Raw genomic sequence first — 140,767 nt, forward strand, 5'->3', positions numbered from 1 at the left:
ACCAATGTACCATCAAACTGTCACTTCATGTCGTCCACTCGTCTGTAAGAACGAATAAAGAAAAGGAGATTCAAAACTGCTGATGTCTTTAGACTCTCTACGACTGGTGACCCATAAGGGCACCTAAACATAAAATGGGTCTCCAACAGTAGTGTATCGGCCTCCAACAGAATACCTATACAGGAGACCTATTTTGGGTGTTAAGAGAGGCACAACATAAATATGAGTATCCTCGCTCATGGAGACCCATTGACATAAAGGGTTCTCTTTTGAGTCTTGTTGTCGGAGAAGACAAAAAAATAGGTATTGAAATTGTCGGTGTTTCGTACGAGCACCGGCAAGTAAATTTATAGTGATGCGCGTTAGGCTCGGATGGTGCGCTAAAGGACACAAGATTTATACTGGTTCGGGCCAAATGTCCCTACGTCTAGTTTGTTGCTGCTCGTGTTATTAGCACCGTGAACGGTCTGTAGTAAGGGGTACAAACAATCGAGAGAGGGACTGGTCCCAAGTTTCTGATGGAAGGGTTGAAAGGAGGTCAAGAGCTTCGTAGCAATCTTGACTGTGTGTATGTGTGTCTTCTTGTCCGGTTCAAAAGTCCGTCCCCTTGATGGAGGAAGCACATCCCCTTTTATAGATGAAGGGGCTGGCTTTACAAGGATGAGGGCTCTACCTAATTCTTGTGGCTCACGTCTACCCAATCCTCCTTCTTCATTCTGATGAGTGCGAAGGAAGATAAGTGCCTATAATACTGTCGATGTCTCTATAGAATCTCAGGTTGATCACAGAACGTTGCCCTACGCATGGTATGGGCTGTAGTATAGTGGTTTTGACTTATTAGCCTCTCCTAGCCTTGCTCCGCACGCCTTTTGGTTCTTGTGAGTCTTCGTCGGAGGGACGAGGGGTCGGGATCCGGCGTAATGCCATGGTCAAGGCCTTCTGACTTGGCGAACCTGAGAGGTCGGGAAGCGGGCGCCGCTCCCTTGGGTCCATAGCGTGGTGACGAAAAATCCGTCGTTCGTGGAGATAGCAAATCCTTTTCTGGAGCGTAGCGGTTGTCATATATCTTTGTCGGGTTTCGTGTCCCAGGGCTGAAGGCGGCGCCTACAACTCTACAGGGTGAGGAGTACGCACCTGTACAACCTTTCAGGCTCTGCGGTGCCTGGAAGGGTCTAAAGCACCTGTCCTGTCATCCCCTAGCAGTACTTTTCCTGCCAGGGCGCAGGGTATGGTCCTTGGAGCCATGGTTGACCCGAACGTCTTGTCTTGCCCTGTAGTTATCATCTTAAGAGAATGGGGAGAAGTTGTCAGGTAAGATGAATCCAATCTTTAGATATGGAGCAGGGTGAGACTCGTTCCTTGCCGTCGGGCGAAATGGAGACCAATTCCTATCTCTCGGGCGAGACCGACCTTGCCCCTCCGGGGTCGGGCGAGGCGGAATCTATCCCTCAGCCCTCGGGTGAGACCGAGCCTACCCTAAAGGCGTCGAGCGAGACAGAGTTTATCCCTCAGCCCTCGGGCGAGACCGAGCCTGTCCCAAAGGCGTCGGGCGAGACAGAGATTAACCCTGAGCCCTCGGGCGAGGCAGAGTTATCTCATAAAGGCGTCGGGCGAGGCGAAACCAAACTCCTATCACTCGAATAAGGGATGAAACGGCGCCCTTATGCGTCCAGAAGTTTTTTACGTTCGGTGGTTATTGGTTCCACCTTCTGGGGTACCCCGGTATTAGGTCCCCGACAGTAGCCCCCGAGCCTCTAGGTGATTCGAGTAGAACCGCCTGGAGGGTGTTTTTTGACTTTGTCGAAGTTACTTTGCCAGAGGGTGTGCGCGAGCGCACCCGATGGGTGTAGCCCCCGAGCCCCCGGGTGATTCGAGTAGAGTCGCCCGGGGGGTTGTATCGGTCCCTTCACGGGTAAGGCTGAAGGACTTAGTTTTTCGTCAACTGGATGTTTTTCTGAGTGGGTCGTGGCATCCCGTTCGCTGGGAACTGATTCAGGGCTGACCTAACTGGTGCTTCTGCCCTTGATTTCGGATCGTTCGCGGATCCTTCCTTAGTTGGGCCGGCCACCGAGCTTCTGGGCCCTAGGTGGGCCAAAGAGAAAAGAAAGGGCCTTCATGGCTTGCGTTTCCCAGGTAGGTAGAGAGTTTGGATTCGCCTGGGGAAGGAGAACCGTCCACCGAGATTTTTGGGGTGAGAGGATAGGGACTGCGGGCGCGTGTCCCGTGACGTGACGCGGTGGCACGCGTGGCAGGCCTAGAGATCGAGGCAGACGGTTGCCCTTCTCGCGTCCGTCGCCCCCTATAAAACCACGGGGTTCACCCCCAAGGTTCTGTATTTCGCTCCCCTGCCTTTGTGTTCTGAAACATCCACCGCCAATCGCCCCAGCCTCATGTGCCCGTATTGCCACCACCGACCAGCTTGCGTTCATGTTGCGGCCGCCGTCAAGCTCGCGCCTACCCTCCTCCCCTATTGCTTTAATGGAGTTGTGGGGCAGATCTAACATCACCTCACAGTGTCTAGAGGGCCTCGTCCGCCGTGGCCTTCTCCACCCACTGTCCGCCGTCCAGGAGTGGCTGCTACCTAGCGACGAGGGTGAGCCGGTGCCGCCCAAAGGGTATGTTGTCTCTTTCGCCATCTTTCATGAGCGGGGATTCGCGGTACCCACGCATAGATTTCTTCGGGGGTTGCTGGATTATTACGAGGTGGAGCTGCAGCATCTAACTCCCAATGGGATTCAACACATGGCAGCGTTTGTTGCCCTATGCGAGGGTTTCCTAGGGATCGATCCCCATTTTGATCTATGGCGATATTTCTTTAACATTAGTTTGTCGAAGAGGAAGATTGGGGGGAAAGATGTGAACGCGCCGATGGGATGTGCCAGCATTCATCTGCGCCATACCCGATCGAGGGGTTACCCATACATGCGTCTGGCGACATCCAACAAGGGATGGCACTCACAGTGGTTTTACGTTAGGGATGATGTGAGTGCCACCCTACTGAGGTACACTGGACGCCTTATTGTAGATGCCCCGGAGTCGTGGAGCTGGGGCGTCCAGTCCAAAGACAAGAAACACCTCTCCGACCTTCTCTCCGCCCTCCAAGCCCTAAAGGATCAGGGTGTAAAGGGGACAGGGATTATCGGCGCCTATCATGCGAGGAGGGTGGCGCCACTGATGGCGCGCGTGCTTCCCCTGCATCGGATGATGCCCGAGATATCGTTCGAGGGGACGGTGCTCGTTGATGAGGCGCTCCCTTACTCGGAAGTGGCGCAGCGCATTAAGGAGGCGACGGAGATGATGAAGGATTCCACAGGCAGGGTCCTCGACATTGTGTATCCGGTGCCCGAACATCCCCAAATGCGGCCGGAGCCTGGGTTCTTTGAATTCGTAAGCCTTCTTCTCTCGTGCTCTTTTCTTTTTTTGGAATCTCTATTTTTTGATACTCCCCTTCGTGGCGTTGGAAATAGCTGAGGGGGTAGTCTTCAAGGATAGTTCGGTTCTACTGCCCAAGGACAAGGCCGTGGCGGCGGCGAATCGACTCGTGGCCGAGCAGGACAAGAAAGCAAGAGAGCAGATGAAGAAAGCGAAGCGACTGAAGCAGGAGGCACGGTATCAGGGAGAGGATGTGAGCAGTGAGGATGAAGACAATGATGATGATGATGACGACGAGGTAGCCGTCGGCATGGATTGGGACGTCCTAGAGGATGAGGACACGCTGACAAGTGGCCACCCAGCCGTGCAGGGACCCTTCCCTTTCCACGCGGAGGGAAGCGAATCGATGAGGTCGGTGGAGGCCGGCGAGTCTGCCGCTTCGTGCGGCGTGCCAGCCAAGGACCGGTGGGTGGAGGAAAGCAGGCCTGCCGCTGCCGACCCCGAAGCGATAGGGGAGGGGAGTGGCTCTGGTGCCATGCCCCGTGAGATGATGGAGGGGAGCGGCTCTGGTGCCGCGCCCCATGAGACGATGGAGGGGAGCAGGTCTGGTGCCGCGCCCCACGAGGTAAGCCTCCCTGCCCTGGAGCAGGGGGTAGGCTCGAAATGGTCCCGCCCAGATGAGTCAGGGCAGGGATCTAGGGATTCATCCCCAAAACACTTCCACCGGCCGAGGACGTCAACGTGAGCTGCTGATTCCCCTGTTTTCATCCTCTTTCCATTTCTATTTTGATCTAATGATTAATACCTTTATGCAGGTTCTTGCGGACGGGTCACCCCCTGGGGCTGGCGCCCAAGAAGAGTCTCGCCATTCAAGCAGGACAGATGGCGTCGCCTAGAGTCACCCCCATTTTGGGTAGGAGTGGTGCCGACGTCGGGGCCACGTTGGCCGACCCGATGGCGTCCGTGGAGGCTCCCACGCCCGTGGAGGTTACTGAGTGAGCGGCCTCCTCCATGGTGAACGTGGAAAAGCCGGCCGAGGGCCACATACCACCGGTGGAGGTGATCGTGACCGCGCCAAGCCAGGATCAGCCGGGCGCGGTCGTGGTGGCGCTCGAGGGCGTAGTGCAATCTGCGCCACCAGGGGCCTAGGTGGATCCGCCCATGGTGCTCGAAGCGGCCCAGACGGAGGAGGGTCCAGCCGGAGGGTCCTCGAGTGCGGCGGTGGTGCCGCACAGGGTTAGGAGGGAGCCGTCCCTAGCCCCTTTGTCGGGAGGAAGCCGCTCCCCCACGCGGGGGGAGCCGCCGCTTCAGTGGATGGCCGCCCAGGACCCGACGTCAGCTCTATTCTCGCTCGATGATCATTCTGAGAGCATGGAGCGGGAGGGTCTTGACATCGGAATTTCGACCATGCTGGAGGCCCTGGACCAGGCCAGAGGAGCCCTACGTGAAATTGTCGTTCCTACTACCCAGGTATTCGCTTGATTTTCTTCTTTCTCTGCATGTTTTTGTGTTTTCGCATTTCTGATTCCAGTCTTCTTCCTCTTCAGGTTCTTGTTGCTCGTAGCTGGAATAAATCCCAATTCCTCCACGAGCAGAAGGCAAAGTGGGATCGCCTCTCCGAGGAGGTCCGGCTGCGAGCAGACATGGCCGCACAGCTTGCTACTGCCCAGGAGCGGGAGGCCTAGGCGTGTTAAGACACAGAGGAGGCCCACGGGATGTTTGAGGATTTGTCGGCGAGGTCCAAGCTGGATGGGGAGGAGATCGCCAGGCTCCAAAAGGAGTGAGACGAGCTGCTGCAGAGGAATGCCGCGACTAATGAGAAGGCCGGCGAAGTCCTGAAGGAGCTAGAGATGGAGCGGGACCTCCGGCGGAAGGCCAAGAATAGGGCCACGGCCCTCCAGCAGAAGGTGGATGAGGACGTCGAGGTGGTCCGCTCTCTCCGGGCAGAGCTCGGTGATGCGGTGAGCCGAAGGTTGAGCGCTGAAAATGTCTCCGTCAAGCTGGAAAAAGAGGCTGCCCATGCATGAAGGGCCCTTTAGGTTGAGAGCAATGAGCATGATCTTCTACAAGCTACGATCGGGGTGGTCCTTAATGCCCTGAATGTGATGGAGCCGGTGGAGACTAGCCCGCTCGCGGCTCGTGCCGCAGGTATCACGGCTCGGGTGGGCCAGCTTGAGGAGAGTGCCTTTCACGCCGGGATCACCCAGGCCTTCACCATCGCCCATGCTCATTACGAGAAGGAAATCAACCTGAAGGTGATGAGCGAAGGCTTCCCGTCCACCTATGAGGATGAAGAGCTAGAGGAAATGGAGGAGATGGTTGCTCCCCTTGTGAAAAACCTGGCGGATAGTCTGAAAGAGATGGTTCTCCCTTCGTGGGAGTAGTTAGTCAAGTAATTTTGAGAACAACTTATATGTAATATGTGGACAAGCATCGGTATTTTTTTTGAGTCTAGACGCGGCTTCGTGATTTTGCGTCCTAATTTTGTTTTGTTTGGTTTTTTGCGATCTTACCCATCTGTTCCCTCGAATCATGCCGCTGGTCTTGATGCGAGGAGATTGTTTCGAAAGAAAGAAAGGAGGTAGTCGTACCTTCACCAGCCCCCGAGTAAGGTCTGGCCCCCTGCATTTGCTAGGGTCGGGGGTTACTGGAGATCGGAACTATGGTTTTGGTGACAGGGTCGACGAAGTCCTTGGATGACATTGCAATATTCCCCGCCCTGTCTTCCAACAGAAATCCCCAACTGGGGATTCTATGGGCCCGGCAAGGTGGGACCTTCGAACCTGTGTCCCTGTATTGATTGGCTCGAGCCCTCGGGCCTTGTTAGGGTCTAATAGGGGTCGGCCGTAATTTGCGTGTTACCCCGTCCTCGATTTTCACAATCGGAGGGGCTGAGTAAACAACACATGCCTCGACGGCTCGAGTATCACGCTCAACGAGCTCACTAACGGGTACGTTCGTGTGGAATCCGAGTCCATCATTTGCTGATGGGGTCGGTAGAGCCCTCTGGTGGCACTCCACAACTTCTTAACCCACCTCCCGGTAGATGCCCGAGCCGTTCGATAGGCTCAGGCGACCCGATGGCCTCTCCTCGATGGAGATTCTGTGGGTTTGGCTCGGGGTTAGAATCGAACGAGAAAAGGTCGAGACGTCCCTATCCGCTTCTGAGCAGAGTCGGGCAGGGCCGCTGGGGCTTGTCTCAGTTATTTTTCCCTGGCTCTGTTTGGCATGAGGCGGCCTCGAGCCCTTCGCAGACCGACCTTCGAACCTCGGCCTGTGGTCGCCTATATCGAATGAGGCGACGGCCGTTTCGTGATGCAACACGAAGCGTTGGGATGTTTTGCATATGTAAAATATAATCGAAATGAAGGCGGGGTCGGTAACGTTACCTTGGTGTTATGAGTGATGAAAAGCTCCTACCAGATGTGTCTGTGCGAGGTTCGGACCCTGATGTTTGCGATGAGGTTGGAGTAACCTGCATAAGAATCGCTATTCTTTGTTTTTCGTATCTCGGTGGCGATCCGAGCCGTTTAATTAACTTGGGCAGCCTGACAGCTTCTCCTTTGGGAGAGACTCTGTAGGCGGACCCCTCTGAACCCTTCTTGAGAAGGCAGACGTCGAAGCCGGAGAAGCGAGGGGCGTTGAGCATGGTTTTCCTGGTGAACAGAAACACCGTAGCTACCGAGGCATAGGGTCTGCTAGTTTGTCTAGTTTCACTCAAAGTTTTATGCCCGTATTTCGCGTCCTTAGTTTCAAGCGTATGGAGGGGGTCGGGTGAGGAGGATGTCTAGATTGGTGGACATCCTCGGCAGCCCCCGAGTGATGCTCGTGTTCCCGCCGTTTGGCGGGGTCGGAAGCTCGAGAATGAATTTTAACGCGTAAAGTAAGAAGGCTGAGATGCTTATCTTTCTTTGGATGTTCATTCGCCGTCTCTTCTGGGCCGAATGGCTGGCCCAGGAGATCCCAAAAGGTCCTGTCTTCGGATCGTCCCGTGGTCCTGCATGGGGAGGTGAAGGGTTGTCTGCCTATGTGGGTGCCTTAATTGCCACATCCGGAGTGGGTCAGTGGCGGGCCATACCCAGGCAGTGTTCAGTTTGACCAAGGGGGGACGCCTCGTCGACCGGGGCATGTCCCGTCAGTTTCGGCGCGTCCCCTCAGGTAACAATTAGCATTGATTTCGTATTTAAAGAGGGGAAGGGAGAGGGTTTTTCGTCCGACCTTTCGCCTTTCCTTAGCTACAGCGCCTCCTCTTTAAATAGGGAGGGGAGGGGAGTTCTCGTCCCACCTCCTCTTCTGCCTCTGAGCCGCTATTTCTCCTTCTCCTTCTCCTTCCTTTCCGCCGAATGCGTCCGTGCATCGTGGTGATTCTTGAGTGAGGAAGAGTAATGCCAGAGAGAGAGAAAACTCATAGATTTGCTTGTGAATCTGGAGCGTGATGTCGAGCCGGAGGTTATCCAGCGTAGATGAGATGGTGCGTGCCGCCCTTGCTGAGGAGTCGCTGCTGCCGAAGGAGAAGAGGCACCGGTGGGCGTCGTGTGTCGTCGACTGCGCCGTCGTCCGCTGTGCTCCTCCTTTGGCGGGAGGCGTTTCCTGCCCATACGCCGTTGTCAGGGTTATGGCTGGGGATGCTGGCGTAGTCCCCAGACGCCCTGGCGGAGGCGTCGCTGTCGGGGTTGCGGTTGATGACGATGGCGTAGTCCCCGGATGCCCCGGCGGAGGCGTCGTTGTTGGGGTTGCGGCTGACGACGATGGCGTAGTCCCTGGATGCCCCGGCGGAGACGTCGCAGATGGCGGCGCCTTCGAGGATCCTGCGAAGCGGCGGGATATCGGGATGTCGCCGATGGAGAGCGTGGCGCGGCGACCGCAGTAAACGAGCTGGCCCGTGTACACGCCCCGGGCGTCGCCGATGGAGAGCGTGGCGCGGCGACCGTAGTAAACGAGCTGGCCCATGTACATGCCCCGGGCGTCGCCGATGGAGAGCATGGCGCGGCGATCGTAGTAGTACTTGTAGTAGAGTTAAGCAGAGACTGTAATTGAATAATGTTGTGGGAAAGCCCCCGAGTAAACAGTCCTTTGAATTTACAAGTATATTGTTCCTTTTTGTAATGAAATCGCTTTGTAAGTGACGAATTTGTGCAAAAAATGAACAAATTTACATCTTTTGCTTATGGCAAGCAATTTTTTATCTTTCATCTTTTGTAGAAAAGATTTTAGTGCTTTCCGACCCCTCTCATGGTCTAAGTCATAAGAAACTAGGAACGTGGGTGAACTAATTCTGATTGAACTGGTGAGCAAAGAGGTTGTACCCACTGGGGCGTGGGTGTCCCGCAGTCCTACCAGTCGTATTTAGAATTGGTTCCCAAAATCTTAGCCCTTAGGACTCGTTTATGAGAGGAATGGAAAACTTAGAGAATGTTTATAAATATAACACAGGAGGTTTTTACAAGCGCAATACTTGTATTTACATATGTCACATGTTATGATCACATGCCAGCCCCCGAGTGAGGTCTGACCCCTCGCGACTTGCAGGGGTCGGAAGTCACTAAGGATCGGGGTTTTGTTATGACAAAATCTGATAAGGAAGAGTGTAAGCTTATTTTAAGGATAGAAACGACGTAGCTGCTCAATGTTCCAGGCGTTGGTGAAGACCTCGCCGTTGATGGTTTTCAACCGGTAGGCGCCTAGACGAAGTACTTCCGTGACGACGTAGGGCCCTTCCCAGGGTGGGGAGAGTTTGTGGCGGTCCTTGTTGCTCTGCACAAGATGGAGGATGAGGTCTCCGACGTTGAAGGCTCGACCCCGCACCCGTCGGCTGTGGTACCATCGCAACGCCTGCTGGTACTTAGCTGAACAGAGGAGGGCGATGTCGCGAGCTTCATCTAGCTGGTCCATGGCGTCTTGGTGAGATGCTTCAGCCCCCTGTTCATCGTATGCTCTGATCCTTGGTGCTCCGTAGTCGAGGTCCGTTGGGAGAACGGCCTCGGAACCGTAGACCATGAAGAAAGGTGTGTAGCCGGTGGCCCGGCTAGGAGTTGTCCTTAGGCTCCAGAGCACGGCCGGGAGCTCAGCGAGCTAGCGTGCGCCGAATTTGTTCAATCGGTTGAAAATTCTGGGTTTGAGACCTTGAAGGAGCATGCCGTTTGCGCGCTCGACCTGCCCGTTCGTCCGGGGGTGTGCGATGGCTGCCCAATCGATCCGGATGTGTTGTTCCTCACAGAATCGAACGAATTTCCTACTGGTGAACTGCGTGCCGTTGTCTGTGATGATGGAGTTTGGTACTCCAAAGCGATGGACGATGTCGAGGAAGAATAGCATGGCTTGCTCGGATTTGATCGTAGATATTGGTCGAGCTTCAATCCATTTTGTAAACTTGTCTATGGTGACAAGCAGGTGGGTAAAGCCCCCGGGCGCCTTTTTGAGTGGGCCAACCAGGTCGAGCCCCTAGACCGCGAAGGGCCATGTGATGGGGATCATCTGGAGAGCCTGGGCTGAGAGGTGTGTTTGCCGAGCATAGTACTGGCACCCTTCGCAGGTGCGTACAATTTGCTCGGCATCGGCTACTGTGGTGGGCCAGTAGAAACCTTGTCGGAATGCATTCCCAACCAAGGTTCTTGGTGCGGCATGATGACCGCATACTCCATCGTGGATGTCGCCCAGCAGGAGTTTTCCCTGTTCGCCAGGGATACAGAGTTGCAGAATTCCGATGTGACTTCGTTTGTAGAGTTCGCCCTCTACGAGAATGAAGGACTTGGCACGTCGTGCGAGCCATCGGGCTTCCGTCTTGTCTGCCGGTAGTATGTCGTGGAGGAGGTAGTCGAGGTAAAGCGTTCTCCAGTCATTAGGAGGGTCAAACTCCACTGCTGGGTCTTCTTCAAGCTCCATGACCTCGGGGTCGGGCGGAGCAGTTGGCGGATCGGCCCCTGGGGTCGGACTAGAAGGGCCATCGTCGGCTTGTTCCAACCCCGCGTAGCTTACCGAGGGTCTATGTTGATCACTGGCAAAGACGCCTGTTGGGACTGGCTCTTGGCTGGATGCTGCTTTTGTGAGCGTGTCGGCTGCTTCGTTGAGGCGCCTGGGATGTGATTGAGTTCGAGGCCATCGAATTTGTCCTCCAGCCGTCGGACTTCTTGACAGTATGCCTCCATATTGGCGTTGTGGCAGCATGACTCTTTCATGACCTGGTTGACGACCAGCTGAGAGTCACCCCTGACGTCGAGGCGTCGGATGCTCAGCTCGATGGCGATTCATACGCCGTTGATGAGCGCTTTGTATTCTGTAGTATTGTTTGATGAGGGGAAATGGAGCCGAACCATGTACCTCATGTGGACCCCGAGGGGAGATACAAAAACTAGTCCTGCTCTGGTGCCCTTCTTCATCAGTGATCCGTCGAAGTATATTGTCCAGTACTCTTGATCGACGACCGCTGGTGGCATCTGGACCTCGGTCCACTCCGCGATGAAGTCAGCTAGTATCTGAGATTTGATCGCTGTTCGGGGGGCATAAGAAATGCCCTGATCCATCAGCTCGAGTGCCCATTTTGCTGTTCTTCCCATAGCGTCATGGCTACGGAAGACCTCGCCGAGGGGGAACGATGTTACTACTGTCACGGGGTGTGACTCGAAGTAGTGGCGTAGCTTCCTTTTGGTGATGAGGATGGTGTAGAGGAGTTTCTGGATTTGGGAGTAGCGAGCTTTGGAGTCGGATAACACCTCGCTGATGAAATATACAGGGTGCTGCACCTTGAAGGCGTGCCCCTCTTCCTCTTGTTCTACCACTAAGGCAGAGCTGACCACTTGGGTGGTGGCTGATATATACAATAGGAGAGATTCTCTATTGCATGGAGGAACTAGGATCGGTGGTTTAATCAAAAATCGTTTAACCATGTCAAGTGCTTCCTGAGCCTCGGCTGTCCACTCGAAGCAGTTAGATTTCTTTAGGAGTCGATAAAGGGGGAGTCCTCGTTCGCCGAGGCGTGAAATGAATCGGCTGAGAGCGGCAAGGCACCCTGTGATCCGCTGAACCCCCTTTATGTTTTGAATCGGGCCCATCCTTGTGATGGCTGATATTTTCTCTGGGTTGGCTTTGATGCCACGCTCGGAGATGATAAAGCCGAGCAGCATGCCCCTCGGGACCCCGAAAACACATTTTTCGGGATTGAGTTTGATGCCGTTTGCTCGGAGTTTCACAAAGGTTTGCTCAAGGTCGGTGACAAGGTGGTCAGCTTGTTTGGATTTGACTATGATGTCGTCGACATAGGCCTCAACGGTTCACCCGATGAGGTCTCCAAAGCAACTGAGCATACAACACTGGTACGCTGCCCGAGCATTCTTCAGACTGAAAGGCATTGAAATGTAACAAAATGATCCGAAGGAGGTGATAAAAGATGTCGCGAGCTGGTCGGACTCTTTCATCGCGATTTGGTGGTAACCGGAGTACGCGTCAAGGAAGCAGAGGGTTTCGCACCCTGAGGTGGAATCGACTATTTGGTCTATTCGTGGCAAAGGAAACGGATCCTTTGGACATGCTTTGTTGAGACCGGTATAATTGACACACATTCTCCATTTCCCGCTCTTTTTTTGCACAAGAATGGGATTTGCTAACCACTATGGGTGGTATACTTCCTTAATGAATCCTGCGGCCAGCAGTTTGGCTATCTCCTCGCCGATGGCCCTGCGTTTCTCTTCGTCGAAGCGGCACAGACGTTGCTTTACTGGCTTGGAACCTGGGAGGATCTGGAGAGTATGCTCGGCGACCTCCCTCGGGATGCCCAGCATATCCGAGGGTTTCCATGCAAAGATGTCTTTGTTGTCGCGGAGGAAGTTGATGAGCGCGCTTTCCTATTCGGAGGAGAGCGCGGTCCCGATACAGACCTTTTTACCCTTGGAGCTGCTGAGGTCCAAAAGGACCTCCCTGGAGCCTTCTGCCGATTCGAACGACCCGGTCGATTTCTTCGCGTCGGGTGCCTCTTCAACGACCTCTTCCCTGAGGGTGGTGAGTTCTTTGGAGGCGATGACTGCGGATGCGTGTCCGCAGCATTCGACCTCGCACTCGTAAGCGCGCTGGAAAGAGGTGCCTATGGTGATGACCCCGCGGTGGCCCGGCATCTTCAGCTTAAGGTATGTATAATTGGGTACAGCCATGAACTTCGCGTAGCATGGTCGTCCCAGAATGGCATGGAAAGTCCCTAGGAACCCCACTACGTCGAAGGTGAGGGTCTCAGTCCGGTAATTGGACCGATCCCCAAAAGTGACGGGCAGGTCGATTTGCCCCAGTGGCATGGCTTGCCTACCAGGCACGACACCATGGAAGGGTGCTCGGATGGGACGGAGGTTCGTTCGGTCGACGCCCATCTCGTCAAGCGTCTTGGCGTACATGATGTTGAGACCGCTGCCTCCATCCATCAGTACTTTGGTAAGCCGCTTTGGACCGACGATCGGATCGACGACAAGCGGGTACCTCCCCGGGTGTGGGACGACATCTGGATGGTCGGTCCGGTCGAAGGTGATGGCGGATTCCGACCACCGGAGGAAGGCTGGCGTGGCCGGTCCGGCGGTATAGACCTCACGACGCGCGACCTTCTAGCGGCGCCTGGAGTCGTAGGCCGTTGATCCTCCGAAGATCATGAGGGCGCCGGTCGGTGTTGGGAAGGTGTCATCCTTCTCCTCTGCGTCGTCTGTGGCGGGAACAGGTTCCTTCCCCTGCTCCCCTTTGTTAAGTCCCCCAGCCAAGTATTTGCGCATGAGGCCGCACTCCTTGTATAGATGCTTGGCCGGGAAGGCGTGGTTCGGGCATGGCCCCTCGAGCATTTTCTCGAAGTGGTTCAGAGTGCCTTCCGTGGGCTTCCGGCCACCTTTGCGGTCGGCAGCGGCCACGAGCGAGTTGTCACGCCGTTGCTTCTTATTTTTCTTTTTGGCGGGACGGTTGGAGGCGCCTTCACCGGGGTCCTCGTCCCGCCTCGTCTTTCCATTGGAGTGATCAAAGATGGCTCCGATCGCCTCCTCTCTAGAGGCATGACTGGTGGCGATGTCCAGGAGTTCCTTGGTAGTTTGCGGGCCCCTACGTCCTAGCTTGTGGACCAGGGATTCATAGGTTGTTCCGGACAGAAAGGCTCCTATCACGTCGGCGTTGGCGACGTTTGGGAGTTCGTTGCACTGTCGAGAGAAGCGCTGAATGTACCCATGAAGGGTTTCATCGGCCTTCTGGCGGCAGTTCTTGAGGTCCCATGGGTTTCCAGGGCGTTTGTACGTGCCCTGGAAGTTGCCCACGAAGATCTCCGTTAGATCCGCCCAACTCTAAATAGTATTGGACGGTAGGTGCTCTAGCCATGCTCGCGCTGAATCGGCCAAGAATAGCGGGAGATTGCGAATAATGAAATTGTCATCACTCACCCCACCGGCCTGACATGCAAGCTGATAGTCTTCGAGCCAAAGCCCGGGATTTGTTTTGCCAGAATATTTAGGGATGTTGGTAGGCGGTCGATACCTTAGGGGGAACGCGGCGTTGAGGATGTGCCATCCGAAGGCCTAAGGACCTGGCAGGCCGAGGCTCGGGCTTTGGTCTTCATTGCTGTCGTAGCGTCTGCCACGTCAGGGATGGTAGCCGCGGCGTGCTGCTTCTCTGTCATCGCCATGGGCGCGTTTCCGAGCGTCGATGATGTTGCGTACGTCGCGGCCATGGCCGAGGCGTTGATGTACTGGGACGACGGAGGGCTGCCTACCGGCTGGCGGGGTTTGGTGAACGGACGCGTCCCTGGTGGGACGTACTGAGGGTGAGCGCTGGCTAGTGTCGGGTTCGCGTCGTCGAGACAACGAACTTTCCGCCTGCTGCGCCGCCGCACGCTTAAGCAACGTGCGAATCTCCCTGTGGGCCCGGCGATCTTCGGCCGTCGCGGCCTCTGGAAGGCCATGCAGCAAGGCGGTTGCTGCGGCGATGTTCTGGCTAGCTCGAGCAAAGTGAGGAAGGGTCCCATCGTCGGTGAGGATCCTTTGGTGTACGGTGCGGGCCGTGGCGCGCACGCGCCCCCTATCTTTACGGCGTTCAATCTCGCGATTGATGTCCGCATACTCTCGGACGAGCCCTTGCCCGGCCTCATCGATCTCTTGCTGACGGGCCCTCAGCTGCTCCATCCTTAGGCGAGATGGGGCCGTCATCTCTTCCCCGGATCTACCGTCAGGGTTGTTCGTAGGGGTAACCTCTTCCCTGGAGACACTTTCGACGTGACCTTCGGGGGTCTATGTCATGAAGCATTCCTAGGAAGGGTGGTGGCTCCCCCTACTAGAATCCGAGCTAGAGAACGATCCTGGCTCCTCGTTGAGGAGCCCGTAGAGGGTCTCCATATCATGCTCAATCGCCCCCACGAACTCGATGTCCGTGGATGACTGAACCATACGTAGCGCCCGAAAGCGGCCAGCGGTCGCCGCAGCGTTGCGGAGACCGAACGGAAACACCGTCGGGGCGCTCCGTACGGACCCTTCTAGACACAGGGTGGCATTGTGAGAGGCCTCCCTTGGTGACTGGACTCCCAGGGAGTTGCTCGGCGGGCCCTCAAGCCTAAGACGACTGAGGTTGATGGAAGGGAGAGATGGGGCGGCTGAGTGAGTCAGCGCCAGCTCTCCTCCTAGTGTGATGATGAAATCTAGGTCGCTGAAACGCACGTGTGCGCCCAGGGCCCAGGTGATTGCATGGGTGGCCATCCGAGGCCTGATTTGGAATGCGCAAGCACCCCTACTTGGCGCGCCAACTGTCGGTGTTTCGTATGAGCACCGGCAAGTAAATTTATAGTAATGCGCGTTAGGCTCGGATGGTGCGCTAAAGGACACAAGATTTATACTGGTTCGGGCCGAATGTCCCTACGTCCAGTTTGTTGCTGCTCGTGTTATTAGCACCGTGAACGGTCTGTAGTAAGGGGTACAAACAATCGAGAGAGGGACTGGTCCCAAGTCTCTGATGGAAGGGTTGAAAGGAGGTCAAGAGCTTCGTAGCAATCTTGACTGTGTGTATGTGTGTCTTCTTGTCCGGTTCAAAAGTCCGTCCCCTTGATGGAGGAAGCGCATCCCCTTTTATAGATGAAGGGGCTGGCTTTACAAGGATGAGGGCTCTACCTAATTCTTGTGGCTCACATCTACCCAATCCTCCTTCTTCATTCTGATGAGTGCGAAGGAAGATAAGTGCCTACAATACTGTCGATGTCTCTGTAGAATGTCAGGTTGATCACAGAACGTTGCCCTGCGCAGGGTATGGGCTGTAGTACAGTGGTTTTGACTTATTAGCCTCTCCTAGCCTTGCTCCGCACGCCTTCTGGTTCTTGTGAGTCTTTGTCGGAGGGACGAGGGGTCGGGATCCGGCGTAATGCCATGGTCAAGGCCTTCTGACTTGGCGGACCTGAGGGGTCAGGAAGCGGGCGCCGCTCCCTTGGGTCCATAGCGTGGTGACGAAAAATCCGTCATTCGTAGAGATAGCAAATCCTTTTCTGGAGCGTAGCGGTTGTCGTATATCTTCGTCGGGTTCCGTGTCCCAGGGCTGAAGGCGGCGCCTACAACTCTACAGGGCGAGGAGTATGCACCTGTACAACCTTTCGGGCTCTACGGCGCCCGGAAGGGTCTAAAGCACCTGTCCTGTCATCCCCTGACAGTACTTTTCCTGCCAGGGCGCAGGGTATGGTCCTTGGAGCCATGGTTGACCCGAACGTCTTGTCTTGCCCTGTACTTATCATCTTGAGGGAATGGGGAGAAGTTGTCAGGTAAGATGAATCCAATCTTTAGATATGGAGCAGGGTGAGACTCGTTCCTTGCCGTCGGGCGAAACGGAGACCAATTCCTATCTCTCGGGCGAGACCGACCTCGCCCCTCTGGGGTCAGGCGAGGCAGAATCTATCCCTCAGCCCTCGGTCGAGACCGAGCCCGCCCTAAAGGCGTCGGGCGAGACGGAGTTTATCCCTCGGCCCTCGGGCGAGACCGAGCCTGTCCCAAAGGCGTCGGGCGAGACGGAGATTAACCCTGAGCCCTCGGGCGAGGCAGAGTTATCTCATAAAGGCGTCGGGCGAGGCGGAACCAAACTCCTGTCACTCGAACAAGGGATGAAACGGCGCCCTTATGTGTCCAGAAGTTTTTCACGTTCGGTGGTTATTGGTTCCACCTTCTGGGGTACCCCGGTATTAGGTCCCCGACAGAAATCTTTGCATGTAGTGCTACCCAAATGTAAAATGGGTCTTATATTTTGGGTTCCCATTGTTGATTACGGTGTGGAGAGTTTAGTAAAATATTATTTCAGCCGGAGCGTTGCTCCCAAGCTCAACGTCGCCATCAGCTGTGAGATGCTGGTGTAGGGGTGTTAGGGTCTTTTCGCTTCAACGTTGGTCTCTATGAGAGCCTCTACAACGTCAACTAATTCGGGACAGAGGTAGTAAGGGGTACATCAGAAATATTTAGATGAGTCGTTATATATGCTTCTAATTTAGACATAACTTAGATATCTAAATCAAACACATGCACACTTGGAGCTAGAGGTCGCCCAAACGGCACCTACACAATAGATGTACAGGTCGTTTCCATAATTTTTGTCACACCTTAATTTTTAAATCCCTCAGTTCCAAAATGTAAAACGTTTTGACTTTTCTAGATTAATTGTTATGTATCTTGGTGTATATATAAGTGTATAGCAAAAACTATATACGAAGAAAAGCCAAAACGTAAGGGAGTACTTCAATAGTTTGTCAAGTACTTCCTCCGTATTCTTTTGTTAGGCGTGAAGGGGTTCAAGACGCCATCACGGTGAATTAATTATCCTTCGGATGCAGTGCTCTATTGGTTGTGGTATATATTCTCCTGGCCCTATTCTCGGCACGCTTGATTGGGTATGAGTAGTACATTCTATACGAGTTTCATGAGATTTTCATTCGTATTTAATAGCCTTGCACATAGCATTTTTTATAACATGACAATATTTTAATAAATAGAGAAGACATAAATTTTATGGATACGAAACTCTCTTAGCACGATTACTAACTCTCTATGAGTCATATAATTAAATGTCTATGAAACCATATAGTGAAAATTTACATTGAGAGTGGGTGTTTTACCCAACTTTTATTTCACTCTATATTACATGGCAGTCTTGAAAAAAACACAATAAAACTCTCTACTGAGACTGGTCTAATTGTAATGGTCTATTTTGGTACCAATGCAACATCCTATATTAGAGCAAAAATAAAAATAAAAATGATGATACACCTTACAAAAGAATATGTAGGGAGTACTAATTGCCTGGTAGAACATGTAAAACAATAATGCCCTAAACAACTACAATTCGGATCGGAGTACTAGCATGACCTCTAGATGATGAGCTTTACTATATTCGTGCATGCAGTGACCAAAATGTTTTGAGCCCAAAATCTGGAAATAAATGAGAGAACGAAATTGTTGTGCAATGAGCCAATGACCGTGTACTTCCAGGTCATTACTCGTTAGCTCTTTCCCACGACGACTTGTCGTCACAGACACAGTGATTAGTCGTGATCTTGGGTGTCAATGCGTGCTTAATCGTTGTGCATCAATTCCGTGGACCAATGCGACAGAAAAGGACTCGCGCGCGGCTTAATTGCAGAATGCAAACGGACAAATACTCCTATATACTCAACCTAAGTTTGATCTAAGTGAAGAATGAGCTTCCAACTTTGACCATGAATATTTATGATTTGCGTGGATTAAAATAATGGTACTTTCATGATATATTTAGCCTTCTTATTTAAAATAATTTATTTTGAATAAACATTCTTATTTAAAGTTTAAATAGTTTGACTTAATACTATGCTTCACTACTAGAAAGCGGAATTACACAATCGAACTTGCATCTACCACTTAACCTAACACACATAAAGAAATGATTTATCTCTTGCCATGCTATCTTTTCTGTCAGTATTTAGCTTACCCATAGAAAAATAATGGAGAAACCTCTTACCAACGCCAAAATCTTCCTCTGGGCGGAGCGTGAGCGCCAAACAAAAGCCCCAAACCCACCAGTGCCGCTGGCATGCTACAAAAAAAAAAATCAATCTCCCCTACACATATCCCACAAAGTGTGCCTTCCTCCTCCCGCACGAACGCCCTCGTGCATAGATGACCTTCCGCACAAACAACATCCCACATCCAAGGCGGTGACACTCAAGCCTGACCTCCGCTCCCACCCCACCTGAGGCGCTAGCCCTCACCGCTAATCTCTACTCTTCTCATTCGAGGTCGATGCCCTAATCCGCTAGTAGTATACAACCATATCGTCTATGCCCCCCCCCCCCCCCCCCCCCCTCTTCCCAACCCATCCTCGCCGTCCCTAGGATCCACAATCGAATGAACCCGTGATGAATGAGTCCTAGGCCAAGGAGCGCACGACAAAGGAATTGGAGTAGCCAGCAACGAAGAAGCCCTTAAGCATAGACTCTGAAGTAGCTTACCTGACAATGCTGACCAATACTGGCACTTCCACTCCAAATAGGAATGGCAATGGGTACCTGTTACCTGAAATCTGATGGGGTTTTACCCCATTAAGATATGGGTGTGGACTAATTTACGTACCCATAAGTTAATGGGCAAAATCCATACCAATTGGGTTCGTGGGTATAGTTATGGTTATGCTATACCCAAACCCATAAAACCATGGGTACGTGTATACCCAATATGCAACTACAATTTAATGTTATCTCCTAACCTAATGTACTCCAAAACATGGTCCAAGTTGCACACTTAGTGCCATATAAGAAAGGGTGGCATAGATATCATTTTTCTATTACATTTTGTTACATATTTGTTGTTCTATTATTTTCTCATATATTCAAAGTTAATACATGTGGTATATTTTTCCTTGGGCATGGGTAACCCGCGGATACCCGCTACCCACATAGACATGGTTATGGGCACAAAATTGCACCTGTACATAGGCATAAGTTTCGTCATGGGTGCAAATTTTTTTAATGGGTATAGATATGGATGGGAGATACCCACTGAGCACAAACCCATTGCCATCCCTAACTCCAAAGGGTAAACCTAGCTTGTTTCTTTTCTCCATGTGTTGTGGTTGCATACTCGAATAAATTCTTTATTATTCTCCTGTTGGATGGAGGACAACAGGAAATTTTACCTTTGCTTTGATGGTGACCGGCCAACAAAACAATAACATTATTTTCTGAAAGTGGGCTCATTGTTAGGGAATATATTTGTTGTTCAAGCATGACAGGGAAACTCATTTACTTGACGGTCAAAATGTGTGTTCATGTCGTCTTCATGGGCCAGAAATATATAATAGAATTCTGGACCTGACGGTCGAGAATTTCCGTAGGTTAAAAAGACACTTTCATAATATATATAGCTTTTTATAAGATAATTTATTGTCAGTAAATAATCTTAACTGAAGTTAAAATGGTCTATGTTAAGACTACTATGTTATCAGAGAGTACAGTATAGTATATCATGCCACAGTGTGCTACGTACTCCATAATTAGTGTTTAGTTCGCGAAATGAAAATTTTTGGATGTCACATCGGATGTTTCGGATACTAATAAAAAAACTGGAAACGGCGAGACGAATTTATTAAGCCTAATTAATCCATCATTAGCGTATGTTAGTTACTGTAGCACTTATGGCTAATCATGGACTAATTAGTCTTAAAACATTCGTCTCGCGATTTTCAACCAAACTATGCAATTAGTTTTTTTCGTCTATATTTAATACTTCATGCATGTACCGCAAGATTCAATGTGATAGGTTGGGGTGAAAATTTTTTAGAAATAAACCGGGGCTTAGTAGGAGTTGTGTGTGGAGGGGGGCAGACTATTAAATGAAGAAAAAGGAGTCTCATGCTAGGCATTTAAGCCTGTGTCGTCGACTGTCGACCCATACTCCATTAGCGATAAGTACATATACAATTGAGACTTTACTCATAAGTCATCAGCCTGTTCGTTTAATCGTATTTGGCTTATAAGTCATGGCTTATAAGCCATGGTTTATTAGTCAACGAATAATATTTTTCTTTCACACCAAACCAGCCAACGGTACTTTCAGCCTGGCTTATCAGTCAACAAACAGTATTTTTCTTTTACACCAAACCAGCCAACGGTACTTTCAGCCATGGCTTATAAGCTAAACCAACCCAAACGAACAGGACACATGTCTAAGCCTGCTCATGATACGTCCACCTCTCTATGCGTGTTGAGATGGATTATTAGGCCTTGTTTGGATGTAGTTGGATTCACATCAATCCATATGTGTTGAGATGGATTGAAACTTGAACTAAATTCTACTCCAACACATGTGGATTGAGGTGAATCCGACAACATCCAAACAAGACCTAATGTGAAATTTTTCATGTGTGTGTTGGGGTGGGTTGATATTGAATTTAGTTTAAATTCTACAACAATCTACCCCAACACACATGGACCGTGGTGCATATATGAGCATCCAAACAAGCCCTAAACATGCGCAACTTCATCATTTAAGTAGACATGACTGGGTGCCAAAAACCCTAAACTCTCTCGGCTAGCAACACTATAGCTGTCTCTCATTGAAGCAGCTGGCTGGATCGATCAATTTTGATCATGTTTATTTCATTATTTGTTCTTGTAAAGTAGTTTTTCTGGTGGGTTGAAATCGTTTTGGAAACCACAATACAAAAAACGACCTCAGTGGTAGCTTTGTTATAAATTATGCCAACTTTATAATAAAGGTCCAGGAGAAACCACGTTTTTACAGCTCTGGCTCCTCAAGTAAAAAACGACTAGTCTCCTCCAAACTCTTTCGTCCAAGCCATTTCAGCACCTATTTGATATGGCTTCGCTACGGGAACAGCAAGGGGGGCTAGAGCTGGCGACCAAATGCCCTTAGAATTGGCCGATGAATAAGATTTTGTTTTGTTTTCTGTGAATGGATTATTATTTTTCATTGAGCTTTATATGTATATAATAGTATAATAAGTTCCTGATTGATTGATGCACTAAAAGGGGATAATCAAAGTCGTGGTGTGGTCGGCCGGACACAAATTGGCATGTGTACCCGTGTAGCGGTCCTTCTGAGTTAGCGGCGGGGAACTAGGGATGGATTAAGGAAGACGGCGACGGGGGGTCAATGGTCCCCTGCTACTGCTAGTGCTAGCTGCAGGCCGTCAACAGGTCTCTGCTAATAAGCTCTTGTTTAGTTCCACCCTAACTTCCAAAAGGTTGCTCAGTACCTGTCACATCGAATGTTTACGGCTCGTGTATGGAGCATTAAATGTAGACGAAAAGAAAAACTAATTGCACAGTTTGGTGGGAAATTGCGAGACGAACGTTTTGAGTCTAATTGGTCCATGTTCGAACACTATTTACCAAATAAAAACAAACGTGCTACAGTAGCCCCAAAATCCAAATTCCTGGAACTAAACAAGGGCTAAAAACCATTGGTCCATTCCTGATCTGATAGTGATAGGGTCACTCCACACGCTTCACCAGGCCACCGGCATTTGATATCTTTCTCAATCTTCTCCTTATATTGCCTAGCTACTTGCTCATTATAGCTCTCTCTGCATATATGGACCACTCCACTTCACTCCACCAGCACCAGCAGCTTGATCCCTCACACACATGTAGGATACTATTGATATTTGATCGTAGCACAATATCAAGAGGGGCTAGCTAGGAACCATAACAAGCCCGGTAGTAGGGGTGGGCAAAATATCCGATACCCAATCCCCAAACCCGAAGTATCAAAACCTGAAATATTTGATTATAGTTTCGAATGGTAACCGTAAAACCCGAATTTAATTCGGGTAATGTTCCTGGGTACCTGGATTACCCAAAATATCTCAAATATTTGCTCTTATATTTTAAATATGAAGACATTAAGTAGTTCAGTGCGGTGTAAATCTACTATTTGGTATGGCTCAATATAGATTGTTGTGCATTAAAATGCGCTTGGAATGTTGATAAAATTGTTGGTTTGTCAATTTCTGGTATATTGAGTAAAACCTGAACACGAAATATCATGTGCCTAAAATTTCATGTAGTACTTTTTTTGGGCCAAAATCGGATAGCAATTTCTAATACCCGAATTACCCATGCCGAAATTTTCGGGTTAACTGTGGGGGGTCTGACCCCAGGTACCCACGGCGCAAGACATGGGCCACACCACCAAGGACGGTCCAGCCCACAAGATGAAGACTTACGGCGCACGGCACAGCTCGGCGTACGCCGCAAGACATCCTGACAATGTCATGAAGATAGAATATAATCTCTTAGATATGCCGGATATTAGATTCTATGTAAAGATTGTATCTTACCCGATTAGAGATCTAATCGGCATGTAACCTACCCCTGGGCTATATAAGGCGGGTAGAGGGCCCCCTCAAAAATCATCTCATCATATATGATAGCCAATACAAACCGACGGAACACAGGACTAGGGTATTACGTCAAGCTGACGGCCTGAACCTGTCCAATCTTGTGTCTCTGTCACCATTTTGCTCTTGTTCACGCGCACCTCTCCGTACAATCTACCATCGTGGACATACTCCTCGGTGGACTGCCAACGATATTTAGTCGACGGTTGGCGCGTCAGGTAGGGGTGTGCGTTTGATCCCATGGCGAGCCAGATGGTACGTCTTCTGAGCTCTCCGTTCGCCCCTAGGCCCGGCCAGACCTTCACGGTCGGATCAATCACCTAGGTCATCGACACCAATGGCAATGGGGAGATCGTCCAACCAGTGCAGGATAATCCTGCGCCAGCCACGTCTGATCCCGGAACCTATCCCGGGATCACCTTCCTCGCCGAGATCTCGCTGATCGGCGCCGCGTCGGCCGAGGAAGCTGATTGATCAAAACGACCTGATCGCATCTATGGATCGGATCAACAAGGGCTTAGCTGACTGCTTGTCTCTCGTGGAGTTGGTCTTAGATCGGTCTCCCTATGATGATGAGTTTCCACCGCTGCAACATCTCCAGGCAGTTAGCGCTAAGCGTTCTGCGCGATCGCGCCATCCAAGGTGATAGGATGCAGATCTGACCATCATGGTGACTCCAGAAAGGCGCAATTTACAGCGCCGACCTTTCTCTAGATCCGATCTGCGTAGGGCCAGTCGAGAAGCTCCAGCATAGGGTGCCATGCTAGCTCATCCCTATGGGCTAGCCAACACGGCCACTACCTATCAAGAGGCCCTGCAAGATCTTTACGCCGACCAGGTCAGCTACATCCATCCGCTCTCCGAGCCTAATCTGCCTGAGGCCGATCAGTTTGTGCCTGCCATCAACATGGTACATATCCGCTAGCTCGGCGAAGATTCTCTGCTCCCCATCTTGGAGGAAGATACCGGGGCGGAATCGGAGGGCTCCACCAAGACCGTCACTGAAATCATCATAGACACCATCGCCGACACCTCCATCATCCCCCGATGATTCCCTAGGGAGCTCTTCATGATCAGCTGCGATAGTGCTGCCCAGGACGGTGAAACCAACTCCCAGCGCATCGCTCGGGAAGGAAGGAATGCGCCGACCATGCCAGGCGCCGCACGAAAGAGGCGAATGCAGCCGCTGCGGCGGCCGCCAGCGGCGCTGCAGCCGACCAACATGGTGGTCGCCGCATTGCTCGCAATCTCACCAAAGAGTTCCATCAAGTCGATGTGAAAGTGCAATCAAGCCTTAATTATGGGTTTTGGTGATAATGACCACATAATTAGAGAACTAATAAGATTTATCGAGATGCCAAGCAGGGAATTTATATTTGAGGATGCTACACGAAACAGAGGAGCCCTCAATTACAAATGTAGATGGCTTCAAACTTAAAGGAGGTTTAAATTCTTTTATATATTGAATTTGAGTATAGGAAAAGCCGTACTATAAAGGGGGACACAATGCTTAAGCTAATATGTGCTACCAAGTGCTCAAACAACCACATGCATCCTCAGATTCACAGCCAAGACAGTCTACACTTCACTATTACCGTTGCTGTCTTGCGTGGTGTGGCACTGCCGCATTTGAAGAGAGGGACTGTCGTACTTGTGTCGTGGCACAAGGAAGTTAACGCACACGCTGACTTCTCCAGATGGCTCGAGACATATTAAAAAGTCTCGCCCGACCCCAAGGTCGTGGGATCTGGCTCGCCTGACCCCTTGGTCGCGGGCTCCGGCTCGCCTGACCCCAAGGTAGCAGGATCCGGCTCGCCCGACCCCTTGGTCGTGGGCTCTGGTTCGCCTGACCCTAAGGTCGTGGGCTCCGTCTCGCCCGACTCCTTGGTCGTGGGCTCTATCTCGCCCGATCCCTTGGGTGCAGTGACCGTTGGGGGCTAGGGGGTATATACACCTCTCCCTTTCCTCCCCAACGGCCATCTTCTCTCTTCTTCCTCACTTCAGCATGCCCAAAACAGAGCAGGAGCTCTCTCTCTCTCTCACTCCATTGTTGACCTCAAGCCCCCAAGTAAATCCATTGATTTCTCCATCAATCCTTGAGGGAAAAGGGTCCAAAACTCGATTAGAGAGCAGCTCCATTGATTCCCAAACTCTAAAGAGCACTTGGTTCATGTTTTAGTCAGCGGTTGTGTTTGTTACTCTTGGAGCTTGGCTCCTAGTCGGCTAGAGCGTCGTTCGTGGAGCTTGCCAACTTATGTGGCAGCCCTAGGAGGTTTGTAACCACCTCTTGTCGTGAGTAAAATTATCCCTCGTCTCAAGAGTTCACTCTCTTGACTTGAGAACGAGGTAGGGTTGCAAAGCCCTAAGCCTTAGTGGTATACCTCAACAACGTAGACTTAGGCAAGCATTGGTGGTGAGCTGAACCACGGGATAAATCCTTGTGTCAAATTGTGTTTGTGTTGCTACACTTGTGTTCTTGTTGTTGTTGTGGTGATTTCTCGAGTTTGGTCGTGGGCTCTGTCTCGCCCGATCCCACCACTTTAAGCTGTTGATCTGTGATCTACTACCCTGCAGTAAGCTAAGAAATTTACCCGATCTAAATTTTGTTGGATAGATTTTGAACTGTGAACTAATCACTCCTGTAGGTGCGGCTGTGCCGCGGGTGAATTTGACTTCGGTTTGAGTTAAATTTTTGACAGGCCTATTCACCCCTCTCTAGGTGTACTAGAGATCCTACATGATGGAATAGATGTCCAACCGACACCAAGCGCCAACCTCGCTGTGGCAATGAATGAGCTGATGAACGATAGCTAATACAAACCGACGGAACACAGGACTACGGTATTACATCAAGCTAACGGCCTGAACCTGTCTAATCTTGTGTCTCTGTCACCATCTTGCTCTTGTTCACGCGCACCTCTCCGTACAATCTTCCATCGTGGGCATATCCTTCGGTGGACTGCCGACGATATTTAGTCGACATTAACCGAATGTCCACCCCTACCCGGCAGTCACCTCCCCCTCTAGGGTTGTCTCTAGCCCTCACCACATCGACGACATGGTGGCTTGTCCCATCTGCTACAGACTGACACCCGCATGCACAGCTGACTATATGGCAGTGTCGCCTACAAAAATCTTGACCTCGCCATGGAACTGGATCAAGATTCCTTCATGCTTTGGTGTCCATTGAGAACCTTTTTTTTGAAATGCATCACGTGATTACCATATTTGAAATTTCTTGATGAAACCTTTTAGAGTATGTCATAAAGATATATGTTTTTGTTCCCTAGCCAAATTTTAGAATTTATAAAGAGTATTTGGATAGTGTTAAATTTCATGAAACCAAAAAGTGACCAAGAAACTAAAGTGTAATAAAGTATATAAACATTTATTTATTTTCTTGTTTTGAGGGGAATTTATTTATTTTTCTTCCAAATTGTCATGTGGTATTGAAGCAGGCCCGTCCTTGGGCTTGTGCGCGCACAGGGCCTCCAATTTTTTTGGCCTGGTCTATATTTTTTGGCCCAAATCCTATGCATGCATAGCCCAAAATGGTGTTTGCATCTGTTGGACTTCCTGGTACCGTCTGACTCCACGTCCTCATCGTGCGTCTTCGTTCTTATGGGGCGCTAGTGGGCTGGCATGGGCCCCTTGATGGGCTGAGAGCTGAGGCCTAAATAGGGAGGGAATTGGGTTCCTTCTGGGAGAAAATGGGCTGAGCCAAGGATGCATGCGCCCTGAAATAGATACCGAATGGAATTTCGGCCCAGGTGGATGAATTTTCGGCCCAGAGTGGAAATCCAATGAAGGACAGTTGGGTTTGCTTGATTCAAATTGGAACGGAGTTTGGATGTGATTTAGCGGAACAATTTAAAGAGCACATACAAATGCGGCATGCATGTTTGATGTTTCCCTTTATAAATATAAAATTATTTATGCTACAACTATATAATACCTCTGTTCACTAGTGATCAGTGTATTTTAATTAAGGAAAAGTCAAACAAAATATATGTTTAACCTCATTTTTTCTTATAATACATTGTCAATTTGTTAAAACAAATCTACGTTCCAAATTATAAGTCGTTTTGATTTTTTTTACATCCATTTTGATATATATCTAGATATAATGTAGATCTAGATATATAATAATTTTTTATGTCACCATACCCGGAATCGGGAGAAACTTATCCTAATGGGCATAAGAATTCCATGAGACACTACGGGGTCGTTTGGATGGTCGGAACCGATCCGTTTCTCAGGAGAATTTCGAGAATCGGTGATGTCGCAGTTATGATACCTCGAGTATCTTAGGACACCGATTAGTTAGTCGCTCAAGCAACCCACGCTAGCCCAACTAGCCGAAGCCCAACAATTGTGGCTCGCCTAAACTACAAAGGCCTCGGGCCAAGCACCAAGTTGTGAGGTCCATCACGACCTCTTGCTTATCCTACTGCACGCTATGCAGCATCGCACGACCTCTCCTCCGTCTCGACCCCCGGAAGGGATGAAGAGGGGTCGAGCCCCATCGGGTACGCCAGCTCTGACAGGGGCAGGCATGCCCCGCTCGCTCTGACAGGACTGAGGAGATAGCAGGAAAGACGACATCCCCGCACCACGTTGTGCGAACCAGACAACACTGTTAGGTGGTGACGACCGGTATGGTAACCCACCGTCCAAATATGGCCAGACAAGACGGACGTACGGCCCCACCCTCTGTGGGATGGGGCGCACGACAATGACCTTTACTTCCAAGACCGACCAAGTCAACGAGGGCCTTGACCCCGCAGCTCGGGATCGAGGCCACCAGCAACACGACCAGCAAGGCGACCGACGACCCAGGGGCGGCTACCTACTCCCTCACTATTGCCATGACGCCACTGGGAGAACAGGAGACGATGATGAAGGCCACGACAAGCTCATGTCGCCCAGGACAGTTGGCGAACCACCACCATGTCAATAGTGCCGTCACGACTGGCACTCTAGCATCACGCCATGCCATGTCGCAACGTGGGCACAAGACCATAACGACAACCATACTTGGATGTGCGCTGACGCCAAGACAAGAAGGCTTTCCTTGCAAGCCAAGTTTACTAGTGTAAGTGCATCTAGCCCTTTAGTGGGTTTTGGTGAATTGAATGACAACATCATTAAAGGTCTAACAAGTTTGCTAAGTATTGAACAAAAAATTGAGTTTATTGCATAAACTTATGTATTGTGCAATGAGAAGTGTATATAGGTTCAACAAGAAGGCAAACTTAATGATATTCCATATAATGTTCAAATCAAGGCCAAAATTGTGTATTGTTGTGTTGGAAGATCACGGAAACAATACAGTTCAAAGAGAAAGACAACAATACAAATGGAGTTGATGAAATGTCTTCTATGTTGAGGAATATCATAGTATTATGAGAAAGCAAGCATATTTAGCAAATGTTAAAAGAGACATGAGTTGATGATTTTGGATTGGTCTTGCTTTGCATGAACAAGAAGAGTTTGATAGTGGATTAGCTTTGATCAAGGATTGAAGAATGAGTCAAGAATGCATAAGTGAAGAAATACCAAGCAAAGATTTAAAAGACAAAGGACACAACTCATATTGGATATAAGTCGGTCTCTATGTTGGTTTGCTTCTATGGATAAAGATTTGGAAAATCACTTTGCATTGCTTTGATCAAGCTAGAAGTATGAAGATAGATATTAAAGTGAGTTAGGAGTGTTAAGCCAAGATGAAGAGGGTATAAGGAATCGTGAATTGGCTTGACCATATTGATGTTGATTCATATATGTCTTTATATGAATCAAACTAAAGCTTGATTGATCTCAACATTTATATCTAGAAGATATTCAAGCAAGGATCATAATATTGAAGAAATAGTTTTTCAATGGATGCTTAATATGATGTGACTTGAGTATGGCTTCATAAGGTGAAGATAGCAAGAAAAGGGCTTCGAGGGACTAAGCGAAGGTGAAGGGCAAGCGATGGCTTGAGGACCGAGGTACCATGGCTAAGGTGAAGAAGAGAGTACTTGCATTGAGTCAAGGAACTAATCAAGCTATGAGGAGTTGAAAGGTCCTAATGGCTAGAGGGGGTGAATAGCCTATTAAAAATTTCTACAACAACACTTAGCAAATCGGTTAGACAATTATGAGACAAAGCAAGTGTTGCGCTAGCCTACTAAAATTGCAAGCCACCTACCACAATTCTAGTTTATATAGTTTCTATCCACACAATAGCTATGTCACTACACTAAGTTAGTGTGCTCTCAAATGCTAACTAAAGAGCCACACTAACCAAACTAACAAGCTCTCATAACTAGCTACACTAAAGAGCTTGACAACTAGTTTGCGGTAATGTAAAGAGAGTGAGCAAGATGGTTATACCGTCGTGTCGAGGAATGAACCAATCAATCACAAGGATGAATACCAATGAAGACCAATCACCTCGAAATCAAATGATGACGCAATGATTTTTACCGAGGTTCACTTGCTTGCCGGCAAGCTAGTCCTCGTTGTGGTGATTCACTCACTTGAAGGTTCACGCGCTAATTGGCATCACACGTCAAACCCTCAATAGGGTGCCACACAACCAACACAAGATGAGAATCACATAAGCCATGAGCAATCCACTAGAGTACCTTTTGGCTCTCTGCCGGGGAAAGGTCAAGAACCCCTCAAATCACCATGATCGGAGCCGGAGACAATCACCAACCTCCGCTCGACGCTCCTCACTGCTCCAAGCCATCTAAGTGGCGGCAACTACCAAGAGTAGCAAGCGAATCCCGCAGCGAAACACGAACACCAAGTGCCTCTAGATGCAAACACTCAAGCAATGCACTTTGGATTCTCTCCCAATCTCACAAAGATGATGAATCAATGATGGAGATAAGTGGGAGGACTTTGGCTAAGCTCACAAGGTTGCTATGTCAATGAAAATGGCCAAGAGAGTGAGCTTGAGCCGGCCATGGGGCTTAAATAGAAGCCCCCATGAAATAGAGCCGTTGTACCCCTTCACTGGGCACAACACGTGGTGACCGGACGCTCCGGTCAGATCGATCGGATGCAGGACCCCAGTGTTCGGTCGTGCGATGCACGCCACGTGTTCCCTCTCTTCAAATACTGAGCGCCCGATCCCAATAGTCAAGTGATGATCGGACGCGCTGCTGCGAAGTGACCGGACGCTGGACCTCAACGTCCGATCGTTTCCAGTAAGCATCCAGAGACAAAAAATCACAACAGGACGCGTCCGGTCATGCTCGATTGGACTCACCCAGCGTCCGGTCACTCGGCGTCTCCTCTGTGTGCTGCCACATCAGTAGGACCGGACGCATCCCGTCAATGTCCGGTCACTAATTGACCCAGCGTCCGGTCGAAGACCGACGCTAGCGTCTTCGCACTACCACTGACTGGACGCGCCGGTCCTACCGAGACTAGCGTCCAATCACTTATAGTGACCTTCGTCTTTTCTATATAGGGTGCCGGTGGCACTATCGGACTGTCCGCACTCTACGGGCGGACACTCCGTCGGTGAAGTTCCTAACCCATGCTCAAATATGCCAACCACCAAGTGTATCACCTTGTGCACATGTGTTAGCATATTTTCACAAACATTTTCAAGGGTGTTAGCACTCTACTAGATCCTAAATGCATATGCAATGAGTTAGAGCATCTAGTGGCACTTTGATAACCGCATTTCAATACGAGTTTCACCCCTCTTAATAGTATGGCTATCGATCCTAAATGTCATCACACTCACTAAGTATCTTGATCACTAAAACAAAATGGCTCCTACCATTTATACCTTTGCCTTGAGCCTTTTGTTTTTCTCTTTCTTCTTTTCAAGTCCAAGCACTTGATCATCACCATGGCATCGCCATCATCATGTCATGATCTTCATTTGCTTCACCACTTGGAATGTGCTACCTATCTCATGATCACTTGATAAACTAGGTTAGCACTTAGGGTTTCATCAATTCACCAAAACAAAACTAGAGCTTTCAATCTCCTCCTTTTTGGTAATTGATGACAACTCTTTCACAAAGATATAAATTGAAATTCATTTGAATCCATGTTGCTTGCCCAAGCATATTTACCATGTGTAAAAGGATATGGACAAGTTTCATGAATCCCATATGGTAGCAATTGCTCCCACTACATATGTGCTAAGAGTTTGGATTGTAGCTTGCACATATGCTTAGATAGGAAATATAGGAGACAATATCTACCAAATGATGCTAAGGTATAAAAGATGGACCTTTGAAGCGTGATACCAATTAGAGTGCACCAATATACCATCCTTAGCACCATGGTTAGCTCGATACCACTTGGAAATGAAATCACTAGATAACCTATGCATGCTAGTTTTCATTTCATCATTCAAACCTATAACTAGCATACACCACACAAGCTTGGATATTGAAATTTAAAACTTATGCCATGCAAGCAAACATATTAAATGCACATTCAAATGCACCATACAAGTTCATGAGCTTGCTCCCCCTACTTGTGTGCTCAAGATTTTAATTGATCCCTTTCCTTTATCATATCTCTCCCCCTATGTCAAGTTCTCTCTCTTTGTTGTCTTTTCACCATCTTAGTACACTAATATCTTTTGTTTTGTTTTTCTCCCCATGTACTAATATCTTTGTTTTCTCCCCTTTTGTCATAAATGACCACAAAGGTTCAAAATATAGATAGGTTGAGATTATCAATGTCAATCAATGGGGTGAGGATCATATTCCAAATTTAGTTCAAACTAGAATATTTACCAAAGATATTTAACTCGGTTTGATCCAAGGACAAGCTTCTTCACACCTCCAAATAAGGGTTATCTTGTACCATGTTGAGTTAAATACTTAGAGCTCATTTTCTAGATTAAACACTAGGTTTACAAGCCCACAAAAAGTCATATGTTACCACTAAATCAAACTAAGCATAGAAGCAATAGTGGTATCATACAATCATCAAATTCATTTGATTTTTATGAATGAGCTTATTTAATGTGAAAGATGTCTAGATGCACTAAACATGTCCTTAGCAAGGATGTATGCCATGCCAATCAACTTTTACCTTAGATTGCTCGAAGGAGAGGCATGTCATATAAGTGGGGGATGCATCAACACATATTTGAGAAATCCAATATATTCAACTCATTCCTTAGCTTGCAAAACATTTTCTCATCCAATGGCTTGGTGAATATATTGGTAAGTTGATCTTTGGTGCCTACACTCTCAATGCAAATGTCCCCTTTTTATTGGTGATCTCTTATGAAATGGTGGCGGACATTAATGTGCTTTGTTCTTGCATGTTGAATCGGATTGTTGGTCAACTTGATTGCACTCTCATTGTCACATAGCAATGGCACTTTCTTGAACTTGATTCCAAAGTCATTCAAGGTGGCCTTCATCCAACGTATTTGTGCACAATAACTACCGGCGGATATGTATTCGGCTTCGGCGGTTGATAATGCAATACTATTTTGCTTCTTTGATGACCATGAAATAAGTGATCTTCCCAACAATTGACATGTGCCCGAGGTGCTCTTCCTTTCAACCTTGCATCCCACATAATCCGAGTCGGAGTAACCAACTAGCTCAAACTTTGCTCCTTTGGGATACCACAAACTAATATTTTGTGTATGCTTCAAGTACCTCAATATTCTCTTTGTAGCCTTCAAATGACTCTCTTGGTGAGGCTTGAAATCTTGCACACATGCATACACTAAACATGACATCCGGCCTTGATGCGGTCACATAAAGTAGGCTTCCAATCATAGACCGATATAATTTTTGATCCACCATATTTCCACTTGCATCACTATCCAAGTTACCATTTGTTCCTATTGGTGTACTAATAGCTTTGGTATCACTCATGCCAAACTTCTTGATCATGTCCTTGATATACTTGCCTTGACTCACAAATGTACCATTCTTCAATTGCTTGATTTAAAGACCAAGGAAGTAACTTAACTCTCCAATCATGGATATCTTAAACTCATTAGCCATCATCTTTCCAAACTCATCACACAAGTCTTGATTGGTTGATCCAAATATGATGTCATCAACATAGATTTGCAACACAAATAAATCTTTTCCAATCTTCTTGATGAAAAGAGTAGTGTCAACCTTGCCCATCATGAACTCTTTAGAGAGTAGAAAGTCCCTCAATCTCTCATACCATGCCCTAGGTGCTTGCTTCAAGCCATACAATGCCTTCTTCAACTTGTACACATGGCTGGGCTTTTTGTCATCTTCAAAACTGAGAGGTTGATCAACATATACTTCTTCATTGATGTAACCATTGAAAAATGCACTCTTAACATTCATTTGATAGAGTTTGATGTTGTGGGCACAAACATAGGCTAGCAAGATTCTAATTACTTCCAATCTAGCAACCGGGGCATATGTTTCTCCAAAGTTAAGACCTTCAATTTGTGTATAGCCTTGTGCTACCAATCTTGCTTTGTTCCTTACTACTATCCCATCTTGATCTTGCTTATTTCTAAAGACCCATTTGGTTCCAATCACAATGTGTCCCTTTGGTCTTTCTACCAATTCTCATACTTGATTTCTTGTGAAGTTATTCAATTCTTTATGCATAGCATTCACCCAATCAACATCCTTCAATTCTTCATCTATCTTCTTTGGTTCAATGGATGACACAAATGAGAAATACTCACAAAATGAAGCCAATCTTGATCTTGTTTGTACACCTCTTGAAATATCACCAATGATAGTATCCAATGGATGATCCCTTGCAATATTTGTTGGTTGAAGCATTGGAACTTGATTACTTGCACTTGCTTGATCATTGGGTTGAGATGATGTACTAGCCACTTGATTTTGTTCATTGTCATGAGAACCACTTGTACTAGCTTGATTTGTATCATGTAGCATATTTGAGTTAGAGAGCACTTGTACTTGATCATCTTCATCATCATTCACTTACCTAGGCCTCAATTCACCAATATCTATGTCCTTCATGGCATTTGAAAGTTGAATGCCTCTAACATCTTCCAAGTTCTTATTCTCTTCTTGTGAACCATTGGTTTCATCAAATTCAACATCATGAACTTCCTCAAGAGTGCCACTATCCAAATTCCAAACTCTATATGCTTTGCTTGTAGTGGAATAACCAAGTAGGAATCCTTCATTACATTTTTTGTCAAACTTGCCCAGTCTAGTGCCTTTCTTTAAGATATAGCATTTGCAACCAAAGACCCAAAAATATGCAATGTTGGGCTTTCTACCATTCAAGAGCTCATATGGTGTCTTCTCTTTCAATGGATGACAATAGAGGCGGTTGCTACAATAGCAAGCCATGTTGATAGCTTCGGTCCAAAAAGATTGACTCGCATTGTACTCACTAAGCATAGACCTCGCCATATCAATGAGTGTTCTATTCTTCCTCTCAACAAGGCCATTTGATTGTAGAGTGTACTTGGCCAAGAATTGATGTTTAATTCCAAATTCATCACACAACTCATCAATTCTAGTGTTCTTGAACTCACTACCATTGTCACTTCTAACTCTCTTGATAGTTGTTTCAAACTCATTGTAAATGCCTTTGACAAATGATTTAAATGTTGCAAACACATCACTTTTGTCCACTAGAAAGAATACCCAAATATATCTAGTATAATCATCTACTATCACAAAGCCATATTTGTTACCACTAATGCTAGTGTATTGTATTGGCCCAAACAAGTCCATGTGCAATAACTCAAATGCTTTACTAGTGCTCATCATGTTTTTTTTAGGATGGGTGTTTCCAACTTGTTTGCTGGCTTGACAAGAGCTACAAAGCTTATCCTTCTCAAACACATCTTTCAAGCTTCTAACCAAGTCATGCTTAACCAATCTATTCAATTATTTTATTCCAACATGACCAAGCCTTCTATGCCATAACCAACCCATGCTAGACTTAGTGAACAAGCATATAGATAATCTAGCTTCACTAGCATTGAAATCAACCAAGTATAGATTCTCATATCTAAAGCCTTTGAAGATCAAGTTAGAGCCATCTACACTTATGATCTCTACATCATCTACCCCAAATATGCATTTGAATCCAAGATCACACAATTGAGCGACGGATAGCAAATTGAAGTTCAAGCTCTCTACTAGCAACACATTGGATATGCTTATGTCATTAGATATTGCAATCTTATCAAGCCCTTTGACCTTGTCTTTACCATTGTCAACAAATGTGATACTATCATAACCATCATTACCATTGGTATTGATTGAGTTGAACATTCTTGCATCACCGGTCATGTGTTGAGTGCATCCACTATCAAGAACACAATGCCTTCCTTCGGCTTTGTAATTAACCTACAAAAAAAGATCAATTCTTTTTAGGTACCCAAACTTGCTTGGGTCCTTGAAGGTTAGTCACTAAGCTCTTTGGTACCCAAATGACTTTCTTCTTTGAGCCCATCCATGGTTTACCAATGAACTTAGCCTTTATACCATTTGCACCTTTTGTAAGTACATAGAAAGAATCAAGCTTAATGGAGGATACATTAGCTTGTGACTTCTTGTTCATGCACTTTTGCTCTACATGACCAACTTACTTGCAACTAGTGCAAAATCGACCATTGTTCTTCACAAAACTAGTCTTGTGAGGAGCAAAGGCCGCCTTGCCTTTCTTGGGGGTATAGCCCAAACCCTCTTTGTAGAGATAAGCTCTTTAGCTACCCAAGCACATAAGCAAGCGGTCCTCACCACCATAGGCTTTGCCCAAGGTGTGAGTGAGCTTTATTAACCTCCTTCTTGAGGTTTTCATTCTCAACCATTAGTGAGGCATCACAAGTGAAACCATCACTACTAGATGAGGTGGAAGTAGAAGTACTACAAAAAGGGTTAGTGGGAGCAACAATGATAGGCATAGATAATGATTCATCAATTATATCACAAGTTAAGCCTACATTACAAGTCTCAACATGCTTCTTTTTATTTTGCTCATCAAGCAAAGAGGAATGAGCCTTTTCAAGCTTATTGTGAGCCTTGCCAAGCTTCTCATGGGCTTCCTCTAGCCTCTCATGAGTTGCTTTGAGCTCATCAAGGGCTTGCTTAAGGGCTTTTACTTCCTTATTAAAGCTCTTGCATTTCTTTCTCTTGATGTTAAAGTGTTCTTTAGCATCTTCTAGCATGTAAAATAATTCATCTTTAGTAGGTTCATCATCATCACTATCACTATTATTTTCATTATCATGTTCCTCATCACTTCCATCATCATAAGTTTGTACCTTAGTGGCCTTAGCCATGAAGCATGATGGAGTGTTGAAGAGAGAAGGCTTCTCATTGATCGCAATGCTTGCAAGTGCATTCTTCTTGGTGGTCTTGTCATCATCACTATCATCATCATCACTTGAGGAAGCATCACTATCCCAAGTGACCACATATGAACCACCCTTCTTTTCCTTGAAGGTCATCTTGTCCTTCTTCTCTTTCTTTTTCTTCTTCTTGTTCTTCTTGTTGTCATCATCATTGTCGCTATTGTATAGACATTGAGCAACAAGATGATCTTTGCTTTCACATTTGAAGCACCTTCTTGAATCTTCCTTGTTCTTGGATAAAGATTTCTTTCTTCTAGCACGATACCCTTTCTTCATCATGAACTTGCCAAATTTCTTGACAAAGAGAGCCATCTTCTCATCATCATCATCATCCCATGAACCATCATCTTTGCTTGATGTATCTTGCTTTGCCTTGCCCTTGGATGATGTGGCCTTGAATGCCACGCTCTTCTTCTTCTCATCCTTCTTCTCATCTTTCTTCTCCTTCTTTTCTTCCTTCTCATCATCATCTCTATATGTATCATCGGTCATTATATCTCCCAACACTTGGTTTGGTGTCATGGTGTCCAAACCACTCCTCACTAGAATAGTGACCAATGTGCCAAATCTTGAAGGCAAACATCTCAAGAACTTGTGGGAGAAGTCCTTATCCTTCACCTCTTCTCCAAGTGCTTTGAGATCATTGACAAGCACTTGAAGCCTATGGAACATCTCCGGCACACTCTCATCCTCTTTCATCTTGAAACTTACAAACTTCTCTTTGAGAATGTATGCCTTTGCATCCTTCACGGCTTGTGTGCCCTCAAATGATTCTTCCAATTTTTTCCATGCCTCATGAGCTCTCTCAATGTTCTTGATTTGCTCAAAAGTTCTCTCATCCAAAGCATCATGGATGGCACGAGCAATGTCATTATTTTGGAGTAGTATTTCTTCGGCGATGGTGGGAGCCTCTTCATCTTCAATCTCAATCTTTGTCTCTACCACCTTTCAAACCTTTCTATTGATTGACTTGATATAAGTTGTCATCTTAGCTTTCCGATAGGGATAATTTGAGCCATCAAATTGGGGTGGCTTCTAGGTGTTGTTGATCTGAGCCATTTTTACACCGAAGGTTGTTAAGCCTCAAATCACGGTGACCTCGGCTCTGATACCACTTGAAAGGTCCTAATGGCTAGAGGGGGGTGAATAGCCTATTAAAAATTTCTACAACAACACTTAGCAAACCGGTTAGACAATTATGAGATGAAGCAAGTGTTGCGCTAGCCTACTAAAATTGAAAGCCACCTACCACAATTCTAGTTTATATAGTTTCTATCCACACAATAGCTATGTCACTACACTAAGTTAATGTGCTCTCAAATGCTAACTAAAGAGCCACACTAACCAAACTAACAAGCTCTCACAACTAGCTACACTAAAGAGCTTGACAACTAGTTTACAGTAATGTAAAGAGAGTGGGCAAGATGGTTATACCACCGTGTCGAGGAATGAACCAATCAATCACAAGGATAAATACCAATGAAGACTAATCACCTTGAAATCAAATGATGACACAATGATTTTTTACCAAGGTTCACTTGCTTGCCGGTAAGCTAGTCCTCGTTGTGGGGATTCACTCACTTGAAGGTTCACGCGCTAATTGGCATCACACGCCAAACCCTCAATAGGGTGCCGCACAACCAACAAAAGATGAGGATCACATAAGCCACGAGTAATTCACTAGAGTACCTTTTGACTCTCCGCCGGAGAAAGGTCAAGAACCCCTCACAATCACCATGATCGAAGCCGGTCACTTACAGTGACCTCCGTCTTTTCTGTATAGGGTGCTGGTGGCACCGTCGGACTGTTCGCACTCTATAGGCAGACACTCCACCAGTAAAGTTCCTAACCCCTGCTCAAATGTGCCAACCACCAAGTGTATCACCTTGTGCACATATGTTAGCATATGTTCACAAACATTTTCAAGGGTGTTAGCACTCCACTAGATCCTAAATGCATATACAATGAGTTAGAGCATCTAGTGGCACTTTGATAACTGTATTTCGATACAAGTTTTACCCCTCTTAATAGTACAGCTATCGATCCTAAATGTGATCATACTCACTAAGTGTCTCGATCACCAAAACAAAATAGCTCCTACTATTTATACCTTTGCCTTGAGCCTTTTGTTTTTCTCTTTCTTCTTTTCAAGTCCAAGCACTTGATCATCACCATGGCATTGCCATCATCATGTCATGATCTTCATTTGCTTCACCACTTAGAATGTGCTACCTATCTCATGATTACTTGATAAACTAGGTTAGCACTTAGGGTTTAATCAATTCACCTAAACAAAACTAGAGCTTTCAGGAGTCATATTGTGTTGATGATCAAATCTTTAGTGAAAGTGACTTGAAGCCATTGAGGTGAACTCATATGTATGGAAATGGTTCAAGTCACATTCTCAAGGTGTGTTTGCTCGAATAGATGAGATAAAGATGATTGCAACCCCTTATGAAGTGATATTGAGAAGAAATGGCATATGAAGACATTGAAGACTCAAGTGCTTAAAATTTTTATATTCTCTTGATCTTGAGTATAGGTATGTCGTACCATCAAGGGGGATGCAATATGAATCATAGACAAGTCTCAAGTGCTCAAACTAACCAAACCCAAGTGCTAACATGAGATAAACACATTAGCACAACACTTGCACTTGATCTTGGGGCTTGTACTCTGCTGGGTTGGATAGCCCTCGAAACAAGCTTCCCGAAAAGTCCAAGATCACTAAAAACAGAGTTTGGAATAAAAAGTTATGGTGTTTTCTGTGAGGTGACACGTGATGTTTCTGAAAGCTGTGGCAGTGCCGTGAATTTTTGCAGCAGTGCCGCGAGTTGCCGCAGCAGTGCCGCACCTGTACAGGTCATAACGGCTAGTTTTTGAACTGCAATGGCTAGCTTGTGTGGGGGTGGCTATAAATACCCATCCCACGCCTCCTGGTGTTGCTGCTGATGCTCCAACCATTTCAAACCCTTCCCAAGCCATTTGTGAGCTCTCTCTAACTCCTCTATTTTTTAGAGTGAGTGATTAGTGATTGATTAAGTGTTAGAGAGCAATTAAGAACAAGCTAATCCTTGAGCACTTGTCGGGCTTCGTCAATCTTCGTTGCGCATTTGTTACTCTTGGAGGTGAAGCCTCCTAGACGGCTAAACGTCGCCCGATGAGCTCCTGTGCTTGTGGTGAGCCGCGGGACAGTTTGTTAATCACCCTATTGATCTAGTGGAAACCCCTCATCTCAAGAGTTCACTCTCTTGACTTGAGAACGAGGATAAGGGTTGCAAAGTCTAAGCCTTAGTGGCTTTATCAACAACATGAACATAGGCAAGCTTTGGTGGCGAGCTAAACCATGGGATAAATCTTGTGTCTTATCTCCTTTATGTTTTGAATTGCATTATCTGTGTTCCACTCGATCTACTTGGTTGTGCATGTTTATGAGTGCAGGTACTTAGTGGACTTGTCACTGGACATCGCCATGCACATCTTCAAGTTTGGGTTCTAGGCGTAGCTGCTGTTGAAGCTCTCTGCGTAGGCGCGGCAGTGCCGCATTCTCAGCGAGGCAGTGCTGCAGTGCGGTAGTGCCGCGCACTCTACTAATCCGCTGCAAGTTTTATTTGTTGTTACTATTCACCCCCCTTTAGGCGACATCAAGGTCCTTTCAACTAGTTTACCCTCCCTTGGGCTCACGACCACTCGGTCGGGAGAACCCATTTCTATCTATAACCTGACCCTCGAACTCTATATAAGGGAGGCCAGGGCTCTCATCCAAGGGGACGGACTCTCGAGACTTCATTCGGGCTTCGTCCACCTAGCTTCTCCTACCCATAGTTATTAGGATCGGACCGAAGATCAAACCGGCGAGGTTGTCGGTTCACTGGTTCATGGTCCAACCGTTTAGAACCAGTTGAACCGCCGGTTCAATTATTTTGGACCGGTTAAATCGAACCGGACACAAATACATTGAACCGGTATATATAATATAATTAATAATTGATAGATGGTAAAACACAATTTACTTTTACAAGCATAAGGTTTATACATATGCAGATACAAATACAGAATGACATGTTCTTAAATTCAAAACATCAAGTGCGTGAACAATCTCATTGTGATAATCCAAAAAGAATGACTAGAATAGTGATTGAAATATTCACCATTGCAAAACAATCTCGAATGCTAAAATGGTGTGCAACATTGCGAAGAGCTTGTTGTGGTAATCAAAATAGATATATTATTTATCTAATTTTGAACTCATTTAAAAAAAATATGAAATTTTGAAATTTAAAAGATAATATGTTGACGCCAGCACTACCCAGCACCACCAAACTCTGAGGAGCAGCCACGCGGGCCAGTCAATGGCAGGTGCATGCAGCCATGCACTCCGCCAGCGTCAAATTCCAAAAACTTAAGGAGCAGCCTGGCAGGCCCATCAATGCCACGTGCATGCACTCCACCGGCCAGCATCACGCTGCAAAGGAAGACTGCAGGTGCAGTAGCACGCGCCATTACGGATTGGGGCGGTTTGAATGGAACCGGCCGGTTCACCAGTTCAAAAAAAAAAAAAAACAGCCGGTTTAACCTGTTTTTACCGGTTCGATTGTACAGACGGTCTTTTAAGTGAACTAAACCGGTTTAGGCTCTGGTTCGGTCTTTTAGCGGTCCAACCATCGGCCCGGTCCTAATAACTATGCTCCTACCTCTTTCCCTCATCTTACACCCCCATTGTAAGAACTTCAGAGCATTCGACCGAAGAACACGCACTCGATCATCTTTGAGACTAGACGTAGGGTTTTGACCTGAACCAGTATAATCCCTTGTGTCTTTGGATGCTACCATCGTTTTTCTAAAGCAATACGACACAAGTATAAATTCACTCGTTGGTTGACAAAACACCGACATGTGCCAAACATAACTTTTATCTAGTGATCCACCGTCAGAACGTTTCGCGGTTTCTTCACTAGATTCTGAGAAAGTTGTAGGCTGGTTTCTCCCGATTCGATTTCTGGTCCCTCTTTCTGCAATAGTGATAGTACTTTTTTTTGTAGTTAGTTATTTTTTTAGTGCAACAAGTTAAAATGTTGTATTTAAGTTGGTCTTCGCCTATAAAAAATCTTGATATTTTTTAAAGAATATTTTAATTTATATAACTTTTTATTAAACAATTTTTAGAAATCTAAATCAAGTCTGCCAACCAAACGATATGATAATGTGATTCCGATTCATCACTAGAAATGTTTCTTAAAAGAATCTAGATTTGAACGTTTATGTGAGATATGAATCTCTACCGAACACGCCTTACAACAAGCCTCCTCACATGTCAAATACGCACACTAAACTATGTCGTGTAAGATTCGGGTTTCCATCCATATTTGTTCGTTTCCATATTCGCACGTATTCCATTTGCATCTCCGTTTCCAGCTATCCTTGTCCCGTTCTCATTTTTGACATATCTAGTATATGTCGTTTTCATTCCCATTTTCAACTATCCGGGTCCCGTTCTTTATTTTTGTTGATTAAACACATTAATAGAAATAATTAATAAGTCTTTTTTGCTAGTTTTGTGTCAGCTTTCATCCCTAGTTGGCAAAACAGGTTGCCGAACTGCATAAGGGACGACAACACCATGTAACCTCACTGCCATGTGGCTTTTGTGAAATACTCCATCCACAGAGATCTTGGAGAATCGGAGCATCTCCAGTTTGACCGAACGCGAGTCAAATTGAGTTATACTCAATTCCATTAAACATTAGAACCAAGCAAAATCGCCAAACAAGAGTTTACTTATAAAGTCAGGGGTTTGGCTCATAAACACAGAACGCTTGCTCCAAGAGTGGCCAAACAATCTGCCACCAAGTTATATTTTTTTCTATTATTATAGGTTAAGATTATACCGGAAGTAAATTCAGATGGCATAAAGTCTCTAATCTATCAGTTAAGCATCCAATTGAACTCCCATCCATCTACACAAATTTCGGTACTGACGCTAGGACCGCTACATCTGTTTCCAGAACAATATTGATCCTGCCTACCTGTACAAGTAGATCGAGGCCCTTTTCAGTGGCAGGCGTTATATTTATTCCTGAGACCACGTGTCGGGCACACACAGTCAACGCGGGCCCACGTTTCCGATCTACGTATACTCCGTACTACTACTACCTGGTAAGGCGGCTAGGCGCTTCTCTTTCGTGCCTTCCAGTTGCCCTGCCCCGCACGATACGACACGTGGGCACATGAGTGAGGGGGAGGGCCCACCCCATGGTGACCACACGAGCTCCACCGTTTCCAAGCATCTTCCTGCGGGATTCGAAGCGGAGCGGAGCCCCACACCACACCCCCTCACGCCTCCTCACGTCGTCGCCACCGCAGATCCGGCCAACGGCCCCTGGCCCGACCGATCGATCCCCCTCCCCCTCGGCGCGGCGCAGGTGAGGCGATGATCCTCCCCTCCGGTCCTTCCCCTCCCCTCCCCTCCCCTCCCCACCCCCCTCCTGCTTCCCCACCTCTGCGCTGATCTGGTCCAATCCGCCTGCAGAGCCGAGTCGGACAGCACAACAGAGACCACGAGGCGTCGTCGCGGAGCAGCCGGAGCCATTTTCGCTGCTCCCCACCACCTCCCGGTAAGGGATCCCGCGGCCTTTTTGCTCCTCCTGTTCCGCGGCGTCTTCTGCTTTGGTAGTTTCTTCCCCAACCCCCTACGTGGGAGTGAGTGAGGTGTGAGAGAGCCCCGTCCGTTTCCGCCGTCCCCAGCGAGCGGCCTCACAGCACCTGCAGCACTAACCCAGCGTCTTCACTCTCTTCCGGGACCGGGGCCGGCAGGGTCCTCTGCTGCTGCCTCCAACCCCCTCGAGTAGTTTCTTAATTAATACGTAATATATTTTTTTTCTTGTTTCCTCAAAAAAAAAAAAAAAAAAATTCTTCCTCTTGCGGCGTTGGCATGCTGCTCTGCTGCCGCGCATCACACACAGTGCACCAGCAAGTGCCACGCCTCCGCGGCCTCACATGCCCCTCGTTTACCTATCAACCGCGCTATGCTCTGCCACTGGAGTCCCCATCCACCGCGTCCAGTTAAATTGCATGTTCCCTGGGAGAAATCCATGCCGGAGGCCACGTCTGTTCGTTTCATTTAAATGCCTCTTGTTTTACTTTGGTGGCGTTTGGATACTTGGATATGGAGGGTGGGTTGGGAAATGAGGGGGAGGATAGATTTTATCCCATGTTTGGATAATAGGAAAGGGAAATGAGGTCAGATAGGGATAGGGAAATACAGCTGCCATATCCCAGTGATCTAAACCCGATGGGAGGGGTGGGTTTCAAATGGGAAATGATGCTATTGCGCTATCAGACATCTTCAATTCGATGGGTGGGAGGATGAAGAGCAGCCATACTTGGTGGAGGCGCTCCTCATCTTGTCGAACGGTAGCTACTGGTGTCGCCGCTCGGGCCGCCGAAGCCACAGCAGCTCGCATGTGCCGTGGCGCTGCTGTAGCACCCGCTCGCCTCAGATGCGCTGCGTCACTGGAGCAGCAGCGGCTCGCCTCGGATGCGCCACGCTGCCGAAGCAGCAGACGCTCGTCTCGGCCCCGCCGCAGCCGCGCCGAGCCACTGCCGCAAACCCACTGGCCGCCCGAGCCGCTGCCTCCCACGCACTCGAGCTGCTTCCTCTCGCGCTCCGCTCACTTCGGTCTCCTGCGGCCGCCAGGCAGAAAGTAGAACTGCAGAAGCTAACGCCTGGGAGGAGCAAGTCGGAGGTCAGAAGATTGTAGATGGGCCAAGAGGGAGAAGATGTATAGTTATTTTATATTCTAATTTTAGTGGCCCCCACAATGTATCCCTAACCCAAACCATGAATAATCCAAACATTAAAAGGGCATACCCAGTGCCGGAGGCTCCCACATGAGTGGGGTCTGGGGAAGGGAAAAACCGAGGCAAGCCTTCCCCCTGCAAAATCTACGGAGAGGCTGCTTTGAACCCGTGACCTGGTAACTCAGTGAGACAGCTCTCACCACTGCACTAGGCCTGCCCTTCATGAACAATCCAAACATTGGTTAAGGATATAAACCTTGTATCCCTAACCCATACCATGTCTTTCTTATCCCACTATATTTCTCTATCCCTATCCCAACCCCTATCCAAATGCCACCTTACTACTACTATACTATATCCGTCTATCCTCACGAACCCCGTTGCCTATCATCATCATCATCTCCTGGTCAACTTCGTTGCTTCTTCTATCTACTTATAATAAAGTAAAGCAAGCACGGATTTTTCTAACGCCGTCCTGCCATGTGCATCAGCGGCTGGCTGATTCTACACACCAGCCCACCTTCCTTGCACCTGGTCTCAGTCAAAGGTTCTTGCTTTGGCTAGCGGCCTAGCGCCAAGTCTTAAGCCATCGCTGCTCATATTCTGAGCAGATTGAACCCACCCATATTAAACATTTCTTAATTTTTGTGCACTAGTGGTTACAAGAACACCCTTTTACCAATCTGTTATTCTGCCTAGTGGCGTGGTACTGGTACCCCCCACGGTAGTAGTTCCCCATCATGGATCATCACCCATGTTGCACTCGCTCAATGTTTATCTACAGATTCAAGTGCATCAGAGTTGTTACTTTTATAACATGCCAACACGCATAACCCTGTGGTTACTTTTTAGTATGCAGTAAATTTTGTCAAAAAGTTACTGTCAATGCTCCAGATATAATTCAGAGTTCAGACATGTCAATTTTAAAAAGAATTGCTACAAATGACGTACCGCTGTTGAAACTTGAAATGATTTCCGAGTCTGTTAAAAATTAGGTCTATTGATGCGACAAGTGCCTCTAGTCTCACTGCTATCCTCGCCATCAAAACCGTGGTACTTGTGTTGTTGTGACTCCCTGTCCATCATGATGCGCTGGGCAGCTTCATCGCTTCACCTAAAGTAAAGCAAGCTGCAGTTTTCTAGCTCATTTTGCTCTGTCCTGTTCGTCATGCGCAACACACCTTTATATTACTGAGCTTTGGTAGGTTCTTGCTTCGACATAGAGCTAACTTTGAATCTGTCTGCTCAGATGCTGAGCTCATTGATGACACCCTAATTTTGTTAAATTTTTGTAGTAGTTAGAATAATGCCCTTTTTCCTTTCCATTATGCTGCCCAGTGGTGTGGTACCCACGGTAATATTCCCCCATCGTGGATCATCACCCATGTTGCACTCACTCAATGTTGTTATGCACAAATTCAAGTCCATCAGAGTTGTTACTTTTATAAGTTATAACATGCCAACACACATAACCCTGTGATTACTTTTATGCAGTCAAATTTGTCAAGTTACTGTCTGATGCTCCAGATATAGTGGAAAACCATGGGAGAAGTTAGTGATGATAATTCCAACATGTCCTTTCTAAAAAGAATCGCTACAAGTGACGTACCACTGCTGAAAGAGTATGGTGTCAATGGAGTTGTCATCGCCCTGCTTCTGGCTGTAGTTACTCCTGTCTTGCTTTCCATGATGTTTGGTAAGAAGACAAAGCAAAGGGCGGTGCGAGCTGATGTGGGTGGAGAGGAGGGATTTGCCATGCGGAACAGTAGGTTTTCATCCTTAGTTGAAGTCCCTTGGGAGGGCGCCACCACAATGGCAGCTCTGTTTGAGATGGCCAGCAAAAAGTACTCTCGACGGAGGTGTCTTGGCATGAGGAAGCTAATTAAGAGGGAATTTGTGGAATCTTCTGATGGTAGGAAGTTTGAGAAACTGCACCTTGGTGAATATGAATGGGATACCTATGCTGAGGCATTTAACCGCGCATGTAATTTTGCTTCTGGGCTTATCAAGATGGGCCACAACCTAGATAGTCGTGCTGCTATATTCTCTGATACAAGAGCTGAGTGGATCATTGCTGCTCAGGTAATGATATCATGCATGCCATTGTATCAGGACATTTGTTTGAACTTGTGAAGCTCTCTGACTGTAGTATCATCTTTTTTTCTTTTCAGGGATGCTTCCGACAAAACTTAACTGTTGTAACAATATATGCATCTCTTGGTGAGGATGCATTGGTGCATTCATTAAACGAGGTACTGTGGATTTGGTGCACACAGCGTTTTTTTTTGTGTGGCATTTTTCCTTTGTCTCTATACAGTTGAGAACTATGCAATTACGTTTGTCTATACTCTTCATTTAACTTGATACCTGTAGAAAAAACCTGTATGCCAGCTGTTTATAAGTTCTTGATGGCGGTATATGAAAGTGCTGAACCAGTATACATTATTTGGTGCCCAAGTGTTAGTATTGAAGGAATTCGATGAGCGGCAATTCATTTGTTCACACATCTTAAATACTCTTCTGTCGAATTTCAGACACAGGTTTCAACTCTGATATGTGATTCGAATCAACTTAAGAAGATACCTGCAATCAGCTCTAAATTGCAGAGTCTTAAGCATATTATCTATATTGAGGATGAACCTGTTGAGGCTGAGACACTGAATCAAGTGAAGCATCTGACAACATTGTCTTTCACTGAAGTAGAGGAACTAGGCAAGACATCTCATGTTGATGCAAGGTTACCTTCAAGCTCTGATACTGCAGTTATCATGTATACAAGCGGAAGTACTGGCCTTCCCAAGGTATACTGTTGATCAAAGCTTTTGCAATTTCTTATGCATTCATAATCTTGTAATTTGCATGAACATAAATAAAAAAAAAGATGAAAGGCGACTGGTGCTCAATAAAAAAATCAAAACCCACAGTTGGTCCCAATATTTGCTTGGATATATATGAGTTTCCTTGCTTGATACAGAATCTACAGTGTCAGGACCAATTGGGCCATTAAGAGTGATGTGGGACAAATGAGCCACATCTTAATGTTCATTGCAGCATTTTTTTTGTCTAATGCATAGATAATAACTGACACTGCAAAATTTATAGTGGATAAAGCTTTCACTTGACATTGCTTCTAAAATATGCATAGATATCAAACTCTGGTGCAAGTGCACTAAAATGCGTAAGATCTAAAAGAGTAGTTTTCTGGAGTATATCATGCCACGTTGACTAGTTAGTTATGTTGTAGCATGTTAGGGGTTTAGTTTCTTCCTATGATTTTTATTGCTGAAATCATTGATTTACCAGGTGTTTTTCTCTCCTGTAATTTATTTATTCATTTTGATGTAGGGTGTAATGATCACACATGGCAACATTGTGGCCACAACTGCAGCAGTCATGACAATAGTCCCAAACCTTGGCATGAATGATGTTTATCTGGCTTACCTTCCATTGGCTCATGTCTTTGAACTAGCAGCAGAGGTGATATATATTATAATTCATATACATGCAGTTTTACAAGAGTTGCGCTATCTTTAATGATATGATGTTGTTGTCAATCCAGACTGTCATGTTAGCTTCTGGTACTGCTATTGGATATGGTTCAGCATTGACTATGACTGATACATCAAACAAGATTAAGAAGGGGACAAAAGGAGATGTTTCTGTACTGAATCCTACTCTTATGATTTCAGTTCCTGCAATTTTGGATCGTATCAGAGATGCTGTGTTTAAGAAAGTGAGTTTATTTTCTGAATTTTGTATTTCCACCAAATGTCATTGATTGGCATTGTTACCGTTACAATATTCTATGTATATGGTAATTATAACCTAGTGTAGAGTGCTTTGTGTTGTATAGTCATCCCCTTGTGCTCAGCTCTTTGTGATACAACTATGCTGAATTGGTAAAAGCGTCACATAACTTGAGCAAGCTTTAGATTTTGAGTACCTCCCTCTTGTGGCATATCTTGTGACACCTTTAATTTTGTGGCTAGAACATGAGGTCACTGTTAAGAGAGTTCCTTTGTTTCATGTGGTAGGGTTTCCAGGCCAGTTATACAAGGTCACATACCATACAGACCATCATGCTTCTTTGAATTAGATTTGCACAATGATTTTCAATAACACATAATTAACTGCCTTCGATGGCATTAATCACATGGGATCATGATTCATGAGTAAGCAATCAACTATTTTTCATTGTAAAAACTAACGTTTCTATTTCTCTTTCCAGGTTGGTGAGAAGGGTGGCCTGACAAAAAAGCTGTTTGATTTTGCATATAAGCGAAATCTTGCAGCAATTGAGGGGAGTTGGTTTGGATCTTGGGCACCGGAGAGGATGATATGGGATAACATTATTTATAAACCAATACGGGCAATGCTTGGAGGACGTGTAAGATTTGTTCTTTGTGGTGGTGCACCTCTATCAAGTGACACACAAAGATTTATGAATATATGTCTAGGGTAATGTCTTCTGCCCAGCTTATCTCAAATTACAATGTATTGTCTCAGCTGATCGAATGAATGGTATAATGTGATTTTTAGTTATGGAAGAGTATATCGTTGATATTCTATATGCCGCTAGGCTCAGAATCTTTAACTAGTTGCTATACAGGAAACTCTTAAGCATAGTTACTGAGTGATCTTGGTTCGTAGCAGCTGTAAATTTATTCCTATGCATTTGACTAAGGATTGTTAGACTGAATTTACAATCATAGTTTTCTTATAAAAGCCCTTGACCAGTGTTCTCATTGAATGTACACAAATTACCAATTTCATGTGACATGCTCATATTGGGTCCAGGTCCATGTTATCTGATTCTTCTGTCATTATCAGTTGGCTTAGTTCATTCTTAAATATCTGAGTTATTATTCTGAATATCCTTGCCAATTGAAAGCTGATAAACTGAATAATATTAATCAGTGAATTTATATCCAATTGCATATGTAACCCATGACTTTCCTGATAAGATAAGGTGTTTCCTATGTTTCTTGTCCTTATATGCTACTTAATTGTTGCTGCAGTGTCCCAGTGGGTCAAGGCTATGGATTGACTGAAACTTGTGCTGGAGCAGCTTTCACTGAATGGGATGACACAAGTGTGGGTCGTGTTGGTCCACCGCTTCCTTGCTGCTATGTCAAGGTTTGTGTTTACAAATTTGATGTTTGCTGGATAGTAGTTAACAAATATACTTGATATTCATGTGGCGGATGTTAGCTGATGAAACCTGCATTAAAAACAATGAGTGATTGATTGGCGTATCTGGGAGTGTCATGCTTGGCACCTCTTTTCTGGATGCACTTGGTCAACCGCATAGCTTAGAATTTTACTTTTTTCAATGGCATGCTTAAACTTTCCTGTTAAATACTTGCCCCCCAACCATTCATCTGATGTTGATTCCCTAATGTGTACACAGATCACGTCCATTTTCCTGAAAGACTTTCTGTTGTCTTACCAGCATGCCCAGGCCTTAGTTATCTGTAATTCCTTTTTTTTGTCGAACCAATGTAGCTTGTTTCGTGGGAAGAAGGTGGTTATAGGATTTCTGATTCTCCGATGCCGAGAGGAGAGGTCGTGGTTGTTGGACACAGCATAACAAAAGGTTATTTCAACAATGAAGCAAAGACGAATGAAGTATACAAGGTAAGACTCTACTAGAAGTCCAGAACATTATAGCCTTAAGTATTCACTTTTTTTCCATTTCACGTGACCTACAGGTTGATGAGAGGGGCATACGCTGGTTCTACACTGGTGATATTGGTCAGTTCCATCCTGATGGGTGCCTTGAGATTATTGACAGGAAAAAAGATATAGTAAAGCTTCAGCACGGAGAATATGTGTCTCTTGGCAAGGTTTGTTTTTTTTTTTTTAAAAAAAAAGTCCTACTGTGAATATTTTGTTGAAGAGTGATTTACTGTCTCTCTTTGCAGGTTGAATCGGCTCTGGCAACAAGCAATTATGTGGAGAACATCATGGTCTATGCTGATCCATTTCATAATTATTGTGTTGCCCTGGTTGTTCCAGCACACCAGGCCTTGGAGAAGTGGGCTCAAAATTCTGGGATAAACTATAAAGGCTTTGAAGAGCTTTGCCAAAATGATCAAGCAATTAAGGAGGTTCAGCAATCACTATCAAAGGTTAGACAACTCAACTGACGCGTCTTACATACACGACTAAAAATTATACTAGCATAGTTGCTGCGTCAAAGGAAGAGTACCTCATTGGTTTACATAGGCACAATTTTGCATTTCAGATATTGCGGTGTGTTTTGGTTTGTCTTTCCTAGTACAAGCTACAATCTTGAAATCTTTTTACCATGGTGGGAGCATACTGTAACCACATGTTAGTCATGCTAGGTTTTTGTTTATGTTGCAACGGTGGATTAGAGTCCATTTTTATTTAGTTTTAGAAAGGTGTCATGTAAGGTGACATGATCCTACTGTGCAGGCCGCGAAAGTAGGAAGGCTCGAGAAATTCGAGGTTCCAGCAAAGATCGTGCTGTTGCCTGAACCGTGGACGCCGGAGTCCGGGCTGGTGACGGCGGCGCTTAAACTGAAGAGGGAGCAGATAAAGACCAAATTCAAAGACGATTTGGACAAGCTCTATCACTGAAGAAGCGACAGACGGTTTGCACCTACGCGTCCAGCAGCTTGCGTTGCCAAGAGGCAAGAGCTGCCTGGATGAAACTTATTGACCTGCACGAGTGGTGTGCGTGCGTGTATCCTTGCCGATACACAGGAGCTTGTTCTGTGAGGAAAAATAAGCCCAGTGTTGGAACACGATCTTGATTTGTATAGCTTCACGTCGTGGGAATTTAGTTTTGTTCTAGCCATCAACATAGAGGATGCTCAATTTCACGTCCGTTTACGGCTGGTGTTCTTTTTCCCTTATGAGTCATGACGCTAAGTATATTGTAAATGATGTTTATTTCTGGACCTTTGTTGCTTGGTAATCTGTCTTCTGTATACAAAATAAATAGGCCCTGGACACATAATCAAAGTTTAACAGATGTAATGCTATGATTAGAGCGTCCGGACGCGGGGAGTCCCTCCGAACGTATCGCTAGGTGGTCTCACCTATCGTATTCACCACACGTGAAAACTTTGATACTTCCCCCTCAAGTGGCTATTCACACTAAACTTTGATACTTCCCCCTCAAGTGGCTATTCACACTTATCTTCTCCTCTTCCATCTTGTCTCTCTCCTTCATGTCTATGTAAAATCACATCACCTCCCTAGCCTGTTCCCCAACCCCAGCGCTGATGGGATGTCTCGCCGCTGCGGGGTGCTGCCGTCGCCCCTAGCCGATGGCGCCTCAGGTCGTTCTTGGCCGAGCCAAGGGGACCCATGAGCACGACCGGTGTTGGTGGTTCTCGCGCGCCGTCGCTCGCCGTCGGCTTCCACCCCGACGGCCGGAATTGACAAGCCCAACCTCTCCCTCCGCTACGTTACAAATATAAGTTTCAAATGTTTCAGATGTTTAAATGGTATGTTTCAAATTTTCATATGGATGTTGCAAAAGTAGATCGGGATGCTGCACATGTTGCAAATGTTTTAGAGGTATGTTGCAAGCGTTTGTTGAAAATGTTTCATCTGTTTTCAATCTTATGTTGTAGTAAGTGTTTTCATGTTGCAAGTTGCAAGTGTTTAATGTTGCATATGTTTCACACATATGTTGCAAATGTATGTTCTAAATGTTTCATCTGTTTTAGACGTATGTTGTACTAGGTAGCGTGCCCGTGCGTTGCTACGGGACAACTAAACTTTTGTACTAAAAACACACGGATCGCATGATAAGATAACAATACTATGAAATTAAATACCGACGTTAAAGTGATATTTAATATAAAAAAAACAAAGTTCATGAAATTAACACAGTCACGTAGAGCGTGACGTCACATGCTCACAAACTCTACTGTATAGACCTTTCCGTGATGCGACTAAGATAATGTTTTATATCGACAGGAAGAAATCTCCTATATATGTTTCTTTCGTGCGCTAATAAATCTACAAATAAGTTCTATCGCATCTCCATACTATCTTTGCGGATTTCTGAATGCTTCCTCATCTACCTCGCTTTTGTAGAGTTGTTCGCTACAGGGAAAGAAGGAATCACACATGATAGAATAGGAGATAATCGCCACAACCAATACGTAATGTGATTATTTTTTGTTTTTGGAAAGAAAAATAAGAGGGAGGGGCAGCGCAGCGAGGCGCGAGACCAGAAGGAAAACTACAAGCAATAGTAACGTGCCCGTGCTAACGCTACGGCAACATTTGGGTGTGCAAATTAGAACCACCAAAAGATATTATAAGCCGGTACTCCCTCAATTACATTCCAATGTTTTCCTTTATGGTTAATTACGTTGCAACTCCACTGATTACAATACAACTACCCTGTATAATTGGAATTTGCCCACGTTGTAGCATTTCTAATATAATTAACATGGGGAGTCAATTTCCAATGTTTTCCTTTGGAATTAATTTCTTGGAAGAAACCAAAGAAAACTTTTAGGAGACAATTTCCACATCATATCGTTTCTAATATAATAGTATAGTGCCCGTGTTAACGCCACAGCTTTATTTCAGGGATACACGAGTATAGTTCAACTTTGACACATAAAAAGGTTTATTCGTAAAGGAAGAATTATAGTGAAAATTTTGAGAAATAATAATACACATTCGAGAGAATCTCTACTATATTGAGAAATAGAGTAGATCTACGTGCACAATCCACATAAATCAAAGAAAGATTGTTACCTGCTTGATTGATTCAGTAAGTTTAATGCAGGATACAAGCATGTGACATAACCAAATGTTGGATCAAGAAAACGAAGAAAAATTATACAAGGTGCATCATTATATATCTATAGCAGAAGAGATTACGTTTTTATATATCGACACATCTCTACATAATGCCCATCTTATTTTAGACAATGACTAAATGGGTGCACACAATACCATTAACATAATCAACAAAACGAATCAAGGTAAACTGAAAAAAAAACAAAAAGAAACAGAATCGTGACTTAAAGATTATCAGCACGTCACTCACGGTCACCAAGACTGGGAACGCCTAATGCTTTCATCTCCCACTGCACCTTTTCTTGTCTCCATGCGAAACTAAAACAATCAATATTTTTTCCAACCCTACCTGCATGCCAAAAAAAAAAGAATTATGTCAAGTACGAAGCCAAATTATGTGCCTTGAGCAAAGATGGTGAGTAGAACTCTGACAAAGAAAACACTTTGTAGCTTGGTGTTGAGGATCTGTCGACCACTGCAGTTTATCAAGCACGGTATTTGTTAAACTGAACATCAGCTCAACCATTCAAGTGAACATGACAAGTTCTTAGATTTTGCCCAAAATACCCCTATAGAATTTGATCTGAAATTAATCAAGTTAGCAAGTCCGAAGCAACTGAAAGAAAGAATCACAAATCCGCGGCAACCTTTCAATTAGAAAATTGCATGCCTTGAAATATGAAGAAAAATGACTATCTTTTGCACTGCTTGGATTTATGCAATTTATGAAGCAAAAATTGAGACGCTAGACTCATTAGAAGGGATTGCAACCGGAGGCATCATAATCAGATTGATTTGTCACCTTATCGCGAGGGATGGGGGTATTACCGGATTTAATTAGCTTCCGGAGGGGTGGCCTTCTTGGCGCCAACACTCTTGTCGCTGATGGTTTTGTCCTTGTCATGAATTATAAGAATGGGTGAATAATAAGGTGGGTAATACACTAATACTAAAGGGTCTGGTAAGGAAGAAACGAACCTTGTTCCAATGCGTATGAGTATGAGGGGGATCAGTTTTTTGACCGGCAGACTGCTCCTTGGTCCTGGTCTTCTTAGGTGTGTGTCCAGCGTCAGCAGCATCACTGTCACTCTATAAAGTTAGCTACTTATTGCAAAAGGAAGCAAAAAAAATGCATTATCCTGTGAGCCATGCCAAGATATGTAAGTAAAAGTAATAGAAAACTAATAAATCCCCATAGCTAACACAAGGTGTTTGCCACACATAAGATAAGATTACACGGGCAGTGGAGGATTAAGGCAATGATGACGCCACTGGAATCCAAAATAAGCATTTTAGAAGGCAGCCATGTCGACCTGTATAACTAAATAAGGCTACTAAAAAACTAAAAAATAAATCTCCCTAGATAAGACAAGGTGTATGGCACACATAAGACGAGAGATTATACAGGGAATAGAGGACTAAGATAATGATGGCAGAAACTGAAATCTAAACAAAACATTCCATAAGGCATGAAGTCACTTGTTACCACGCGTGGAAGATTCTGAAGCGTGGAATGCTCACAAGAAGTTTATCCTCTCATGATCCAGACCTATTAACAACAGCAAACATAAGAAATCTGCTGGTAGAACACGCCAGCAGAGACCATATCGCACATCCTAAGGACGGGAAGAAAGACAGAGAAGGCAAAAGCAAAGCAACTCACCACAGCACCTCTTGGAATGTGACCGGCCTGCACAGATACTTTGCTGGGAACAGCCAACACCCCTTCGGCAACCATATTTTAGAATCCCAACGAAGTTGTGTTTCTTATGATGGTAAAAAATTATATGTCCCGAAGAAAACGAGGTCGAGCAAGAAATAAGCAGAATGGAGGAGGCTGGAAGCGCGCCGTAGCTCCCATCGCGTTGGACCACAGGAAGGACACGACGACGCTGGCAGCCACGACACGGCACCGCGGCGGCGGCGCGGCGCCCTGTCGCCGATGCCGCGATGCCAAGGACGGAATCGAGAAAGAGTCGCAGCCTGGCGCCGCCGGGCGTCCGCGCGTGGTGGCCAGCACCCGTCGGCCCTAAGCCCGTCGTGGCCTCCTGCCTCCATGAAACTGGCGCACGGCGGCGCGGCTAGATGCGGCCGGCAGCGTGGAACCGGCCGCGAGCGTTCGCCTCCTATTCGCCCGTTCGCGCGACTCCCGCCCGCTCGCGTGCCGGCGACGATGGCCGCGCCCCCAGCACCCTCCCGCCTGCGCCCAGCTCGGCCCAGACCACGAGGCCGTCCGCGCCCCGCCCGCGAAACCCTAGCGGACACCCTGCTCCGGACCACCCGCCGCCGCCGCCGGGTGGAAAAACCAAGGTTGCGGGAGAGAAGGGCAGAGCGAGGGGAGAGGTAGCGTGATTGGGGGGTATCGCACTGAGCGGAACGAAGACGACCCAAACATAATCGCACGAAAAAATAGGTTTACTTTTATTTTTTTAATTACAGAAGATTTAAGAGTTTCAGCCCGTGTTTAGTTAAAAAAACTTCCCAAACAATGCTACAGTATCCATCACATCGAATCTTGTGGTACATGCATGGAGCATTAAATGTAGACGAAAAAAAAACTAATTACACGGTTTGGTGGGAAATCGCGAGACGAACGTTTTGAGTCTAATTAGTCCATAATTGAACACTAATTACCAAATAAAAACGAAATTGTTACAGTAGCTAAATTCTAACTTTTCCCCAAATTAAACACGCGTTCATATTGCAAATGCTGATATTGTTCAGAGAGTGAGGAGGCGCAGTGAGTGATAGGCGCACGGACAGGGCGGGGTGCGCGTGCGGGGCGACGAACGGGGGCGGGCTGCTCGAAAGCCCCGTTGCTTCTTACGCGCGCGGCAGCCGTCCGATGCTAGCGTCCTGGAACGGACGTCCGGGCGCTAAGTCCATGTATATATGCAGACAATTTGTACATCTGCCCTATTTTCCCCAATCTCGATCAGATCTGATGTTGTGCAAGATAGGATAGGATCTTGACGTACACAAGTGGAACCAAACAAATTTGTCCCGTCACAGACTCACAGGGCGGAAATAAGGAAAGAAGTCCAGAAGATGAGTCCTGGCCCAGATAAGAGTATCCAGCTCGACCAAGCCAACGTAAGAGCTCATTTGGGCCAATACGTACATGGGCCTGAAAGCATCACTCTGCCCTGAATTGATAATTATATTTTCTACAGGAAAAAAAATCAAATATTTACAAATAATTATTTAAAGTACATGAAAATTTAGGACAGCAGACTTGTATTAATAGATTTTTATTTAAAGTGCCTCTGAGGTGGTATCAATTGTTCTTTTTTCTTGAGTACACAAAATATTTATGCATCATTTATTAACGTAGAAGAGTTTACAATATCAACACAACGTGTTTGCCAAAGCAAGCGCTCCCGACCACTTTCTCTGGAGAAACATACTACCGGGTTAAGCGATCTAGGAAGAGACAACGACAACAACACCAACACTATGGTTTAGGTTTTATTAGGCCATGTTTGGATCCACAGAACTAATAACGAACTAATAACTAGTTGACTAGTTTTTAGTCGCTGAATATCTAAACAGGCGGACTAATTATTAATTTATTAGTCATGGACTAGTTGTTAGTTCACTGGTTTACTTATAGGAGCTAATAGGACTAGGCAACCTAGATTGACCACGCCAGCATGCACCCACCCATTGCTTGGTTTCATGCTTGCATTGATCGTCCGAAGGGGGTTTTCGACTTGGCATTCGGCGTTCCCGAAGCATATTGCATTCCGTTCCTTCCAAATCTCTCTTGAGACCAAAATAACAACACATTGTAAGAGGAATAATTAGTGGTCAAAATATATTTTGTATGACTTTTTGCTAATGATGAAATACGTACGTTTATCCCACAACACTTTACTTATTGCTTAAATAACAAAGCTCATTTTGTTTGGTACGAGCGTGAACAAGGTCTTTTGATTCGGTACATATATATATACGCATGACATGCATGCATGTTTCATGCGCGCCTGCTTTGCTTATTAGTAGCACTGCCGAATAAATATAAGCTGATGATACTCTATATCGTCATCTATTGATTTTGTATCAGACGGCCGAGATTAGCTAAGACATCCGCAGGACCTTGCATTGGCCGCCGTACGTACCATGCCATGGACCATGACCCATCAGATTCAAATATGATGAGCGAATTTGATTCATGGTGGTCTTGTGGTCCAAGATGAGCGATGGCGTGACGCCGTGACATGTGGCTGCCCCTGCCCTTGCCTGAGCGATGGAGGTGAGTCCGTTGCCACCTGAGCGGGGCGTGAGGGAACGACACACATCGTCGGTAGTAGGGTGGTCGTTGCGCTGGGCAAACATATTTAAGGTTAAATATTTGTCCTAAATTATAAGGTATTCTGAGTTTTGCTTAACCTACTCCATACGTGTATGCCTTTTAAACCACATTCATGCTTGCCTTTTAAATATCATCTCATGCACAATGACTTCTATAATATGTAGCTGAAGCTGCTCATGGAGCCAAATAAAAACAAAACCTTGTCCACGAGTGAAGCATGGTTGTACCGAATGGGGCCTTAAGTTAGACAACCAAACTCCAATTAACTAGAAGCATATTTTGCGCGTTGCTGCGGAAATTACGGATTAGTGGATTGTGTAGTATGATGATGTAGACAACAAAATGCTTATGTGTCTTGCTGACATGGACATTACAATTGCATATGCTAGTGGATTTTAATTGTATGTGATAATGCATTACCTAGTTGGATAGATTGCATGTTGAGATAAATAGCTAGTAGGTTTTTGCTTTACAAGAGTATAAGATAAGATGAGAGACAAGTTAATGTTTTGCTAGACTTCTTAACTGGTCCTAAAATTGCTCGTTGTATTTTAGACATGCTCCCTTCGACCTCTTTTATGTGTGTCGTTCGCATATCGATGAGTCTAACGTACTCAACCCACATATATACAAGATATTATTATTATTTATGGTGCGTAATAAATATCATTAGATTAACTATAATTTTTTTGTAGTACACTTATTTGGAGATACAAATGTCACTGATGTTTTTTCTATAAATGTAGTGAAACTTAGCACGAAAATCTAGACAACACTGAAAAGGAGATAGAGGGAGCAGTGAACAAGTAGTTAGTTAGTATTTTTTTTCTCTAATAAGCAAAAGATTTTTGCGTATCATTATATTAAGTAGAAGAGTTTAAACATACAGACAACGCGTTTCTATCGAGCGCCGAAGGAGGTCGACCTAAACCAGCCATAGCTGGACCATCCTAGCAAAAGACCCATAGTTTCGATATTACATAAATAGAAAACAACCAAAACCAACGCAGCGGTGCGACCCAGGAGGTGGCCTTGCGCCTTCGCGGCTGCCTAGACGGGCCCTTTCCATCGTCCGAAAAGAGCGCATCCAATGCTTCGACGTTGAACGCAGTCAAGTTGCCGTCGAAGATCTTGTCAAAGGCCTCCAGCTCTAATGTTGATGACGCTGATGGTCCTTTGGTGTAGCCTATACGCTGTATGATCAGCACATCACCTCGCTTTGAAGCAGGTAGGCTTTGAGCTGCGCCTGCCAGTTAGTTAATATAATTCATAAAAAATAGTAGTTAGTTAGTATATAAAAAAAGGTGTGTAGTAGTATTAGTAACCCACCAAACAGTAAAGTCAAAGGGAGAAGTAGTGGCAGCATGGATGCTAGATGCATGGCATGGTGGTCTTGTGGTCCAAGATGAGCGTGCAGGCAGGCAGCAGCAGCTACGGCTGTACTAATCATGGAGCACTGAGCAGGTAGCCGCACGTCGTCGATCCCTGCAGCAGCAGGCGTCAGGCGAGATGAATGGTGAGAGACTGAGATCACAGATCAGAGCACCTGCTGCAGCGCATTTCCGTATTGCCGTGCACGAAGCAGCCGTTGCGGCCGTCGCAGGGGACAGCGTGACGACAGGAGCTCAGGATCCGATCGGAGCGAGCGCGCGGGACCCACCCAGGCAGCTGGTTTCAGGCTCTCCTTCGATTCGAGTTGACCAAGGTAGGGGAGTAGCAACCACAACCACGCACGTCCTCCCTCCCCCGCCGTCGTCACCAACCAACCACGACCACGCATCGCCGTCGTCGCCGTCCCGGCCGGCGGTTTCCAAACCACCACTATCTCTGCTCGCGGTTGCGTCTCCATCTCTCTCCATTTGACAGTGGCAGGCTGGCAGCCACGCGCACGCACGCACGCACGACGGCACGAGGCACGCCAACCGACCGACCGCCAGAAAGCAAAAAATCTTGGGTCAAATCATCTTTTCTTGGAGCCTCAGCCCTCAGCGTCTGCGTCCGTTTGATTTGATTTTGGACGCTTCCAAGCCCCAAAACGGCTGCCTCGGTTTCCGTGTACGATTGCCCATTGCTACACATATTTGTCTCACTACTTACTTGTACTATTAACTTATTATCACGATCAACGACATCAAAGCATGTTGTTCAGCTCTTGGCCTCTTCCTCCTGTCTGCATCTGACACTGTTTTGGAGGTTTCTGCCTGCACTACTCGCTAGCTGTTCCATTCCAGCCTTCATTAGAACAAGCTGTTTCAAATAAAGCTTTTCATTTCCAGCTACTTCATTCCCAGCTTACCTTACCTTAGCTCCCGGTGGTGGTTCCTAGAGCAACCAACAACCATTGTCCCCGCTTTTGGATATCCATGGAGGAGTTTATTTCTTAACACAGCACGATGCAACACTTGTTGACAGCCTGCTTCCTAGGCTTATATATATAGCTAGGCAGGTTAGTTTATTCGGTTCTTGGCAACTTTCATTGCTTCCTTGGTGCAGTGTGGAGACAGCTCGTCAAACCCCAATTTTTCTGAAGCCTCTTTTGCTCCCCTTCCTCCAGCTATTCATCCCTTCTCATGCCTCCCACCAGCTAGCTGCTCCCCATCATGTAAGATCTCCAGACTCTCTGCCTTCCCTGCCCTGTTCTAAAGTTCCATTGTTCATGATTCGTCTTTTTTCTTTTGTTTCGTCGCTGATCGATTGATTGTATCGAAAACAAAATGGTGTGCGTTCTCCGCAAGGGCCATTTGAATTAGGATATAGCCTATTATTCGAATATTCCTGTGGTTGTGCAAACATACGCGAACCGCCGTCCTACACTCCTACTGTCTCTTGTCCACTGGTTTGAGGAGCTTTTTCTGTGGGTTGTTTCATTTTCACCAGCATGTTAAAAAAGAAATGTTTCTCAAGATTCAGAATTTCTTAATGACATGTTGATGGCACCAGCAGCAGCAGTTGTGCCTGTATCCATATAGCTGTTTTAAACCTGTCTGCTTAGTCAACTGCTTCTGTTCCATTGGACCGGATCACCACCACAAATTTGGATGACATGTCCAACAAGTAGATTTTTCCTCTGAGGATGGACCATACATGCTTCGTCGTCGTGCATGCCACATTTTTGGTAAAAAAAAGTTTTTGAAACAGTCATGACGTATTTTGTGGCAATTTGCTTTTTTTCCTTTTGTAGAGATGTTTTTTAGTTCAACTAGTTCTTTTGCTGTCAGCTGCTCGGTTGAATTTTTCCACTCTGTTCATTCTATTCTGTGAGGTATCTTTTTTTTTCTCGCGCGTAATTCTGTGAGGTATCTTGCAGAAGACAAACACTGTTCTGTTTGGTGATCTGCTGAGATTCTTATGTCCAGTTAGGTTCATATTACTGTTTGAAGTAATGTTTCCAAATGAGCTGCTGGTGCCTTTTCACTTTCTCGTTGAGCCTTTGAATTTCTTTTCGCTCCAGTCTTTGTCCAGAAGAACAAGTCTTTGAAATCCTTGTGGCTACCTTCCATTTCCTATTTTCATCACCAGACTCTTCTGTTTGGTTTCGTGTAATGCTAAAACTTCTGCCTACCTAACCTGACTTGTTCTGAAAACCTTCTGCAGGCGTTGTCTTTGTTTTATGAGCTGTTCATTTCAAGCTGAGTTCAGGCATGGACAAGAGTACCAGCAGAAGGAAGAAGAAGGTAGCATCTTTTTGAGAGTTTTCCTTCTCTTTTTTTGAGAGTTTTCCTTATCTTTTTTTTGTCTCTCCATTCCAGTTTCTCTTTCCAAAACTTCATGGAACAAAAGGTGGGAATGCCTCACCAAGACATAGCACCACAGAGTACTGCATCGACTCCACAGGTTTTTACCAAATCCTTTCTAACAGCGAAGCAACCATTTTTTTCTCCTCTCGAGTAATCCATGAGGATAAGAAAAATTCTATTGCCTACATCCCAAATATTATGTATCGAAAGTACTGTAGTGTATAAATTGCTGATATGATTTCAGTCAAATTCAGACAATACTGTTGGTTTTTTCAGTTGATTTGAAAGAGTCCCCAGAACGGTCGACAGTGGCTTCCCCGTCAGCATCATCCTCATCCTTCTTCAAAAGTCTTTCAGGTACGTATTTATCCCATTCTGCTCCATTAATTCTACTCCTCTACTTTCAGTCATTGATTAGCTTTTATCTTTCCATGTGTTATCTTAAACTCTTTTGACCCTGAAGTCTAAGCAAGGTTTCCCTTTCCATTTTCTAACTTCATCTTGTTCCAAATAGAAAATAGAAGTCTAAAATTCGGCGGTTTCGGTTCTCCTGCAACAGCCAGTACTACTCATATGGAAGCTTTCAGGTGAGCATAGTCGTCAGTCAAGTCATAAGTTTCCAATGGCTCTACTTTTCTATACATGATTCAGATCTCTTTATTTCATTAGCTCAAATTGAGATATTTTACTCTGGCTTGCGTTGCTCTTATCATAGGGTATTTGCAGCCACATGGAACGTCGCCGGAAAGACCCCGGACAGGGGTCTCAATCTGAATGACTTCCTGCCTTCTGATGACTACTCAGACATTTATGTGCTAGGGTATGCTCATATTTAAGCATCACAAAACTGCATTATTGTTATTGTCTTATCCGATTGAGATTTCTGTGTCTTCTGCACAATCACAATGCATATCTTCAGGCATCACATCTTCAGACATCACAGTCTCTAACACGTATGCTATCTTTTCGGCTTAAATCGTTGTCATTTTCATGTCTCTAGAACCACGAGAGATTTCAGCACATTTAATGTTGTGCTCTTGATCTTCCTATCGTTCAATCTGCAAACCAATCACGATTTTTCCTTGTGGTTATCCTGCATTTCTTATTCCACTGAGTCTAGCACTGGCAGCTGTCTACTCATTAAACTAATAATTCCATCATACTGGAAAATCAGTTATCGTAGTAACACGATCGGCAGATTAATGTAACAAGCAAGATTACAATTTTAGTTTCATGGAGTATTGTAATTTTAATCCATAGACTAAGTTAATCAACCACATTTAGTTTACTTGGAAGTTTAATTTGAAGCAGTTTTAACTTGGTAGGATCTTTTTCCCGCCATAATTGGAACCAATACGATGCAGGTTCCAAGAAGTGGTGCCCCTGAACGCCGGCAACGTCCTGGTGATCGAGGACAACGAGCCGGCGTCGAGATGGCTGGCGCTCATCAACCAGGCGCTGAGCCGGCCATCGCCGCCCTCCGACGCCTCCGCCGTCTTGGAAGCTTCATCCAGCGGCTACTCGTTCAGCCGGTCCCTGGACACGGCCGCGGCGGTGGCGCCGTCCCCGGCGGCGTCGGCTCTGCAGACGCCAAGCTCCAGCCCACTGGACCCTTCCCGGTTCCACAAGTCCTCCAACAGGGAGATCCGGCGCGCCGGCATCACCCTCGGGCGGCGGCTCAAGGTGTGCACCTGCCCATCGTCGGACCACCTCCACCGGCCGCCGCGGAGGAGGCCGCCGCATTGCAGGGCGACCTGCCTGATGGGCTGCGGCGGCGGCAGGAGCGCGAGAGCCGCCGCCGTGGAGGGCGACTCGACGACGTCGGACGACGACGAGGAGGAGGACGAGGAGGTCTGGGCCAGCAGCTTCGCGGCGTCCAACGTGATGACCAAGAGCCCCGCCGCCGCCGGGGCGGCTGCGGGGGCCGCGGTGGCGGGGCAGCGCGAGAGCTACTGCCTGGTGGCGTGCAAGCAGATGGTGGGGCTGTTCGCGACGGTGTGGGTGAGGCGCGGGCTGGTGCCCCACGTCGGCCATGTACGCTTCTCCTGCGTCGGCCGCGGCATCATGGGCTACCTCGGCAACAAGGTCGGTCAGCTGTCTGCCTGAACTCTGAACCGCCACGACATTGCCATTTGCACGCCGCCGCCGCCACCGCCGTCGTCAAGATCAAGTGATGCCATTTTGCTTGTGCAACTGCAGGGGTGCATCTCGGTGAGCATGTCGCTGCACCAGACGAGCCTGTGCTTCGTGTGCAGCCACCTGGCGTCGGGGGAGAAGGAAGGCGACGAGCTGAGGCGGAACTCCGACGTGGTGGAGATCCTCAAGAACACGCAGTTCCGCCGCCTCTGCAAGCGCTCCGGCCGCCGGATCCCCGAGCGAATCCTCGACCACGAGTAAGTAGCTACCCTGCTCATCCACTTGGATCGATCGATCGATCGGATAAGTAAGCTGACTGACGACGGGCGCAGTCGTGTGATCTGGCTAGGCGATCTCAACTACCGGATTGCTCTGAGCTACACGGAGGCTAAGAAGCTCGTCCAGGCCAACGACTGGGGCGCTCTCTTCGAGAAGGATCAGGTAACCAGCCAACCCAAGCTCATTCGACCTGTCAGAGCTCTGCATGCAGGCATGTGTGTCAGTCACGGAGCATTCTGAAATCTGAACAACTGAGCAGCTCAAGACTGAAAGGGAGAGCGGGGTCTTCCGAGGGTGGAACGAGGGCAAGATCTTCTTCGCCCCTACTTACAAGTACTCGTGGAACTCCGACACCTACGCCGGCGAGGACGTGGCGTCCAAGAAGAAGAGGAGGACGCCGGCATGGTGAGTGAGCCTTCGCCTTCCGTTCCGACTTCCGACAACAGAAAATGTTCATGTGTGTTTTTTCAGAAAATGTTCAGTGTGCATGCCTGATGGTGACCAAACCCAAAAAAAATTCTGCCTGCAGGTGCGACCGGATCCTCTGGCACGGGGAAGGGATAGTGCAGCTATGCTACATCCACGGCGAGTCCAAGTTCTCCGACCACCGCCCCGTCTGTGGCGTGTTCATCGTCGAGGCCGCGGTCCCCAACAACAACAACAGGCTTGTCAAGTTCGCGTCAGGCCCCAACATGAAAGTTGGCGCGGAGGAGCTCCTGCTCGCCTCCAAGTAGCAGACATGTAGCAAGTGCATGGAATGCTTGTTCCAGGTACTTGAAACATTGTGTGCACTGCTGAAGTGCTGAGATCAGGAGATGTGCATGCAGGGGAGGCAACTGGAAGGAAGCATGTCCTGAAGAGCTTGGTAATGACTTGGTGGGTGTTGAGTGTTGACCATAGTGTACTGCAAACCAGTCTAGAGACTCAATTAGGCTAACTGAAAATTATCCATTGTTCATTGTTATTTCAAGAATCAAGATTGTTCCCTTACACACAGGGCCAGAAACCAAAGGGTTCCCAAGAACATAAGTACATGAGTACAGGATTGATGCCATATCTTGATTCTATGGGCTGTGATTCATTTGGTTTAATTTGTGTCAAGGTTGAGGAAACTAGTAGCACAGTCATAATAACTTAACTGATGTTTCTCCATTTCAAAAGAAAAAATGCAGTCATATGCATCTCTGTACTCTGTCCATACATGACTGCCAGCATGTAAATCTATAGAAGCATGAAAGGCTTTCATTTGGTACCAGATCATTGAGCTCTTCAGTGTTCACCAATTGCTGCTACTGTAATGCTCAAATACTACATATCGGTTGGTTTGTTATATTCCACGTTGCGAAACTCATGCTGACTCAAGAAACACATCAATTGTAATTCCATTTAACATAAAACTGGCAATTTCATTTCACAAGGTCGACATAGTCCATAAATAGTTGCATAAACAGCTATATATGGAGTATGATATTGTACTTCCTCTGACATATTCAAATCACTTAATTGTTGATATCGATGCACAATTTTAAGACCGACGTTTCCTTCGAGCGTGGTCGATCTTCATTCCTTTTTCTCGGCATTCAGTACTGCAGAAAGCGCTTTCTCCCCTGCAGCATCAAGTAATCAAACAGAAGGAAGGAGCAAAATCTCCAACTCCAAGGCTGAGGAAAAATAGAAGTACCCCTCCGTTGTCAAACTTCTCTAGCTTTAACCAAGTTTATAGAGAAAAAATACACAAATATTTACAACATCACACTAGTTTTGTTAGATACACCATGAAATATGTCCTGATGATACTTTTATTTGATATTGTAGATGTTAATATATTTTCTATAAACTTGGTCAAAGTTAGACAAGTTTGACTTAGGACAAACCTAAAACGACTTACAATTTGAAATGGATTGATACCTAAGTGGAGTAGCATTTCTTACGGAGACTGGTAGTAGTAGAAGATTGAACAATATATAAAACGAATAGAATTCTTTCTTATGAAAAGTAACCTGAATAAACCTCCTTGCATGAATAGAACATGTCAAAAATTAAGAATCAACACATGTTCTGATCAAAAGTAACTTGATTAAACCTCATTGCATGAATAGACATCACAAAATATAAGAACCAACATGTAGCAATCACAGATCAAAAGCTAACTTGATTAAAGGTACAAAACTGAGCATAACAACCAGAAATCAGGGAAAAAAACTATAACTTTATCGATAAATATCTAGCTAGGTACCAAGGCAAAGCCAAGAAACATACTTGTAAATGTAGATGTCAACCTCTGGGCCAAGTGTGCGGTTGCATGAAGCACAATACTGAAGAAAGCGCAGGGGTTGCATCTGCATGCCTGTAGATGGCACTGAACGAACACATATGCCAGTCTCAATGTGGTGACCGTGTGTTTCATCCTTACCTGTTTCTGCCGTCTGAGCAAGATTCTGCGACATTGAGGGTGTGGTGCTCATTGTGAGTGAGCGGTTTAAGCTTTCTAATGGAATAACATAGTAATGCTTTATTTATAATTTATTAGTTTGTGTGCTTCTCTCTACTTCTCTAGCTATGTCCTTCTTGTCAGGTTGCCTGTCTCACTGTTTTCAGTATAGGAAGTGAGAGAATGGTATGTCCGCGCAGTGCTAGTGGATTAGTGATCCATAAGAGTCGGCAGGCACACTTTTTTTCCTTTTTAAGGGAAAGAGGACATGGTAGGTGCCATTTCTATAGGTTGATTGATGACGCTGACATGATGGGACACTAGTCTTCTTCTTGGTAAGCATGGTCATGTTAGCAATGCAGATGCAGTAATGCACACCATAGTAACAGTCAGTAACCAGTTAAACTGCTTTATTTTGCAACACTCAAGTACGATTTTGAAATGTTTGAAGATTAACTGAAGCATATGTCGGAAACTGCGTTAAAAAAAAAGCATATGTCTTGCAGCAAACAGTCCTAGTCGGCACAGGCATTTGGAGACCATTATAGCCTTGAGGTAGGTTGTATAGTTGAAGAGCTGTACTTTCTGGATCATCTCCCTTCATCAAATTTTCATGGGGATGGGGTGACAACTGACAGGATTTGCCTACATGAACATTACTATGCCTGGGCCAACTCACTGTAGTTGATGCGTTGTTTCTTGAAGAGAAGTTATTTGATTTTGTAACTTATGTTGGAAATGACTATTCATTCCAACTTTTGTTAGTTGGTATACTTATTATCAATCTGATAATTGAGAAACCGCAAGTTCTTTTCAATAGGGAGAGAAAGATACAATCTCGCTGTCAACACATAACATCATCATCGATGGCCCTTTTCAGATGTTACTTTACTCCACTGTTTTGATTTCGTTTTCCTTGTCTTTATCCTACAACAAAACGACGAGGCACTGAGGTCCCGATTCCTCGAGACCACCATTTTACTTACATATGTACTACATACAACGATGATTGCCCATGTTCATGTCCTCCTATTCAGCATTCGCCAAAGCCAGGAATTGCAAACAAGTGACCACGTTGGTTAAAGATTTATGATCCTAGAATTGTGGGTTGCAGTTGATTTGATTGTTTGTTCCAAGATCAATATTTTAAATTCAAGTTCACAAAATTTGGGTAATTTGTTATCACAAAAGGCGAAAATCTTAAGCAATTTGTAAACGTTGGGTAAAAAACGTGCGGTTGAGATGAGACTCACCAGGTAACACTCCCGAGCTCCAGTGAACTCCCTTCCAGGCCGCAGGTCCCACAGATGGAGCAGACGGGATGGCGACCTGTGGCGGCGCCGGGGCCGGCCAATGTTAGCAACCTCGCCACGTATGCGGCTGTCACGTTCCTCCACCGCCAGGGGCAATCCCTCGTCTTGTAAGCCGCGGGCCCCGATGGCCAGCAGCAGCAGCCCTGGTGCATCGTGGTCGCCCTCCCCGGCGGCGCCTACGAGAGGCTGGACGGCGCGACGCTGTCGTTGGCGGAGCCCGAGTCCGACGCCATCGCCCCGGTGGCGACGAGTCCGGCAGTCAACGGCGTCGAGGAGACGCTGGAGGGCTGCGCTTGGCGAGGGAGGACGGCACGCCGGCTCCCCGTGGAGGGGATATCTTCATTCGCCAAGCACGCCTGTTTAACTTGTACATATAATACTGTTTGTGACTTATCTGATGGCAAATTGGCTTTTAGTATTATCAAAGATAATCTCTCATGTTTTTCTATCTCAACATCTGCAAAATTTTCAATTTCCGTGCGAAGTTAGACCGTTGCTTCATCGGTCATCACGCTGAAACATTATAACGATTATAGACAATCGAAAGGACAGACGGGTTGCAAGGTGATATCAGAAGAGTGTGTTGTTTTTCAACATAAGTTTTTGGTGACAGACTTTCATTTTCAGGTGCGTGCCCGTAGGGATAAACAAGCTAAGATTGAAAGAATAAAGTGATGGAAATTGAAAGGGGAGACGTCAGAGGTATTCAGAGAAATGGTTATCAAATAGGGTTCTTGGAAGGAGGAAGACGACATAAACAACACGTGGGAGAAGATGACAACCAACATTTGGAAGGTGACCTCAGAGGTGTGTGGAGTAACCAAAGAAAGTGGAGGCGAGGCTAAAGATGCTTGGTGGTGAAACGAGGAAGTCCAAATGACTATTAAGGAGAAGAAAGAATGCTATATACACTTGTACCATAACAGGAGTATGGACAACATAGATAAGTACAAGGTGGCAAAGAAGACTGCAAAGCGAGCTGTAAGTGTGGCAAATGGTAGAGCGTACGAGGATCTTTACCAACATTTGAGTACGAAGAAAGGAGAGAAGAACATTTATAGGATGACTAGGGTTCGTGAGAGAAAGACAGGAGATTTCAACCAAGTTAAGTGCATTAAGGAAGAAAGGGAGAATCTCTTGGTGAAGGAAGATAAGATCCGACATCGATGGCAAGAGTATTTTGACAAATTGTTCAACGGTGAGAATACGGACACAACCTTTCAGTTGGATGACTCTTTTGATGACACCAATAGACGCTTTGTGCGGAGAATCCAAAAATCTGAGATCAGAGAGGCGCTGAAAAGGATGAAAGGAGGTAAGGCGATGGGACCGGATGGTATCCCAATCGAGGTGTGGAGATGCCTCGAGGACATAGCTATAGTATGGCTAACCAAGCTGTTCAACCGTATTTTTCGATCGAACAAGATGCCTGATGAGTGGAGGAGAAGTATATTGGTACCGATCAACAAGAATAAATGGGATATTCAAAGTTGTACTGATTACCGAGGAATTAAGTTGATGAGTCATACTATGAAGCTATATGAGAGAGTTATTGAGCATTGCTTGAGAGCAATAACGCGGGTCTATGAACCAATTTGGTTTCATGCCCGGAAGGTCAACCATGGAAGCCATTTTCTTAATAAGACAAGTTATGGAGTGGTATAGGGAGAAGAAGAAGGAACTACACATGGTTTTTATTGATTTGAAGAAGGCTTATAATAAATATCAAGGAACGTTATGTGGTGGGCTTTGGACAAATATAAAGTCCCAATGAAGTACGTTGGGCTCATTAAGGACATGTACAACAATGTTGTAACTAGAGTTCGAACAAGTGATGGAGACACGGATGATTTCCCGATTAGGATAGGACTACATCAAGGGTCAGCTTTTGAGCTCTTATTTGTTTGCCTTAGTGATGGATGAGGTCACAAGGGACATATAAGGGAACACCAAGGCCCCTTGGTGTATGTTTTTCGCAGACGATGTAGTGCTAGTTGATGAAAGCCGGACAAGAATGAATCAGAAACTAGAGTTATGGTAGGAGACTTTGGAGTCCAAAGGTTTTAGACTCAGTAGAACTAAAACTGAGTATATGAGATGTGACTTCGACACTACTACTCGGGAGGAGGAAGATATTAGTTTGGAAGTTCAAGTAGTACCTAGGAAGGATACATTTCGATATCTAGGATTACTGCTACAGAAAGACGGGGATATTGATGAAAATGTTAACCATAGAATCAAAGCAGGGTGGATGAAGTGGCGGCAAGCATCTGGTGTCCTATGTGACAAAAGGGTACCACAGAAGCTAAAAGGTAAGTTTTATAGGACGGCGATTAGACCTGCTATGTTGTATGGTGCAGAATGTTGGCCTACGAAAAGACGACATGTTCAACAGATAAGTGTCGCGGAAATACGTATGTTGCGTTGGATTTGCGGTCATAGAAGAAGGGATCGAGTTCGGAACGATGATATACGTGATAGATTAGGGGTAGCACCAATTGAAGAAAAGCTTGTCCAACACCGGTTGAGATGGTTTGGACATGTCCAACGAAGACCTCTAGAGGCACCGGTGCGTAGTGGAATCCTAAGCCAGGATAGTAACGTGAAGAGAGGCAGAGGAAGACCGACGTTGACTTGGGTAGAGGCAATAAAAGAAGACTTGAAAGGATGGAATATACCCAAAGGCTTAGCCTTAGATAGGAGTGCTTGAAAGACAGCTATTCACGTGTCTGAATCTTGATTGCTTCTGCTGGGTTTCAACTCTATCCTACCCAACTTGCTTGGGACTTAAAGGCTTTGTTGTTGTTGTTGTTGTTGAAGAAAGCATACGATTATCACAAGCAGGTACATGCGCAATCTAGAAAAAGCATAACATCAGAGAGGCAGAACAGCACACCAACTCTTGCTAAAAATTTTATAAAATAGTAATAGTCTCAACACTTTGAACTGGAAAATGAAGTCTTGAGCCAACATTTCAGCCAATGACAGCAATATATGATACCACACCAGCGATCAATTGGTTGGTGCTAATGAGGTTGGGATGCTAATCATTCCCTTCTCTGGATGGATAAGACCATGCCGATGAATTTGTACCAGCAACAGGTCCAAGCTCCTGCAGCAGCGCAATCGTTGCCAGTTTCTTCGCCCTGAATTACCCATGTAGCGAGCTCTCCTGACATTGAAACAACTGGTGCATATCTCCCCCTGCACCAAGAGAACCAATGAACTTTTCGAGTCGGTCATAAGCAAAATCAGGTTGGGAGGGATCTAGAGACAAAAGTGAGAAGCATTTTTCAAGCAGAGCAAAACTCAGGGCATCAATAGATTCATGTGAAGCTAATGTCCATTTCCGAGCCCCCGCTACGATAAATGTTGATTGACAGCAGTCACCAATTGAATGCTATCTTTATGTTTGGATTTCCCACTGACAAAACAATATTTTCTAGGTTTGCAGGGGTAATAGACATGAACTGTAAACATTCCAACAAAAACTTAAGAAAATGCTCACCTGCATATTTCACAAGGGAAAAGTGAAAAGGTAAGGGGGAAAATGCATGAGTTATTCAGTTCCCTCTAATATTAGAAGTCCAGTGGCATTCCAAACATATCATTGATCTCTGCCATGACATCACGGGTGGTGATTGTGGGCTCAAATAGACCATCCTCAGCATCAAATTTGCAAGAATTCTTCTGATCGGCTTTGCTGGTAGGGTTATCTTTTAGGTCATCATCAGCTAATATGGAGAAACCAGAAGCTGGAGCTGTTTTTCTATCTGACAGTGCATTGGCTTTCCGCTTTGTTCTGTCACCCTTGAAGTTCAGTGGTCTCCCAAACATATTATTTATATCATCCATAGCCTCCTTTAGATTGACAGTTGGATCGACTAACCCATGGTGGCATGCATTTTCCACCTTAGGCTCATCATCAATAGTGGATCCAACAAATCTATGAATGACAGTGTCTTCTCCAAGCCCAGAACTCACAGGATGAGAACCTTCATGATATCTTGTTCCTGAATCATCTCGAACTGGACAGAGCAAAGTATTATTATCATTAGTAGGCTGCACGGTTCTAGAATTCATCTTCATACCGTCATCACTTTTCTCACATTGTTCTTCTTCATCATCTGGCAGTATTGCAAATCCTCCAACAAATGGCTTCTGGAAGTCACTTTCGCCTCGATTCTTAGATGAATCACATAATGGTCTTGGAGGAGACCTATTCTTCCTGTGGCATGTGGCATTCTGGACATTGCCATTAGCCTCATTTTCATCAACAAAGATTTCAAACGCGCTTGTTTCCTGATTCAACTTCACGTTTTCCTTATTAGAGTTCTTGTTTTGCCTCACATTTTGGTCGTTGCCATCAGGACTATCCTCATCAACAAAGATCGCAAACCCTCCTGTTTGCTGACTGAATTTCAGATGGTCTTGCTTCATGCTGTTGTTGTGAAGCACATTTGGATTACCTTTAGGTTCATCTTCATCAACAAAGATACCAAATGCACTTGCCTGCTGATCATAATTTGGTTTCTTAGGTTTTGATCGTCTCTTGAGCATTGTCTCAGGTTCCACTGGCTCAAAAAACATGCTATTGATGGCATCCATAGCCTCCTTAGTGTTTATAGTTGGTTCAACTAAGCCATGATGGCAGGCATCTTCAGTTTCTGACTTCCCAACCAATGCAGAGCCTACAAACCGTACAACTACAGTATCATCACTATTACAACGGGGCAAATTCTTTTTAGCTCCTGAGTTGCCTCTGCATAGTATACCCACTTTAGCAGGCCCTAATGGAGGATAACAACCTACTGAGGGATTGGAACCGCTTCTTGACTTTTGCATTGTATTGGATTTCAGTTCTTTACAGTTTCTGCTTTCACCTGCAACATATTTGAAAGTAAGTACGGTAACAAACAGATCAACATCTATATTATGCTTCAATTAAATTAGAAAATGTGTTGAGAAAAGAAAGGTTTGAGATAAGGAACCACAAGAAGGATTTTGTTTCTTCATTTTGTGGAAGATTGAATAATAAGCTTTTAATAGAGAGAAAAGTGACAAAGACAATATATGGTTACACCAGGAAATGATTTGTATACCCTTTTTTCACAGGCCTACCTTCAACTTGGTTCATCAGTGTAGCACTTGACTCAGCTTTCCTAGGCATTCTTTCCTGCAGCTAAAGTGCACAAATAAAAAAGGAGGTCAACAAACCCAACACTGACCATGATATAAACTGTTGTAATAGATAATTAAGTAGTATACTTTATCTTTCCTCCTCTTGTATGATTCTATGCGAAGAAGAAACTGTTCATGTGCCTTTTGCAACTCTCCAATAGGCTCTGCAAGGCTATTAATCGCTTGAGTAAGTAACCAGCTTTATTCTTAAAGGCACTATGTACTGAGATCTATTTTTTAACATGGAGCATTAGCAATCCTTCTGCCTTAATTTTTCTCAATTGTCAGGTTGGCCATGAGGCTACATAGTGTATCTCAGAAAAATGATAATATCCAGGGAAAGAGACTAAGTTGTTTTTTAAAATAATAACTACTAACTTATTCACAGTAGTTCCAGATGATGAAAGTACATGCAAGATTCAGCTAATGTGAGTTTTGCTCACACAATAACATAACAATTGTAGTAAAAGGAGATGGTATCAAAAAAAAATGAGGGTAAAAGGTTTACTTCTGGATTCCCAAACGATACATCTTCTCTGCGTCATTGATCCTCTTGTGCTTCTCATAATACAGAGCATAAGCCATATAAAATGAAGCTCTCTTGAGGCCTATTCCATTCCGCTCCATCTTCTTGAGCAATGGTTTCGCATCCGTCACATAGTCCATCTGCATGGTTAATAAATTAAACCCAGTAAGACAATGTCTTATAACATGGGGTTCAAAGCCAAATGGAGCACGGTATATATGGTTGAGCCATTTCCTCAAGAGCACGTGTCTTGTTCCACTGGCACTATGGCACAATCTAGTCTAGAGGAAAAGTTGCAGTGAGCCTATTGCGGTATTGCCGAGAGTTTTCATGACAGCATTCCCGGCGTGATAATGGCGCAATATACACTGTGTGCAAACGAAAAGCTGTGCTGTGCTGTGCTGTGGAATCCGTACATCAGACAGAAATAAATGTCCACTGAGCCAGTGCAGAATCAGGAGGCAACTCTGAACCGCCCCCAACATGTCAACTGAACCAGTGCAGATTCAGGCCACTCCGAAAAGTGAAAGCCCCCAAAGCCCTGAACCGATGACGCTGCCACAATGAACATTGAAGCGCATGGGGAGAGGAGCATTGACCAGCTGGATCCAGACGCGGAGGTATCGCGGGTCGTCGCGGTAGCGCGCGTCGCCCTGGAACTCCTGGGCGCACTTCTGCAGGAACCTGGGCAGCTTCTCCCGCAGCGTGGCCGGCGGCAGCGCCCGCTCCATCTTCCGCATCCCCCTAGAAAGCAAATCAACGGCGGAGGAGAAGGGGATCGTCAGTCGATCCGTCATCGGCGCGCAAAACACAGGGACGGAGCTTCAGGGAGACGAGAGGGAGGGAGGGAGGGAGCGGCGGGCGGCGGCGCCGTACCGGAGCCACGGGCGGAGGGGGTCGGACCCGGAGTAGGAGCGGATGTCGTCCACCACCGACGAGAGGAGCTCCTTCTCCTTCTCCTGCTCCTGCTCCGCGGCGGCGGCGGCCATGGCACCGCTCCGATTGGTGGACTCGATCGAGCGGCGGATGTTGCCTGGCTCTGGCTGTGCCGCCGCCTCCCCCTCCCCAATTCAAATGAGAAAATTGAATATTTGACACCCAATCTGCGCGCATGTGAACATTTGACATCCAATTCGCACGTCGTTGAAAATTTAACACTCTGGATACGAATTCGTTGAAAGCAGATGTTTTCTCCTTCTTTTTTCCATTCAACATTTTTTCTATTTTCTTTTGGCTTCCAAGGCAAGGTTGAATGACCAAAGTACCCATTAGCCTTATCTCTTTATGGAACGTATCTGCTGGATGAGAAGCATTGCATTCCTTCCCTCTCTCTCTCTCTCTCCAGTTTCTCTCTTTCTCTCATTGCCTCCTCTCTCTCACGAGTGAACAGAAGCTGCTAGGGTTTGGTCCTCGGACTGCAGGAGGAGCTTTGGGTGGCCGGATCAGGCCGGCTATGATCCCCTTCGAGGTCCCCCAGGGTAAGAACGCAGACCCTATCCCTCCCCTGTCCTCTCCAAGGTTGCTTTTTTGGATTTGGGGGAGAAGCATGGCTGATGCTCATGGTTATGTTCTCTCTCTTTTTTTCAACTCGGTAGGGTCGATCCGGATGGGGCATTTAAACTATGTGTTCAGGTTTCACCTTTCACAGCAAAACTAGATAATGCTAACTCAGTTGATGTTCAACGCAAATATGATGAATGGGTGGTGGACTATCGCTATTATAATTTGCAGAACTTAGAAAAAGACCTGACAATTAGGGCCAAGTGGGGAAGCAACCAGCATCCTGTAATATCTGAATTTGATATGAGCAAAGGTGGGAAAAGGAAAATAGTGGATGATAATGATTTGTTTGTTGCCTTCTCCGAAAGACTGATCGATAAGAAGATGTTTCTATATGTTGATGTGAAAGAGAAACCTGTAGAATTGGTTGCAACCTCAGTTGTTTCAAAAGCAACAGAAATCTTGAGCAATGTGGTTAATGATAATAATAGTGCACCAGTGCAATCAAGCTTTGAGCCTGCTATTGAACATGGAATTGATTGGGATAATTTAGAGATAATTCCACTTACAGAAGATAAGATTGGTAGCACAGTTCCTTTGATGAGTGAAGATGCAATGTATGAATTTCTTGGTCTTAGAGCAGAGGATGAGAGAGCAAAGAAAGCTAGCTTTGATGCTGAAAATGAAACTAATGCTGGGCCTATGGACCTAGAGGGTGCTGAGTTGCCTGTTGATGATTGTATTCCTGGTGAAGATTCTATTTTTTATGACAAGAAAAACCCTCCAATAGAAGTTGGAACCATATATGCTAGTATGAATGAGTTCAGATCAGCTGTGAGACAACATGCTATAATGGGTCAATTTGATCTTGGAACAGAAAAATCATGTACAACATTATTCAGGGGCTACTGCAAAGCCGAGGGCTGTCCATGGGCTATTGTAGCAAGGTTGATGAGTGATAAAAAGCATGTCAGGCTATACTTTGCTAACTTTTTGTGATTTTCTGATTGGACTTTTAACTAAAATTATTGATATGACAAACTTAACTATATTTTTAATTTTACTAATATATGCTATTTTGATTGGCAGGTTACTTTGAATAAGGAAGAACATTTTTGTCCATCCACTAGGAGGGTGAGGACAAAGATGGCAACCTACCATTGGGTAGCAGAGAAGGCAATCCCTTTTCTAAAGAAGGACCCAAACATGGGTCCCAAGAAATTACAAAAAGAGTTGGAGGACAAGTATCAGGTCTCAATTGGATATCATACAGTGTGCCTCGGTAGGAAGAAGGCAGCTGAACACATTGCAGAGTCTTGGAACAATTAGGTGAAGGAGAGCAAGGACCTTCCCATAGCTGATCTTGCAGACACTCTTCGGTCTAAGTTCATGGAGTTGTATGCAAAAAGGAGAAGAATTGGTGAAAAATTAGAAGGTCATGTAATGCTCCCTATTGTAGTTCGCCAACTCTATGCAATGAGTAGGCAATTGGGTCACCTACATGTCAAAGAAGGTGGAAGAAATGATGCAGAGGTGACAGAGATCACTCAGAAGCACAAGATCATAAGACACGTGGTTAATCTTACAAATCATGTATGCACGTGCAGGGAGTGGCAAGTCTCGGGGAAACCATGCCCACATGCATTAGCACTCATTACTACATGTCGAAATCCTAAGATGCAAGATTACATGCATACTTACTATTCAGTTTATCATTTTAGGATTGCCTATGGTGGTGTCATTAAACCATTGCCGGACAAAACTCAGTGGGCAAAAGTGAATCTTGGTTTTAGGGTGCTGCCACCTCTATCTAAATTGCCAGTAGGGAGACTAAGGAAGCTTAGAATTCCTGGTTGCATGGAAGATAAGGGAAACAAGAAAAGGACCAAAGGCAAGTGGCAGGTACAATGCAAGACTTGCTTTGCTTATGGGCATAGAACTGGATCCCCAAAGTGCCCGCTTACTGGAACTAAAAAGAGGTACAAAAATCTATTTTTCTGCTATTTGAGTGAAATAGATTTCTTAATCTCAACCCTTTTAATTTTACAGGAAGAGTCATGCCAAGCAAGGGAGGCCTTGTAATCCAGTTGCCTCCAACAAAGGAGATGCAACTACTGGTACACCTAAAAGGCAAAAAGGTTGATGCGCAGGAAAGTTCAACTCCCATGCCAGTTACAAGAAGGTACAATAGTTGAATCTGTACATTTTATTCTTTCCGTTTCCAAACTGAACATTTACTCTTTTTTAGCCAACTGCAATTAACCATGGAGAATATGGGAGAGACAAGTCACGTCAATATTAACCCAGGACCTGTTACAAGAAGGTAAAAATCCTTGTTCAAATGAAGGACAAATTTTGCAGCTCGTTCATCTTGCCTAAGACTTTAAGTTTTTTCAGTCAAATTGGTGGAGCAACAGATCCTATGACTACCCCAACTAGGCCAAAGAAGTCTCCAACAAAGAGAGCTATCAACAAAAAGCTGACTCCAAGGAAGAGAAAAATTTATGCCGCATGAGACAATCCAAGAATATTGTCATATCTTTTGTAATTCTAAATTCCCAGGGACATGTGCACCTAGATGATACCTCTACCTATGTTAAACTGTGAACCTCTTAAATTCCTAAGAAACCTTGTAATGTATGTGGTACTGTGGCATCTGTTTGGGTGTAATGTATGCATGATGCATCTATGGGCAATGGAGAGCCACGTGCCCTCCGGCAACGCCAGATGTACATGTACTTGTGGAACCGTGAAGGAGTAACACAACCTTGGCTCTGAATTATTTGATCCTCAGTGGCATGTTTCTGAAGTCTGAACGTGAAATGATAGTATGTGGCACCACATGAGGCGAACTTGTGCTTGTTTAATTTCCACTGTCTTTTGATTCAGAGTATGTATGTACGTTGTGTGTTGCCGTCTGAAGCATGAGCACCAAGGGAGGGAAAAAATGGATGGATAAAAGGACAAGGGTACTTGGGTCATTTAGCCTGGCCTTGAAAGCCAAAAGAGAATAGAAAAAATATTGAATGAAGAAAAGAATGAGAAAACATCTGTTTTCAACGAATTCGCATCGAGAGTGTTAAATTTTCAACGACGTACGAATTGGATGTCAAATATTCACGGGCGCGCAGATTATGTGTCAAATATTCAATTTTCTCAATTCAAATGGATGGAGCCTCCGTCTCTCCCCACTCCCCACTCCCCAGTCTCCACGGCCCACGGGCAACGGACATGGGATGGGCGGGGCCCACCGGTCAGACCCTTCAGGGCTGGCCCAGCACGGCTTGCCTCTCTGGCGTGCGGGCCCTACCTGTCATTCACCCAGCTCTGGAGCGTCAGTTTCAGGAGATCGACGATCCGCTGAGCCCTAGACGGACACCGGCGGCCAAGCCTCGATCTGCAGCCCGGCCGCGGGTGGAATCGAGGAGGGGAGAGCAGAGGCGGCGCTCCGGCGAAGCGGATGCCGGCCTGTAGGCCACGCCACCATGACGGTTGACGGGAGCCGCCCCGCCCCCGCCCATCATTCACCTACAGAGTCCAATTCACCTCGGTTCGTCCTCCCCGGCTCCCCCTCTCATGTCCTCCGATCCCGCATTCGATTTTGCTTGCTCATTCTGCCTCGTGTTGAATCGCGCACTTGCTAGTTCCCCAAACTACGCAGGAAACCGATCCGGTTTCGCTCGAAAACATCACTCGAGTTCCCAGATTGCAAAAGCACAGTAGCCGTAACAATTAGGATTTCAATCAACAAGATACTACTAGAATAGTAGAATTAGATAAACAAGACAGAGAGACCTCAACAGGACACACACCACCACATGCCCAGATGATTATTTGTGTGTGCAACACACCCCTCAGATGATTATTTATTTGTATGCAACACATGCCCAGATGATTATTTGTATGCAAACGTATTGAATCAAATCTGTTACAAATTACTACATCCCCAACACGCCACAACCGCTGCTCTGATGACGATGGCATTACCATACTGCCCAAAACCTAAGCCAAACTCTGCACTAACCCAACAGAGGCTGCGAGCAAATCCGCCATGCCGCTACCAAACAATAATGTCTGTTCTGCTGCTGCTGACAACCACTTCCGCTGCTCGGCCTGGGATTGAGGAGCGATTCTGGATAGGCTACCTAAGAGCTCCCTCATTTCGTTCTTGTGAGACGGTGAATGGAAAATTAGAGATACGTGTTTCTGCCCAAAGGGCCTCGGATGCCGAGCAGATACTTTAACGGCCTGCAGAGATGGAGCTGGGGCTGGCCTGAGGGGTGGTTTAAGAGTTTCCCCTCAACCCCTGAAGTCTTCTGTTCTCTTCCATGTACCATCTCTTCAGTCTCTCTTGAGCAACCGCCACCTGCAGATAAGGGGTTAATTGTTAGAGGTGATTCAACATGTTGTGTACTACCTTTTAGCTATTGTTTGAAGGCTGCAGATAACATTGTTAGTTAGTTAGTTGCAATACTGAGGAAACAGTGAGTCGAGGTAAACCTGTTTATCCCAGTCGGTCTTTAATGTTATGAACAGAAGCACAATAGTTTGGACTAGTGTTCCGAGCAGCATGCCAATCCAAATGCCCTACGATGAACAACCAAGGAGAGTAAGGATTTAAAGCCAACATTTTTCTAGAGTTCCACAATGGTAAACACCGAACTCTGTATATCACCTTCACTTGAAATCCCACCACATAGCCCAGGACTGCTCCAAGAGGGATGCCAATCAGGTAATACGAAGTGACGTTGACATAGGCGACTACGCTTTGCCAGCCAGCGCCGACAGCAACGCCTATAGATTTGATGACGACAATGGTCATTTTAGTGTCAATAAAACAAGGTGGTGGTAGCACATTGTAGCGACCTCTATCATTCAGTAGGTCTTAGGAGAAGGATACCTGATAGCACTGGCTGAACACTGTTCAACAATATGGAGAAGGCTAGCAGAGGTGAAAGGTCGGCAACTGCCTCAGCTACCGCTTGACTATCAGTAAATATGTAGGCAAGGCCTCCACGGAAGAGAAGGAAGAGCACAAACAACACAAATCCGATCGAGAAAGAGGTGATGACCACATTGTAAATGGCAAACTTTGCCCTTCTTGCACTTCCAGCTCCAAGCTCATTTGCCACTCGCACTCTGAAGATATATTGCATTCATATCAAAACCATTGAAAGTAGATATTATATTACTGAATAAAAAAATGGTAAAGATAAAGTTATTTACCCTGTTGCAGCCAAAAACCCGAAAGAAATCATCATCTCCCAACCGTTGATGTTGAGGCTGCACATTTCACAAATAGTTATCACACTGTTTAGGGCCTGTTGGATCCACACTGGGTTTCAACTTGCAAAAACCTTTGGCCTGTGGATTTTAAAATCTGGAGCAAAAGCTGGTCCCGTTCGGATCAGCTAGAGCTTTCAACGGGCACAAGCTGATCAAAGCTAGAGAGAGCCAACTTATAGATGGTAAAGACTATAGAACAAAAGTTGAATTGTTTGGATCCCAAACTGAATTATGGAAGCTATATTCCAAGATCTGGTGAGATGATTCTAAGATCTAATGAGACGAGATCCAAACAGGATGGGAGTAGCATGGCAGCCAATTATGAGTGGGAGGACAAAAAGTGTACTGAAGAAGTGTGAATAGCAAGCTACTAATTAGTGAAGTGTAGAGTAATGCATATTATTACCATATTGAAAGGGCGTCGAGTGCAACCTCTGCATCCTTCATGTACCCTGTGAGCAGCACCAATATGGTGTTGTACCACAATTCCAAACTGTAAAGGGAAAAGTAGAGCAACGAATATGTGTTACAGGTGTATCAAAACCTTGATAAGATCGATAAAAAAGCTATATATGATACTGTTAGTATCCCTGAAAAATGTACATGCTGCTTACCAGAGCATGACACCAGAAGATAGCGAGAGCTTGATGATGGCACCGAGGTCAGCAAACGCGGCCGAGGAGAACCCGGTCCACGTGTGAGGGCAGCCACCGAAGAAGACGAAGGCAAGCTGGCCGAACACGGGGATCCACATGGCGATGACCATGGATCCCATGACCCCCGCCAGGCCGAGCTGGAACTTGACGGTCATGAGCCATGACAGGAGGAGGTGGAGGCCGAGGTTGAGCAATGCCAGGTAGGTGATGATGACGTTCTTGCTCTGCGCCTGCAGGTACATCTGGAGCGTGAAGGACCAGACGTAGGAGAACATGACCGGGATGTACCAGAGCGAGATGGTCCCGGCCACCGCGGCGATGTCCGGGTCCTGGCCCAGCGCGACGAGCAGCGGCGCCGTGAAGAGGTAGATCGGGAGCATGACAATGGCGCAGGCGAAGAGGATGATCCAGGACCGCTGCAGGTAGATGCCCAGCATGTGGTACTGCTTTGCGCCGTAGGACTGCCCACACAGCGTCTCCAGCGCACTCGCCATCCCCAGCTGCAATGTGGTTAGTTCGTTACATCGGTAAGATCCATGAAAATGCTCTGTCGATTAATTAAGCTTCTAGTCTAGAGTGGTAATTGTATTTGGTTGGCATATACAGATAGATATCCTGTTGAGGTCATGCTGTTTTCACTCAGCTGTTGATGTATAATGTTTTCACATGTTTTTCCCCTTGTTAGCAATGATGCCAGGGTGATGCGCTGCACACCGCACACCAGAGGAGATTGTTCATCTTGGGTACGTAGGAAAAGGAAGTAGTGTTTGAAGCGGCAAGAAAGGAAGTCACAGTCAGGTAACGCAAGTAAAAGCCATTGGAGACGAAACGTCGTCCATGCCTGTTCCACCATGACTTTGGCGAGATGGACCATGACTTGGCAACCACCGATGACGATGACGACGACGACGGGTACGTACCCGATTCAGTCAACCCCTCGCCAGTTTCTTCAGCGACGCCGCCGAGGGAAGAACGGATCGATTCAGCGTACGTCTCTCTACTGCATTGCACGTGCAAAAAGAAAGAAATTCCTCATTTGGGCGACATACATGTCCCCAGGAACAGATGCAGCAATGTTTGTTCCGCTTCCTTTATTCCCAGCATGGTTAGTTGGTGCCAAACTCGTCGCAGAGTATTAATAATAATAAAAGTCGTTGTTTAATTTTCTCCCTCCAATATTTATACATTTGCCCCTAGAAAAATGGCATACACATACATGTGTATGAAATCAGATTAGAGTTTAATTATATATGTATGTTGATGCACGCTGAGATTGTTTTAGCAGGAGATGAAATCAGATTTGCAGATCTAGCTAGCTTGTGGTGTGGCGGTGGCGCTACTACTACTACTACTGCTAACTGGATGGTCGGATGGATTGGAAGGTGAGCAAGAAGAACGGTGTAATATATAATTAGTTACCAGGATGCCGTTGCTGAAGCGCATGAGGACGGTGGAGACGAGCGCGTAGGCGGCGAGCTCGGTGGCGCCGATGTGGCCGATGAAGGCCTGGCTGATGACGGTGACGCCGAAGGAGGCGAAGCGCGCGCAGATGGAGGGACCCGCCACCACCCACAGCCGCTTGTTCTCCTCCCACGCGCGCCGCCGCAGCGGCTGCGCCGACCACTCCGCCTCCTCCCGCTGCTGCTCCGCCTCGTCCGCCTTGCCGACCACGACGCCTCCTCCTCCTCCTCCTGTTTCGTTGTGGTGGTGCTCCGCCGCCGCCCGTGGCTCCAGCAGAGGCACCGTGGCCTCAGCACCGCTACTTTGCTCCTCCATACCGTACCGTCGACTCGCCGCCGGGGCCTGCGTGCTCGTGCTTTAGGCGGAGGAGGAGGAGATATAATGCTGTGACACGGGCGCGTGCGACAAGCTAGCTCTAATAAGCTCTGAGAAGAAGATTAGCCGTGATGATGAGCCGAGCGTTGGTTATTATTATATACTCCTGCACTGCAGTTTAGGCCTCGTTTGCTTCTCTTATCATTTGTTTTTTTAATTAGAATAGTGTTTTTTTCTCATAATAAATTAGGTGTTTTGATTTGTTTTTTTTTCAGCCAAGTGAACGGGAGCTAAGCAAGGACCAAGGAGAGGTAGGGAGTGAAATTTTTGTATTTTGGTTCTTTTGAAAATATTTTTTATAAAAAGACCTACGTCAAAACGTTTGCTGAAAATAGACCATTTTTAGGCGTCTCAGGACATGACGCCGAGGTATGAGGGTCGGCGTTGACTGACACGACGCCGAGGTCTTGCCACGTCACGAACGACCCCGGTCGACGGCGACACGGTGGCGCATGGGGCCCACTACGTCGGTGTCGTGTCAGCCAACGCCACAGGCCCAACCTCGGCGCTGTGGGGAGTCACGCCGAGCTATTGGCGCGCGGTCCAGGCAGCCCAACAACGCTTCGTGGCCCAATAGCTCGGCGTGCGATCAGATGACGCCGAGACGCTAACATCGGCGCGGCCCGACTCAACGCCGAGGTTCGGAGAAGCATGCATGCAGCTCGATCGATTTCATTCCACCAGTGATGGAGATATAGGTCATGGCGCCGACCACTAAATTTAATCTAACACCCTGGTTTTACCGTGAGATGGATATATAAAATTTTGGCAAAATTTTATATATCCATCTCACGGTAAAACCAGGGTGTTAGGTTAAATTTAGTGGTCGGTGTCATGAGTCATGGCGCCGAGACGTTACCTCGGTTTCCCGCAATCCCGCAACAGGCTAGGCAGCGGGCATGCACTACCTCTGGTAGCATCGCCTCTGCTGCTCTGAATGGTCTCCCGGCACCCGCAGACGAACATGTCATGTCTCCATCACTAGTGCCATGTCTCCATCACTAGCGGGCATGCACTACCTCCGGTTTCAGAATGGAGGGAGGAAGAAGAAGGGGGCCTCGGCGCAGCCTAAAGGGACCAGACCTCGACGTTGAGTCGGGCCGCGCCGAGATCTGTGACTCGGCGTTAAGTGACCCCGCGCCGAGCTACTGGGCCACCGTGCGTTGTTGGGCCGCCTGGGCCGCGCGCGCGGATGGTGCCAATAGCTCGGCGCGCAGTCCAGCCACGCCGAGGTTGGGCCCTTGGCGTTTGCTGACACGACGCCGACGTCTTGGACCCCATGCGCCACCGTGTCGCCGACGACCCCAGTCGTCCGTGACGTGGCAATACCTCGGCATCGTGTCAGTCGACGCCGACCCCCATACCTCGGTGTCATGTTCTAAGACGCCTAAAAATGGTCTATTTTCAGAAAACGTTTTGATGTAGGTCTTTTTATAAAAATTGTTTTTAAAAGGGACAAAAATACAAAAATTTCAAAGGTAGGTGTGGCATGCGCGCGGGACCTAAGCAAGGACGAAGGAGAGGTAGGTGTGGCATGCGCGCGTTGTTCTTGTTCATTCACGCCCGGCCGGCAAGGATGAGAGTGCCTCGCAGGCGTGGCAGCAGCTGCGTTGGGAGGGAGGGGTACGACGGGCACATGCTCGTGTCTCGTGTGGTACTAGTGCACTGCACTCGTCGCGCTAGATGCATGGCTCGACAACCATCACCCCATCCTGTGGCCTCCACGAGGCCACGCACGTAGGGCATATTTAGATGCCGCCTCCGAGACAGCTCAGACACCGGGCAGCGTCCCCAGCCGTTCGATTTCGATCGTTGCGATCGCTTGCCTGGCAGGCAAGCCCAGGCCAAACACGCCCGTAGTACCGTCTGCCTTGGGTTCTCCTTTTCCTGGCTAGCGTTTTTCCAGCACGTACAGCTGCAAAAGTGGAAATCGAATATATATATATGAGTATTAATTTCTTTGAGAAAAAAAAGGTGGAGATCGGGTGGAGCTTGCATCCCGGGCTGCAGTTGCAACACTGCAGTCTGCAGCCGACCTTATTACCTTACCCAGCGTGAAGGAAAGGAATGCAAGGTAGCCAGCCGGCGCGGCGGCCATGGTTGGAAGGCAGCAGCTGCTTGCGCCGTCTCTCTCTCTCTCTCTGGCTGGCAGCGGCGAGCAGTAAGCCAGTAATGGAGCGGTGGGGGCACTGAACAGTAGGCAGCAGGCCTGCAACTGCAAATCGATCAGGTGATCAGCCCGGCCTTCATGTGGCCTTCTGCCTTCTGCGGCGTTTGGTTTATAAACCATATTTTTTCAACCAACAAACAGTATTTTTTTTTTCATAATAAGGTCGCGTTTAGAAGCCAAAATTTTTTGGTTTTGGGTACTGTAGCTCGTTTGTTTGTATTTGGCAATTAGTGTCTAATTATGGACTAATTAGGTTCAAAAGTTTCGTCTCGCGATTTCTCACCTAACTGTACAATTAGTTTTTTTTTCGTCTACATTTAATACTCCATGCATGTGCCGTAAGATTCGATTTGACGAGTACTGTACAAAATTTTTTGGGAACTAAACATGGCCTAAATCATTCGACCATACTTTCGCTCATGGCTCTTCAGCCAAGCCAACAGGCAATGCCCATGCTGCTGTCCTGCTGTTGCTGCTGCCACAGGTAGAGGTAGCCCACAATGCAAGCAACGGACAATGGACGGTCGGGCAGGACCGAATTCAATGTGCAAATAATACTGCTTTACAACACGCAGCAGCAGACGTTGTATACATGCATTATTTGCATTCCATATTCATGCAAGCACACATGATGCATGTGAATGTAGTTTTAATTTTCCCACGGCTCCCATGAGTAGTAGTAGTACCTTTACTGATAGAGCTATACAGAAAATGTTTGATAATAAAATAAAATAGTTCTTTTTTATAATACATTTAGCAGAGGGAGCTGGGAGAAACTGAATGGTGGCCGTACGTACGGTTAGTTTGTCTGCTGCGTGCAACTGGCCGCCCGGAGGCGCCGGTCGTCGAGGTATGCGTATACGTACATAGCCAAGACAGCTAGCGACCTATAGTAGCCCCGTACGTTGCCCACTGCATGTACAACGTCGCCTGGCCGTACGTACACGGTACACATACAATTGCACGACGCGCCATGCAACTGCAAAAGCCGGATATATTTGGTTACCTGGCTTCCTTTTAGCCTAAGCCTGCCGGACTGTTTGGAACGAAGAATGGAAAAAAAACGAAGGAATGAAAAAAAATCATAGGAATAGAGTGGAGTGAAAAGTAAAAAACTACAGGACTCTTAAACACAGGAATTGATACCTTGAGCTGTTTTGATCGTAGGAATATGGTTGAATCATCACATGTCCCTAAACAATAAATTAGTTCTAACAATTGTTGCATTCTAAAGTGATTATTCAGGACACATAGGTTGTCTGGCATATCTAATTATTATTTAATTCATTAACTACATCGATCTTTTACTTTAGCAGATGTACTCTCTATTCATTAACTACATCCATTCTCTCTTCTGGACGTTCTTATCTTCTTCACTATGTTCTCTTGACTTATAAATCGTACTTTTTCAGCCAACGAACAATATTTTTCTCTCGTACCAAATCAGCCAACAGTGATTTTAGCCCTACCAAGTTGGAAAGGAACCCATCGAAATCGGCCCTCTTCCCATCGATTATCTTTATAGGAACCACAAATTGCGCGAACTGTCGGGTAGCCATACCAAATTCTTTACCTTTCTGCCTGCAAGCATCCTCTAGCATGGTTGTGGGCGAAGGCGTCGAACGCAATGCAGAGAAGGAGCTCCAGCCGCTGCTGCGGGTTGGCGCATATCTAATTATTATTCAGTCGGTTTATCAGTGGTTATTCAGGACACATAGGTTATTCAGGACACATAGGTTGTCTCGCCTATCTAATTATTATTTAATTCATTAACTACATCGATCTTTTGCTTTAGCAGTCTTGGCATGTTCGCTTGAACTTATCAGTCGGTTTATCAGCTAGAATCTACTATGTTTTTCTTTCACAATAAAACAGTTTCAGACGGCTGATAAGCCGGCTGAAGCTGTTTTATTGTGAGGGAAAAATATTGTTCGCTTGATCGTATCAGTCATGCTTATCAATTATGATACAATATTTTTCTCTCACAACAAAACAGCATCAGCCGACTTATAAGCCACAAAACGATCTAAGCGAACAGGGTGCATCCATTCTCTCTTCTGGACGTTCTTATCTTCTTATCTGCTCTCACTATATAAGGCAGGAAGAGCGCATGCAACCGTGATAAGCGCTAGCGTGATTTCCATTGGTTCTGACCGGATGTTTTTTTCCTTATGAAATGCAGGTAGCTCGTTTCCTTTCCTCCGGAACGGAAATCTCCTTTCCTTGTTCCAAACGCACCCACGTACTTCCTTTCCTTAGGAACGGCACCCTACAAAAATTCTGTAAAAATCCTACAATCTAAACATGCCCCAAGATGGACTTGGTTGCCTACACTATGGGCGTGATTGGTTGCTTTGGTGACGGGGAGCCGGATAGAGAGCCAGTCCAGATGCATGCTTAAACCGTGCACTCAGTCGTGTTTGATTGTTTTTGTTGTTGGTCCATTACGAGAAGAGATTTTGTTTTGTTGCATGCATGGATGAGAGTTTTGAGTGTACGACACATGGGCCCCTATATCATGAGTGCATCACGCAGTCCAATATCGCGAGGAAAGTAAGAATCGAGAAGACGGAGCCACGCGGAATGGAGGGGTGGAGGTGAATGAGATGGAGGAGGGAAAAGATGCGAGGCAGGCATCCAAACACGGTCAAATGCACCGAGCGGTGTTGGGACGAGGATCAGGACAACCTTATGCGTGCAACAATCACTCCATATCTAAGCCTGATCAGCATCTAGTTGTGTTTGGTTGGTTAGATGGGCTTTGATAGAGTCACCTCTTCTTTTTGCGCAGGTACTGGGCAGCTAATGTCTGGCTGTTTGTTCTGATGACAAGTGTGTGGGTGTTCTCGCTCGGCGGTGCCTGGATCACGTGAGCCGTGACGACGGCGTGACAGGCTTTTTTGCATTCCCGGTTGTTAGTCGGCCGCACACTAGGTTCGATTTAGATCGATTTTGAATGGATTGATTTCCACTGAAAACAGGCCTAGTGTTCGAACAAGCCTCAGGTCGGTTTTGAATGGAAATCGAACCTAGTTTTTTAATACTGGAAATTTTCAGCCTGTTCGCTTGTTGGTTTCAGCCAACCCAAACCAACCAGCCAACCGTGTTTTTCTCTCACAAAAAACCAGCACCAGCCAGCCCAAACCAGCACCAGCCCCAACCAGCGAACAGGCCCTTTAAATAGAACGTCAAATCACGTGCATAATTTTGGACCAAAACCCAACGTCGGCCCATCTCGGGCCTGGTTTAGGGCGTGTTTAGTTCTAAAATTTTTTGGTTTTTCTCGTTACATCGAATTTTTAGACGCATGTATGGAGCATTAAATATAGACGAAAAAAAACTAATTGTATAGTTGAGTGAGAAATCGCGAGTCTATAATTAAACACTAATTGCCAAATACAAACGAAAGTACTACAGTAGCCAAACCCAAAATTTTTCGCGAACTAAACATGCCCTTAGTTCCCAAAAATTTTCACCTCAAACTATCACATCGAATCTTGCGGCACATGCATGGAGTATTAAATATAGACGAAAAAAAACTAATTGCACAGTTTGGTTAGAAATCGCGAGACGAATGTTTTAAGACTAATTAGTTCATGATTAGCCATAAGTGCTACAGTACTAACATGCACTAATGATGGATTAATTATGCTTAATAAATTCGTCTCGCAGTTTCCAGACGAGCTATGTAGTTAGTTTTTTATTAGTATCCAAAAACCTCTTTCGACGTCCCCGAAACATCCGATATGACATCCAAAAATTTTCGTTTCGCGAACTAAACACACCCTACCCCATACACATGGTGAGCGCCACGTCTCTGCGAAATCGGAGCAGGGGAGATGCCTGACGTGAATCGAAGCAGGGGACGAGCCTCATGCTTGCCAAGGGAGAGGGAGGGGATTGGGGGCTCGCCGGCGAGGTGGCCCAAATCCGTCCAGGACCACAACGCCGAACACGGCTCACACGAACGGCACGGCGCTGCACTCCAGCGTCTCGGCATCTTGCTTGTGGCGGCGGTGCCCCAACCTTTGCAAAGCCCAAGTTGAAAAGGAGCTCCAGCCGCTGCTGCGGGTTGGCGCCATTGCTGTGATCCCAGTGGAGCGGCGGGGGGTGTTTGCCTCCCCACCGCTTGGGCTTGAAGCACCTGGTGAATGGCTTGAGGGGCTTGTGGAGGAAGTTGGTGACGACGACGTGGAGGTGGAGCAGGCAGTCGGCCTCGGGTTCCTCCTGCTGCTTGGGGTTGGGATTGGGACTGGAGTTGGATTCGGGGACATAGATGACGGGAAGGTGAAGGTGCGCGATGGCTCCGCAGAAGAAGTCAACGACGACGGCGACGATGGGGTCGGGCTGCGTTTTTAACCCACACGAGGTGGCGGCGCGGACGGCGGTGGAGAGGAGTGGGGGCTCACGAGGGTGCACCGGCCTTCCCGTCGCCGCACCGGCGCACAGACGCGGAGGAGTTGCGCGCTCAAAGTCACGTGAGGTGAGGCGACCGGACAGGAGCGCTAACCAGGGCCTGGCTGCAGAAAAACGATCACTCCCAGCGTTCTTTCCAAGCCAGGCTAAGAGGCCATTTACAGCCAACTAAGGGCTCGTTTAGTGGGCAAAATTTTTTGGTTTTAGCTACTGTAGCATTTTTGTTTGTATTTAGCAATTAGTGTCTAATTATGGACTAATTAAGTTTGAAAGTTTCGTCTCGCAATTTCTCATCCAACTGTGCAATTAGTTTTATTTTTCGTTTACATTTAGTACTCCATGCATGTGCCGCAAAATTCGACGTGACACTTTGAGATGAAATTTTTTGGAATCTAAACACACCCTAAACAATCCTATCTTAGCTCCAAAGAGCCAGACCAGGAGATAGCCATTCAACCAAACACGCCGTGTATACCAGCACCAAGGCACCTATGCATGCACTCGATTCGTGGCCCCGGCGTCTGGCGGCCCGTGGAACACGCCGGCGGCCGGGGAGAATTATTCCTCCCGCTAGATCCACAAATCCTGCAGGTTGCAGGTACCACGCACATGGAGACAGATGGGCGCTTGTCTTCTCTTCTCACTTTTTTTTTTTGACAACAAACAAATTTTATTTCAACAGCATCTAGCTGTTAAGATTGTTACAGAGTTTATGGCTACTGATTGTAATGCAGCCATTAGTGGACATTGAGATACATGAGCACTGTTGGAACAGGTGGGAGATAAGTTCATAGTGGTGGACTCCTGAGTCTAAAACAGCCTGTCTAGCTAATTTGTCCGTGCCTGGCCCCGGTCCGGCCGCTTCCAGTAGTACTAGTACCTAGACTACACGTGACACGCTCAGCCATTTGTCCGTGCCTGTCAATTCGTCTTCATATTATTACATCAGACAAATTCCTAAGTTATTTTAAATCAAACTTTTTAAATTTTAACTGAATTTCTAAAAAACGTTAAGATTTATAGTATCAAATTAGTATTATTAAATTTATCATAGAATAGAATACATTCTCATAAGATGTTCATTTTATATCATAAATGTTGTTGCTCTTTTCTATAAAATTTGTTAAATTTGAAAAAAGTTTGACCAACGCGGATTCTATGAATTGATTTATTTGGGGATGGAGAGAGTACTTTCTCGCCATCCCTGATAGATTGTTTATGTAATTATTACTTGTTACAATCAATCATCATCATTCACCCAGTCTTAAACGGAGCTAATTAGGCTAGACATGCATGGATGGCTAGGAACTACTCCCTCCCTCCAGAAAAACATACAATTCTAGCATAGCACAGTGTCATGGTTTAGTATCTCAAGTTTAATTAATTATAGATAAAAAATATTAATATTTATGATATCAAATACATACCATTAGATTAATTACAAAATTTATTTTCTTAATAAATTAATTTAGAGTCATAAATATAAATAGTATTCACTAGAAATTTGGTAAAACATAGATTATTTTTGCTGGCACGTAACCCATAGTTGCATATTTTCTTGGACAGAGGAGTAGTAGTCTGATTTTCATTTCAACAGCTCTCATATAACTCGGGCGACTGGCGTTTTCATGCTGCCACCTCGGCCCACACGCAGGTAAGTAGCAGGGTTTCCCATTACTGTAAACTAATCCTACAACGCCAACTCATATAATCCCTATAATAATATGATGAAACTTGCACCAAAAGCAGGCCAGCGGATCCACCCACATAGCTCGTTAATTAACCCATCATTAACCGTAGGAGCCGACGGACTCGCAATATCAACCGATTGATCGGGATCTTCGCGGATCTATCGCCCATTAAGGCATTATCGGACGGTCACGAAAGCTCACGAACCTGCTCTCGTCCCATTCATCTATGGGCCAGAAGTTCAATCAAACGAATGAATATTGAAAAATCAACTTTTAGAATTGATGGACCTAACTATAACCCACTTATAAATTATTGGACCTCTCATACATTTAACTCTTGTATAGAAGAGATCAGACATTTTTATATATAAAAAAAGATCAGACGTGGACAAGATGATTATTTTTTTTTTAAATGAGATGGTTTTTATGATCCACTCGTATATAATGTACATGGCCGTGCCTGCTCATGACGAGGGAACAGCACGCAACAAGCCAAAACAAAGCTAACTTGGCTGCCCCGTGTCCGGCCCGGCATCCGATGGATCCGTGTAACACGACAGGACGACGACGACGACGACGACGCCACCCGTACGTCGCCGTCGGTCACGCTTTGGCTTCTTGCGTGCTGGATGCTGTACCGTAGCACGTGGAGATGCCGAGAGTATTATTGGATCGAGATCGGGGTCTCTCGATTCTTAATTATTATTAGTTTCGACGTGTTGGCGGGTCAGTTTTTAAGACTGATTTGAGCTGGCTGGTGCGGGTTAGTTTATAGATTAATTGAATACGTCTGGTTAAAACCAACGAACGAACATGGTATTTATCTAAATATGTCTGCCAAAAAAGCTACTATCTATAGTTACTGAGGATCCTTATTTTAATATATATACACATGAACATTATGTATTATGGCTAATCCATCGTACCCAGCAGTGGTGCTCATCCTACAGACAGCCAGCACATGGACGCCGCCGGTACGGAATTACGGATACACGATGGCGTACGTGATACTCCGCATGACTGGTCGGCGACAGCGACGACGAGGGACCATAATAATCAAACTCCATCTACCATCAGATCCACTTACGTTCACCAAAGGCCAGTCTCAGTAGAATTTTCGTTAGTTTTGTGGACAAAAAAAAAGTTTCACGAGATGAAACGAGTTTTTTTTTTGCTTGACCCACTTAAAGACATATGTATGAGCGTATACTCACCCTACGAACGTATACACCCACACCTACCCCTATGAGCACATCCGAAGAACTGAGCTAGCCTGACAAATCTTGAGATTGATGAAGTCACCACAAAAGTCTCGCTGTCGACGGGAACGTAGCCTACCACTGAAAAAAACGTCGTTAAATCCTAGAACAAAACCAGAAAAATGCGAGCATATATTGGGATGAAACTTGTTTATACTGTTTCCAACACCCGAAAGTCTTGAAAGCAGGACATAAAACTTTCATTAAGACCAACCTAATGATCGATGGATCGATGACTTGTTTTGTCAGCATCACGGGCAACAAAGACCCTTGAATTTGCCCCAATTTCACAAGAAAAACAAATGGATCCGTCGGGACTACCAATTTATTACTGAACTCAGAACAAACTTCTGGGCAGTTCGGCTGGTTAGTTTTTCAGCTGGAATTTACTCTGAAAAATACTGTGTACTCTCTCACAAATTCCTCCAGATTCATCCAAATTCCTTCAAACGAACAGTGCCTTCAAAACCTCAGAGTTAAATGCAGGACCGGTCTCTAGCTAAACGACGTCTTTTATAGCGACTACAGGAGTCGGTCGGTATAATGTTTTAGCGACCTTGACCGTCCATCGCTATAGTGAGTTTTAGCGACTCCAATGTAGGCGCTGCTTTAGAGCTGTGGTGTAGTGCTAGCTTGTTAAGGAATGCTATTTAGGTCTATAATTTTAAGAATGTATTTTTAGTTCTCTAAACTTGTTAAGGGATGCATTGCACCATTGGTCCATTTCTCTGCAGTGCACTACGGAGTACCTCTCCGTTCCATTGAAAATGTCGTTTTTTATTTTTTTGACTTCTTGTTTGACCGTTTTTCTTATTTAAAAATTTTGTATAAATATTATTTATTTTGTTATGACTTATTTTATCATTAGATATATTTAAATAATGATTTATTTATTTTATTATTTATATAACATTTTTGAATAAGACGAATGATCAAACAAGAAGTCTAAAAGTAAAAAATAACACGGCCCTGTTCGCTTTGCTGAAAAAACAAGCCCAAACATTGTTCCGCCTGATTTGTTGTGAGAGAAAAATATTATTTCTCACACAAACCAGCTAGCAGTACTTCTTCACGAATTAACAACTATACGAACCAGCCAACCGAACAGGCTGATAGCTCGTTAATTAACCCATCATTAACCGTAGGATCCGACGGACTCGCAATATCAACTGATTGATCGGGATCTTCGCGGATCTATCGCCCATTAAGGCATTATCGGACGGTCACGAAAGCTCACGAACCTGCTCTCGTCCCATTCATCTATGGGCCAGAAGTTCAATCAAACGAATGAATATTGAAAAATTAACTTTTAGAATTGATGGACCTAATTACAACCTATTTATAAATTATTGGACCTCTCGTACGTTTAACTCTTGTATAGAAGAGATCAGACATTTTTATATATAAAAAAAGATCAGACGTGGACAAGATGATTATATATATTTTTTTTAAATGACATGGTTTTTAAGATCCACTCGTATATAATGTACATGGCCTTGCCTGCTCATGACGAGGGAACAGCATGCAACAAGCCAAAACAAAGGCCACCGTTTAGTTTGGTCGAATTCGGCGCCGCTGGATTCACTGTGCGCAACGTAGCGTACTGTAGTGTTTCGTTTGTATTTGGTAATAATTGTCCAATCGTTGATTAATTAGACTCAAAACATTCGTCTCGCAAAATACAATCTAACTGTGCAATTAGTTTTTGATTTCGTCTATATTTAGTACTCCATACATGTACCACAAATTTAATGTGACGAGGAATCTTCTTTTTACATAGTGTCAAAGTTGGGAGTTGAGAGCGACTAAACAAGGCAAAGATAACTTGGCTGCCCCGTCCGGCCCGGCATCCGATGGATCCGTGTAACACGACAGGACGACGACGACGACGACGCCGCCGCCGCCCGTACGTCGCCGTCGGTCACGCTTTGGCTTCTTGCGTGCTGGATGCTGTACCGTAGCACGTGGAGATGCCGAGAGTATTATTGGATCGAGATCGGGGTCTCTCGATTCTTAATTATTATTAGTTTCGACGTGTTGGCGGGTCAGTTCGTAGGTTGGTTTGAGCTGGTTGGTGTAGGTTAGTTTATATATTAATTGAATAAGTCTGGTTGAAATCAATAAAAACATGATATTTATCTATATATGTCTGCCAAAAAAGCTACTATCTATAGTTACTGAGGATCCTTATTTTAATATATATACACATGAACATTATGTATTATGGCTAATCCATCGTACCCAGCAGTGGTGCTCATCCTACAGACAGCGCCGCCGGTACGGAACCGCATGACTGGTCGGCGACAGCGACGACGAGGGACCATAATAATCAAACTCCATCTACCATCAGATCCACTTACGTTCACCAAAGGCCAGTCTCAGTAGAATTTTCGTTAGTTTTGTGGACAAAAAAAAGTTTCATGAGATGAAACGATTTTTTTTTGCTTGACCCACTTAAAGACACATGTATGAGCGCATACTCACCCCTACGAACGTATACACCCACACCTACCCCTATGAGCACATCCGAAAAATTGAGCTAGCCTGACAAATCTTGAGATTGATGAAGTCACCACAGGAGTCTCGCTGTCGACGAGAACGTAGCCTACCACTGAAAAAAGCGTCGTTAAATCCTGGAACAAAACCAGAAAAATGCGAGCATATATTGGGATGAAACCTGTTTATACTGTTTCCAACACCCGGAAGTCTTGAAAGCAGGACATAAAACTTTCATTAAGACCAACCTAATGATCGATGGATCGATGACTTGTTTTGTCAGCATCACGGGCAACAAAGACCCTTGAATTTGCCCCGATTTCACAAGAAAAACAAATGGATCCGTCGGGACTACCAATTTATTACTGAACTCAGAACAAACTTCTGGGCAGTTCGGCTGGTTAGTTTTTCAGCCGGAATTTACTGTTCCTGACTGAAAAATACTGTTTACTCTCTCCCAAATTTCTCCAGATTCATCCAAATTCCTTCCAGCGAACAGTGCCTTCAAAACCTCGGAGTTAAATGCAGGACCGGTCTCTAGCTAAACGACATCTTTTATAGCGACTACAGGAGTCGGTCGGTATAATGTTTTAGCGACCTTGACCGTCCATCGCTATAGTGAGTTTTAGCGACTCCAATGTAGGCGCTGCTTTAGAGCTGTGGTGTAGTGCTAGCTTGTTAAGACTGTCTCCAACAACAGGTAGCCAAACCGAGACCCATTCATCGATTTAGGTCACGCACAGTAGTCCGACTCCGACACCCAGAACCGGTCTCCTCCAACAGCGTATGCAAAAGTAGCGATCCCCCGCCGCGACCTCCACCGGCAAGCACGAGCACGCAGGAGCCCAAATCGAGCCTCCCGGCGCCCGAATCGAGCTTCCCCACCTCCGAATCGACTTTCCCCACCGCCGAATCGAGCTTTCCCGTCCCACGTGGGATGTAGCTAGAGGGCGCTGGCTCTCGGCCTCCTCGGGCTTCCTACGCTTCTCCGGCGGCGGCGCGGCGCGCGCGCGGGGCCTTGGCCGCTTCCTCTGCCTCTCGGTCCTGCTGGCCACGGGCGCAGACGTCGCCGCCGCGGGAGCCACCACCTGCGTGGCGCAGCTCTCGAGCAGGTCGAGGTCGGAGACGGCTCGTGCGAAGGCATGCCGCTTGCGCCCGTCATGCTGCTGCTGCTGCTGGTCCTCCGCCTCCACCACGACGCCCGCGCCCTGGAGCAGCGCCAGAAAGGGCATCTACGCCACAGCGGCCGCGGTGCTGGTGCTGACCGCCTGCTGCTGCTGCTGCTTGTCCGACCCGTCGCCTACGTGCTACCGAGCGATGGGAGGAAGGGGAGGCGCGGCCGGGCGGCAGGCGTGCTGGCGGGCGACCAGGAAAGCGCGGGCGAGTCGGCGGCTGGGAGAGCGCGGAGATTTGCGTAGCGAGGTCGCATGCGACGCTTTTTTGCGTTTCCTTTGCACCGGTATCCAAAATGCGTCGTATGAATGGGTGATCTGTTGGAGCCAGAAATTTGATAGGCAAAGCACTGTGCGAGACTTATTTTTGGGTTTGGGTAGCTTTGTTGGAGTCAGTCTAAGGAATGCTATTTAGGTCTATAATTTTAAGAATGTATTTTTAGTTCTCTAAACTTGTTAAGGGATGCATTGCACCATTGGTCCATTTTCTCTGCAGTGCACTACGGAGTACCCTCTCCGTTCCATTGAAAATGTCGTTTTATTTTTTTTACTTCTTGTTTGACCGTTTTTCTTATTTAAAAATTTTGTCTAAATATTATTTATTTTGTTATGACTTATTTTATCATTAGATATATTTAAATAATGATTTATTTATTTTATTATTTATATAAATTTTTTGAATAAGACGAACACGGTCCTGTTTGCTTCGCTGAAAAAACAAGCCGAAACATTGTTGCGGCTGATTTGTTGTGAGAGAAAAATACTGTTCCGACTGAAAAAGACGGATTATAAGAGGAGCGAACATGGCAAAAAATGTAACTGAGGGAGTACTACTTAACAAGGGACCCCATTCGCGTGCCCTTAAACCCAACTTGATCCGTTTCTTTTTTCATCCAAAACAGTATTTTTCTCTCACAAATTCCTCCAACATTTCTCCAAACCATTCAAATTCCTCCAACCAACACCCCGATACAGCACGTGTGTGGTCGTGTGCCGTGCCGTGTGTGCATATTATCACTTTACCCCCAACAGTCGCCGGCCGTCTCGGCACACATGCATGCATCCTACCTGCATTACAAAGTGACAGCACCTCTTTTCACCCAAAAAAAAAAAGTGACAGCACCTGCATGCTGGTGGCATATACTGTAGCTAGGTAGCCGTTGCGTGTAGCACGCCATACGCACGCTTTGCTTGCGTACGAGTGCTTCCTACACCTCCGCCGGCGGCGGCGACCGGCCAGCCAGCTGCTGCAGAGAGATGGGGCCGCAGATGCTTCGTGGCGCCGGCGGCGCCGGCGGCGCCGGAGTCCGACGACGACGTCCAGGACCAGTTGGCGACGAGGGCGTCGGCGGCCTCCGTGGGGCTGTAGAGGTCCCACCACACGTGGCGCTCCGGCGTGGCGCACGCCATCTCCTTGCTGACGCACCCCACCGTCGCCCTCAAGGGGCCCAGCCCGCAGCACGCCTCCATCGTCTCCTCCAATCCTATACATATCATCATAGCACATCAGCATCATGGCACAAAGTATTAAAGTGAAGTACGTACCTAATAAGCTATTGACTCGATCCAATTTGCCAATCATTCGACTTTAGTGATCACACACATACACATGAGGTAAGCTTTAGTGTTCTCCTACATGTCATTGTCAGACATGAGGGCCTGAATTTTTATTATTGTTCTGGTAACAATGTGCAATTTTGTCATTATTTGGTTATAGAAAAAAAAAGCTTGTCTCGTATATATGAGTTTGTCCTTAGGGCATGTTTGGATAAGCTAGAGCTACTTAATAGTTGTGCTAAAAAATTAGCTTAAATTTGATGAGGTTGGGTAACTAGTCGGCTGACGAATAGTTGAAGGCTTAGTTAAAAAAAACTAGCTAGCCCACCTATTATCCCTCCTGTTTGATGCAACGGAGCTGATTTTTAGCCGGCTAGTAATTAGCTCTCGTATCCAAACATGCCCTAATTGTACTGGCTAGTTGGTGTAAGTTTTTTTGCCTAAAAATTCAATCACCTAAAACATAGCCATTCTTCACGATTACACATATATAGTAATATATTAGCATATATTAATGCATGGATCTCAGATGCAAAGAAGATCAGATGGACATCCGTTGCTTTCCTGATTGAAGAAGACAGCTGGAGAATACTGTAATCGACAACTAGAGCCAGCCAGCCAGCGTTAAGCATCTGCATCTCCTCATCACGTCATTTTCAGCGCAACGCAAGCGATGAGGGAATCGCTGCACTCCGATCCCTTCGTTATCTCGCCGTAGACCCCGGCCGATCGGCAGGCACACACCGCCCGTGAGTATCACACATGCACGGAACAAACGCAAGAACACTGCAGGTAGTTTCCCCTGATTGATGAGCAAGGGCCATCGATCTCGTCTCGTCCTTTTAATTTGCTAGCTGCTACGTCACGTCGCTTAATTTTTTCTTTTTCAGTGACACACGAGCACAGCCACAGTCCACAGTCGTTGGACAGGGCGGGCAGGTCAGGTCGTCCAAGGATGCAAGTGGGTACTCCGACGACGTTGTGTTTTTTTTTTCCTTTTTACAATGTTCAGTAATCAGTATGCCTCAAAAAAAGAGAAAAAAGAGCATAATTGTGGTGAATTATTACTAGTGGCATGGAAGATTTGTTTTGTTTCAAGTCACTAAGATCCATCACTCTCACGTCGTGTCTATTTTCGATGACAAACAAAACCACGGTCCTTGGACAAGGCGCGTAGCATGTGATTTGTATGCCTCTCGTTTTCTCCGGGGAGCATGTGATTTGTATTGCTCTGTATGTCCACACACACACACACACACACACACACACACACACACACACACACACATATATATATATATATATATATATATATATATATATATATATATATATATATATATATATATATATATATATATAATATACACACACAAAGAGAGAGAGAGAGTATTCAGTAGACAACTACAAAATAAGTTATTCTGTAGCAACCTCCATTTACGATAATGTTAATACATATTTACAATAGTTGAGTTACTATAACACATGAGGATATTTACCATAACGTTATAGTAAACCACTTAGCAAGGAGTTACTATAATCTCGTAAATTAATATAGTAATTGTCGTAACTCAAAGTGGCTACAGATTAAATTATTTTGTAAGCTACAGTAGTTATATACGCACACACACGATAGGAACACCATTTGGTTGACAAAGTGGCCATGGTGACCACAAGAGGAAAAGAGCAATTTTTGTTCTGAGAATAAAAGAGCAATTTTTTTTTGTGATAAAGTCCTAGTAGTGGCACAGAGTTTTTAGCACGTTTTGCAGCAGTAGCAGGAAATCTCATATTATTAAACCTCAGCAGTCAGCAGTCAGGTTGGGTTGTGGGCTTACACCCTGCTTAGGGTGGTAATGGGCCGAGGCCCACCTGCTGTTTCACAGCTTAGTAGCCCTTTATCTATTTTTGTTATCAGGTTTAATTTTCAGTGTTCATCAGGGTAGTTGTTGGAAAATTTGGTACTTGTTAGTTGTTACTACCTTTTTTTTGTAATATATGTTCAATGATTTAATGTTTTTGAAGGAACAAAAACCAAGATTACTACTTTCTGAAGATAGCTCTAGACCTCTAGTAAGTGTAATGATTTATTTTAGTCCTCAAGTCTGAACTCTGAAGACATAGGCCTTATTTAGTTCTCTCCTAAAAGTTTACACCCTATCTTATCGAATGTTTGGACATATGCATGGAGTATTAAATATAGACTAAAAAATAACTAATTGCACAGATTGCGAATACTTTGCTAGACGAATCTTTTAAGCCTAATTAGGCCATGATTTGATAATGTGATGCTACAGTAATACATGTGCTAATGACGGATTAATTAAGCTTAATAAATTCGTCTCGCAGTTTACTGACGGATTCTGTAATTTGTTTTTTTACTAGTATCCGAACACCCCATGCGACACCCGATATGACACCGTAAAACTTTACGCTCTGTAACTAAACAAGGACCATACTTTTCATATGCGCGCTAGATGGGTTCAGCCGTTCAGGCAATGTTAAATAATTAGATTTAATACTTGACTATGACTTGATTAAACATGATAGTCTAGAGAAGAAACTGCATAGGACTTTTCAGATAGGATGCCATTCCGCTATGCTGTAACGGTTTATATCGTCTTTTGGCTTTCAGTTAAAAGACTAGGATTTCTGCCCTAAAATTCTAAAAAGAAACTGCACAGGAGTATAGAACAGTTAAGATTTCCGCAATGACATCACATAAGACCTGTTATTACTTCTTTATTCTTTGATTAAGCAAATGTTGGTAACATATTAATTTCTGACCATCGAAAAAGGCAGCATCCCTTTCAGAGTTTCGGACTGCAGCAAATGCTTCAGCTCCCCAACCGCGCACAAACAGGGCATCCTAGATACTTATACAATACATATTGATCGATGAGGATAGTTTCAAAGTCAATTCAAGCTATATGAGATGTTCTAAACCATGCCTTATCTTAAACTCTTGTAAAACAAAACCCTGTAGCCTATTTTTCTCAATCCACAGCCCTCCAATTCGTCGTTCCCACGTCCACCTCCAGCTCCCCGTTTATGGGTGACCGAGTGGACCAACAGTTTCCAAAAAAATATTAATGTATCTCTTCACTTCCATGACGCCTCGCAGCCTCCCTCTGTCATGATCTTTTCACTTGCCCTTCTGTCATTATTGATAGTTACTTCTCTTGCGGCCCCTATCTTCTATTTAGAGGGCTCTGGTCTCTTTGTTTTTTTATCCCATCGCAAGCGTAATCAGTACCATCCATATCACCGTAGCGGGAGCTTCGTGCGTCGTAGTCAATACCAACGCCATCGCAGATTGAAGCAGGCACCCGGCGGCAAGCTGCAGGATCGCTCCGGTGTCTACCCCCGTTGGCCCTACGCGGCTCTGTCTCCTCCGGCAACGGCAACTCGAGTCCAGCTTCGTCGGCCCCATGCGGTTCCATCTCCTTCGGCAGCGGCGAGCTGCGAGATCGATGGAGTCCACCAGCTATACCCACGCAACTCCGTCTCCTGGTGGCAGCGAGCTGCAGCAGCGTATGCGGCGACCCATGCTGCCGCTACATCTCTACCACCTAGACAGCGTCTGAGACACCGGCGGCAGGACAGACTGTATGGGACGAGAGGCGGCGAGGAGAGAAAAGCAGGCACTAAAAAAGGAACGTATAAGCTCATGGTTATTTACTCTTCAATATGCTGTTCTTTATTTTTGTATAATAATTTGTTCTTTAGGTATAGATCATATCATCTTGACATGTGCTACTGTTTTCTATATTTTTTCAGGATCGTTAGAACACCCGTCCCTATGAAATTTATGGCCCTGTTCGGCTTACTCCATATTTGACTTGTCCGGTTTCTTTTTTCAGTCGGAACAATATTTTTCTCTCACAACAATTCAGCCGGAACAGTGTTTTTCAGCCAAGTTTCAGACCAGCGAACGGGACCTATATGTTTTCTAATCTTTTGTTTTTTTACCAATATTTCTATTATATATTTCTATATTTTTTTTATGTTTCTGTGTTTTTTTTTACATTCACACGTTCCAAAGGGCCGGTAACTATAAATTCTTCCCGCTTCATATAAAGTTCTTTCTATAACATCTCTATTCCCGCAGCGACGCGCGGAGTATTATTCACCTAGTTCCAGGAGTTTCAAAGGGAAGAAAAAAAAGGAAAAGTTTTCACGAGGGAAGTACGCTTTTGTGGCTTCTGAGGAAAAGGTTTTGTATGTTCCTCAAAAACATAGTTATAGTCTTACAGTAGAGCAGATGATTATTGGCCAGCAAGAGACCAAAATGCAGTGTTCTGCACAACATTAGTTGCCATTGTGCATCATGATAGCACATTGATAAGTATACTTCCGTTTTAGATGCTGTATATCCTTTCCTTAGAAAACAACCGAAGGAAGAATAAGTGAGTGAAAGATTAGACGGTTACCGTACGTGCTGGGATTGGAGATGATCTCCATCATCCCCTTGTACACGTCGCAGAACACAATGTCGGCGCCGGCCAGCTGCGGCCGCAGGTCGTCCAGCCTCGCCGCGAGCTTGGCGTTGTACGCTTCGATCAGCTCGTTCGCCTCCTCCACGCAGCCGCCGTCGCGGGTGGGGATCCGCTCCCACATGACGCGCGGCGCGCACCCCAGCGGCGGCACCCCCATCACTGCCACCCTCCGCACGCCGGCCTCGTACAGCTCCTGCACGCACGCACACGACAACGACGACATGACGCGCGTCAAAACTCAAAATTAAACCGAGTACCGCGTGCAGCTGCGAAGGAGAAGACCGTACGCACCGAGACGGCGCGCGCGACGCGGTCGGCGAGGAGGCGGGCGAACCCGCGGCGGCCGTGCTTGGGCGCGGCGGCGTCGGCCTCGGCGGGCCCGCGCGCGAGCAGGCACGCGTAGGCGTCGGCGCCGAAGGACAGGACGAACACCGCGGCGGACTCCCACTCCCCCGGCCCGGCGGCCTCGAGATGCAGAAGCTGCAGCGTCTCGGAGGCGAGGCGGACCTGCTGCCCGACGGCGCCCATGCGGAACACCGACGAAAACAGCTGCCCGCCGCCGCCGCCGAAGTTGACGCCCCGCGCGGCTTCGGACGCGGTGCCGTTGAGCGCGGAGATCGGTGGCGGCGAAGGTAGGCCCATCCTGGCCGAGAGGAGGTCCGGGATGCGGCGCCGTGCCGCGGGGAAGAAGAGGCACGGGCCGCCGGAGAGCGAGGACGGCAGCGCGGCGGTGGTGGTCAGGTTCAGCGGCAGAATGCTGCTCGCCGTCGCCGCGCAGCCGACCGTGGAGTCGCCCAGGACGAAGAGTGCGGTGGCCGGGGAGTGAGGCGGTTCGGCGCCCGCGCCCGCGCCGGTGGTGAAGCGGAGCAGGACGAAGAGGAGGAGGAGGAGCGCCATGCGTGCGGTGTTGTGGCGCGAACCGGTAGCTGGCGTTCGCGGCGAGGTCGAAATGGAATGGTGCTGCCAACTGACAAGTGGGTCCCGGTCGAAGGCTCGAAGCCAAAAGTCCTTTTCCAGGTGGGCCCGTAGTGGTAGCGTGTCTCGCAACATATTTGCACGAACACCCCTGAAGTAAAAGGAAAATACCGTCTGTGCAGCAGATGCCGTGCCGTGCCGTGCAGGTGCGGGATCTCTGAATCTCTGACGCCCAAGCAGGTTCGTCTCCTCGGATCTCGCCACCTCGCGGAGGGAGGGGGAAGAGGAAGCGCGGAGACTGGAATCGGGGCCCAATCGGGCGGCGAACGCCCTGCTTCGGTCTCTCGATCGGCGAGGTAAGCGAATCGCGGTGTGATGCAATGCCGCTGCTTGCCCCCTCTTTTCTTTCTTTTCTTGGAGGAATTTCATGCGGACTGGGCTGGATATGTTGGTGGACGCGACCTTTCCCAAGATTCCTCCCGCAGAAACAGAAACTACCTTCCATATGAAGAAAAGCGCTTAAATTTTGGATTTTGTTTCCATGTAGGCTGTGAGCTCGTTGTTGGGGTTGGGCAAGTAGCTGCGAGTCAGTGAAAATTGCTTCCAGCGTTTTGATTAGTTGGGCGTAGATTCAGTTGCGTTTTGCGTGTTCCAGTTTGTGCAGCACGCTGGGTTAATTTTGCTGGTCATTGACTTGCTTCACTGTATTTCACTTAGGAAATTTCTCTACGGATTTTGTTTATTCGGTTTGTCCTTTACTGGGAACCGTCCAGTTTTGTATGTCATCATTCTCTGTGGGCTTTGATTCGTGTTTTAACTTCTAAAGCTATTCCTGGGATCGTTGTGGACCAAGAGCATATTCGGTAGTTAGTTTGGTCTTGTTCTTTATCTATTGGTCACCTGTTTTCAGTGTATATTCTTCTAGTGAGACTTTGTGATATCTTCCTCTCACAGCAGGCATGAATCATACAGCCGGCTAGTATGGCCTCAAAAGCTATAAAAAGAAGGCCTTGCAGCACTGAGACTGATAAAACAGCTGAAAAAGATATGGATACAACACTGTCAGATCCTATAACAGAACCTCTTCTAGGAAATACTCCTCAGGAAGTGAAATCCAAGGTTCGTAGCTTCTCCTGGAAAGTTAGGGTCGTCGACCAACTTTTGGTTCATGCCTTCTGAACAAGCACTTTCTTTTATTTGTCTTTTTTGTAGATATATGAGCCTATTACACGGTCAGGTTTCTTGGATGGGACGAGACAGGAGTGTCTTCGTTGGGCACATCTTCTAGCAACTTTTGTTGCTCAATCTGCAAGAAACATAGGTACTTTTCATGAAACCTTAATCCACGAAGAGCTAGATGCTATGTTGTTTTCCTATGTATATCAAATAACCTACTCCTACAGTCCTAGTTGATTAATTCGTCATCTTTGGCCAACTATTTATGGGTTATCATTTGGGTGTTGCTGATAATTCTGTTTCTAGAAACATCTACTTGTCTCACATTTTTTTCTTTAGTGATTTGGACATCATCTTACAGGATAGGTATTGATAAGAAAATGTATGTTGGATTCTGTATAGAAAATCCTCTACTACAACAATTATGTATTGTTTGTGTTGAAATTCACCTCTGTCATTCTTTTCTGAGTTACACGCTGCAGCTGCACTTACTACTGTTATCACTGCCATTCTGATGTTCCAGTGTTCTAAAAAGGCCCCACTTTTCACTTGCAGTAAATGTTCTTTCTGAATTTGGATCTTGGCTAGCAAGACTCTTTGGTGGTTCTGCTTCCAAAAGTTCACAAAATGGACAGACAGTTCCAGTTAATCTCAGTCCATTACAGGTACGGTGGTGCTTGCAAAGGTCCTAGTTTCATTTGAATTACTATACAACAATAAGGGAAGGGAGTTGTTTCATTGGAAGCATGAGTTTCTTATCATTGAGATTTTGTTCTTAGTGTTAGTAGAAATGTGATATTAGTATAAGACTAAATTATCGTATTCCCCTTATAGCCTATATAAGCTTAAGATCTTGGATTGGTTGATTGGTGCTTAAAGTAAACACCTCTGGCTACCTCTGCATCTGCATGTCTCTTTTTAGATGCGAGCAGAAACAGATAACAGATGTTCATGTTTGTTTACATCAGCCGTGAAGACAACTGTCAGTGTATCCATGTCACGTGTTGTTAATTTCTTTTCAGTTGATTTTCTCCTTGCTGACATGTGTGTTTATAAAGGAAATCCAATGAATCCTTCTTCCCTTAGTTTAACCTTTCTGGAGAGCAGCTTTATATATTCTTGGTTTCCTTCTGGGTTGCCAAAGTTCTGTTTACATTGCGCAACTTTGTTATGAGACTGCGTTCTGTTATCTGACACTTGACAGTTTCACTTTATAGGAAGAAAGGTTAAGATTGTTGAGACAAAGGATAGATGTGCCATATGACTGCTCCTCTGTCAAGCATCAGGTTCTCATTCTGTATATAGTTTACTTTTATGGCATCTCTTTTCTTATCAAATGAATGCCAATTTTATCCCTGGGAAGAATGGGACAAATGTAATTGAATTTGGTATGTGATATTCGTGACCGATAAAGGCATTGTGATTCAGAAGAAATAATATCCTTTTCTGTTACAGGATGCCCTGAAAGAACTTTGGAGGTTGGCTTACCCTAACAGACAACTTCCTCCTCTGAAGTCAGATCTCTGGAAGGAGATGGGCTGGCAGAACTCGGATCCATCAACAGATTTTAGGTGCAGTTCCTCAGTGATGATGTTTCTTGAAAAATTATCATGCATTATGTTGACATGACTTGAGCCGTATGATTTGTATTTTAAACTATCCTATGCTTGCAGGGCAGGTGGATTCATGTCCTTGGAGAATCTAATATACTTTGCCAGAAATTACCCAGTATGTTTCTATTCATCCTTGGCACTTACTCTATAAATCGTCCATCAGTGGGTGAGTCAGTTGTGTTTAATGCTCTGTAGTTGATTTTACATGCAGGATTCCTTTCACAGGCTACTGCATAAGTCGGATGGTAAGAGAGCTGAATGGGAGTATCCTTTTGCAATAGGCGGCGTAAACATATCCTATATGTTAGTTCAAATGCTGGATTTACAGTCAGGTGATTGAATACAATAACTACTAAAATATTTCAGTATCATTCAGATTCATTTTCCCTTCGCACTGCCTTCAGATTTTGGTTCATAAGCAGACAATCTATGGAGAATGAGGTCTTATTTTTTATACCTCTTTGTAGGAAAAATGAGAACAAAAGCTGGTGTTCACTTTGTTCAACTACTCGAAGATGACGATGTGGCTTTCGATAACCTTTTCTGTGTAGCATTTCAGGTGCTTGATTCTCAATGGCTTGCAAGGCGAGCTAGTTATATGGAATTCAATGTGAGCATTCTTTACTAGGACAACAATTTATGCATGCTAATGGTTTCCTATGTCATCATCCAGTTTGAGTTGATTATCTCTATGTCCATATTATCAGGAGGTTCTGAAGTCTACACGGGTTCAGTTAGAGCAAGAGCTTACTATCGGAGGTATTTCTCGCATTCAAGACATGCCATCATTCAGAATGCTGAAAGGCTAGCCCTGTTTATACTTCACAGGAAAAGAGATACATTTTAGATGTCAATAGGTTGTTTAAATTTGTTGTCCATTCTTTCACTGGATGTTGAAGATGTGATGTTGTGTATGTCCATGCATGATGCCTTGAAAAGAAACGACTTCTCTGCAACTCCTGACATCAAGATGTGATGCTGGTGTATATTGGTCCCTACCGGCCTAGTTTAAAGCTACAGATCATTTATGATATATTGAAAAAAAAACTACGACTTTCAGATATCATTTTATTCTCTGGGCAACTAGTGACAGATTATTTCCGAGTGTCAGGGTAAATTGTCTGCTTCTGCTTCTGAAAGCATGTCATATGTATGGAAAAAAAATACACATTTTTTTTTGAAGACTAAATATAGAAGGTAAAAAAGTGTTCCTTAATCTGGAGCTACTAGGGTCACAGCCTTGTAAACTGTTCAAACGAACAAATCTATGCTGCATTGGCAGCATTGCCATGATCATGCCATGTAAAACTTTGATACTGCACAACTACTTCAGATTCAGGATGTGATTAGTTGAATCTAGGCTAAGCGAGACAATGACAAACCTTAAGGTTAGTCAAGCAGCCTGGAACAAATTCAAAGAATTAAGGAACATCAACACACTTGTCTAATGCCAAGCTGCCATGGGCTTTCTACAAGAAAGTTCAGCTGCTTTGCAGCAGTGGCTCTGTGGCATTGGACAAATCAAGTATACCCAAGACAGGACACCTGAAAAGTGAACCTCCTTGGATATCTCACATAGGCACGCACGCCACGCATGGGTTTCAGAATCAATTGCACACACTGATCATTGTTGGAGGTTGTATTCCCTCTTCCATATCTGAAAGAACATCCTTCATCTGACCATCACCTGCTTCAAACAGACTGAAATCTGCTGCCAACAGACTGAAATCTGCCAGACCTACACCATCCTTGCTACCTTCATCAACTGCAGGACACCCATCGAACAGGCATCCAATGTTGCTGTCGAAGTCTGCATCAGTGAACCACTCGCTCAGATTGATTGAGCTGCCAAAGTTAGATCTTGACATGGTGTCTAGCTCATAATCCATGCAAGGGCTCCATAAGCTCTCTTCGATGCCTGTCGTCGACTGTGATGAGGGGCTCCGCGATGTCATCAGGCTCTGCATTCTCATCAGGTTCTGCATTGTCATCGGGTGTCTTCGCTTCGCTTGACACAGACTCTTGGGCTGTAGTTTCAGTTTCACTCTGATCAGGTTGAGCTTCTTGGTTGAGTGCTGGCACCACCTGTGGTTCCTGTTGGAGCTGCGCCAGGAACAGTGGGTGGTCCAGGTAGCAGCTAATGTCGAAGTTGGTTACAGCATTGACACCTCGGTATTCAATGGCCTGCAAGATCATAGGCCTTGGCTGCCTCTTCTTGAGTGTCTGCAGAAACAGAACGAATGGTAAGTTTGTCTGAATGAGTGGATAAAAACGGAAATTTAGACATGATGCTTTGCTAATATCTTGAGAGGCTCGCGCTTCACAAACGACTGTGGACTTCGGTCAGGCGCAAACGCCATGGCCTCCAGGGCGACGATGCGTGCGCTCTATGTGGCCAGGAGCCTGAGACGGTGGAACACCTCCTACTCGGCTGTGCGTTCGCCAAACAGGTGTGGTTCACGCTACTTCAGCCATTGCAGCTCGACACTCTAATGCCGGAGCACGACATCGACGTCGCATCGTGGTGGCTGCGCCAGCGCTCTAGGGTCGACTCGTCGGACAGGCCGCTGTTCGACTCCTTGCTGCTGCTTGTCGCTTGGTCCCTGTGGAAGCAGAGGAACGGAAGGGTGTTTGGCAGACCTGCTTCAAACGTGCTCGCTGTCGTCTGCGCTGTGCTGCATGAAGGGGAGGAGTGGGCTCTTGGAGGTTTCAGGCCGTTTGTAGCCTTGACCGAGCTCTGGTCGCAACATCTAGGAACAATGTAACAACTCTTAGCGTATCCAGTAGCTTAGGGCCCGTCTGCTCGGTTCTGGGTAGCTTCTCGCCGCCTGAGCCGACTGTTGTTGTGTTTTAAACTCCTTCCCTCTTAATGAAATACGGGTGTAATCCCGCTCGCGAAAAAAGCTAATATCTTGAGACACTCCACAGTGCAAAATTTGTTCAAGTGCCATTGTTCTTAGAGTACACAGTGCCTCTAGAAAGTAAGACACAATATTTGGTGACAGATTCTGGTAAATATATGTTTTTGTTGGTTTAGAGAAAACAACATGCACATAGATTATGCTTAATGGGAGGTACTGAATTGCAGACAATGGCTGTTCACTAATCTGAATGGACGGTGGTGGCTGCTTACTTGCACATGTGCCCGTCACTGGACATGTCCAATCTCAGTGCAACTAGTTAACCTTTGTGTTTTCCTCTGTCACTAGCCTTTTATGATGGTAATAGAGGTGAAAGCAAATCTGTGGTCTGGAACTTGAATCTTGATCTAGTTTTGACACAGGTCATGCTTGATGCACGTGAAGAGATCACTGGCTGCTAATGCTGAGTCACGCAGACAAGTTAAAAAAAAGAAGAGAAAAGGTCGGCAGTGCTGAGGAATTGAAGATCCCTAGGCACCATCTTACTGCCACTAGCAGTGGATGGCAGGTGAGTGGCGACTACTCCCATCACGTGCTTATCACATGAGCTTGGAGGGTCATGCAGTTTTGGCTGGTAATTAGCCAACAGTTTGCCTGTTTTATGCCACTAATTTTTAGGGCAAGTTGGACTGTTGAGGATCAGCCATCTGGGGATTGCTCACAGGACAGTAGTATCTTGGTCTCATGGTCTTGATCTTGACAGTCAAGAAAGGGAAATATTTTTGGGCAGGAAAGGTGCATCAGTATTATGCTCCTGTAGTATGATCTGATTTGATGGATGGTCAGATCCAGTGCTTTTCTTTGTTTTTTTTTAAGAGGCATAGCAGTAAGGGAATTGCCAAGCCTGCATTGAAATACGAGCCATTCAATTGTGTAGGAGTTAGGTTGATCAACCTTCATAAAAACTGGTTAAAGTTAGGTGGTCCTTGCAGTAAGTAGGACAATTCCACAACAAACAAGAGTTGCACTTAAATGCTGGAATAAGGCCCCGTTTAGAAGCCAAAAATTTTTGGTTTTGGGTACTGTAGCCCGTTTGTTTGTATTTGGTAATTAGTGTCTAATTATAGACTAATTAGGTTCGAAAGTTTCGTCTCGCGATTTCTCACCCAACTGTGCAATTAGTTTTTTTTTTCATCTACATTTAGTACTCCATGTATGTGCCACAAGATTCGATGTGACGGGTACTGCGTAAAAATTTTTGGGAACTAAACAGGGCCTAAACTGATTTCTCAAAAGAAGTGCAAAGAGCATGAAACTATAGATATATCATTGAGGAACATAGTACACTGCTTGTCCATCCATACCAAATGTTCCCAGGTAGAGGTACTTGTTCCCAAAGACTCGCCCAATCCGTGCCTCCCATCTCCCGTTATGGTGATGCCTAGAACATCATTGAAAACATCAAGAACATAAAAAAATTCATTCTTTTAGCTTATATAAACCGAAGGAATTCAAGGCATGCATCTCTGAAGAAAATAAGTAGTCTGTGATGCATGCAGTTCAGAGCTGGCATTTTTCTAGGTGCACAACACAATGCCTGACGAGTGATGAGTCATGCATGCATGATGCATGGCTCTGATGTTACAGGTGGACCTCATCTTGTGCTGTGTCACCCAACTAAAGAACACCAACGTGAGTCAGTGGGCAACCTGGACCCCATTTCAATTCATCAGTGCCATCCATTTTTGGCACTTGGAGCTGCACAGCTTCTTGCTGCCAGGTGTGTCCCATGGTCAGTGCATGTGCTGAGCTAGCAGAGTACTACACTCTACAGGAATGATAGATCCTACTAGCAACTACTCCTATGTCCCCCCAAAAAATGACAATTACGGGTTTGGTGTCAGTCAATCCTTCTTAAGTTTGGCCAGGTTTGTCGAAAACATTAGTAATATTTTTATTTGTAAATATTTTTTTTTATAAAAATTTGTTCAGGGATCTATCTAATGATACTAATTATGTACCATAAATATTAAAACTTTCTTGTATATACTTGAACAAAGTTCAATGTTTGATTTCTCAGGAAGCGACGATAATGATATTTTTTATGGGACGGGAAGAGTAGTGACTAGTGAGAGGGTTTAAACTAACAATAGGTGATCAGGACAGGGGGAGTAGTGTCTAGTGAGAGGGTTTAAATTAACAATGGGTGATCAAGTCACGATGTAGGTGTTGAAATCAAGATTAGTATAATGCAGTAGATTAATACTAGGGAGTAAGCACCTGGCAACGCCTCTGTACTTGGAGACGCCCCTGGAGAAGCCGCTGCTCCTGCGGCGGAGGGAGGCCAGGTACTCCTCCCGGGACACGCCCTCCATCTCCGGCATCTCGCTTGAGTAATCCTCCACCTGCATCAGTCAAATCACCATGCTTAATTAGCCGACAGATTTCATCTAATATACTAGCAGTACTCCTACTGTTAACACGCATAGGAACCGCAAACAAACTTTGACGGCCAGTTACTACTGCCGCTCTGCTTGCTTACGACCACACATTAATGAAGGCTAGTCTTGTCCGCGTTTGTATAATGCCATGCTTCCTACCAGTAGTAGTAGTTGCAAGAAGCCGACAGGGGTTGTGAGCTCATTGCTCAGTGTCACCATGATTTGTTACTACTAGCAGCTGCCTGTCTCGTTCATAAATATTTCAGCAATTTTTTCTTTTAAAAAAAAATCCATTTCTCCTTCAGTCCCTTCCTCTGGGTTCTTTGGCCATGCACATTGCTTTTGTTGCCATGCATGACCAGGATACATAACATCCTGGCTGGCTCTTGCTAATTAAATGGGGAACAGAACACAAACTTATTTTTGGTGCAAACAATGCCAATTCTTGCCTTTTATGTAAATATAAGGAACAGACAATTCTTCAGAGACAGAGTACAAGGAAGCAGGGCCGACAGTTTTGTGTTCCTAGGATAAGAGCAGACGAGCAGCAGTGCAGGAGGAACTTACAGGGAAGTTGAGCAGAGTCTCAGGACCCCAGTACTTGAGAGCTGCAAGGTCATAGGCACGAGCAGCTGCCTCCTCGCTGTCATACGCCCCTGCAGATCATGCATGTATATATAATTGACCAAATTAATCCCGGTTCCGCCCAAGTTAAGACAAGGACGCAGATCGCAGCACGATCTGGCGACAAGTAACATGAAATAGAAATCTGGCAAGCATGACCAAGAGTCCCAGCACGACGTAGATATATTTAGGAGGGAGGTGGGGGGCTTGCTGTGGGACTTACCCAGATAGACTATTGAGGGATGCAGTCAGCAGCAGTAGATCACAGCCACATGCAGATCACCGGCGCAACGCAAAGGGGACCCCCACAAAGATGGCAGAAGAAGAAAAAAAAAGGAGATAAACAAAGCCTGATCAGAATGTCAGCCTTAAGAAATTCGGTGCACTTTTGAAAAAACGGATCGCTATGCATCAGGATCCTTGCACAGTTGGGTTCCTAGTATTGGTTTTGTTATGGTACTACTACCAACACCATTATTACTGCTTAATCCTCGTATTAGTAAGATTTTATTTGTTCCTCTTTTGAGAAAATACACTAAACAAGATGAAAAAGGGCAATTTTTCATCAGCAAGAATACAGTATTACGACAAAAACACTGCTTGAAGACCATTTCCATGTAAATATGTGTGTGTGTGGATGAATTCTGGATGATACTGTAGGAGTAACAGCAAAGAAGCAGCAGCACAGTTACACACCTTGCCTGCCTTTCTTCTTGTTGTGGAGCGCGGCGAGGCAGTGCTTGTCCCAGAGATGTGCCTCGAACCTGCCCGTCCACCTGTGCCTGTTGAGTGTTGACATGCAGCGCGACGCGTATATATGAATGAATGTCGGTGAGCAGCAGAGGCATTAAAATTTCCAAATTTTTTTTCTTCTTTCTTACGGCGCTCGCCCAAGCAATAAGTACAGAAAAGAAAGAAAGAAGGAAGCTGAAGGGAGAAATTAATCGAGCACCAACAAGATGGATGGCAGCAATGCAGATGAACCAACTTTTCCTACTCTATGTTGTCAAAAAAAAAATTCCTACTCTACTACTCGCTACTAGCGATCAGAAAACGACTTCTTTTTGTCCTCGGACTTACTGAAAGCGATGTGTGGAAATGGAGCCGGCGGGAGCAGCAGCGACGAAAGAGACGGCATGGGCTGGGCTCGGCACACAGGGAGCACAGCAGAGGAGCCGCGCCAGCCGCGGCATGTTCGATCGACGAGCGGTGGAACGAGCAGGCACTGGCGGCGGCGGCGGATGTGACATGCATGTGTGCAACTGAAGGTTTGGCGGCGATCGCAGGGTGGAGGAAGGAAGGGCGGGAGGGAGCAATCCGGCGGGGGTGGTGGGGGGATTCGCAGCCGCCGCTGGCCGGCACACCTGCGGCAGAGCAGGGGGTGGAGTGGAGATGGATCGGAACTCCGGTGGCTGTGAGTGAAGTGCGGTGGAAAGAAAGAAAGAAGCGAACTTTGCGGCAATGCAGGATCCGCGGGCGGCGGGTGTGGGGTGGCTGGGATCGGGAGGAGGGAGCCGTGGGCCACGGGAGGCCGGAATCGAAGCGGTGGGAAGGGAAGGGAAGGGAAGGCATGCAGGCGAGAGACGCGTACCTGGTGACTCCCCTGTAGACGGAGCTCCTCTTCCCGGCGGCGGCGGTGGCGAGAGGAGGAGAATCAGCCGCGGCGGGGTCCTTGCGGGCCCTCTTAGGCTTGGCGCCGGTCTTGGCCTTGGCCGTCGCCGCCGCCCTCCGCCTCTTTCCCGGAGGGAGGAGGACGGTGTCCGCGGAGACGGAGGACGAGGAGGACGACGGCGACGGTGGCGGCGGCGGCGTTGGAGACTGCTGCTGCTGAGATCTCTCCATGTCCATGGTGGTCTCCGTCCCGTCGTCCCCCCTCCTCGATGAACGGTGGTGGTGGCGCGGTGCAGGGGAGACGCGGCGGTGGCGAATCTGGCGGCGAGGCGAGACGGGGCCACGGGAGAGGAGGGTTTTTATAGAGCGGTGGCTGTGGGGGCGGGGGGTTTTGCTCTGCCAACTGCCATTGCTGTTGTTGCGTGGCGCGTGCGTGCGTGCTTCCCGTCCGTCCGGCTGGCCCGGGACGGCCTCCCGTTGTGCTCTGCTCATGCTCGCCTGGCATTTCGCCATCTCGGTGTGGTGGTGCGCAGGTGCAGCAGGTCTCGCTGTGCCGCCGCCTACGTGGCATGCCGCCGTGAGGAGGCAGGTGACAGGTGGACGGACACGGACGCGCCTCCCCACCTGCCAACCTCTACTACCTCTGGGACCGGGAGTAGCGTTGCAATGGCATGGCAGCGTGGTTGCGTCAGCGGCGAACACATGTTGGACGTGCCGTGTCCTGATGGCGGCGCCGCGCTTGCAGTCCCAAGGCAGGCAGGCAGGCAGGTTGTCTTCTCTGCTCTCTCCGACGCCGCCGGCGACACCTGTGGAAGCAGAGCAGAGGAGAGAGCAGAGTACAGGAGTGCTAGAATGGGACTGCAAGCAACAAGTCGCCAAGATCAATCATCAACATTGAATCACCCCGTCTTGTTGGCTTTCACGGTTTCACCGGAGGGAGAATGAATGGACCATGGCTGCTTGACTGACTGTGCTGGCCAGCTGCTTCGGTAAACGATCTGTAAAGCATTGGTTGGAACACGATTTTGTCTTATCCTTGAGTTTTTCTTAGAAAAACTAAACTGACTTATTTGAAATTCCTACGTTGCGAACAAACCTTAGAACAGAATTATAGCGTTCTCGTGTGAAATTCCTAAGCTCCAAACAAACCTTATAACGTCTTTGAAGCATTGATCGATGTACTTGTTTGTACTCAGCAGTGTGTCGTGTCTCTCGGCTTAAACTTGGAAACTAAGGTTACGTTTGATTCATAGAGCTAATAGTTAGCTATTAGTAATTACCTTGTTAGATTGGTCTAAATGATCCAGCTAATAGTCTAACTAATTATTAGCTAAATACTTAACTAACAATTATCTTACTGGTTGGACCAAACCAGCTAATAGCAGTTACTCATAACCGGTGAAATAAGATGATTTCCGGTTAGGATCGTGTATTGTGTGATTGACTTCGGTGATTGTCACGACGAGATCGCTATTGCAGATGTCGATTTCATCGGCAGACGGTCCATTTGTGGCCTCTATTTGCAAGGGAGGAGTGCTTCTGGGAGCCCCTACGAGGACAACGACTCCAAGTCATCGATCTCATCGTCGATGGTCGCAGAGAGGATTTCAAGGTCTTGAGGTGATCTGCAGCCTATGTTGTACCCGAGATGCAACTGCCGATATTCTTTCGGCGATTTAGATGCGTTTTAGACTGGCTCCGAAGCGTCGGATCTTGCGGCATGTCCAATGTTTTGGGGTTAGTCGTTGGGTTCGACATAGGGACTGCACTGGGCATTCGAGGGATGCCATTGGGTAGGAAGAAGATGGAAGAATCTGAAAAGAATTTTATGTATTTTTTATTTCAGATTTTGATGTGTAATCTGGGGATTTACTGTGCCGCCAAGATTTAATATAAGTCCACGTTCCCTTGGAAAAAAAAAACTAAGACTAAAGCGAGGCGGATGCACATGTGTGGCCGCTGGAGCAAATTCACCACGACTTAATGATAGCAACTGTGATTTGTGGAGGATTTGCAGCCACCGAAGGTAACGGTTGGCACAGCACAAAACGTGTTCTGCCGAATTCAGAAAACTGACAGCCACTAAGCCTGACGGCCTCGGATCAATTATCATGTGGATCATATGACCGCGCACGCATGGCATGGGAAAAGATTTTCCAAACCAAACCGAAGGCGGCTAGGCTAGCTCTCCGTCCGACCCCGTGAAAATTACCATGACGCCGACCGGGCGCACGCAGCAGAGACGCTCGCTGCTGACTCCTGTGCAGCAGCAGCTTGCATTGGGGACCGAACTTTTTACTATTTGGCCCTTTTTTCGAAAGTTTCTCTCAAATAGACCCCTGGCGGAAAGAATTCCAGAAATGGACCCTTGACTCGGCGCCAGAGTGACTGGCGCCGAGGTCCTGGGCACGGGAAAATGGCCTGCCAGGGGCTCGGCGCCAGAGTGACTGGCGCCGAGCTCGGCGCCAGTCTGAATGGCGCCGAGCCACCTGCATTTAACCCGGCCTGCACTTCTTCTCCGAGCGTTCTTCCTCTTATTTCTCCTCCGTCTCGGGTTTTTTTCTCGCCACTTCACCCTACCTCACAATCACCGGCAACTTAGAATTTTGGCTAAGTCCCTAAATTTTATATATCCATTTCACGGTAAATTTAGGGTGTTTGATATGCTTACTAACCATCGACCTCACCAAACGTAGGCCTCCAAAGGGCAATGTCAACCCTTCTGTTCTGCTCGCGCATCAATCGATCTAATCGACCCTTCTGTTCTGCTTGCTAACCATACGTATGGTAAATTTAGGGACTTAGCCAAAATTCTAAGTTGCTGGTGATTGTGAGGTAGGGTGAAGTGGCGAGAAAAAAACCCGAGAAAAATGAAGAAATAAGAGGAAGAACGCTCGGGGAAGAAGGGCAGGCTGGGTTAAATGCAGGTGTCTCGGCGCCATTCACTATGGCGCCGAGCTCGGCGCCAGTCACTCTGGCGCCGAGCCCCTGGCAGGCTATTTCCCCGTGCCCAGGACCTCGGCGCCAGTCACTCTAGCGCCCGAGCCAAGGGTCCATTTCTGGAATTCTTTCCGCCAGGGGTCTATTTGAGAGAAACTTTCAAAAAAAGGGCCAAATAGTAAAAAATTCGGCATTGGGGATCGGCTCTGAATTATTCAGACAAGCAGGCTCTAATCACACCGCGTTGCTTGTAAAAACATGCAAGCGAGTGCGTGTGTTTGGTTTAGTAGCTAACCGTAATGCCTGGTTTCCCAGCTACTTTAGTTTCCTTCTGCTGGATCTATCGATCGTCGTTTGCTTGATGGAATTGGTCAAGTGAAAACTAAACGTAACGGTGTGATTAGGTCGCCGGATTCTGCAACCACGACAAGGAAATTCCAAACCTTTCTATCTAATAACCTAACCTCCTCTCCAATGCCAGGCCAGTCTCCACAGTTATGTATGCAGCAACATGTGTGCATTGCTTGCTTGCAAGTTACCTCAGCTGCGGCATGGAGGGTGTACTAAATTAAAAGAAATTTCTCACCATGCACCAATGGTTCCATAACCCTACCTCCTGACTGAGATGGAAGTGGTATGACACACACACACACACACACACACACACACACACACACACACACACACACACACACACACAGCGGATGGCACAAGTCAAGGCTGCAATTTTTGTGAGGGTTAATTGGCATATGGAGCAGGTACTCATCAGTCATCACTCAAATGTTTCTACACTTGAATAAGCTAGCTAGCAGAGAGGGGTAACAACATGAAATGCTCGCTCTGAAAATTTAATCTATCCTCAGTAATATGTACCAGCATATATATATGTTCTGTTTCAGTTGCAGTACGTGTCGACAGCACCAGGACGTGTGCTGGAAATCGAACCCCATGTCACTATCATGCGTTGAAATTTGAATAGTGCTCTAGCTGATCGATCTACCACGACGTGTGTCTTTATTTAGTTTTGCATTGTCACTAGTTTTACAATTATTTAGTTGTAACAATCTTCAAGCTGGACGATTTAGCAAAGACACGCGGAAAAAGGAAAAATGTTTATTCGGAGATGCGATCGAGAATCAAACACCTGACCTTCTATAATAATGCGTTACCAACTGAGCTACTACATGCCAAGTTAAGTTTTTTTACTCAGTTTTGCACTACAATTGATTTTAGTATTTTATACAACTATTTATTTTCAGCAAAGGCACGCAGAATAGAAAACAATATTATTTGGAGATTTTCTTCAAAAAAAAATTATCTGGAGATGCAATGCAAGGAATATAACCATGCATGCATGTGCCTCTATTTCTATCTATATAAGGTGGTGTTTGATCCGGTGACTAAAATTTAAGAGGTGTGTCGGGAGGATGTTGTATGGGGCGTTCGGATACTAATAAAAAAAATAAATTACATAATCCGTCAGTACTCCACGAGACGAATTTTTAAGCCTAATTAATCCGTTGTTAGCACATTTTTTTACTGTAGCACCACATTGTCAAATCATGAACTAATTAGGCTTAAAAGATTCATCTCGCAAATTAGTCGTAAACTATGCAATTAGTTTCATAATTAGTCTATATTTAATACTCCATGCATGTGTCAAACATTCGATGGGACAGCAACTAAAATTTAAGAGGGGCAGCCAAGCACCACCTAAGTCATTATTAGGAGATTCGAGGAATTCAAAACCATACGACCTATCTCTATATAATAGTACTACTGATAGTGCTGCTCTACTATCAATTAAGCTACATCTTCCAGTTTTATTCATTTTTGTACTATAAATAACTATATAATAGATAGAATGTGCTCTACTACCATTTAAGCTACATCTCCAGTCTTATTCAATTATTTATTTAGGAAAGACACGCAATGGTTGGAGATATGAGGAATCAAAACCGGCACTTCTATAATCCAATAGAACAGAGGTTAAGTATCTCCAGGAGTACCCTATAATTTTTCCTAATCTTTGATTTTTTTAAGATTAAAAAAAAACCCCTCTCCAACGATTACCGATCCATCCTTCCAAATTTTTTTCGCTCGGGAAACCCCCCTGCGCGTTCCGATCGCGCGTATTTCTTTCCCCGTGCGGTCTCCCTCGCTGGCGCGATACTTTTTGCCGCGACTCTCCTTCGCACCAACGCACGCCGCTGGATTGGCAAAGGCAGCCGCCGCCGCCGGGCCCGGGATCGGCTTTGCTGCTGCATCTCCTGCCAGGCCGTGGCCGATTGCCTGTCTCTGCTGGTGTATTAATTTTTGTATGCCTGCCTCCGCCCTACTCAACGAGGTCACTAGCCTGGCTTCCGACGGCAGGGGAAGGTTGACGATCGCAGGGAGGCGGCGGCGACGGAGATGCAACTCCACGCGGTGGGAAAAAAACTTTCGGCAACCAAATTGTGCGTGGCACCGGATTTTTGATGTTTTGGGAAAGAACACTTCGAGATGGCCTCATTTATTTCTCCGGGTACTTTTTTGAGAGTAAAAAAAACAACATGTTTTTTGAAAGAAAAAATAGAATACTCTTCAGATGCTCTACGTCCCTATTTTGCAATGGCGTCCTAATTAATTTAGAATTTTTTTTTGGAGATGCGAGGAGTTGAACCCCGTTCCTCTACTCATGCATTGAATAGTGCTCTACCAAATGAGCTACGTCCCCACATTATGTTCAATTTTGCACTATAATATCAATTAATATTTAACTACCTTCTTTGTTAACTTGCACATCAGGAAGTCATAGGACAACCGCAATACAATCAATAATGTTTAACCCTCTCGATTTCATAGAGTTGGATGTTGTAGGATGCCTAGCACACATTAAGGATGGTTTAAAATGGCATGATTACCCTGAAACAGTAATCATGACACATGGTGTGGTGTTGAGGGCTGTTTGGATAAGCTAGGGCTAGTTACTAGTTGGGGCTAAAATTAGCTAATTAGCTACAGTTGACCACCAACTAGTTAGAGGCTTGCTAAAAAAAATTAGCGCATATTAGCCCTCCTGTTTGAATGGTCTAGGGCTAATTTTTACCTTGCTAACAATTGGCTTTTAGTATTACTTGTCCATCAGTGTTTCATGCGTCCTGTCCGAACTTCCATTGTCACTAGAGATGTCAATGGGGAATTCCCCATCGTCGGGGAATAGCTCCTCATTCATGTCCTCGCCGGGGAAAGAAATTCTCCGTCCTCGCGAACGCTCGTGGGGGAGCTTTTCCTCCCATCCCGTCCCCACGCAGGGAATTTTTTCCCACGACCACTCCCCATCACAAAATACAATATTTGGAGAGCAAAAGCAAATTCATAGTGTGAAATCAATATAAATTGAATAAGCAAGATTTCATATTATAAGAGACATCTACTTTAGAGTTTACTTAGCTATTTATGCAAGGTTATGTGTTGAGCATTTGGTAGAAATTTTGAATGCTATAACATCTAGATTTAGAAAATACATGTGGAGGTTGTTCCTATGGAGCAGCTGTGGACACTTGCCATGGATTGACGACACGTGTCCATACACAATCATCCAATGGATAAGAGAGATGTAGTTTTTCAACGAATTCTCTGCAGCCATCTCATGCATTCATTGATTGAGCACATAGACATGTATCGTTAATCCGATGCCCACATTAATTAGTTCATACGACTAACTCCAGTAAATTTTTCTCTAGACTAGGATCATGCCCGTGCATTGCGATTGAAAAAAACAATGCCACGAGAATGGCATGGGTTGTTGATAGTTGGAGGATGTGGAGGTGGCAGGGTAGGTCGAGGAGGCCGGTGCGGTGTTGTGGCACCCGACGGCGTGGGCAGGGCGGTTCGTTGGATGGGCCTTGCAGGGGTTTGAGCGACTATTTCCATGCTTAGGGGAGTTTTTTTATCGGTTATTTCCACATCCGGCAATTTTTTTATCGAGGAAGGGAATGGGTCTCCCAGGTGCGGGATTTTTTTATTGGGTGTTTCCATGGCCGGAAGATTTTTCTTATCAAGAAGGGAATGGGTCTGCTAGATGAACAATTACTTTTGACGCTTTTTTAGTTGTAGAGATAAAGATAGAGATAGAGATACATTCGCTCGTGGAAGATGGATGAGCTAGGATTCTTTAGCGCAAGAAATTTGGAAAAGCCGGAGAAAATGAGAAATAATGCAAAACCATCGTTGTATCCATGATACAAAACAGTTTTTGTAACAACACGACTTATGTTGAAACTTCAGTTGTCATGTTGTTATTTTCTGTTCCCGTTGCAATGCACAAGCATAATCCTAATTGCGGAATATAAAGACAAAACATCACTTTCACTTCGTCTAGTTATTGCATACCAAACTAAGCACACATGCATGATATGGCATGGCACATCGATTTCTTCCCATTATTATTACGTGAAAGGCTCACACGTTGGTATATTTTCTGTTCACCAGATCAGCCGGCCTCTGGTCGATCTGATTATTCGTGGTGCACGATCTGATCACTTTCACCAATAAATTAAAACTTAAAACTCCGCTCCTTGTCCTTGCATTGATGATTGTGTGATGATCAATCTCATACTGTCTTGGAAACCCTACGGGATCTGAATAAGGAATGTGAACAATTTGCAGCAAGCTGTGGGCAACTCAGGGATTGTTTGATAAATCAAATCATGTACGTGTGTATAGCAGCTGGAGTAAACGCAAAAGTTGATATATATCATAGATAATCGCAATGCGCGAGGCACGAGCCATTAATCTAATCTCCTTGCAGTCCCGTACATACTGTTATATGGAACCCACTCGCTCGCCATCTCTTCCCATCGTAAGCCAATCAGCTAGTAAGCAGCAACATACTCACACCTGACACCAACATAGCTAAGAGACATGCTGCACACATACTCACACTTGGGTTAATCTCAAACTCAACCGAAGGCTGGTCATCTTCTGACAATCACTCATCATAACTCAACATATATGGACACATATCAACCATGTGTTCGTAGTTTCGATTGTTCACCAGCGTCCCGTCCTCTCCCGCTGTCCAAACACAGCAGCAGCAGGGCGTGGATTGCACTCCCTCGTCGTGGACACCTGAGCTAACAACAGCTAGTCAAAACCCTGAAACGATGTGACAATACAGGGGTTTGTCCCATCCGAACGACTAGCGCTCGGACGTCCGGTGCGAGGCTCCCGTCCGAACGCCGCTCCCCACACCCCGCACCTACTCCGTTCCGCAAGCCCCCACTCGCTTGGAATTTATGCCGCTCGAATGACTCGCCCCACTTACGCCGCCAGTCCCCACGTCGCCCGAACATCACCAGCATCGAGAAGAGGAGATACCCCTTTTATAGAAGAAGGGGAAGATACAGGTTACACCAGAAAAAGAGAAGAGCGAGATGGAGAAAATTGATGAGAAGAAGCCATCTGGGACCGGCACATCCTTCTTCTCCTTCATGCGGGTTCCACCGACGCTGTAGATGGTGATGGGGATGGCTCCACGTCGGGCTCCTGTTCACCACTGGTGCTATGCCTCGACGTCATCAGCTGGTCGTGGCGTTCCATCCCATCCCGGTGGACGGCATGGTGAACCGACATGCTTATCAGCGGCCGTACGGGGATTAGGCAGCACAGCGCCCACACACCCGTCACTGTTGGCGATGCGAACCCCCGGGCGTGGCCTATCGTGATCACGGGGCACGTCAAGGCGTGCCCGCGCCCTTCTGGTGTCGAAGGCTTGACCCAGGCCCACACGCTTGGACCGGTAGTGGTTGGGCGCGGTACGAACCTCGCCGGGCGAGGCAGAGCCCGCGCCCGAGGGGTTGGGCGAGACGGAGCCCGTGCCCTCAGGGTCGGGCGAGACGGCTCCCGTACCCTCGGGGTCGAGTGACACGGGGCCCGTGCCTGAGGGGCCTGGCGAGGCGGAAACCGTCCCTTCGGGGTCGGTCGAGACTGAAATACGTTTTTGATTATCTAGACGAGTTGTCGTCCGCGGTCCTTAGATCCCTTCTTCGGGTATTCCTAATACTGATACCCGAGACAAATATTCTACTCAAAATCATAAGCACGTTGCTTATAGTGCAGTTAATCAGGGGAATGCATGTTCCGTGTTTGGTTTAGTAGTTATTAGTTAACCTCGTTTCTCATCTACTTTTGGCCTACCATTGAGTTGACAAAGTAAAAATGTGTAATGTTGCCACGTCCGAACCATTCAAGGCAATGGAACTCCAAACCCGTCCGTTAATAATGGCTTAATGCAGCGGCCTATAAGTAATGTGTAATTTGTGATGATGGATCGCACGTGTTAGTGTATAATTAATGAAATTAATTTGAGAGCTCAAATGTAGAGGTTGGTCAAAACTAGGGATTTAACAAGTAGAGGAAGCCCTAAACCTTTTTTTTTTCCTCGAACAGGCCCATTGCTGGCCCGTGTTTCATTAAGAGGGGAAGCCCTAAACCTAAGTAGAGGCCGGTATGGCCCCGTCTTACTCCATGGCCCAACACAGCACTACGTCCCCAACTTTAGTTTACTTTTGCACCATATAAAATTTATTGTTTGTGTTGATTGGAATAGAGAGAACCATTTTATGAGAGACGAATCGAACCCGTACCCTTATCATGTTTAGATTGCCAATTGAGTTACACACCCAACTTTTGTTTAGTTTTGTACAAGTTATTTTATAGTTTTATCTATCAATATGATAAAAGATTTTTTTTTGAGATACGAGCCCACACAGTTATCATGTATAGATTAGCGCTCTAAACATTGAGCTACATCCCCAACTTTTGTTTAGTTTTGTACTATAAGTTATTTATAGTTTAGTCTATCAAAATGATAAAAAATAGTTTATTTGAGATACGAAAGAATCAACCCCATAACTACATCCCCAACTTTTTTTTGTACTATAAATTTATGTAGTTTTATCTATCAATAAAAAAATGACTTTTTTTGGAGATGCGAGGAATTGAACTCAACTTTTGTTTAGTTTCTACCATAAAATATTTCTAGTTTTATCTTTCATTATGATAAAAGAGAATGATTCTTTTTGGAGATGCGAGGAGTTATCTATCATTATGATAAAAGAAAATGATAAATTTTTGGAGATGTGAGGAATTGAAAAAACCTGTACCTTTATATATGTTTATATTACATCATGTCCTCTTTTTGCACGTCATGTATATCAATGAGTAATGACCAAACAAGAAAGGTCGAAGGAATACATATTACTAGGAAGATTATTGTACCGCATGATTCTTAGCTGTTCGACTGAGTTTCTGCGGCTGATAAACCGGCTGAAGCTATTTTGTTGTGAGATAAAAAAACTGTACCATGCCTGATAAGCCAGGCTGATAAGTTAAAGCTCGGAACAGAAGCTGCTCACACCTTGCATCTGCAACTTCACCTTTTCTATTTCCCTCCACATCGTTATGAGGACCTTTTCTCATAGATGTGCTCAGGACCTTTTCTCCATAGCTATGAGGACAAAGTGGGTAATGGGCTTCAACTCTGTTCTGGTTAGACAGATGGTTACATGGCCGAAGCTAGCTTATGTGTACAGCAGATCTTCAGTAATGTGTTGCTGACTGCTGCTAGCTTATGTGTTACATGTCCATAATAATATTTAGCACCACGAGTCTTTGCAATAGTATCCAACAGGAGAGCCAAGAAAAGAACTGTTCAGGAGGCACTCACTAATAATGCGTGGGCGAGATATATCCAGGGGGCTCTGCCTGGGAAAGTCATGGATGAATATCTGACCTTATGGGATTTACTCTCTGAAGTGGGCCTGCAGCCAGAGATTGATGATACTCATATTTCATATTTGGAGGTTCTCTAGTGATGGCAAATACTCAGCAAAGTCAGCTTACGAAAACCAGTTTCATGGAATGGTGGTCTTTAGCTCATGGGAGAGGATCCGAAAGAATTGGGCGCCTGGCAAGTGCCGATTCTTCATGTGGTTGGTAATCAGAGATAGGTGTTGGACAGCCGATTGCTTAGCAAGGAGGAATCAACCTCATCCTACAAGCTGCCCACACTGTGATCAAGCTCCTGAAAACATCAATCACCTTTTACTAGAGTGCGTCTTTGCCCGGAAGTTTTGGTTCAACATTCTACCAAGGGTTGGGTTGCAATCTCTCACCCCACAGCCAGAGGCAAATTCTTTTGAGGAATGGTGGGATCTTAGCGGCAGCAGTGTTCCTGATCTCATTCGAAAAGGGCTGAATTCTCTGATCGTCCTGGGTGCTTGGACGCTGTGGAACCATCGTAATCGATGTGTGTTTGATGAAGCCTCTCCCAGTGTCGCTAGAGCTTTGCTGTCTGTTAGTGATGAAAGTTTTCCCTGGGGTCTGGCTGGAGCTCGAGGACTCAATCACCTCCTCGCTTTAGTGCCAAATGGGGATTAGTGAGGCTTGATCTATGGTCTTTTTTTTTTCCTTTGTATGTTCTTAATAGGTGGCACATGCTATCAGCCTATCACTACAGACAAAACATCGGTAATAGCACGTAATGACTCGCAATGTTGATAACAATTAACAAACACTAGCGACAGAGATTTAATAAACAAAAATAAGTGGCATTCTCGTCCCTTAACAATTCTTGCATCAACTGCTCAAACATCATGATCAGTTCTTCGTCCTATAGTGGTACATGGTGTAAATTATTCCCACAAAAAAAAAACATGCAGGATCAGTACAGAAACATGATAAAAGGTTATAGCAGTCAGCAAAAAAAATCACATTTGCCAAGAAAAAAAAACAAGCAGATGGACTACTATGCCCACTACACAAATACTTGCACAATGCTAGTCTCTTTATAATTACATCATGATATACGGAGTACTTAACTTCTTTGGACGTGGCTCTGTTCATTGTCAGAATGTTCTAATGTTACATATAACAAGCCCTCCATATTCTATTCGATTCTGAAAGGTCACCATATCCTTTAGTAAGTCCGGGTTAACTTTCTGTGAGGCATAGTCATCAGCAAAATAACTTGATCTTGTCTCTTTTAGCCCTCGGCTACTGTTTCCCCTTCCAAAATTCCCAAGGTATTGCCGAACATCACAGTTTTCAACCCTTTTTACTGGCTCATGGGTGAAAGAGAAACAAGAACTTCTGCTCCGTGGAGTGTCAAAGCCATCAGGATCATCACTGGAGATGCTCCTAATTTTCAAACCAGCGCCATTTGTGTGACTAAAGATAACACTGTCAGACACATCAGATCCAGTTGCGCTAATTGAGCACTGAGTTTGCTTGTCAGATTCCTGGGAGAAGGGGAAGGGGGGAATCAAAATTGCATTCTAACAAGATGCCAAGGATGATTTAAGGTGACGGTATCCTATAAATCTATACATCATACAGAAAGAACTAATATAGATAACCCTACAACATGAAAACAAGAGAAGGGTGACAACTATGAACTATGAAGGATGATATTTTGATTAATGACAACCAATCGATATATAACATAGTATGTTAGTAAATATGGTTTTCAGGATGATCCACAGCTCAGGTACTATTTCTATCTCATGGGACCACTATAAGCTAGGTAAGAAACAGCATGTTTATATCCAAAATCAACTAAAAAGGTGTTCAATTTTTTTTTCCCAAAAAAAAGGAGAAAATATATAGAACTTATGAATATAATATTGAGATTTTGTGGTGCTCCCCGTGATCCAGAACACTTCATTTGCTGGAGATCATATCAAGAAATAAGGATGCACAACATATCCCAAGAATACTTCTGACTATAACTACAAAACGACCCTAGTTCTTTTCTCTCTCGCCCCCGCGTCGCTCCCCCACGCGGGCGACACGGGCGGCCGCTCCCTCCCAAACCCTAGCAGCCGCCCCTTCCCTCCCCTCCCCCTGCCACGCCGCCGCCGGAGCTGGCCACCGGCATGGCCACGTGGCTCGCCGAGATGGCGGTGGCGGGGCTCCTCCTCTCCTCGCGATTTGGTGGCGCAGGTGACAGCGAGCCGGCGGCTCTCCTCCCACACGGGCTGCGTGGAGCCCGGCGGATCCCCTTCAGCCTCGCCCGTCCCTTCTTCTAGACTTGGCGGCGGCGACAGCATTGGCCCGGATCGCTGGATCGAGTCCTGGGCGTCTGGATCCGGTGTCCACACGGCCGGATTTGGAGCTCCGGCGCCTGGATTTGGCACTCGGAGGGCTGGCGAGGGCGGTGGCTGGCCAAGGCGGAGGCGACAGCAAAGGGTGTTGGCACCGGTGCTCTACTGCCGGTTCTGACGCCACTGGGCAGGGGGCGGCGCCCACGGGGGTGGGGCACGTGTCTGGTGGTGGCTGACGTCGGGTCGCAGCGTCGGCAGCATGTGCCAAGAGCCGGCGATAGCAGCCGGCTGAGGCGTTGGTCGTGCGGCGGTGTTTCGCGAGCAACGGAGTCAGGTTCGGCTCTGCGTTGCCCGACCGGAGGGGGTGACAGCCGACGCAGCTGTGCGACTGCTGCGTGCAGCCGGCGCGTCGAAGCCCCTCTGAAGGGGTTACTGTGGAGCGGCAGGACAACGGTGAAGGCAGTGATGGATGGCAAGGGGCCTTGCTTCTTGGCCCGGCGTTCATGCTAGAGGACTCCTTGGGCGAAAGCCTAGCGATGGCGACACCTGTGGGTGCCGCTTTCCCTGTTGGGGGCGTCGTGTATCCCCTCTAGCACTATCATCCAAGGGTGAAAGCCCGGTCCACTTTGGACGTGCGACGGTGGCGCCATCGGCGTCGCTACCTTCTTGAAGGTGTCGCGTTTGGATTTCGTCGTGGCCTCGATGTCTCCTCAGTGATTGTTCTTCGCTTCTTGGTGCCTCGATGACGCGTGGAGGCGGGTCTTGCTGCGAGAAGTCGAAGCTGCTGCGTCAGGGACGTGGCTCAGCAACAATGACACGCGGCGAGCCCCCACCTTCATCGTAGGCTGGGGTCTGCTAGGGGTCGGCAAGCGCTGGAGGTGAGGCGTGTGGCCGTGATTGGAAGTCGGAGCTGCTCTTTGCGGGGTGCTTGAGCTTGGCAACAATGACCGGTTGCTGCCACTTGCTTCGGGCTCGTTGGTGGGTGGCTTGTGTGTGGACTGCCATGAGAAGTTGGAGCTGCTGGCGTCTTCAGCCATGCTCGGCAACGATGACCCGTGGTAGTGTGCCGTGTTAGTGCTCAGCTGCGTCGTGTGGGTTGGTTAGCCTATCGGGTGCCCTTTTTGAAATCCCGTTGGCTAGTCCTCTTGTACATAAATTCTTTCGTCTTAATTGAGCGGCAGAGCTCCTGCCTTTGTTTCAAAAAAAAAACACCAAACACAGAGAAAAATCAATTCACTAACCTCATGATGGGCATGTTGATCAGCCGGAGTGTGGGGTTCTTGAAAGATTGATATCCCTTTGTGGAAGAATCTACTATTGCTCTTTGGTGGCACATTCACAACTGAATTTGGTTGAGGGTCCTCAGGTGATGAGAAATCAGTGCTATCCATTGTTGAAATTGAAACACATTCCTCAAAATAATTCATTGCCTCTTCAGCTAAATGCCTTGACACTTTCAGTCTTTCTATGCTACTCTGTTAAAGCAGACATAACAGGTCAGCTCAAGATTGATTTATTGAATATTATCAAAACAAATCAATCTCTAGATGGAATATATAAATGGGTTCTACTGCTGTCTGGAATAGTAGATCTTTACCTTTCTTCTTGGCCGTTTTTTATGTGTCTCGGTAAAATTTGGAACTGTTACTATGCCCTTCAGCATTCTGCTCAGTTCTTGTTCCCGCTGTTCTTCAACTGCCAAATCTGCCCTAAGCTTTCGAGCACGTTCATGTGACTGCAATCCAGCAGTAAAAGGTTATAATTGATGACTACATTTAACTAAAGGCATAACACAGTTGGCACAATAGTTATCAGACCTGTTTGAGTTTTAATGTATATTCTGTTATGTCAGGAGCCAGCTCAGAGGTGTCAGGATCAAACTCAAGAGAAGCTTCCAATTCCCCCCTTTGCAGGTTTGCTCCATGGTGCCATATGTCTGAAACCAGCTCAGAAGCATCTGTATCAAACTCAAGAGAAATTTCCATTTGCTCCCAGTGCTGTTTTGCTGCACTGTTCCTGGACTCAGAAACCAGCTCAGCAGCATCTGTGTCAAAATCAATAGGGATTTCCACAATATTTTTCTTTCCATATTCTGTCACATAATCACTTATGTCAGAGATAAACTCAGCAGAATCTGGATCGAACTCAGGAGGAATTTCCAGAACTGGATCCACTGGTACAGTTGAATGGTTCTGCTGCCAAATGGTCTATGGTCAAAGAAGAATAGTAGCATCACTAACAACTTAGCATAAGGGAATAAAATATGAATGAAAGCTCCAGATAGAATATAGTAGAGAAAAACACGAAAGTTTTTTCCTCAAAGATCAAAAAACAGTAAAGTAAAATTCAAAGCAAAAGCTGGAAATAAAGGCTACCTTTTCTCCTTTACAAAGGGAAAGCAGGACTAGCCAAATATTTCTAAAAACACATTTTCAACCTGACAATATTTTATATTATATTGAAAGAGACCATGCTGTGAACTCAGACAAACACAAGTGGGCAGCATAATGGCATATGCATTGCAATAACACTAGAAAAGGAAAATTGCATAAGCACACATAAATGTTCAAAAGTAATCCTTTTTTCGAGTTCAGAGCTACACCAATAAATTGCAACAACAATAGCTTTAACACGAGAGATTCACTAGTTCTTACATGCTGGAGATGGCCAGGTGAAGAAACAACAGTGCTAGACTCTGAATGGGTAGTTTCATCCATTTGCCGGCACCCCTGTGTACAATAAACACTAGTAGTCACTCACATATTCATGTTGCCAGTAAATCCCCACGAACTATTTTCACCTACCGCTACGGTTGTTGACCCCTGGGATGAACAACTTGCATCAGTTCCCCGATGCTTGCCCTGCGAGGTGTGTAAATTTATGAGAATACAAGTTCCTTTGAAGTACAAATAGTTATGTCACGCAGCATATACACACATAAACCATCTAACATTCAAAACCAGAGTAGAGATACCTCTGGAACTGAATGCCGGCTCCTCCATGACTGCAATTTCCTTGCGACATCCCTGGTTTCTGCATCGGTCTGTCAGATGTAAGAAAGACAAAAACTTCAGATTAATTGGCATGCCCTGATGCCAGTCAGGAGATAGTGCAGATTGAGTGTCAGATTAGTCTATATGTCCACACTTTAGTACTGCTTTGACCATAAATAGAAAGGGGAAAACAATGGAAAGTTTATATCGAAAAGCGGGAGCTTTTCTTGACACGCAATTTCCGGGTGAAACGTGAAGCAGAGAGTAGACTGACCTCAGAGCCCCGGTAGGTGCGTGCGTCGTCGGCCACCGACCGCGCCCGCGAAGCCCTCCCCCCGGCGATATCGCCAGCAGAGTCCGCCACCGACGACACCGAGGCGGTGTGCCGCTGCTGCGGCGGCGCGACGGAGGCCGACCGCGCCCTCCCTCCGCCGCCGCGCTCCCCGCCCTTGAGCCGCGGCTCACGCCCTCTCTCCCGCCCCGCCACATCCCCGCGGGCGGAGCTAGCACCAGTACCACTAGCAGCCGCGCCGGGGGGCGGCGGAGGTGGCGAGGCGGACGGGGAGGCCGCGGAGTCGAAGAGCGGGTTGGTGCGCGTGTTGGCGTAGTCCTCGTGGGCGGCGCGGGGCCGGGGTGCCGCGCTGACGGAGCGCGAGCGGGTGCGGCGCGGGCACGGCGGCGGGTCGGAGCGGGAGGAGGTGGTGGCGTGGAGGGCGCGGCGCGTGGTGGACTTGAACGCCGCCGACGCCATCCGCGCGCGCCGGCGGTTGTCCGAATCGGCACGGCTGGCGGCGGGGGCAGGGGGAGGAAGCGACAAACGAAGCGGCGAGGATGGAGATGCAGGGAAATGCGAAAAGAACGGAGCGGCGGGAGAAGTCGAAGGCGAAGCTGCTGCGCTGCTGATAATGGCGGGGGCCAGGGGTGGGTGCCGTGTCGTGTGCCTGGCTGAGGATGACCTGTGGGCCAGGTCACCGACGGCGGCAGGGGAGAGGAAGGGCAAAAAAGGGATAAAAACGATGACAACAACAAGGAACAAAAAAAAAACATAGAAATGGATGGAGATGCGGGGGATCGAACCCCGTGCCTCTCGCATGCAAAGCGAGCGCTCTACCATTTGAGCTACATCCCCGCGATGTAATTTCAAGTACACAAATTCTACATGAATGTAACAAAAAAATATAACATTTCAGGAAACCGCTTTAGGAAGCAAAATATTACCAAAAAAAAAAAAAAAAAAAAAAACCGTGCCTCTCGCATGCCAAGCGAGCGCTCTACCATTTTAGCTACATCCCCGGGACGTAATTTCGTGTACACAAAATATACATGAATTAACAAAAAATATAACATTTCAGGAAACCGCTTTAGGAAGCAAAATTCAAAGCGGTATCTTTACATCATGCATAGATTAACAGTCTACCAGTTCAAATACATCCCTGAGTTCCTTTAGATTTTCACCGTTAAAAGTACCAAACATTAATTGGGGATGGGACACATAGGTTAACACTCTAAATGAGCACATGCATGCCCAGTTGTCATTTGGTTTTGCATTTATGAATTGATTTTATGATTTTCATGGAGTAGAGATAAGAAGGAATCTAAACCGTAAGAGCAAGGGACAATTTCCGTTTATGTTTTCCACTACAAATCACTTTGTACCGTTTAAATTTAGTCATGGAATATTTGAATACAACTTCGTCATGCATAGACTACACACACTACAAGTTGAGCTACTATAAAATATTTGATGATTTTATTTGTCCTGGAAGAGAAACAAAAGAAAATAGTTTAATTTTGTTGGTGTTGCCAACTAATTGAGATACATGGCCAACTCTAGTTTAAGTTTTGCAAATTGAGCTACATACCTATCTATCTTCTATTTTGTGGTTTCCTATAAATTATTTTACTATATAATGGAACTGAAATACGAAGAATAAAGTTGTTGTAGTTAAAGATTTGAGGAACCGAACCCTGTATATATACAATGCGTTGATTAACAAACAACCAATTGGGCTATATATATCTAAACAAAAAGACGTCCCAACTCTTGTTAGTTTTGCACTATAACAATACATTTCTTTCGTGTTCGTTTTGCACTGCACTAATAAATCAGATAAATTGTCATTGTCGTTGATAACTAAAGCATAATAACAGTCCAGGGAACATCGTCACAAGTTTCCAGCTGCTTTCTATCATTGATTTCTCCGACAACAATAATAATATCCTATATATATGTAGGATATATAAGATGAAAATGATCCCATAGATATGATACGTATTCTAACACTACTATAAAAACTTTTTTTAGGAACATGACCATTTTTACGACAGAGGTGGCTCTTGACTAAGCCGCCTCTGTAATGTCTTGTGATATAATCTGCCTCTGTAGATGCATCTTCAGAAGCGACTCGATATCCAACCGCATCTACAATAGGCTCGATAGAGGCAGCTAGAGTTACCAACCGCCGCTGAAAATACTATCATTTTCAGAGACCGCTGGTAACTCTAGCCGCCTCTATAGAGCTAGTTATAGAGACGGTTGGATAGCGAGCCGCCTCTAGTTCTGCTATATGTAATATGATCCACGCTCACTCTGCATCCTCCTCTCCCAAACCGTCACCCACTCTGCCTCCTCCTCTCTAAACCCCATCGTCGCCTCCATCTCCCCTCGCGTGTGTGGCAATGTCCGGCTGCCGCGGCTGGAATGCGAAGACGCAGGGACGCAACAACAAAGGGAGGTTTTACCCATCAGGCGGTGGCGCCAACGGCAACAGCTAGATCATGGTGCATCGTAAGATGTTCTACCTTATCGACTCTGAGGCAAGCCGTCCGTCATGCGTCCTCCGCTGGACGGGGCAATGGTGCGGCTGCGGCGAACCGCGCCGTCGGGCGGGGCAATGGATCTGCGATGGCGACCCCTACCGTCGTGCGGGGTAGAGGTGCGGTGGCGTCGACCCCTGCCGCCAGGTAGGGCAGAGGCGTGGTGGCGCGGACCCCCGCTGTGCACGGCAAAGGCGCCAACTCGAAGGATCTGTTGTCGTCTCTTAGGAAGCGTCCTTTGAGCGTCGGAGTCAAAAGGTCGCCTATGCCCGACGGCGACGAAAGCCGATGGACGGTGCTCAGGCAAGAAGACTGTGTAACATCCGAAAAAATAATTAACTTAGTGTCTCTTGGTCTTAGTGGGCTTAGAGTAGAGAAAAAAGGACATAATTACGGCCGGACCTAGAGAATTGGAGATAGACAAAAGCTCTACCAGTTAAGCTACATCCCCAATTTTGTTCAATTTGCCACTACAAATTATTTTAAATTTTATTTAATCTTGAAAAATGGATTAATAAAAAAAATTGGAGATGCCAGTTGAGTTACATCCCCAATTTTGTTCAATTTGCCACTACAAATTATTTTAAATTTTATTTAATCTTGGAAGATGGATTAATAAAAAATAATAATTGGAGATGCGAGGAATTGAACTCGTACCTTTTTCATGCATAAACAAATGCTCTACCACTTGAGCTACATCCCCAATTTTGTTCAAATTGCCACTACAAGTTATTTAAATTTGATTTAATCTTGGAAGATAGATTAATAAAAAATAGTAATTGGAGATGTGAGGAGTTGAACCTCGTACCTTTTTCATGCACAGACAAATGCTCTACCAGTTTAGCTACATCCCCAATTTTGTTCAACTTGCCACTATAAATTTGAAACTTGATTTAATCTTGGAAGATAGAATGCCCTAGAGGGCTAGGGGAGTCATCCTCCGCTGGACAGGACAATGGTGCGTTGGCGGTGACCCACGCCGCCGAGCGAGGCAATGGATCTATGATGGCGACCCCTGCTGTCGGGCAGGGAAGAGGTGAAAGGTCCTTGTTTGGTTTTGGTAATTGAGTGACAACCTTAGGTGGACTAATATATGTTTGAGTGAGATACACAGGTGATTAGTCCACAAGTACATCATGTGTGAGCAACATATGCCATGGAGGTGAAATGGCTTGGATATGTTGCAAGGCTCATACATGTGATGAAGGAGCTCATTGCATATGAGACATGACATGGAGTCATGTGACTAAGGTGGAGAAGATCAAGATGAGGCTTGGCTTGATAGACCGGTTGCAAGAGTGAAGGGCAAGTCAGAGGCTTTAAAGCGCTGGACCACGTGGCGGGATGCTTGAGCAAAGACTTGGCGCCAATGGATTGATGCAAAGGTGAAGAGCAAGTGAGGTCAAGATCGATGAACCAATAATATAAGTGGATCATATCATTGTTGATCATGTTGGTGCATGTGCTGCGTCGACATTGGAGGAGATGGAATGGAATACGCAAGACAAATGTATAACCTATAGGGCATTTCATTTCACCGGTCATAGGTGTGTAGAGAAGTTTATAACTGGGTTTAAGATAGATGGCCGTACTATCAAGAGGGTCAAACTTGTTTGCATAGCGGTCATCTAGTGCCACTCGAGTGATCTAACTTTGCATCGTTGTTAGGATCGAATGGCGTGGCAAGTTGAGTGACTAATCTTTTGAAAAATGATTGTGAAAATGCTAACACACATGCACATAGTGGTGTTGGCACATTTGCTAAGGAGAAGTTGGAGTTGAATTGGATCAACTTGGAGAAGAGAGAAAGGTTTTTCGGTGTGCTCCGAACTATGCGATGGCTATTGGATTGGAATTCTATGTTGACCCATTTTAGTTTGGATCAAATTTACTAGTGGGTTGTGTAGCCCTATGAGTAAGCTTTCCAAAATATCCAAGATCATCGAATTCGGAGTTCAAAGCTAAGAGTTATAGCCATTTTAGCGATAAAAGGTCTGCGACCAGACTCTACGACCTACGAGTCCGGTCACAGAGTCCGGTCAGTGATGACCTGACGCGTCCGGTCATCAAAATAGCTCTCTGGAACCTCTCTGGAAGTGCTCGGACTCTGTGTGAGTTGAGTCCGGTCATAGGAGAAAGGTGAGTCTGGTCAGTTGTGCAGAAACACGTTGGTAACCGGTCTCGGCCTCGGCGCGTCCGGTTGATGGACCTAGGCGCGTCCGATCAGGAGTATGCGCGTGTAGGAGCTAGTCGTTGGCGAGCAACGGTCATCTTCGAATGGCTAGTACACGTGGCACACGAGGAGCGACCGTACTTTGCGACCTGCGCGTCTGGTCACTGCGACCTGCGAGTCCGATCAGTGCGAAAAGTGCACAGTGAAGGGGTAACAGCTATTTTAGCCCTTGGGGCTATAAAAGGAGTGTGTGGCCATCCTTGGCACATGCTTAGCACCCTTGGGACTTAGTGTCCATGCTTGGGGAGTGCTAGGAGAGCCTCTAACCTACTTGTGCACATAGTGGTTGCATCCGATTGCGAGTGAGTGTGATTCTACTACGATTGCATCGTGAGGTTGCATCGAGTGCCACTAGGTGATCGAGTTGCAAGCCGGTGATGCTTGTTACTCTTGGAGGTTGCCATCTCCTAGACGGCTTGGTGGTGGTCTAGTAGAGCAAGACGCGAAGGGCGACAAGTGGTCCGGCCGGGTCAAGTGCTAGAGCTTGTGGTAAGCACTCCTCATGGGAGAGTGTGACTTGCGGGTCACCACTAGCAAGAGGACCGGTGGCAACCTTGGAGCTTGTCTCAACGGGGACTAGCGTGTTGGCAAGCACATGAACCTCGAGATAAAAATCATCGTGTCATCCTTTTCTTTCCGTTGGTTTGCAATCCCCTTACACAAGCTTGCAATTGCTTTCATATACATTGTGCTTGTGTAGTTACTCTTATAACTAGTTGACTTGTGTAGCTTGCTAGTTACCTTCTTGCTTGTGTAGCATAGAAGTAGCTTCCTTGCGTGACTAATTCGGTTTGAGTAACATTGTTAGTCATATTGCTTAGTTTGTATAGCTAAGTAATTTGCGCTCTATAATTTGGCTTGTGTAGCCTTGTTATTGAGCATTGCTAGTGAGCTTAGGTGGCTTTGTGCTTTTGCTTCACTAGTTTGTGTAGGAGCTCCCCGGTTACCAAAGTACTAGTGCATAGGTTTGTGCGACCTTGCTCTAGAATTGATTAGGTGAGCTCTAGCTAGCCCGACACCTTTGTTGCCTAATTAGGATCTTTGTAAGATGCTTGTGAACATAGAAAGAGGGGTGTAGTCTTGGCTAGATCGATAGTTTTAATTCCGCATTTGTTTCGGTTAGCCGACGCGATTAATTTTAGAAAGACTATTCACCATCCTCTAGTCCGCCATCTCGACCCTACAAGAGGTGAGGTAACGTCGACCCCTGCCGTCGGGTGGGGCAGAGGCGTGGTGGCGCGGACCCCCGGCGGGCATGGTGTAAGTGCAATCAAGTCTTAATTGTGGGTTTGGTGATAATGACCACATGATTAGAGAACTAATGCGATTTATCGAGTTGATAAACAAGTAAAATAAAAAGGAGGATAATACATATGATAGTGGAGTCCCCAATTACAAAAGGACGTGGCAACTGACTCAAAAGCGTTCAAATTCTCTCATATTTGATATTGAGTTTAGGATATGCCGCACTATAAAGAGGGATGCAAATCTAGGTAGTCTGAAGAAGATAGAGTGTTCAAGTATAAAATTAAAATCAATTGAGAGACACTCTATCACTCAAGAGCATTTAGGAATAGGGCTTAGTTTTTTTCTCTCTGTCGGTAGTACCGGTACCCGGCGCCATCTTCTGATTGGCGCGCCCACTATCGGTAGTATTGGCGCTAACCGGTAGTACTGACAAGCCCTATTTCTTAGCCTCGCCCACCATCGGTAGTACCGGTGCTAACCGGTAGTACCGATAGACTTTGGTTCTTAGCCACGCCTAGCATCGGTAGTACCAGCGCTAACCGATAGTACCGACGTTGCTCTGAACGGTCATTTTTCCTTGGGGTACAAATATCAACCCGCACCCATTCTAACCGTTACTCCACTCATTCCACTCGACCAACCTAAAGCTCTCCTCTTCTCTCCCCTTTGCTCCTAGCTTCAAATCTTGGAAGAGATTGAGTTGAGAGAAGGGATTTGGTGAGAGAAACATCGATTCAAAGCTTGAGCACTTGATTTCTTCGTCAAGCCGGTTGGATTTACGTTTGTTACTCTTGGGGCTTTGCCCCTAACCGGCTAGGCATTGCCCAAGAGCTCCCGATCTGTGGGAGAACCTTGGGAAGTTTGTATCACCCTCGATTTTCTAGTGAAGAACTCAAGTTTACTTTTGTGGTTGTTTGAGAGAGGCAAGGAGGTGAAATAGACTCCGACCTTAGTGGTCACCTCAACAATGAGGACGTAGGTAAACCTTAGTGGCGAGCTGAACCTCGGAATAAATCCTTGTGTTCCACGTGCTGGTTGTTGTGATTACTTGAAATTACTTGTTTTTTTGTTGTCTCTCTCTCAAGCTATTTCTTAGGTTTTGGTCTCGGTCTACAAATTGGTGGCGCTCCAAGGTTAAGGGGGTACTTGGACAGCTTCATCTATCCATAAGGAAGTAGGGTAATTCGTAGATCTAAATTTGAAGTTGATTGATATCAATTTTCGTAGCTCTCCTATAGGGGTCAATACTACCGACGCTTGGCATTGGTACTACCGACAGAGTCGGTACTACCGATTAACGTCAACACTACCGACAGTTACTGAACTGCTGTGTTGAGTTATTGTTGAAGATTTTTCTAGGCCTATTCACCCCCCCTCTAGGCTAACGGGGATCCTTCCGCACGGCAAAGGCGCCAACTCGAAGGATTTGTTGCCGTCCCTCAAGAAGTCGGGTCCTTTGAGCGCTAGAGTCAAAAGGTCGGCGACGGCGACTAAAGTCGGTGGATAGTGCTCAGGCAGGAAGATTGTGTAACATCCAAAAATAATAATTAACTCTGTGTCTCTAGGTTTTAATGGGCTTAGAGTAGAGAAAAAAGGGCCTATTACAGTCAGACCTGGAGAATTGGAGATAGACAAACGCTCCACTATCTAGTTGAGCTACATCCCTAATTTTATTCAATTTTCCACTACAAATTATTTTCAATTTTATTTAATCTTGGAAGATAGATTAGTAAAAAATAATAATAATCGGAGACAAGAGGAGTTGAACCCCGTACCTTTTTCATGCATAGATAAACACTCTACTAGTTGGGCTAAATCCCCAATTTTGTTCAATTTACCACTATAAATTATTTTAAATTTTATTTAAATTTGGAAGATAGATTAATAAAAAATAATAATTAGAGATGTAAGGAGTTTGAGCCCCGTACCTTTTTTATGCATAGACAAACGCTCTACTAGTTGAGCTACATCTCCAATTTTGTTCAAATTGCCACTATAAGTTATTTTAAATTTGATTTAATCTTGAAAGATAGATTAATAAAAAAAACAAAAAATAGAGATTCAAGGAGTTGAACCCGTAGCTTTTTCATACGTAGTAGACAAACGCTCTACTAGTTGAACTTCATCCCTAATTTTATTCAATTTGCCACTACAAATTATTTTAAATTTGATTTAATCTTGAAATATAGATTGCCCTAAAGGGCGTGGGGAGTCGTCCTCCGCTGGACAGGGCAATGGTGTGGCGACGGTGACCCGGCCGGCGGCCGCCAGGGGGGAAAATGGATCTGTGACGGTGACCCTGCCGTCGGGCAAGGCAGAGGTGTGGTGGCGTCGACCCCTGCCGCCGGGTGGGGCAGAGACGCGGTTTTATTCATAACATCCATTTACCTTTTATGTTCAGTTAATGGCTCTCTTGTTGAGACACGCACTGATCAACTCTAACTGATGAAGATGATGACGATACTTCTGCAATGTTTTCAGTAAGCGAAGGATCTTTCATGAAATGTACTATTAGCCTTTCATGAAATGTACTATTAGCATCCTCTTGTTAGCCGTGGCCATTAACACTTGGTATTGAACTATTATTGATGGTTCATAATTGTCAGCTTTTTCTACTGCGTGCTGCTGGTTTCCTGCTACCATTCTAAGTACATTATGGCTTGGGCAATTAGCATCTTGCAGCGCCGCAGACAGAGACAGGTCAGTATCAATGTAACTGAGTGTAAAGATTCGTGGGATTCCTCCCCAGTTGATGCTTTGTAAGGTTCTCCGAGCCCTAATTGTCCAAGTTGACAAACGGTGCTTCTTAGTATGGCTGTTTGGGTGGTTTCTTAGCCATGTTTGATCCCCTGGGCTAAACTTTAGCCTAGGACTAAAGATTAGTCCTTGAAATGAAGAGGCTAAAGTTTAGCTCCTTGGCCTGTTTGGATGCATGACTAAAAGATGGCTAAAAGGTGAAAGAGAGAGAAGAAAGAAAGAGACTAAAATCTCATGTTAGCACTTTTAGCCTTCTTTAGTCTACCTTGCAAGGGCTAATGGAGGGCTAAAGATTAGCCCCTCTATTTAGCCATTCTGTTTGGATCTCAAGGGCTAAAATATGGCTAAAAATGGAGGGCTAATCTTTAACTCCTGAATCCAAACAGGGCCTAAAGTGCTCAATACAAATCTAGCATGAACTCACCCTTTATTTAGACAAGCCGGATTGCTCTGTTTTGTGGAACTAAATCCTCAAGATTTGGATACAAGTACTCCATAGCAACATGCAAATATTTGGGGAACATGACACACTGATTACCACGTCCGTGAAGCCGCTAACGCGCGTGCGTGCGACACACCGACGCGTTCTCTGTTTTGTCCGTTTGTATTGCTCCAAGAAACTGCATCGGCACAACTGTGCTGCAAAATTTGGAGGGCATCTCCAGTTCAAGGGGCAAACCGCTAGTTCATTTCGAAGCAGCTTGGTACAAGAGCCTCCTACATGCGTAAAATCATCAGGAAAAAAAATGCTGTAAACCTGTAACAAAGGTACACTGGCAAAGCAACACAACATCAGGCCTTATAGAAAGCCATCATCATCTTGCCATTATGAGCTGTGACCAACTCCTTGGGCACATCAACTTTTTCCATGACACAGATCAATCTCCCAAAGCCAATGTAAAGAAGAGAAACCATCAAGACTTGAAAATCTAGTTTAAATTTCTAGGATCAAAACAACATGGAAAGTGAAAGTCTAGTTTAAATTTCACCAGCAGCAATTTTTATGAATCATCAATTCTTCCGCCCTAATTTCTCCATACCTGATTTTTCTGTCTCCACATATCTTCGTGGATATGATTGAGTCATGTAAGATAACTGTGGACGCATAGAACATATACAACCAAACTAAAAACACAGTCCCCAAAATGAACTCATAGGATTCACAACATTTACTTATAAGGAAAGACCTGGGTGGCGTATAAACGCAAATCCTACCTTCTTTAGCCTAATAGCTTCGAATCCATGAAGGTCCGCAATTATTTCTTCCGCTCTTTATCGACGGGGAAGGAAAAATCAGGTAAGAGAAGACAACAGTTTCTCAAAAAATTAAGAAACATCTTGAAACTATATAAGAACTAGCAAGTGAAGTAAAGAAAATCAAATAATTGAAACTGAATGATCGAAAGGACTAAAACTGATAGATAGATATAGCAGAAAGCCAGAATGTCATTGCATCAGTAGCTTGAAACCTACTTCAGGAGGAAATCAGTGCATCATTGTTTATATTCAATCTTTATATAAATTGTAGTAATAAATAAACATGAAAAAGAACTAACAAATCGAAGAGGCGGGGCTGAGGCCGCATTTTCAATTGTAGTAATAAATAATCATCACCGAGTTGTGCCAACTGCAGAAGGGCAGGGCAGTTATTCCCGTCAAAAGGAGCCCTTATTTGTAACAGACCTAATCCTGCAGCTAAAACTTATGCAGCTTGGAACCTGACCCTGAACTTCGTAGTCTTGGGCTTTCTGTTTCTTGGACAACTTATTCAAAGATCTAGGTAGTGCCAGGCTAGGGCAGTTATTCTCGGTGAAAGGAGCCCTTATTTCTAACAGCTCAAACCTCTTGAGCTTGGAAACTGAACTTCGCAGTCTTGGGCTTTGTGTTTCTTGGACAAATACTTCCAAGATGTAGGTATGTAGTGGTATTCATGAAACATGAGTCCCCTTGACCTACAGCAAGAGAAATTAGAACAGTAAAGTTATACAAACAATGAGAAAGCACAGATCAGTTAGCACATTAGAGTGTCCCAAACAATTCATGTGACAGTTACTGAGGCTCAAGAACCTACCAACAACAATGGCTGCAAAAGGTGAACAGATGATCTGCTAGTGTGAAGGGCCGCACAGAGGGTCGGATCCTCTTTCTGCCGTCATGGATGATGGATAGCGTTCATAATTTCTCGCATGTGCTGCTGCTGACAGAGTACATAAGAAGAGGATAGAGATCTTCATGTTCGTTGATCTCCATCAATAGGCCCAACGGCCTATTGGACCTTTGTCTCTGCGCCCTGATCGGGGGCATCCAACCCTAATATGGTTGATGGCCCCTGTCGCACAACACATATAAAAGAGATGTGGGGATCACGGCTCTGACTACGAGGTTGGTTTGAGCCGCCGTGATCCACCAACAGAAAACCTAATCCGATCTACAGTAAGTGCTGCCAGCGACGGGAAGCCCCACCGACTCCGTCGTCGCCACTAGACCTCGACTCCACTACGCTGGAACCACTGCACCGAGCTGCCGTGTCACCGTCGTCCAAGCCGCTGTGGCGCCATGGACTGAATGGTGACCTAGACCAAGGTACATCAACAGTTTTCACATCTAAGAGAAAAGCCTACCCCTAATCTATGGTTTAGAGGCACTATTGTATCCAACAATGGTATCGGAGCCTTGTTGCTAGTGAATAGAAAAGAAATCGAAGAACAAGGGTTCGATCCGTTTCGGATTGAAACCCTAACCCTGCAACCGCGCGGAGAAAGATGCCGCACCGCCGTCTTCGCCGGCCCACGGCAAGAAAAGAAATGACCTCGTTCGGATCTGAGAAGAAAGAGGGTTATCCTAACCCTAACCCTAATCAGGTGAAACACAGAGAAGAGAAAGGGTGTCGGTTTTTGGAAAGGATCTCAAAGCCGAACCCTAACCCGTGAATCAGTCTCGGGGAATGGAAAGGATCTCAAAGCCGAACCCTAACCCGCGAATCAGTCTTGGGGAAGAACAACAGTGAACCCTAACCCTAATCCCCAATCGGTTGAATCCGAGAAGAAAATCAAGAAAGCAGATCCAAAAGAGAAGAAAGCGAAGAGGGGAAGGGGCTTATCTTGAAGATCTCGAATCAAAATCGAAAGAAAAAAACCGAATCGGGTTCAACCAAACCCTAATGTAACCCTAACCCTAACCGGGTGAAGGAGAGAACAAAAGAAGAGGGATTCGGCCTAGAATGAATCAAAACCGAATCGGGTTCAACCAAACCCTAACCCTAACTCACGACGAGGAAGGGGAAGAGAGCGATTCGGTACAAATAGAAAACAAAAGAAATCAAATGAAAGAG

General features: G+C 46.0%; 7 protein-coding genes, 2 long non-coding RNA genes, 1 other non-coding gene and 2 pseudogenes across 17 annotated transcripts; 4 read left to right on the top strand and 8 right to left on the bottom strand.

Moving 5' to 3' along the window:
- Positions 1 to 42,334: 42,334 nt before the first annotated feature.
- Positions 42,335 to 50,812, top strand: LOC136486104 (long chain acyl-CoA synthetase 8-like). Of its 2 annotated transcripts, XM_066482888.1 has the most exons (13): positions 42,335 to 42,486; positions 42,594 to 42,678; positions 45,359 to 45,946; positions 46,036 to 46,116; positions 46,399 to 46,665; positions 47,210 to 47,341; positions 47,424 to 47,597; positions 48,093 to 48,322; positions 48,883 to 49,000; positions 49,370 to 49,501; positions 49,576 to 49,710; positions 49,789 to 49,995; positions 50,306 to 50,812. In XM_066482888.1, exons 3-13 carry the CDS (start codon positions 45,407 to 45,409, stop codon positions 50,468 to 50,470), a joined length of 2,181 nt encoding a protein of 726 aa, XP_066338985.1. In that variant the 5' UTR covers positions 42,335 to 42,486; positions 42,594 to 42,678; positions 45,359 to 45,406; the 3' UTR covers positions 50,471 to 50,812. The 2 variants fall into 2 exon arrangements, with proteins under 2 accessions (XP_066338985.1, XP_066338986.1); XM_066482889.1 differs by lacking the exon at positions 42,594 to 42,678 and having other exon boundaries at positions 42,362 to 42,486.
- Positions 50,813 to 52,626: 1,814 nt separating this feature from the next.
- On the bottom strand, positions 52,627 to 55,014 carry LOC136487521 (uncharacterized). 2 transcript variants are annotated; one of them, XR_010767293.1, is made up of 4 exons: positions 54,327 to 55,014; positions 54,150 to 54,212; positions 53,642 to 53,744; positions 52,627 to 53,559 (listed from the first exon to the last, which is right to left on the bottom strand). It is a non-coding gene; the product is annotated as an uncharacterized lncRNA (long non-coding RNA). The 2 variants fall into 2 exon arrangements; XR_010767292.1 differs by having other exon boundaries at positions 52,627 to 53,744.
- A 4,291-nt stretch (positions 55,015 to 59,305) lies between these two features.
- Positions 59,306 to 64,317, top strand: LOC136487522 (type I inositol polyphosphate 5-phosphatase 10-like). The gene is made up of 12 exons (XM_066484639.1): positions 59,306 to 59,424; positions 59,533 to 59,580; positions 60,573 to 60,652; positions 60,728 to 60,812; positions 60,992 to 61,072; positions 61,230 to 61,302; positions 61,431 to 61,535; positions 62,080 to 62,800; positions 62,915 to 63,108; positions 63,184 to 63,292; positions 63,390 to 63,535; positions 63,660 to 64,317. The coding sequence occupies exons 3-12, from the start codon at positions 60,620 to 60,622 to the stop codon at positions 63,862 to 63,864; spliced, it is 1,752 nt and encodes a 583-aa protein (XP_066340736.1). The 5' UTR covers positions 59,306 to 59,424; positions 59,533 to 59,580; positions 60,573 to 60,619; the 3' UTR covers positions 63,865 to 64,317.
- A 267-nt stretch (positions 64,318 to 64,584) lies between these two features.
- LOC136487523 (uncharacterized) lies at positions 64,585 to 67,230 on the bottom strand. Its single transcript, XR_010767294.1, has 3 exons — positions 66,815 to 67,230; positions 65,390 to 65,568; positions 64,585 to 64,737 (listed from the first exon to the last, which is right to left on the bottom strand). It is a non-coding gene; the product is annotated as an uncharacterized lncRNA (long non-coding RNA).
- Positions 67,231 to 69,763: 2,533 nt separating this feature from the next.
- LOC136486105 (uncharacterized) lies at positions 69,764 to 73,703 on the bottom strand. Of its 2 annotated transcripts, none has more exons than XM_066482891.1 (7): positions 73,458 to 73,703; positions 73,181 to 73,325; positions 72,564 to 72,721; positions 72,143 to 72,227; positions 71,996 to 72,050; positions 70,383 to 71,757; positions 69,764 to 70,078 (listed from the first exon to the last, which is right to left on the bottom strand). In XM_066482891.1, exons 1-6 carry the CDS (start codon positions 73,568 to 73,570, stop codon positions 70,454 to 70,456), a joined length of 1,860 nt encoding a protein of 619 aa, XP_066338988.1. In that variant the 5' UTR covers positions 73,571 to 73,703; the 3' UTR covers positions 69,764 to 70,078; positions 70,383 to 70,453. The 2 variants fall into 2 exon arrangements, with proteins under 2 accessions (XP_066338988.1, XP_066338987.1); XM_066482890.1 differs by having other exon boundaries at positions 71,996 to 72,056.
- A 205-nt stretch (positions 73,704 to 73,908) lies between these two features.
- On the top strand, positions 73,909 to 76,854 carry LOC136486108 (uncharacterized). Of its 2 annotated transcripts, XM_066482894.1 has the most exons (6): positions 73,909 to 74,059; positions 75,171 to 75,674; positions 75,803 to 76,060; positions 76,131 to 76,263; positions 76,330 to 76,404; positions 76,479 to 76,854. In XM_066482894.1, the coding sequence occupies exons 3-6, from the start codon at positions 76,009 to 76,011 to the stop codon at positions 76,594 to 76,596; spliced, it is 378 nt and encodes a 125-aa protein (XP_066338991.1). In that variant the 5' UTR covers positions 73,909 to 74,059; positions 75,171 to 75,674; positions 75,803 to 76,008; the 3' UTR covers positions 76,597 to 76,854. The 2 variants fall into 2 exon arrangements, with proteins under 2 accessions (XP_066338991.1, XP_066338990.1); XM_066482893.1 differs by having other exon boundaries at positions 75,171 to 76,060.
- Positions 76,855 to 77,723: 869 nt separating this feature from the next.
- LOC136486106 (protein DETOXIFICATION 21-like) lies at positions 77,724 to 81,938 on the bottom strand. The gene is made up of 8 exons (XM_066482892.1): positions 81,443 to 81,938; positions 79,982 to 80,523; positions 79,774 to 79,860; positions 79,308 to 79,364; positions 78,982 to 79,220; positions 78,757 to 78,875; positions 78,582 to 78,668; positions 77,724 to 78,447 (listed from the first exon to the last, which is right to left on the bottom strand). Exons 1-8 carry the CDS (start codon positions 81,797 to 81,799, stop codon positions 78,367 to 78,369), a joined length of 1,569 nt encoding a protein of 522 aa, XP_066338989.1. The 5' UTR covers positions 81,800 to 81,938; the 3' UTR covers positions 77,724 to 78,366.
- A 14,333-nt stretch (positions 81,939 to 96,271) lies between these two features.
- LOC136486109 (GDSL esterase/lipase 7-like) lies at positions 96,272 to 102,133 on the bottom strand (annotated as a pseudogene).
- Positions 102,134 to 102,198: 65 nt separating this feature from the next.
- Positions 102,199 to 106,037, top strand: LOC136486110 (uncharacterized). 2 transcript variants are annotated; one of them, XM_066482896.1, is made up of 10 exons: positions 102,199 to 102,390; positions 102,989 to 103,153; positions 103,247 to 103,355; positions 103,766 to 103,875; positions 104,428 to 104,496; positions 104,666 to 104,781; positions 104,884 to 104,938; positions 105,035 to 105,155; positions 105,291 to 105,433; positions 105,531 to 106,037. In XM_066482896.1, exons 2-10 carry the CDS (start codon positions 103,016 to 103,018, stop codon positions 105,630 to 105,632), a joined length of 963 nt encoding a protein of 320 aa, XP_066338993.1. In that variant the 5' UTR covers positions 102,199 to 102,390; positions 102,989 to 103,015; the 3' UTR covers positions 105,633 to 106,037. The 2 variants fall into 2 exon arrangements, with proteins under 2 accessions (XP_066338993.1, XP_066338994.1); XM_066482897.1 differs by having other exon boundaries at positions 102,992 to 103,153; positions 105,531 to 106,036.
- A 175-nt stretch (positions 106,038 to 106,212) lies between these two features.
- Positions 106,213 to 113,109, bottom strand: LOC136486111 (AP2-like ethylene-responsive transcription factor At1g16060; annotated as a pseudogene).
- A 10,742-nt stretch (positions 113,110 to 123,851) lies between these two features.
- On the bottom strand, positions 123,852 to 129,299 carry LOC136487525 (uncharacterized). Of its 3 annotated transcripts, none has more exons than XM_066484643.1 (8): positions 128,656 to 129,299; positions 128,363 to 128,431; positions 128,193 to 128,249; positions 128,043 to 128,117; positions 127,206 to 127,583; positions 126,986 to 127,123; positions 126,630 to 126,863; positions 123,852 to 124,584 (listed from the first exon to the last, which is right to left on the bottom strand). In XM_066484643.1, exons 1-8 carry the CDS (start codon positions 129,130 to 129,132, stop codon positions 124,192 to 124,194), a joined length of 1,821 nt encoding a protein of 606 aa, XP_066340740.1. In that variant the 5' UTR covers positions 129,133 to 129,299; the 3' UTR covers positions 123,852 to 124,191. The 3 variants fall into 3 exon arrangements, with proteins under 3 accessions (XP_066340740.1, XP_066340741.1, XP_066340739.1); XM_066484644.1 differs by having other exon boundaries at positions 123,854 to 124,584; positions 127,206 to 127,580; XM_066484642.1 differs by having other exon boundaries at positions 123,855 to 124,584; positions 127,206 to 127,595; positions 128,656 to 129,298.
- Positions 129,300 to 129,437: 138 nt separating this feature from the next.
- TRNAA-UGC (transfer RNA alanine (anticodon UGC)) lies at positions 129,438 to 129,510 on the bottom strand. The gene has a single exon. It is a non-coding gene; the product is annotated as a tRNA-Ala (tRNA).
- Positions 129,511 to 140,767: the final 11,257 nt, after the last annotated feature.

This window comes from Miscanthus floridulus, chromosome 10 (genome assembly GCF_019320115.1).
Source record: "Miscanthus floridulus cultivar M001 chromosome 10, ASM1932011v1, whole genome shotgun sequence".
In the NCBI taxonomy this organism is placed as follows: domain Eukaryota; kingdom Viridiplantae; phylum Streptophyta; class Magnoliopsida; order Poales; family Poaceae; genus Miscanthus; species Miscanthus floridulus.

What these genes read in the sequence shown, in the direction of transcription:
- LOC136486104 (XM_066482888.1), top strand. Translation starts at nt 45,407, where the DNA reads ATGGGAGAAGTTAGTGATGATAATTCCAACATGTCCTTTCTAAAAAGA. An exon ending in AGTGGATCATTGCTGCTCAG is followed by an intron (nt 45,947 to 46,035) that starts GTAATGATATCA and finishes TTTTCTTTTCAG; the next exon opens with GGATGCTTCCGACAAAACTT. An exon ending in AGACGAATGAAGTATACAAG is followed by an intron (nt 49,502 to 49,575) that starts GTAAGACTCTAC and finishes CGTGACCTACAG; the next exon opens with GTTGATGAGAGGGGCATACG.
- LOC136487522 (XM_066484639.1), top strand. Translation starts at nt 60,620, where the DNA reads ATGGACAAGAGTACCAGCAGAAGGAAGAAGAAG. An exon ending in CCAGCAGAAGGAAGAAGAAG is followed by an intron (nt 60,653 to 60,727) that starts GTAGCATCTTTT and finishes TCTCCATTCCAG; the next exon opens with TTTCTCTTTCCAAAACTTCA. An exon ending in TGGGCTACCTCGGCAACAAG is followed by an intron (nt 62,801 to 62,914) that starts GTCGGTCAGCTG and finishes GTGCAACTGCAG; the next exon opens with GGGTGCATCTCGGTGAGCAT.
- LOC136486105 (XM_066482890.1), bottom strand. Translation starts at nt 73,570, where the DNA reads ATGGCCGCCGCCGCCGCGGAGCAGGAGCAGGAGAAGGAGAAGGAGCTC. An exon ending in TCCGCGTCTGGATCCAGCTG is followed by an intron (nt 72,722 to 73,180) that starts GTCAATGCTCCT and finishes TTAACCATGCAG; the next exon opens with ATGGACTATGTGACGGATGC. An exon ending in TATCGTTTGGGAATCCAGAA is followed by an intron (nt 72,228 to 72,563) that starts GTAAACCTTTTA and finishes AGCGATTAATAG; the next exon opens with CCTTGCAGAGCCTATTGGAG.
- LOC136486108 (XM_066482893.1), top strand. Translation starts at nt 76,009, where the DNA reads ATGGGCATAGAACTGGATCCCCAAAGTGCCCGCTTACTGGAACTAAAA. An exon ending in CTTACTGGAACTAAAAAGAG is followed by an intron (nt 76,061 to 76,130) that starts GTACAAAAATCT and finishes TTAATTTTACAG; the next exon opens with GAAGAGTCATGCCAAGCAAG. An exon ending in CCAGGACCTGTTACAAGAAG is followed by an intron (nt 76,405 to 76,478) that starts GTAAAAATCCTT and finishes AAGTTTTTTCAG; the next exon opens with TCAAATTGGTGGAGCAACAG.
- LOC136486106 (XM_066482892.1), bottom strand. Translation starts at nt 81,799, where the DNA reads ATGGAGGAGCAAAGTAGCGGTGCTGAGGCCACGGTGCCTCTGCTGGAG. An exon ending in TCTTCTGGTGTCATGCTCTG is followed by an intron (nt 79,861 to 79,981) that starts GTAAGCAGCATG and finishes TTCCCTTTACAG; the next exon opens with TTTGGAATTGTGGTACAACA. An exon ending in AGACCGACTGGGATAAACAG is followed by an intron (nt 78,448 to 78,581) that starts GTTTACCTCGAC and finishes CCTTATCTGCAG; the next exon opens with GTGGCGGTTGCTCAAGAGAG.
- LOC136486110 (XM_066482896.1), top strand. Translation starts at nt 103,016, where the DNA reads ATGGCCTCAAAAGCTATAAAAAGAAGGCCTTGCAGCACTGAGACTGAT. An exon ending in TCAATCTGCAAGAAACATAG is followed by an intron (nt 103,356 to 103,765) that starts GTACTTTTCATG and finishes TTTCACTTGCAG; the next exon opens with TAAATGTTCTTTCTGAATTT. An exon ending in GCTCCTCTGTCAAGCATCAG is followed by an intron (nt 104,497 to 104,665) that starts GTTCTCATTCTG and finishes TTTCTGTTACAG; the next exon opens with GATGCCCTGAAAGAACTTTG.
- LOC136487525 (XM_066484642.1), bottom strand. Translation starts at nt 129,132, where the DNA reads ATGGCGTCGGCGGCGTTCAAGTCCACCACGCGCCGCGCCCTCCACGCC. An exon ending in GCACCTACCGGGGCTCTGAG is followed by an intron (nt 128,432 to 128,655) that starts GTCAGTCTACTC and finishes TACATCTGACAG; the next exon opens with ACCGATGCAGAAACCAGGGA. An exon ending in ATCAACATGCCCATCATGAG is followed by an intron (nt 124,585 to 126,629) that starts GTTAGTGAATTG and finishes CCCTTCTCCCAG; the next exon opens with GAATCTGACAAGCAAACTCA.